This window comes from Lepeophtheirus salmonis, chromosome 1 (assembly GCF_016086655.4).
Source record: "Lepeophtheirus salmonis chromosome 1, UVic_Lsal_1.4, whole genome shotgun sequence".
NCBI lineage: Eukaryota > Metazoa > Arthropoda > Copepoda > Siphonostomatoida > Caligidae > Lepeophtheirus > Lepeophtheirus salmonis.
In genome coordinates, this window is record NC_052131.2 from 307,973 (window position 1) to 410,636 (window position 102,664).

General features: G+C 31.8%; 10 protein-coding genes, 5 long non-coding RNA genes and 1 other non-coding gene across 26 annotated transcripts; 9 read left to right on the forward strand and 7 right to left on the reverse strand.

The window, feature by feature from the left end:
• Positions 1-5,377: 5,377 nt before the first annotated feature.
• gudu (Armadillo repeat-containing protein gudu) lies at positions 5,378-10,774 on the reverse strand. Its single transcript, XM_040727414.2, has 10 exons — positions 10,169-10,774; positions 9,984-10,115; positions 9,040-9,136; positions 8,658-8,857; positions 8,232-8,601; positions 7,786-7,910; positions 7,054-7,518; positions 6,830-7,001; positions 6,464-6,690; positions 5,378-6,223 (listed from the first exon to the last, which is right to left on the reverse strand). Exons 2-10 carry the CDS (start codon positions 10,002-10,004, stop codon positions 6,152-6,154), a joined length of 1,749 nt encoding a protein of 582 aa, XP_040583348.1. The 5' UTR covers positions 10,005-10,115; positions 10,169-10,774; the 3' UTR covers positions 5,378-6,151.
• A 6,876-nt stretch (positions 10,775-17,650) lies between these two features.
• LOC121132024 (uncharacterized) lies at positions 17,651-26,557 on the reverse strand. Of its 3 annotated transcripts, none has more exons than XR_011778973.1 (3): positions 26,419-26,557; positions 19,644-26,367; positions 17,651-18,509 (listed from the first exon to the last, which is right to left on the reverse strand). It is a non-coding gene; the product is annotated as an uncharacterized protein (transcript). The 3 variants fall into 3 exon arrangements; XR_011778978.1 differs by lacking the exon at positions 26,419-26,557 and having other exon boundaries at positions 19,644-25,863; positions 25,960-26,075; XR_011778977.1 differs by lacking the exon at positions 26,419-26,557 and having other exon boundaries at positions 19,644-23,598; positions 23,682-23,818.
• LOC121131993 (SWI/SNF complex subunit SMARCC2) lies at positions 23,051-26,616 on the forward strand. Its single transcript, XM_040727428.2, has 6 exons — positions 23,051-23,447; positions 23,518-23,777; positions 24,044-24,342; positions 24,419-24,980; positions 25,041-26,171; positions 26,225-26,616. Exons 1-6 carry the CDS (start codon positions 23,072-23,074, stop codon positions 26,369-26,371), a joined length of 2,775 nt encoding a protein of 924 aa, XP_040583362.1. The 5' UTR covers positions 23,051-23,071; the 3' UTR covers positions 26,372-26,616.
• A 611-nt stretch (positions 26,617-27,227) lies between these two features.
• LOC121132003 (uncharacterized) lies at positions 27,228-31,563 on the forward strand. The gene is made up of 3 exons (XM_040727436.2): positions 27,228-27,409; positions 27,723-28,765; positions 29,023-31,563. Exons 1-3 carry the CDS (start codon positions 27,228-27,230, stop codon positions 29,238-29,240), a joined length of 1,443 nt encoding a protein of 480 aa, XP_040583370.1. The 3' UTR covers positions 29,241-31,563.
• Positions 31,564-31,577: 14 nt separating this feature from the next.
• Positions 31,578-32,778, reverse strand: TfIIEbeta (transcription factor IIEbeta). The gene has a single exon (XM_040727446.2). The coding sequence runs from the start codon at positions 32,606-32,608 to the stop codon at positions 31,679-31,681; it is 930 nt and encodes a 309-aa protein (XP_040583380.1). The 5' UTR covers positions 32,609-32,778; the 3' UTR covers positions 31,578-31,678.
• Positions 32,779-38,175: 5,397 nt separating this feature from the next.
• LOC139904781 (uncharacterized) lies at positions 38,176-40,271 on the reverse strand. Its single transcript, XR_011778980.1, has 4 exons — positions 39,713-40,271; positions 39,477-39,647; positions 38,584-39,417; positions 38,176-38,329 (listed from the first exon to the last, which is right to left on the reverse strand). It is a non-coding gene; the product is annotated as an uncharacterized lncRNA (long non-coding RNA).
• A 4,469-nt stretch (positions 40,272-44,740) lies between these two features.
• Positions 44,741-54,431, forward strand: LOC121132032 (cytoskeleton-associated protein 5). 7 transcript variants are annotated; one of them, XM_071886698.1, is made up of 8 exons: positions 44,979-45,098; positions 46,804-46,921; positions 49,081-51,393; positions 51,540-51,821; positions 51,888-52,763; positions 52,817-53,198; positions 53,254-53,668; positions 53,723-54,431. In XM_071886698.1, the coding sequence occupies exons 3-8, from the start codon at positions 49,126-49,128 to the stop codon at positions 54,051-54,053; spliced, it is 4,554 nt and encodes a 1,517-aa protein (XP_071742799.1). In that variant the 5' UTR covers positions 44,979-45,098; positions 46,804-46,921; positions 49,081-49,125; the 3' UTR covers positions 54,054-54,431. The 7 variants fall into 7 exon arrangements, with proteins under 7 accessions (XP_040583405.1, XP_071742799.1, XP_071742810.1 ...); XM_071886704.1 differs by lacking the exons at positions 44,979-45,098; positions 46,804-46,921 and adding exons at positions 48,489-48,628; positions 48,768-48,801; XM_040727471.2 differs by lacking the exon at positions 46,804-46,921 and having other exon boundaries at positions 44,741-45,098.
• On the reverse strand, positions 54,371-55,449 carry oaf (out at first). The gene is made up of 2 exons (XM_040727496.2): positions 55,185-55,449; positions 54,371-55,119 (listed from the first exon to the last, which is right to left on the reverse strand). The coding sequence occupies exons 1-2, from the start codon at positions 55,353-55,355 to the stop codon at positions 54,490-54,492; spliced, it is 801 nt and encodes a 266-aa protein (XP_040583430.1). The 5' UTR covers positions 55,356-55,449; the 3' UTR covers positions 54,371-54,489.
• A 3,691-nt stretch (positions 55,450-59,140) lies between these two features.
• Positions 59,141-60,817, forward strand: LOC121132073 (mitochondrial import inner membrane translocase subunit Tim17-A). Its single transcript, XM_040727518.2, has 2 exons — positions 59,141-60,080; positions 60,142-60,817. The coding sequence occupies exons 1-2, from the start codon at positions 59,759-59,761 to the stop codon at positions 60,312-60,314; spliced, it is 495 nt and encodes a 164-aa protein (XP_040583452.1). The 5' UTR covers positions 59,141-59,758; the 3' UTR covers positions 60,315-60,817.
• Positions 60,818-60,968: 151 nt separating this feature from the next.
• LOC121132062 (A disintegrin and metalloproteinase with thrombospondin motifs adt-2) lies at positions 60,969-65,858 on the forward strand. The gene is made up of 5 exons (XM_040727507.2): positions 60,969-63,881; positions 63,936-64,297; positions 64,364-64,857; positions 64,922-65,243; positions 65,300-65,858. Exons 1-5 carry the CDS (start codon positions 63,172-63,174, stop codon positions 65,722-65,724), a joined length of 2,313 nt encoding a protein of 770 aa, XP_040583441.1. The 5' UTR covers positions 60,969-63,171; the 3' UTR covers positions 65,725-65,858.
• A 2,665-nt stretch (positions 65,859-68,523) lies between these two features.
• Positions 68,524-73,707, forward strand: LOC121132080 (uncharacterized). 2 transcript variants are annotated; one of them, XR_011779000.1, is made up of 5 exons: positions 68,525-69,202; positions 69,256-69,341; positions 69,430-69,982; positions 70,067-73,150; positions 73,219-73,707. It is a non-coding gene; the product is annotated as an uncharacterized lncRNA (long non-coding RNA). The 2 variants fall into 2 exon arrangements; XR_005869227.2 differs by having other exon boundaries at positions 68,524-69,202; positions 69,256-69,982.
• Positions 73,708-76,458: 2,751 nt separating this feature from the next.
• Positions 76,459-78,532, forward strand: LOC139904795 (uncharacterized). The gene is made up of 2 exons (XR_011779004.1): positions 76,459-76,549; positions 76,713-78,532. It is a non-coding gene; the product is annotated as an uncharacterized lncRNA (long non-coding RNA).
• A 2,570-nt stretch (positions 78,533-81,102) lies between these two features.
• Positions 81,103-81,851, forward strand: LOC139907145 (uncharacterized). Its single transcript, XR_011783549.1, has 3 exons — positions 81,103-81,285; positions 81,337-81,475; positions 81,538-81,851. It is a non-coding gene; the product is annotated as an uncharacterized lncRNA (long non-coding RNA).
• Positions 81,852-84,409: 2,558 nt separating this feature from the next.
• On the reverse strand, positions 84,410-85,738 carry LOC121132111 (thymidine kinase, cytosolic). The gene is made up of 3 exons (XM_040727560.2): positions 85,506-85,738; positions 84,999-85,238; positions 84,410-84,941 (listed from the first exon to the last, which is right to left on the reverse strand). The coding sequence occupies exons 1-3, from the start codon at positions 85,578-85,580 to the stop codon at positions 84,669-84,671; spliced, it is 588 nt and encodes a 195-aa protein (XP_040583494.1). The 5' UTR covers positions 85,581-85,738; the 3' UTR covers positions 84,410-84,668.
• Positions 85,739-87,951: 2,213 nt separating this feature from the next.
• LOC121132096 (ras-related protein Rab-8A) lies at positions 87,952-91,006 on the reverse strand. Of its 2 annotated transcripts, none has more exons than XM_040727552.2 (4): positions 90,718-91,006; positions 90,389-90,654; positions 90,120-90,260; positions 87,952-88,973 (listed from the first exon to the last, which is right to left on the reverse strand). In XM_040727552.2, exons 1-4 carry the CDS (start codon positions 90,839-90,841, stop codon positions 88,869-88,871), a joined length of 636 nt encoding a protein of 211 aa, XP_040583486.1. In that variant the 5' UTR covers positions 90,842-91,006; the 3' UTR covers positions 87,952-88,868. The 2 variants fall into 2 exon arrangements, with proteins under 2 accessions (XP_040583486.1, XP_040583481.1); XM_040727547.2 differs by having other exon boundaries at positions 87,952-88,976.
• Positions 91,007-95,467: 4,461 nt separating this feature from the next.
• Positions 95,468-95,872, forward strand: LOC139907151 (uncharacterized). The gene is made up of 2 exons (XR_011783562.1): positions 95,468-95,634; positions 95,679-95,872. It is a non-coding gene; the product is annotated as an uncharacterized lncRNA (long non-coding RNA).
• Positions 95,873-102,664: the final 6,792 nt, after the last annotated feature.

The following is a 102,664-nucleotide window of genomic DNA, read 5'->3' on the forward strand; positions in this document are numbered from 1 at the left end:
CTGTTTTAGTTTTGTTTATTTGGACACTAGTGATAAAAGATTATATTGGCAGATATTTATGCCACTTTATCAAGGAAGTCTTCGAAAATATATTCATTACAGCTCAGAAGCAATTTTGCAACCTTATTAATACTCAAAAATTTAATGATTTAAGAAAAATAACTAAAATCCTGCAAGATCTAATTGAAATATATATGTACACCCACCCGATTGTCATTACATGAATACAAAAAATATTTGAAAATATTGACAAGTTCTTGTTAAGATGCACGCATAACTTTCTCGAAAGAGACTAACAGAGGAATGAGGAACAATGTTCGGGCTATTGAAAGTGCAAGTATGCATAAAATTGTGCAACACATGTAAAAATTCGCCAACTTTAATTATAGTTAATTATTTAAATATATTATTTCTTAATAATATTCTTTAAGTTTGCAGTGTAAAATTCGCTTATATAAATATAAAGTTCAAAAAGAACTGAATTTACTTTTTAAATATTAAATTTCTAATTGAATTCTTTAATAAAGATAATTAAACAAATATTCTTCTAAAAAAATAACCATTTTAAATCATGAGAGAATAACAACTACATATCAGTCGGTGCAATAGCTGTAGAACGTAGATGAAGAACTTATTTATTTCTCTTAAATTTTTGTCGTTGTCGTAGATTTTTGGTATCTCCGCTCATTCCCTTGAATCCTTTAACTAAAACTAAAGCATTAAACCAATTAGTGCATCGCAATCGTTAGCCTGAGGAAATAGTATGGTCATTTGTTCTTATTTTTTTGTCGTAAGATGTCGCTTTTTCTATGACGTCACTCTGTTTTATATCGTACGTTTTCAACATTTTGAACAATAAATCTGAAATGTTCTTTCCGAGAACATGACCAAATGCCAAAAAGTATTTAAAGCCCGATGCTGTTCCAACGATATCCTCCAAGTTAAACTGGAACCTGATCAAAGCTATGGCATGAAAGCAGAGGCCAAGACATGCTTGAGAGGAGCATGGGTGTGTTGTGGAATCAAAGAGAAGGATGCAGGCCATGGTTAGGAACAGACTGTAGGGATCAAGAGAGGATCCCAGGCCCTGAGAGAAAAGCTAGACAAGTGGAAGTTACTTGATGCCACACAAACATCGAAGGCCATAAATGACTTACTAAAGAATCAGCCGAACCAAAGAAAAAGATAGAAAAAATTGAAACTGAACCTTCCTAGGGACTAGGAAGCCACTTTCATGGCCCTTATAAGCCCTCAATCAGATTGTTATCTCAGAGTCGGAGTGACTTAAAATGGTAGTCAAATTTAGGAGACTCGTACTCTCCTTCCGTCAGGGAATTCAATCCATATTTAAAAATTCATACTGATGCTTCAACGTCCGGGGTGGGCATCTCTTTTTCGGACGGGAGTTTGGAGCAAGGAGATAAAATTACACATCCATTTTCCTAAAAGCATAACTTTTGCTCAAATTTCCCTATACCATCTTTGAAGAATACAATTTATACCTACGGAGATGAAATCAAGATAATAAGATTCATGGATTACAACCATGAAGAGATATATTCACGATGAGTAGGGAATTTCAATACTTCAAATATAATTAGTAATTACTTTATTTGAATCTGTACGAAGCGTGGTATTATATTGAAATTTTGTTATTTCGATATTTATGTTAGTTATTATTATTTATTACATGTATGACGTCATTATAGTTATATTGAAGTAGTACACATTATTAAGAGAATTTTGCATATTTGCTTATACATCCTTTATAAAAAAAATATGATCACTCAAAACATACAAAATCGAACCAAAATAATTGGATATGCATATTTTTAAAGAGGTATTATTGTATATTAAACATGGAATATTCTTCTATAAAATAAGTTATGATATTTTTTATCACTATGAATGATTAATAAGTTTTAACTGTATAAATCTTAGTGTAGTTTTTCATCATTGTTCAGCCTAAAAATAGAAATATCTCGAGTTCAGAACAAGATACAGAATCAATAAAAACGTTTTTGTAATCATACAAAAACCTTTTGCATTAGTTTTATTCATCGTACATCAATACAGGTATATCCAAGCATTACTTATATTTACATGGGCCCAGAACATGATGACTTATATTTAGAACAAGAAAAACCAAGCACATGACAACTCGTACTAGACCTGAACATTAAAATTAATGATTATTTACTCTTTTCTTTAATTCTCTAGTAATCAATCGTTTTCGATTCTCAGAATTAAGGAGCAAAATTTTACTTCAGAGATATGAGTGTTGGTATTTTTCAAGTAATTAGGACAGACCATTACTATTCTGTTCTGACCATGAAAGAGGCAAGTGACATGCCTCATCATCGGAAAATGTAGCTTAAGGTTTTTTTATTGCTTTTATACAATAAACTGTACCCTCGGAGCCCAAAACGTTGTTAAGACTTTTGACTTCAATACTAGTTATTGTTCTAGTGTCAGCTTACCTCATATCTTTCAAATTTATTAACCAACCCATCAACACTGCAGTCAAGGATCGTAGTTTCTCCTTAGATAAGAAGATTATATTTTACTAGAATTTTATTCTTTATCTTTGACCACACTACAATACTTTGGGACTCCATTGACTTTGTGGTGGTTTAGCAAGTAAGAATATCATTACCGGAGTAATTATGCTCCAGCTAAAAAAAAAAAATTTCTTTGATAAATACAGAAGATAACTCTCCAATAAATCCTCAGTATTATTTCTTATATCATGTCTCGAAAGAGACTAACAGAGGAATGAGGAAAATGTTCGGACTATTGAAAGTGCAAGTATGCATAAAATTGTAATGAACAAAAAATAAGAAAGAGCACACAATTAATTACCTTTTTTCCTTTTCTAATTTGTAAGGGTAGTTTTTTCATTACAAGCATGTCGACTCTACTGATGAGTAAGACTGAGCAAAAAGTATCGATAAATAACTATTTTTATATTAGAAAAGAGAAAAGGATTACTCCGTGTCTTCTATTTTCTTTTTTGTTAATTATTTGCCAAATTATTGTTGTAATAACGTCACTCGCTAATAAAGAATCTATAGTTCGCCAACCTTAGTGGAATTGTATATCAATTTTTGGTGGAGGAACAGGCAAAGTAGAGCCTCGTATCGTTTTTCGCTGAGTCGTTAAGGAAGGAGTCGAGTTCTTTAAGGCAAATGGGTATAACAAGGCTTCTTTGCAATATCACCTGATATACTAATTTTTACTCTGCCTTATTATTTGATTAGCTAACAAAATAAAAAGTGGATAGAAAATTAAATGAAGGTCTATTCGAGGTAATGATGTGCAAAAATCCTTATACTGCAAGTCCAAGTCAAGTCTTAAGTCTTTGCTCACAAATCCAAGTCAATAAATATTTCTATCGAGTCCAGTTCAAATCCTCAGAAATTAAAATATACTTTTAAAGAGTAGAGGAGAGTGAGGATACTTGCTTGGGCGGAGATATGTTACAAATGTAAAGTTATCTAACCACCTTGTTCTTTTACAATTAAATATCTTCCTTTTATTTATCAAATCAACATAAAACCCGAGATGCCTAATGCTTACAGTTATAGAGAATTTCGAAATTGAAATTTTTGACACAAAAAGTAAACATTTTAGTAAGTGTTTGTTGATATATATTTCTATTATAAAACATGAGATTTTAATTTTATTATATTAAATATCATAGTCTAGCATGTTGTTGCATTAATTAACATGCTTGTAATATGTTATTAGTTTCAATATTCAGTTCACATCATTTATTCTGATTCCAACACTGTGGAGGAGACTTGTTACACCCCAGTTTTATTATATATTTATATAAATATATTATATTTAATTATGTTTTGTTTTTTGTGCAATTTCATGATATACTTTAATTATCAATCACAGTAAATAGTAAAAAAAAATATTATTTTAAATTTTATTATAAACTATGCTCAGTTTCTGTAAATGTTTTATTTGTTTATCTTATATATGTAATTAGAAGTATTTCCTTTATGCTGACAAATTGTAATAAAAAGTAAAATAAATGCTTGAATATAACAAATGGCAGTTTTTACATGTTTCCTCCTGATGTAACATGTCTAATCCTAAACTGTATCATGTCTCCTCCTGGTGTATCAAGTATCCTACTTTTGGTTAGTTTCGAAAACACCAATGAATGGCTATTAATTATTGCACTACATCAAAAATACTTTGGAATTATTTGTCTTAGGTAACTACCTATGTCATGCTGCCCGGGCGTTGAATTATCTTTTAAATTGTGAAACTTATGACAGTTTTAAAAAAATCTGCTTTTTTGTAACAGTTATCTTCAGTCTTCCCTACCTTATGCAACATCCAGCGAAATAAATGAAATGACTTTTGAGTAAAAGTTGATTCGTCAGTCTTAACTTTTAAGTTTTTTTTTTTTCAAGATTTGAGTTTTTTATTGTGTGATCAAGTCAAGTCACAAATCTTGAAAATAGATAATCAAGTTCAAGTCTTCACCTCTGGTTTAAGGTGTACAGTATAAAAAAACTCCTGAAGACTTTTAAAAATGGATACTAGGTATCAAATTGAATTTGATGTCGGAACATGTCAACTTGAAGAGGATAGAAAGATGCCTTGGAGATTTCATACTTATTTTGCAAATACATATATAAAAATACATCTATATATAAAGAATCTTGATTAGATGAACAATAACTTATTATGTATAATATAAAAAAATTACCTGGATTTAATGGAATCGATATCTTACCAACGTTTATTGTACAAATATCTCTTTATAAAGGTCTTTGATTTGTTATGTTTAAAACTATCAATACAGATCGAAGGCAAATGGAAAAAATCTTGATTTGCCGATATTATATGGCAAAATTTATGAATAAATATAAACTATACTATTTTAAATTATCTTTATAAAACTTTATTTTTCTTTAAATACAAATTGCTCAATTTTAGTGTTTTCTCTAATCTTTTTTTTTTTTTTTTTTAATAAGCGTTTTTGTTTATTTTTCATTTTGGCCAACTAAATCGCTCAAAAGTCCCAAGTTACTTATTACTTGTAAGTTTCTTTTGTCATAAAAAAAAAACACTGGATGATGATTCTAGACTCTTCGAGATAATTTGCTTCTCTTTTATCGATATTTTTGCCTACAATGCATATTCTATTCTCCTAATTAGTATATTCATTTCAAGTATAAAAATGTCTTATTCAATTATGTATATGTCTAATTTACATTTTTTGCTAATAATTTGTTGAATATATTTGTTTTATTTCATATTAATAACGTCTGTATCGTATCATTTGTCATTTTTAGTTTGTCTAATTTTCTGCATATAACTTCTAATCTAATTTCTTAATAATAGTTTATCGTTTTTCAGTTGCATTTTTATAATATTTCATATTTATTTCTTCACAGTTATACATTATATAATACTTTTATTTATCAATTCATTAATAATTTACTGACACGGGTGAAGTGATAATTAATCATTAGTTTTTGATGTATAACATCAACATATAACAACATATCATATTTGAAACTTAAGGGAAGAAATTGAAGAGATTTTAATGTTAATAGATCTATAATATAGAAATATGAATGGAAATTACTTCATGAGTTTCACAAAGTAAATGAAATATTCCTGATATTGAAAATTTTAACTATAAAGGATTGATAATTGAGATTTGCACTATATTTCGTTCGATGTAATCAAGTTTTACTTTGTTGCTCATACTCGTATAAAGTATATTTAATTAGTGCATTTATAAGAACTCCTATGGAAATAGTCATATAATTCAATTACATGTAGATTGTAGGTTGTATATACAAACATATTGTATCAATATTATTACCAAACTACTCATGAAAAATAAATACTTTTTTCATTTATTTGTGCTTTTTGTTTGGACAAGCTCTTGACGAGGAAGACGTCAATTTATAACTGAATTAACATCTCTAAAACTACTCAATCAAAATTAAACCATTTCCTATAAGTAGTAGTATTTTCAAGTTTTAATCAAAAAGTATCCATTTCGCTTGTTGTACTTCTCATCGGTCCATTTTATCAGTGTCAAGAATATTAGAGATACTTCATATTTTTATATTATGTGTCCTTTTGAGTAGTTCAAGGACAGGTTGGATTTTTAATTATCAAATTTGTTTTTCATATGCTGGTAACGAAATTTTTCACAGGCAAGTGCAAGCTTTCGGATATTCTGAAATCAACAATGTGATATTTTTAAGGAGGGGATTTGGTTTACATGTCGTAATTTTCATGGTTCTCATATACAGAAATTGTCTTAATTTCCATTTTGAAAATAAAATAAAATTTTAAAAAAGATCCACCACAACTTTGGAAATAGATCCAGAAATAATTTTTATAAGACTGATTTTCATGATTAATTATTAATTAAAGGAAAGGAATTTTTATAAAAATAAATATATTTTGAATGCACCTGTAAACAATCAGCTGAAGCCTCTTGGACTTCTTCATCTTCAGATCCAATGAGTCGGAGTAAATGGGGCACAACACCGTTTTGATGCATTGTCACACAGTTCCAAGGGTCTTTACTAAGTTGATAAAGGGCGATTGAGGTCGAACGATGAACATTTACATCAGAAGAGGTCAAATAATTGACCAATGGTGCAACTGCTCCTGCCTGTCCAAACAACGCACGATTCCCTAAATATAAAGGAATTTAAAAATGAAATATGTCAAAAATTGGTCTAAACAGTAAAAACTTATTACTAATAAGACAATAAATTGAAGAGTGGAGATCTACACTACTTATTTATTAGTCGTTTGTCTTTGTATGACTTACCTGACCATTCGCAACAATTAGCAATAGCCTCTGCCAATTTTGCTCGAAGTAAATCATAGTCGGTATCTGCTAGTTTTGATAGCTTCTCGATCACGCCATGATCCGTAATTACAGCCAAATTTTCCTTATCCTTAGCAATATTTGCAATTGCAAAACACACCGCAGCCAGAACCTGAAAAGAGGATTGCTTTATTAAGAACTATGATCTTACAAGCACATTTCACTTGTTGATCCTTGGACTCTAAAAGGCCACACATGAGCTCCAATCCACCCACAAAACTCCTCACCATATCCCCAGAGTTTGCTGCATTCTTAATACATGGACTCAGAGCCCAAGCAGCACTTGCTTGCACTTTTTCAGATGGGTTTTTTAAGAGAGACCAAAGGAGTCGAACTCCATCTTTTTGATGAATTGTTTGGAGAGTGTCCTTGTCCTGAGCACAGCTTCCAAGAGCCGAGCTCACATTAACAAGAAGTTCCGAGTGATTTGTTCCAATGAGTTTAATGAGAGGTGAGAGACCTTCACCTTCCGAGATACTTTCACGATTAACTGCGTTGTCAGCACATTCTGAAAGAGCTCCAACGACATTGGTTAGCACGTTGATTTTCAGTGTATTAAATTGGAGATCGTCTAGAGCTTCTGAATTCTCTTTCAAAATTTTGATTAATATCGGCATAAGACCCAAATCCTATAAAAGCATTCGAAAAAAAGGTTGATGTGTTTAAAGAAATAAAATAAATTGCGGATGTATTAAGTTTTGTTCCATGTTTAGTTAATAAATAACAATTTTGAAAATGAAAAGAAAATGTTTAGTTTCCTCGTGTCTCACTTGAATACCTTTCAATTAAGGTATAAAGTTTGAATTATTCTAAACATTGTAGAAATGTAAATAGTATTATATCATTTTTAACTCTTGAATTAAAAACATTTGTTATCACACTTAATTCAAACTTACACCAAATATCTCCACATTATCGTCTGTCGTAGCACATTTCCAAATGGCTCCAGTGACTGCCGCCATTAATTCTTTATTATTATGATTTGTACTTTCGCTTATTAGTTCAACCAACAGCTTTAATCCTGATGAAGATAGAAAGAAATAGGAGTTGTGATGAATGTTTTCAAAGTTCAGTAGTTCCCAACCTAGGAGTCGCTACCCTTAAGAGAGTCGTACAGACGTTACAAAAAGGTCACGAAAGGAGTACTAAGACTCCTTTATTTTATCGTCCTCCGGTGATTTCTCTGTACTCGTACGATTTCCAAGTTGAAAAGTTATGTATACAACCAAAATATTCCAATTTAACAATCTGCGAATATTTAGTAGCAACTCTTTGTGTGGGATGGAAGTATTTATATAAAGATTGGGAACCACTGTCTTAGCCATTTTGTAAAAATAAGTACCTCCATGAAGCTTAACAATCTGTCGACTATCATTTTCTTCAGCCATTTTAAAGATAGCAGAGGCGCATAACATTTTTAGCTCTGGACTTGTAGTTTTCAAGTTTTTGACTAGATGTTCAATCATCCCTTCAGACTGAATGACCATTCTAAATGCCTTTTCCGATGCACACTCTTGAATTGTTCCTACAACAGGGATCAATAGCGAGATATGCTTGAACTTAAAGAGATTTGCAATGAGAGGAAGACCTCCAGAGCGTTTAATGACATGCTTGTTTTTCTTGGATTTGGATAAAGACCAAAGTGCAAAGGCACTTCCTTTGGCAACACGTAATTCCATGGGCAATTCTTTGTCTGAGCAGTCAGGCGAAATCTATGAAGAGTATCGTGTTATTTAATATTTTAAATATTTATATTATGTATAAATACTTTGGATATATTTATATTTGACATATCAAATTCCAAAAGGTCAATCAACTTTGGGATTCCATTGTTTTTTCTGACAATTTTTCTAGCCTTACGAAATTTAGCAAGATTTGCTAAGGTTTCTGAGGATAAAAACTGAAGTTCTTTGTTTGGATCGGATAAAGTCGTAATCATGAGCTCGATTCCACCCATCAGTGTGATACCTAAATCGTAATAATTTTATTAATGAATAAAAAAAATGTTAGGATAATATGAATTTTAAAGATCCACTTTTTAAAAGTCAATCAATAATTAATACATATAGATATATATATATATTTTTTTTTTACTATTTGAAGGATTTTTGACTGAAGAATAAATGATAAAATGTTATTTGATGACTTACTTTTTCGTATTGAAGGGTGAATGGTTATATCCTTTAAAATTTTCAAAGACCCAATTTTACATTTGATGTTATCTGTCTCGAGAAGATTGGCTAGAACCTGTAAATTTTTTGATAATTAATCATCCTTAGATTATACTATAACAAACTTCAACAAAGGCTCAATTGAAGACATATTTTACCGCAAGGAACATTATCAGGAGTTTTAAAAAAAATTGAATATAAATAATTACATATATCATAGTAGGGAAATGGACAGGTTAACGCACAGATAGTTGGCACACTTCAATGTTCTACGAGTTGTCCTTCAGCACTTTCGTGCACCTAGTAATACCTTTAATATCATTTTCTGAATTTACTCCCTCAGAGAATTTTTTTCGTATTAATTAATTTTCTTTTGAAATTCAAGTATTTAGTTTCACTCTTAATTTAACATTTTATTTTTTTGAAAATATAACTACTCGTGATTAATTTCAGATTTAAATGTAGTTCATCGGTTAGGTATTCCATGAGATATTAGTATTGGAATTCAAAGAGCAGCTGAAGGCAACACATTCTAATTGGGCAACTTGATATATATAAATATGTAGAATTTTAATATGATGAAATATATAGTTATGCAATTATTTTAAAAATTGTGGATCAATAATATAATAACTATAGTCTGGAAATACGAAAGCGATAAATAGCAGCTGATTTGATTGTTTTATTAGGCTAATTACCAAATGATTTCAAGGCTTTCTCTGATTCTTTTCGGAAGAAAGGTTACGTTCCCCCCTTGATCTTTTAATCGAAAATTATGCATTATATAAGTAATGAGTAAAATTAAAAGACAGAAAAATTCGAGTAGTATTTTATGTACTTATAATTACTTACAAAATATCGCGTTTTATGAACATAAACTGATATAAAGTAACATATTAGTTAATGAAAAGAATGAAACATACCTCTAATCCACCAGCATCCATTATAGCAATTTGACAATACTCTTTTTTCAGATCAAAATCTGCTAAATTGCAAAGTGAAATGATTGTAGCAGTTAAATTACCGATTTTGAGATAGCGTATAAGCTTTTGCACCTGTAATGGTGACTGAAAATATTAATGCTCCAGGGATTGATATCATAATTTACCTGCCAAAATTCCTGTGGTACATCCCCTTGTGCAGCAAGGGATTTAACATCAGTAGATATGACTTCGTCATCTGACGAACTTTGCTCAGAACTAGATGAACCTTCATCCGATACAGCGATTGATTGATGACGATTCAGTCGAGACGATCTAAAGCATGGAAGTGAATTTTTTCAAAAGTTAAAATATGAATCCCTTACTATTACTATATAATTGTTTTCAATTATATTTGGTTACTACCCAAAGAAAAAAGCATTTATCGCATAAAATCTATCTATATTAATAAAACAAAGTCCAACTGTGCGTTTGTCATATATAAATGATACTAAAATTCTCCGCTAGGGGTACCATACATATTTACAATATCCCCCCTTTTGGCATAACAAACGATTCCTTTAAATACAAATACAAACGATCCTTCTTTTCAAATCCCTCTTCAAAACTCCACCTTTCGTTTTTGTGCCAGAGGCACGTAGGCTTGTTTTCCTATTCTTACGCTCACCCTTCTCCCATTTCTCTTGACAATGTGTGCCCCTCCATTGAGGTCTGGTACCTTTTTCGCTGTCCTCTCTCTCCAGGTTTCCTTCCTTAACCCCTCGATGATGTTCTTTATAATAATTTTCACTAGCCTTCCGTTGCTCTTCCTCAATTTTTCTCACTTCCTCATCATTCAGGTTCCTTATAATCCTTGACACCTTTGTTATGAACTCCCTATTAAAGAGGAGCTGAGCAGGGGATTTCCCATTTTGCAATGGAGCTGACCTGTACGCCATTCTACATCTCCATTTTTTTTCAAAAATGTATTCATCTCTATCATATAAACCATTCTAATGTGGCTGCTTTGGACACGAAAAAGTTTGATTAAACACGCACTCCTTTGCAAAATCCAAAAATTGGCCCAATTTCTTCCCGCAAATAAATTCGGGAAAATAATCGCAAGTCCAAACTACCGCCGGCGCTTCCTTTTCTGTAGGAGCATCCTACCCTTTTCCTTTCTTCGGGTACAACACTGTACCTAAGCCATGTGCAGACGTATCTGTATTCAGACGATGCTTTTCTGTCATTCCTTGCCAATACTTCTATTTTCGAAAGTTCCATTTAAATTCACTTGAAACATTCCTTATGCAGCTCGTCACATACATAATGAACATTTAGATTCCAATCTAACATCTTGCTGGTCCTACCTTTTCATTGTTTTTACTTTCATTGTATTTATATATTATTCCTGAAACAGCGTAACATTAGCTCAAGTATCTAGCTTTACTTTGACGGGTATCCCATGGGCCAACATGGTAATGTACCTTGCTGTACCACACTCTTCCTCCTCAATAGTATCTAAAATACTGTGGTGAAGGGTTTATCTCTTGAATATCTGGTGTTTCCTCCACCACCTTCTCAACTCTTTTGTTTTTATCATGGTTCCTCCAGCCGTATCTCCTCTCACTACTAGAGTAGCTGGATGCGGTATTATTGGGTTCATATCCCCATTTGGAGTCAAAGTATAAGTTATTCCATTTTCCGGAATAATTTATCCCACTTCTGACACCATGTAATATGTCATGTCTGGCAATAACAACTACTCAAGTTATCTACTTATCGTTTATTATAGGACGTCTTCTGACATCCCTGTCCTCTACAAAACTTCGCAGTATCCATACATATATTTGATACATTAATAATAAAGTACTCCACTAGGGGTACAATACATGTGTACAACAGTCTCGCCTCAAAGTTCATCCAAATCTCTTCCTCCCCATCTTAAGAATCGGTGTCATTTCTTCACATTTTTAGAATACATAAATGAAACGAGACTCCAACTTCTTACGGCAAAAATAACAGTTTTTCTCTTTAGGATTTTCCTGTGACTTGTTTGTGAAAATACAATACGTTCCTAATCTCTATAACTCACCCATTTTTGACGTGTATCAGTGAATGGATTCTTCCAAATGACTATTGTATCCGCATCATCCATGCTATTACTAATGGCCTTCGCCTTATGATTGATGAAGGGTTCTTCTTTTCACGACCAATACAAACAGTCAAAACTTGCTTAATCATTTTTTTTTTTTTTTTTTTTGAATGACTTCTAAGATAATTAAAGCAGGGATCAAAGGACCAAGATAATTACTTTTGAAATCTCGTGCAGAGAACATCCACCGTGTTCTATGGGATAGAAAGAAGTTATTCAACACGGGGCTTCTTTCTGATACATATATATTGACCTACAAAAGTAATCCCTGCATTACTAAGGGTCTCACTCCTACGATTCCGTCGAGGATTATAATTCAGTGGTTAGTTTGAACCTAGTAAAGGGAGGACATTCTCAAATGATAGAGCTCCATACTGTGCAAATCTTCCTCCAAAGATGACCCGATCTTTTCACCACTCCAAACATTTCAGATGGGCCCATATAGATCCGTTCAGCAAATCGACAACCAATTTGTCGTAAAAAAAAATTTCATTTAAATTGCCCAAAAATTACCAGAGCTGCTGAGTCGTTTTAATCACGAAAGAGTTGGAGCTTTAATCCTCAACCATGAAACCTATGCTCTTGCATGCCCCCATACTAAATCTTCCCTTAATTTATACATTCATTCACATATCATCTTTGAAAAAGGAACGTATCTCAACAGATGGAACGTTTTGGGATGATATTGATATCCCAGGCCTTCAGTTTTTCAAGTCTAGTGAGTGGGGTATTAGTGAGAAATCTAATACCCTTCTGTATAGTAGATAAAAATTTTGCCTTATTTCTTCTCTCAGGATCTGCAATGTAGCAAGAAACTTCAATTCCTAAAAGTGAGAAAGACTTAACAAAATATAATTCGTTAAGACCATCACATGTCTTAAGATAGTGGCCACAGTTGGATAAGATCTGAGTCTTCTCAATGTTGATGGAGAGATCCGATTTTTTTTTTTTTTTTTTAATTCTGAAGGACTTTGATGGCGTGAGAGATGGAATAAACAAGTTTTTCTTGTGTTTTCGTTAGAAATAAGGTAAGAGCATCCACTTATAATAAGCACTTGAGTGACTTTTCATTTATTTTCAAAACTTCAAGGCTAGAGTTGGAGTCGATAATCTCGTTTAAATCAATTTATTGCGATTAAAAAGAGGGATGGCGATAGCAAATCTCCTTGCCCAGCTCCACGCTGAATGCAAAACTTAGAGTGAGCACCAGGAATATCAATGCTCGATGATGAGTTCCTAAGAATGGCTGAAACAATGATACCAGTCCCATCCGTCAGTCCGTACCTATATAGCCATTTGACAATGAACTTGTGTGGGACAGTAGCGAATGCCTTTTCGAAGTTAACAAAAGTTGCAGTGTCTTTGGTTGATGCATATAAGTCTATACCATCATGTATTGAGAGCGGTATATACTCTAGCAGGCATGACCCAACAAATCCTTTCAGATCCGTTTATATAATGCATGGAAGAATTCTGGAAAGTCTTCTATTCAATATTTCAGTGATTATTTTATGTGAGGTATTCAGGAGGGAAATGGGTCTGTAATTTTTAATGACATACTTCTACATTTTCTACTTTAGGACTAAATTTAAGGATCCAGTGCTCATGAAGTCAGGAACAAGCCCCCTCCTTGAATATTTCCTTAAAATACTTCTTCGAGGATTCATTGTTGTTAAATTTATTACTGGAGATTCATACCCATTCAAACTCAAGACTACATTAATGTGTCAGTCATAGTGATCATAGTATTGTTGTCCCACTAACCTTTTGATCACTAACTTACTAGACATCTTACTAGTTTCAGCTGCTTAAATTTAAATAAAAAGTATAATTTATAGGGTATGTGTGTTGTTTAGTAGGCTCTGATTGTGCACATCATCTTATGAACATGTTTTGTCTGTTTGCTCGTATCGTACTGTTTATTGATTTGGAGAAAGATATAATTTTTTTTAATTTTCACCCAATAGCAATGGCTGTTTTTGACCAACAGTTAAGGAGGTTATTTTGTAGAGCACAACCTAAGTCGTGTTCTTAACTTCTCCCTCTGAAGTTTTCATTCCCATCTATCTTTAGTGTAAATAGTTTTAAAAATGCATAAAAAAATTGATATATAGGAATTTTAATACAATTACAATAATGTTATTTTAAATGTAGAAGGTTCTCCTCTTTATAGGAGTAATTCATCACCCCTCCCCCAAAAAAAAAAAAAAAAAAAAAATCATCATCATCATATAACAAGTAGCTGATATTAACCAAGATACTTAGAGACAAGGTAGGTCAGAGACGCTATTTTCATGAAAATTTTATTGATAGACACGCCCAATTGTGTGACGTCATATATATAAAATATCTACTTCTAAACATAAACAATCATCTTTACTTAAGTAATTTCTCGTGGCAAATGAACTTCTTAACAGAAACAGCTGACTATATTATGTTTTATTCAGCTAGGGAGTGCTTTTATTTATCGCCTTGACATCATATCTGCCTGGCGAGGTTAAAAAAAATGATGACTGGCCTATCTTGTCTCCAAGTATCTTGATATTAATAAGGGTCTTAAAATTTAGATGTACCCTATGTCTCGCTCTCGCTTTCTTTTCGCCCTCTTTTTCATTACAAACTACTCAATCCTAAAAATCAGAGTTGCTTTTAACTTTTGATAGATATTCTCTCCTCAATAATGACAACTTGTGTTTGATAATATAATAATGCGTGGAAAAAAAAATTCTAGTTTACAATCTGTAGAGAGTTTCTTATTTTACAAAGCTGTTAACATTATTCGTTAATTCTTGAAGGTAAATTAGTTATCACTAGTGCGTGTGCATATGAATGACGGAGACGTACTGAGGAATGGTTAGGAAGTTATCTATATTAATAAAGCCAAGTTTGTTTGGATATTTGCAGGAGGCTCATTTTTGAGTGCTACTACTAGATTTGAGAAATAACAATGTAGCAACGAGCATATGTAGCTAAGTACCTCACATTAAAAAAATCAAGAAAAAAGAAAGTAGTACATATTAATCAAACAATGTTTTCTGTCTATCTGTTGTTGACACCTAATAACTTTGAACAATGCTGGGGACCAATTCAAATAATATGAAATGCTAGTATGTAAAAAAAAAAAAAAAAAAACTTTGAACAAGTGCTTGACTCTGTGGATCTCATTTCCTTTAATGGAAGGATCGTTCATTGTACAGGTGCCTTTCATATATAGGTCTGTGATAGTGACTTCTGATTTGGTTAATCATTGCCCAATAATGAAGTACTAATGTATGATCTCAATATAACGTGCTTCTATCCAATCAACCCATCAATATTCAACATATTCATTGCTACTACCTTGTAATCACATTTTTTTAAATTTTCTAGATCAATTTGTTTGTTTTATGCTCAACAACCCCCCTCCCCAATCGTTCCTTTTCGCATAAGCACCCCGACATCAAAGCACTACCACCAGGGAGCAGTATCACCCTCTTTGGGAAACACTGGTCCATACGGATAATTATTAATTATATAACCTGGACACTTCAAGCTCACTCCTGATTTATTTATTACAACTGAGTCTCTTGTCATTGGAAAACAAGTGGAAGATTATTCTAGACTCGTACAGATAAAGTGCTTCTCTTTTCTCGATATTTTGGTCTGCAAAGCATATTCTATTCTGCTATTACATATAAATAGTTATTTTGAACTGTTTTGTGATTATGTTTTTTTTTTTTTTTAATATAAGATACCTCTTCACTTCAGTAGATTCCTATTGAAATATCTGAATATCATTGCAATTCCCAAATGTATTGTGTCGTTAATCTTTTTCTAAATAACTAAATTGGGTCTCACCTTATTGGTATATTACTCTAACGAAGACCTAGGATCTCCGCAAAAATAAATTAACTATACATCAATATATATAGTTAGAAAAGTCGAAATCACAAGGCAAAAGAAGCTTATTCAAGGCATCATATTCGGTTATGTTAGCAAGAACATTGAACATTGAACTCTATATTTATTATATTCAAGATAAATGAAAAGTTAAGATTTTATTGCTAGTTTATGATTTCACGTGAACATTTCATGTTTAGTACATAATATCCTCTAACTCTTAAAATATTACTAATTTCATCGCTATACTGACGGGTTTATTATTATAGAAATATACCTAAGATTAAGATAATTTTGTATATCCTCTACCTAAAGAAAATTGAAAAAGACTCATAAATTATTTAGATGCAGTCGTTCATAGTTACAAGGTAACTAATAGTCACCATAGTAGAGTAATTGTCTACTTTATTCGTTCTCTTTTTTTATTTGCTTTTTCAAACCTACAATGATAGTATATGAAAAATAAGATGCAAGTCCCCCAAGGCAGAGCCCTATAAGAATTATTATAGGGGTCTGCCCCAAGGATAATAGAAATACATATTTTATATTTATATTAACCTTGACTCTCGAGTACCCCTTTATATAGTCACAAAGATAGAACTGAGATGACATTTCATGGAAAGAATAAGGAGAGAGACAAAGAGGATTATGCTAAACCAGTATCTCCCATTAACAAATTTTACATCAAGCCTTGGGGTAGGAGTGGAATCAGAGCTTTAACGAGTTATTTGGACAATTAGCCCTTTGAAGGATCTTGAAAGTAGATTTAAGTTCTTGATTATTGGAATAAAGTTGTGAATTCTTCTCCTATGGGATGTCAGGAAGACTGAGTAGATCCGTGAACTGAGGGATGAGCCCAGAAGAGAATAAAAATCTCATTATATAAGATACTACGGTTCCTTCGTATATCTGCCATGAAGCATAATAAAATTATTATTCACTACTTTTAGCCTTTATGAACACTTTAGAGGATTCAACTTAACGAGATTTATATTCGTTTATCTGTTACAAATCATTATAGACATTATTAGCAAAAAGTTTTCGATATATCCAAACTCAAAAAAAAAAAAAAAAAAAAAAGATTTACTTTGGGCCCATCCCTATGTTATTTCTGATGACTAATGTAATTGTTAATTTTTGCTGTACCATCCCTTATAAGTTTAACCCATGCAACATACTACGGACACCCGTTATTATTGTAATATTTCATAACTATGTCCCTTAAGGGTTTCATTAATATTATTACTTGTTAACTGTATAATTTATATGATACAGGGTTTTCAAGTATCACGCAATTAGCGTAGGACTCATTCATTTCTACCCAATGTCACGCTAAACATGTTTTTTCTCACGCGTTTGAACTGTAATGACAGTAAAAATGGCTGATTTAGATTCACAATGTTTCAAATCCAGGCTACCCAACCTCATCGTAATGGCTTCAAAATAAGCCCGAAGTGCCGTTTAATGTTTCTTTGTGTGAAATAGAAATCATTGATTTCATTTGTATCCACGTATTATCCTTCATTAATGCCAAATTAATTTCAAAACTAGATATTTATAATGTAAATGTACAAGTTGCAGCCAAAAAATGAGGAGAAGCATTTTAAATGAAAAGTAAGGAATAAGTATAATGCAATTTTTGGAATACAATTTTATGTTCGATTTATTAATAGTGTAATTCTCACCTTTTTTTTTATGTAAGTTACTTACTGATAAGTATTATTTTCCACATTATAAAGTTCAAATGCCCACAGTGATATTACTCCTGAATACATTACATAATATATGTTAAACTTATTGTGGTATAGATGAATGTCCCTCTGTTTCGACGGTTTGACTTGTGTACATGTTAATACTTTAAATTTTTAGTAATCGTAAGTGCAAAATCTAAATCTACTTTACATAGTTGTAGTACGATTAAGATAAAACATAAAACTAAATAATGACAATATACATTTATTTTTATAATTTAAGTGAACATATGAATTTTTAAAGAAATGTTTTTTTGTTTTTTTTCACCCTTGCCTCATTAGAAAAAGGTAATTGACAATAAATTTAAAGATTTGTTATACTTTGTTCAAAATAATATAAAATAGGTACTAATGAATCATCATAAACAAAAGACTTAAATCTTGTCTTATGGGAGCATTATTATTCCAAGAGGATTAAACCAACATAGCATACCTTCGTGACAATACAGAATGTGATCCCTCAAATGATCTTGATGAAACCGACATGATACACAATTTTTGATATTATTTTATTTAAAAGAAACTGCATGAATTAGGCTCTCTTCCCTTCCTTCTGAAGGAACCGCATAAATAACTAACAAAAAAAAAAGTTTAATCGATTTTTATCAAAACTTTCTTCGTATTGACTTTGGCTAGATAGATAGAGAAAATGGATACCAACCATTACAAAATCAAATAAAACAAAACTACTAAAACCAATTCCTAAAATATCCATGTATGTTTTATTTCATAGCACGAACTTTCCTGAAAATAATCCAAATGAAAGACAAATTAATTACATAATTTAGTTAGCAATATTATATAATAACTTAAGTATTTAATATATTGATATACCATCCATATCTTTTTTGAATCACTTATTTTAGGTATTGTTTTACAAAAATCACATTAAACGATTTATTTCAGTCGATCAATTTAGAACGATTGTCGAAATCCTCGTAACATACATTAAAAAAAAAAGTACATGATGGTAACATGCAAGATATTAGTGCTTATATTAATTATTTCTCCCCGTTTTGAAAATTCAAACGCATTAGCAAGTAAGGAGCACTATAGTTTAATTGTCATCCATGAATGTTGTCATCATATAGTTGTTTTTTTTATATTTGCACTCACGATAATTTAGACAATTTTCACATCCCTATATTTACATATATATATAATTATCAAATATTGTTAAAAAGGAAAAAAAAATATTATTGAGTCAACATATCTATTAATCTATAGAGGTGATATTAATGTTATCCACCCTAAAATAAGTTGTATTTTATTAAAATATAACAAATAAGGCTTTATTAAAGTCAATATTCATGAATTTATTCATAATTATTTGAGCAACTATTTATAATGAATAATTAATTTAAACTCTAATTTGATAAACAAGAGTTTCACAATGTAATTAATTATAACCACTAGAATTTGAGCTATTGTTTACTCTATAATTAATAAATAGTCAAAATTTACAAGCCATCAAATCCATTTTTTAAGAATGGATTAATACTTATTTAGGTAGAGATCGACTCTCAAATTAATTACTCAATTTGTGCAATGCACAGTGAAATTATTTCTAGCATCACTACTTGAAATGAAACATGCCACTTTCAATAAAATTATAGAAATTAGTATACTAATCTATTTTAGGGACAGTTGCAACATTTGACAAGTCACATTCAAACACAATTGGTTTTAAAAACTTTTGACTAACATAACCTTTAAATAAATTAAAAAATTATCAAACAAAGTATTTATGTATGTAAGCTTGTTGAAATTTGGTGAGGCTAAGTCAAACCAGCTTCGAGTAATTAAACCAAAATGAAAAATTACTTTCAACTATGAATATGAGACCCCGATATAAAAGAAATGATAATTATTAATTACTGCATCATTTGATGGCACATCCCAAGGACTAGGGTTCCCACAACAGCCCCTTGCATCGCCATTCTTGTGTGAATTAGGTACATGGAGAGTTTCACGTCCTTGGGTTTATTCTTAAGACCCCACAACATTTTTCCGAGCGCAGAAGCTCCAAATAGAGCCCCTACGTAAACAAAAGGACGATCACTGAAATCCCGTTTAAAGGCCTCGTACATGGTCTCCTCTACTTCTAACCCATTAAACATTTGACGTGCGGCCTCATCCTCTTCCCTGGTTGACTTCTTTAAACTCATGATTATCACTTCTTGTGTTACTTGGGTCTAGAAAGAACTAAATTCACACTCAGCGATAAGACTAAGTGTATGCAAAATGAACTGAAACAATTAATGGCTTGCATAAATAAGCATCAAAATTAAAAGACCTCTGATTGGTTCATTATATTTCATCATCTTTCCTTTACTTTTTAATATAATAGAACGTTTTACGTGACGTCAGTATCGTTAATGTCGGCCATTGTAGGGGCCTAAACAAACAAGTTTTACAATATTGAAAGCACTTTTTTCATAAATTTTAACATTTTGAAATGGTACCAACAAATAAAAGGACTTTGCTATATATCACAAATGTATCCCTCTATTGCCTCGTTTGATTATATAAAGGGTTTTCTTTATTATAAAGCTCGACAGTTTAGGCCCCCAAAATGGGTGACATACATAATGCTGACGTCACATGAAAATGTTCTATTGTTATTTAAAATTAGCATGATATTTTCTAATAAGCAAAAATGGCAGGCTTAGATCATTACAGATCTACACAAACTTTGGTTCTAATTCATACTTCCATAATATTATATTCGATAAGATATATCATGATTCATTAGTAAATACATACGAATGCATTGTATGAATTATACAAGAGTCGATCATACAACTCACTTCCATAGTGATTTAAATTACGTAATACAGCATCTTATGGAATGGTCAATATATGTAATAGCTAATAATATACATTAAGAGTTCCATTATATTTACAAAACGTTTATAATAATACGCATAAGGGGGAAAGGACTAATTTTAAGTCCTTCACGTTTTCCTTCGAATTCATTTTGTAATTCAAGGATAAAGGTCCTTCTTGTCCGTAATAATTGTTATGCAATTACGACGTAAAGTTTGTCTTGTTTGTGACTGACATGTTTAATTCACATTTTAATAAGTTTAGTCAGCAATAAAGGATTTCCTTGAAAATGTACTGGCATAACGGATGACATCATTGGGATTATAAATACAAGAATATAAGGATAGAGAGTAATTAAAAAACCTAAACATACTAGTGTTAATAAATAAGGAATCAATGGAAAAAACAAATTTAAATTGCTACATTTATTACTATTAATGTAGGACATTTACTCAAAACAATGTACCCAATGACGTTAACAGATAAAGAATGAGTCACTTAATAAATCTGCTAGGTGTTCGGCCAACCATTTTCGTGTTAGATTATCCTGGGACTATATGCACTTTATAAATAATGAAGGGGCGCCGATATCTTATTTTTATAAATTACCATTTTAGGTATGAAAAAAAAGAGAGAAGGAATGCGGTATTAGTTACCTTGTGACATTGAACGACTGTATTTAAGTCATTTATCAGTATTTTTCAATATATTTTCATTAAAAAGGGAATATACATCATTGTTTTAAGATTAAGTATATTTTATAATGAAAAACCATCAATATAGTGAATAAATATTATACACTAAACATGAAAGGTTCATGTGAAAAATATAAACTAGCAACAAGATCTTAATTTGTCATTTATCTTGAATATAATCAATATAGAGTTCAATGTAATTATATATTTTAGTAATAGTTGGGAAATCAAATTCTCTAAAACATGCCCACTTTTATATTGCTTGGAATAGTATGTATTACTCTCAGAACAATAATAGTTCTTCGACTAATAATAAGAAGGATTTTGAAATCTCTACTCGCCTGACAAGAATCTCAATAACGAAATAGCATTTCCATTTATGAATAAATTCCCTATTTACGAGTTCTCCGATATATATTTTTTTTATCTTATTGATTAATCCGTTTTATTTTAGACATGCAAATGTCATTTCGTTATTCTGGTTGTTGTAAAGCGAGTAGAAATTTCAAAATCCTTCCTATTATTGGTCTATATTACAAACAATTTCAAACCAATAGAAAGTGAGGATACCTTAAAAATTTTGATTTCTCAAGTATTTACTAGAATATATATATCTCTAGAGAGAATAGTACAATCACAAGGCAACAGAGGCTTATTCAATGCATCATATTCGATTATGTTAGCAAGATAATTATATTGAACTCTATATTCAAGATAAATGACAAATTAAGATCTTATTTATAAGTTTATATTTTTCACATGAGCATTTCATGCTTAGTACATAATATCCTCTTATTCTTAAAATATTATTAATTTCATCGCTATACTGACGGGTTTATTATTATAAAAATTTACCTAATATTAAGATAATGTTGTTTATCCTCTACCTGAAGAAAATTGAAAAAGAATCATAAATGATTTAGATGCAGTTGTTCAAAGTTACAAGGTAACTAATAATAGTCTAGCGTTTGAATACTTGACTATTTTGAAAATAAGATATTAGTCCTCCTAATCAAAGTACTTAATCTTAAAGTACTCTTAGTATCTTGGTTCTAATAACATTGTTTTTTGACATAAATCAGCTGAGAATATCCACATGATGACGTCAAATAATAATATATTTAGCCAATAGCTTTTTGAGTTTTCTTGCGGCCAATAGGCGATCTTTTCTAGATGAGAAGAAAGATGGAAATTAAATATTATGTTGGTAGTATAATAAATATTTAATATATATGTTGTGTACATGTTGTAACTTGTACAAGTTGCAACCACAAAATGAGAGGAATAATTTTAAAGGAAGAATTTAGAGTACTTGTGATGAGTATAATGGAATAATTAAATAGTCCATGGATGATAAATTTATTAATGATGTTATTTTGTTAGCATTCTATAATTAAATTACTAAAATATAAGTATTTTGTGGCGAATTATTAAGTTAAAATACCCACAGTTATATTACTCGTAAATACGTTATTTTAATAGATCAAAATGAAATGATAGTATGAATTAATAGTTGCTAATTGGAATTACCAATGTCGTAACTAAATAATGCATTTTACGATGAAGAAATTACAACTCCTCCAATTTGGTTATACAAGTTGCAACTTGTACAAAAAAGATATATATATATATACATTATATCCTGCTAGCTATTATGTATATACAAAGATGCCCAAATGGCAAGAGCTTAGCTGAGTCCTTTTGAATTGTCAGAATAAAATACTCAACTTTCTTCAAGATAAAGAGTTCCTTCATGTCTTTCTTTATCTGCTTATTCTCAAAATGACTGAGGTAATTGAGCCTAAGAAATTTGGTGGGCCCATTATCAAATTTTGGGAGTCGCTTGAAACTATTTCCCTCCTAGATAGCTCAGTCATACCTTGGCTGCTTCGTCATGCTAAAAAATCCATTACGAACGATCCACCGTGTGGAAGATCCCTTTCAGCTCTTATAATTCAAGTCCTTGAATTCGTAGATGAACATCTGGGGAGTGAAGCGAGGGATCCACCCTGTGCAAGGCCTCCACTAAGGTTTTTCTTAGATTTTAGGTCCGGAGGTTCTCTCTGTTACATGCTTGGAGCAATGTTTAAATTAAAAGCCGAGGCAGGATGGAGGAAGTTTGAATTTAGCTCTCTTGGTCGAAAGGATGCGAATCTTGGTAATTAAATAATGTTCAATTTGATTACTATATTAATTTTTTATTCAATTGAATACTCGTTTATATTCAGCTATGATTGGAAAAATGAGGGATGTCCTTGTTCAAGAAGGCTTCTTTAAAGTACCTGTACTCTATTTGCGCCAAAAATTATCTAAAGAAAATAAAGAATTAGTCGTTAGCATATGTGAAAACAGAGGTTTTACAATAACAAAAGAGGAAACAGAATCTACTCACGTATTGTATCCTCCTGTGAATGCTGATCCTGAGGATTACTGTCGACCTACTCTTAAAAGAGGGGATAAATGCATCATACACTTTCATTGCCTACCCGTATGTAAAAGTATATTTTGATATATTTTCTATTTCTAATATAAATTCTTAATTATTATAAATTTACTATATTAAGTTATCTCGAACTTTACAAAAGTTAAACTAAATTCAGAGTATATTTATAGATTTTTATGCATTTACTTAAATGTTATTCGTATTCTGCATTATAATTAGCTTATTGTTAGTGGCTTATGATTTGTCGGATGAAAATAAAACTTTCTAATCAAGATCACATTTAATTGAAACTGTTTTCAATCTCTCGTTAGGATTCCAGAGATAATTTTGGACCAATACCTCCTTCTGAAGGACAAGAGTCACTCGAAATGTCATTGGAAAGAGATTCAATTTATCATGTAACTCTCAGTTGGTTAACAGATTCGGACAAATACAATGAATATATGAGTGAAGAAGACTATAAAGTCGATGAGGAAGGGAATCTTATATCCCATCCTTTATCCTTATCTTATGAGGAGTATATTAATTCCGAGGAAAAACATAGAAAAAAGTCTAAAAGAAAACGATCTCCATCACCCATTTCCTCTTCAAAGAAAAAAAGTCAAAAAGTGTAATATAATATTCTTATTATATTTTAAGGAATTATATATATGTAATTAAGTACTTATCTACATATTTATGTCTAGGGGCTCAATTAAGTCATATAAGAGAGGGCGTTTCAGTAATGAGAACATGGAGGAAGTGAGACTTTCAAAAGAAAAGGAAGAACAAGTTCAAGAAAATGAAAATTTATTGGAAGGTAAAATGGCTTCTCAAGTTATGCCTAATGAATCGGAAAGAGCCTCCCGTGAGGTGGAGTCATATCACGATATTGATGATCTTGAAGATGATACTAATTCAAACTCCATGATATTGAATAGAGACTCTTTATTCAAATCTGAGGAATCTGAAGATAATGTCACTGAGCAAACCCATCATATTATTGTACCCTCATATAGCTCCTGGTTTGACTACAATTCGATTCATTCTATCGAAAAACGAGCACTTCCTGAGTTTTTTAACGCAAAAAATAAGAGCAAGATTCCAGAAATATTTCTATCTTATCGAAATTTTATGATAGATACTTATAGATTAAATCCTACAGAGTATCTTACCTCTACAGCTTGTCGTAGGAATTTAGCTGGGGACGTTTGTTCTATAATGCGAGTTCATGCCTTTTTAGAACAATGGGGACTCATCAACTACCAAGTAATTCCTTTAGAACTATTTTTTGTATCATATTTTTGAATTTTTTTTCCATAATGATAGGTTGATATTGATTCTAAGCCCACTCTAATGGGACCACCAACTACTTCCCACTTTCATATTTTAGCTGATACTCCCGTAGGATTGCAGCCCATTAATTCATCGATGACTGCTCAACCCTCGGCTGCCAGAACGATGATAAATTTAGAAGAGAAGAAAGAAAAAATAATTAAGAATGAGATTGGCACCGAATTTGGTCTTAAGACTGATTTATTTGATCGCAAGAATCCAAATTCCATAAATCGCTCAACTCCTTCTAGGGACTGGAATGATCAAGAGACTCTTCTATTGCTTGAAGCTTTAGAGATGTATAAGGATGATTGGAACAAGATATGTGAGCACGTTGAATCTCGCTCTCAACATGAATGTATATTGCACTTCTTGAGACTTCCCATTGAAGATTCGTATATTGAAAGCCCGAAGTTAGGTGGAGATGCAATGGGCCCGTTGTGCTATCAACCTTTTCCTTTTAGTGACACAGGAAATCCTATAATGTCCACACTTGCATTTTTGTCATCTGTAGTGGATCCTAGAGTTGCATCCGCAGGAGCAAAAGCGGCAATGGAAGAATTTGCTCGCATTAAAGATGAGGTTCCTGGAGTAATAATGCACACACATTTAAAAAATGTTCAAGAAGCTCAGAGTAAAGGATCAGATACTCCCCAAACTGAAAGTTTAGAGAGATTAGGAATTGCCGGAACAAAATTTGAGACGCACCCTCAAAGTGAGGATATTAATTCAAAGACCAATCATAGCGAGTTGGAAGAAGAGTCGGATAAAAATCCTCCAATCTTTGATAGAAGTACCAAAGAGCAAGTACAAAATTCTGAAATGAAGAGTAAGAAAACGTGTGAGATTGAAAAAAGTATATCATCATCAAATAGTAAAGTTGATGATCATTTAATTAAAGATGTCGAATTACAAAGTGCATCCTCCGCCGCATTGTCCTCTGCTGCTGTTAAGGCAAAGCATTTAGCTTCTGTTGAAGAACGTAAAATCAAATCTCTCGTTGCTCTTCTTGTCGAGACACAAATGAAAAAATTGGAAATAAAACTAAGACATTTTGAAGAATTGGAAACAATTATGGACAGTGAGCGTGAAACGCTCGAATATCAAAGACAACTATTGATACAAGTAAATTAATTCTTGGTTTTAATTATATATATGTATTTATATTTGTTTCCTAGGAGCGCCAAGAATTTCACTTGGAACAATTGCACGCTGCAGAATTACGGGCACGAAATACGAAATCAGCCAACAAGGACGGTAGTGAATCTACATTAAGAAACGAGTCCTCCGACTTCAGTCCTTCATATGATACTGATGTAATCTAAATTTTTTATGTTTCTAAGTCAAATGAAAATGTTATGAAGATTTATACCTGTCATGTACTTTTCTATGTAGATTTGGTTGTAGCTGTAGGATTTACTCAATGTTCCATAAGAAACTGTTAAGTCTTTTAAGACATACGAATACGATAAAATGTACTTTAATTCTAGTCAACAATTTCTCATCAGTATTATTTATTCTAATTATATCATTTTTCTAAATAAATTTCTTAATAAACATATCCATTTAATCAGTGAATCCCTTTAAGTCAAAGAGTACAATATGTACGGGAAGATAGTAGTTTTAATTATTATTATTATTATGGAAAGTAGGGTAGTTTATCCTTGAGATTGGGAAGGATCCCTATGTCATGTGTGTGGGACGAACGAATTGAGGGGAGATATATGAGAGGTGTGGGTGTATGGAGAGCATAGGGAAATTTTCTTAAAGTAAGGGAATATTATAAAAGAGGGGGCCAATTTGGCCATGAAACAATTGCTCGGATGAGACAATGAAAAAAAAAAGAATTTATTTCTACTTAGTGAGCGCGGAGTGCATTAATAAATTATATGATGGAATAAAAAAAGAGAAGAAGAAGAAAGAAAAGAGTGAGTGAGCTGAGATAGCTAACTAGAGCAATGCTTTAGCTAGAGCGAGAGAGAAAGAAAGAAGAAGAAAAAAAAGGGAAGACATCTCTTGGATTCTGATTCTGTGTTATTTTCCCTGCCTCTCCGTCCGTTACTCTCTTGTCGGGAAATAAACGTAATTTTTTCATTTGCCTTCCAATACATTTCACTTTTCACTCTTTTTCCTTCCAGAATTGAGCAAAGACGAATCCTTTGTGTCCATATGTTGTAGGTCATGTTCTCTTCCACGAGTTTTTTGGAGTTTCCTCCACCGAATGTTCATTCCAACAATCCCACTGCTAACAAAAACAAAATCGTGGATGACTTTGTATCTAGTCTTCTTGCTCGAGAAGAGTGGGAAAAGTCTTCTCCTGGGAAGTCCAAGGGCTCTCATCTATTGAATGACATGTTCAATCCGTAAATGTCTTCTTTTTTATCTCTTAAGTTTTGTTTTTTTTGACTCAGCAAATTGCGTTTCCAAATGCTGAAATGTTTTTTTTAAAAGTTAAAATCTGTTCGTGGGGAAATTTGATTTTAAATGAATTTATTCAAGTAAATGTACGTACGTCATATTTGAAGCCAGGTGAACTCTTTGACTTTGATCTTTTTTTTCTTTTTCATCCGGAGACAATAAACGTCACTGAATCATATATAACTAATGAGCATTTCCACTTTGATTTGATAAGTAATTGGGTGACATATACAGATATTGATGCCTAATCTATTTCAGTTCAATGGATCTGAGCAATTTATGTGGATTTGACAAGGAAAATAATGGAGGAAAAGACGATTGGGGAGGAGGTCTCCTTCTCTCACCACCAACATCCAAGCTTCAAGACAACTCTATTCTTTTAAACAGTCCCACTCCCAATTTTGACGAGCCTCTAAAGGTTTTAACAAATGAATTTGCAGAGAACTTGGGAATTAAGGATGTGGACTCTGGATTTCTCTCACCCAGTGGTATTTCCAACAATCTTCCTGGCAAGCCTAATAATATCGGGATTTTTTCATCCTCACCCTCTTTTTCTGATGATGAGAAACGCTTTGTACCTATTCTGAAGAGACAACAAACAGCTCTACGTCCCATTCACAACGACTCGAGAGCACCTCCTCAATTTCCATCTTTTCCTCCTCCTCATCCACCCACAGTGCATAATGATGTCTTTGAATCCGGATTGATTCCTCCGCCAGAGTTCTTGAGGAAAATGCCCCCTCCAAAGGCAATACCCTTACCCATGCCTCCGCTGGATCTTTCCTCGGGGAATGAGGGTTTACCTTGGATGATGGAATACCCACCACCTGTTGTTCCACCACATTTTCCGCGTCCGGATTTCTATTTTGGCAGTCGGTCATTTAATTGTCTCAATGGGCCTCTTATTGGGGCTAGATCAGGCTCTAATACTATTCTCAACGTTCGTTTCGAGGAGTGCTGTGCCCAGTTCAAGCATTTAGAAAAGGAAAGAAAGCGTACTGAAGCTGAGCTAGCTCGAGCTTTCCCTGGAAAGCGAGTAAGTTCTACTAACAATGTGTCTTTTCCTCGCTTGCCACCCAATCCCTCCAAAGTGGATCGACTCATTATTGATCAACTAAGAGAACATGCTAGAGTTTCAACTCTAATATTGAAAATGGAGAGGCTGAGGAATGGGAAGCCACTTCACAAGTCTATTAAGCTATCTCTTGACGTCTGGATGGACATGATCAAAAATGTTCAAATTAAAAGAAGGGATGAAATCGTAAATGCAGAGGTTAATTGCAATCCATATGAAGAGAAAGGTCAGGCATTTTTTCTTATATATATACATTTATTTTACATAATTTTTCACGTATAAACCATTGCATATATATGTGATTACTTGCTAGAACTTATTAAATTGTACAATAAATAGTAATATCAAATATCAAAAAAAAAAAATCCCTTTGTCCATCAAGTTATAAAGTGATTTATATACCTTCATATGTGTTTCAGACTCGTAGTTCATACATACATACATATATATATATATATTAGTGAATTAATGTTATTTTTACAGGTGTTATAGCCTTGGCTATGAGCATTCGAAATTTGACTGTTGCTTCTCGTAAAGTAAGAACGACGATGTGGAGTGGGCTTCAAGCAACAACTTTATTTTATTTGGATCCCGAAGTTGCTACAGGAGAAAAAAACCTTCGGGATTTGCAGAGGGAAATAACTGGATCTTCTTACCCAGAGAATGACCATAAAAAAGACACAAGTTTTGTATTTTCTTAACATAACTTCCCAATCTTATTATTACTATAACTACTACAATTATTGATAAAGCTTAAAATCCTTCTAATACTTCATATATTTTTTTATAGCAGCAATAATTTGTTTTATTTTTTGCTATTGCACAAGTTTATTTAAGATTTTCTCTCAAAAATTGCTTTCAATGGAAAGAAAATCAAAATGAAAGAAAAAAAGTTATTGTAGTGCTTGCTCTGACTCACAATGAATTGAAAAAATTATATCATTTTTTTTACTAGTTAGACTTGATTATTCAGTTATATAAATTTTTTTATGATAAAATTTGATGAAACAAAACCTACTACTTCTCTTTTTTTAGTAATATTTAATAAAAAATGCACTTTAGGTATTACCAAGAGCTTTTTTATAAAAAGAAAAAGAAAGAAAAATGTAAACCAATGTATGATGTGTACTTGTCATTATTTTACCAGTGTTATGGAGCACTTTGCATGCTTATAATTTATGTATGTTTTATATATATATATTTGCATCCCCCATTTTTGCATGATTTTGTTATAACCTTTAGTGTCTGTCTCAATTCTATGTTAAATCAAAAGAAGTTAAAAATAAGTGAGCTCAATTTCACTGATTTTGAAGAAAGAAAAAAAAATAACTAAAAAACTACTAAATGTGATTAGTATGCATCCAACGAGATTCTTTAGTTTTACTTTACCCTATTCTAGTTATATACAAAAGAAAAAAAGAAAGATAGTTGTTTTATTATTAGTAATTTTCTATTTTTTATACTTTTTTTGTATCAAAACACTGATGCGTTACTTCTAATTAATTAATGAAATTTAGTCCTATTTTATCTATCTAACAAGAAATTTTTGTTTGTTTATTTACCGCGCAATTTAGTGATGACTGAGTTTCCCCCCTTGTTACTTCTTTGAGAAATTTATGAGCTAGATGTTTTGTTATCTGTATTTTTATGTGGGATTCATCATCTCTACATACATTATAATCCACTCAACTACTTCAAAGTCTAAATTCTTATTCTTTCACTTATAAATTAAAAAGGTGCTTTCTTTTTTTAATATTCTTATATAGATACCACCATCACCAATAGTACGCGGATGCGAGTATGGAGTCCGTAGTTTGAATGAGTGATGTTGATGTGTATGTAAGAGATGACCCCAAATTTATTCTCTTCTTCTTCTTTAATATTTCGATTTTCATTACTAGTCAATTTTTAAATAAATAATATGTGAATAAATTCGTGTGAAAAACTTGCTTTTTTGTGATACATAAAGACAAAATACAATTCAAATTTTATATGAACCAACCTGTAATCCCTTCTCCCCACCCATCCCCCTGTTAGTGTTTAAAAGAAGAGGTTTCTTATTCTTACTGTCTATTCAATCCGTTAATTACTATATCTACTGCTACCACCATTTTAACTTTGTTGTATTGTCTGTTATATATACTTCTATATATTACTATTTACCTTTTCATCATAAGAAATTGAAAGGCTTGTACTGTATTTTTAATTTTTTAACACATTACTAGCACCACCCATGTTTTCATAAGTCACTTTGTATGTTACAAATATTTATATTGTGATATGATTTTTTTTCTTTATTTGGAGACTTAGATGTTATATGCATATACATATATATATATGTATATCATTTTCATGTGTTTGATAGTATATATTATATTTCTAAATATTTGGGAAGTTGAACTTATTTATATCAAATAATTCCTTCAGAAATAAAAATCCCAGTGCTGGCGTTCAAAAAGTTGTTCATGTTTTGTTTTCCTTCTCATCTTTCCCTCCATGTCTAATTTTTTTTCTCTGTAATTTATTTTCTTGTCAATTAATTATAATTAATTTATTAAAAACAAAATAATTTTTCAATAATAAATGTTTATTTATTCACTTCAATTTCTAACACCCACCACCAATATATATTATTTCTCTTATATTGAGTTAGAGGAGTAAAAGAACGGCTCTAACCCATTCATAAGTAGCATTTGTAATATTAGTATGCCTTAATTACCAAAAAAAGATAAAGTGAAAGCAAAGCATCTTACGTTCGTCACATTTGTGTTGTGAAACTTTATTTCTAAAATGTGATTAGTAAAAAAATACCCTAATTTTTTCATTGATCCATAAATGTGATATGGTATATATGAAATAATACTTAATTCATATCTTTTGTCTATCTCTCTCTATGAAAAAATAGTTTTTTTATGCGTGCATCATCTTAAATATCAAATAATGTTTCTATTCGTATCTTTTATTGTTTTGATAATATCATGTATTTGTTGGGACAAATAAAAGTAAATTCGGATATAAAGTAAATTTTTTCAAATGCATTTTATGTTGATTTATTAGTGAAAATTAAGGCTAATTGTATTTCGAGAATGATGTGGGATATAGCTTACAAGTAGTATAACAACATGTAAAAAATAAATAATCAAGTTTGTTTAAAGTGAGAAGAAGATGTGAGCTCGTTGTAGTCTTCCAAAATGTCTTTCATATGCTCATTATCCTTGGGAGCACGAGCCTTTCTCTTAATTGCCTTTTTACGCATTCTGGGATTCGTAAATACCTTTTTAATACCATTGTCTGCCATAGAACGAATACCTTGTTTCTCCAAATACTCAGCGATCTTAGCATCATCCGTTCCTTCTACAGCAACAGAACGCCATAGTTTTCTAAATTCCTCATCAACTTGAATATCAACAGAGGGGTCTAAAAGGAACACAACTTTTTTGCGATCTGCAGAACGGCTAATTATGACAATTTTCTCGTCATCAAGTAAATTGCGAATAATTTTATCACATTTTGGAAGGGATTCTGCTAGATCTTCGAGGAATATCCCACCAAGACCTTTTAGATCATGATGTTTGAGGAGTTTAATCAAAGTTTTTTTACTCGTGACATTATAGGGAGCTTTGAAGATGTAAGTTCCGTTCTTCACTTCTATTTTAGGATTGTTTTTGAGGGCTTCTGTAAAGAGCCAGTTTTTGGTGCGAGAGCTTACATCTAATTGATTAGTTTCATCAAGGATTTCCTCAAGAGTGAGAGGATGATCCTCACCATCCATGTGCCGAGTCTTCATATGTCGAACAATTTTGGCGAGGACACTGAACTGGGTCGAAGAAGCACCCGAGTAACCTCCAAAAGGTGATGCTCCAGAAGCGGCAGAGGCAGCACGATACTGCTGCATATCGAATTTGGATTTGGCAGATTTACTGAGACCGCCTCCGGTCTCAGCGATCTTCTTCGCTTTTCGTTCTGCTGCAGATCCGTCATTTTTCTTGAGCTTCTTATTCTCAACCACGGGGACGGCCATGGCCCTATTTTTAAAGGCCTCCCGCTCTCGAAGCAAAGCTCTATCCATGATGATTTCGCTTCTCTCAAACTGTTATATTATAGATTTAACAGAAAAGAAAATATTATTTAATATTTTGAATTCAGAATGTCAAAACCATAGATTATTAAATAATAATTAATAAAATGTATTTTATCTCTAGATAAATCAAAACATTCACTTCAGCTGATTTTCTATTTTTCATAAACGAAAATTTGGATGGAGCGACATCTTTTATTAGGATTAAATACTAGAGGAATGCCAGTTAACGAAAAGGGATCTTGACCTCGATCTGGGACGTATAAAATTCTTCTTTTTAATGTTCCAGCCTCGACGTTCTATTTTATTAGATTCATGATTTACTATTTAAATCATCATGAAATATACTGTCATAACAATCTTAAACAGATCTGTACTAGATAGAGGGGGTGGGGAATTCCGGTTAATTTAACTAATGGAAACCAATGAAAGAAATTATTGACTTATAATGCTTTCAATTTTGTGGCAGGGTATATAAACTACTGTGCCATGAGAGGTATATAATCGCATATGTAGTGAGCTATTGACATTTGATATTTTCAGACAATATAGAAAATGAAACATGAACAGTTATTTACGACTCTTTCAATGTCGATATGACCGGTATTAGGTACCGGGGGTGGAAGACAGACCATAATATAATGTAAGTACAAAACATTTGGTATCGAGTTTCAAATCTTTGCTCACAAGGTTCTTAAATATTTTTATCTAGTCCAGTTCAAGTCGTCAAATTATTTTCGAGTTCACTTCAAGTTTATAATTATTTATGAGTTGATTTGACTCTTAAGGCTTTTCCTGAGTTTAGTGTAATTTAGTTGTAACAAATCAAAAGTAATGACCACAACCAACTATTGTTAAATTATCCTCATTCATCGCTAATATTTTTTTTACTTATTCTTACTCGAATAAAGTATAAGGGTTTTTTGTGAAGAGCTTACTTTATATCAAGTGAAAAAATTTCATGATAGTGGAAATTTTTTCAAAAAATGCTCAATAGTTCAGTAAATTCTCGAGTCTTTGTCAAGTCTAAAGTCTTCAAAACCTTAGCCAGGTATCATGACTAGGAGTTACAACTAACTAGGGTGTTCGGCCCTCTTCTTTTTTCCAGACGTCATCATCTTGGATCATGTTCTTTTTAAACTTTTTTATAAATTCATGAAATGTCCAGTTTTATGAAGCCCATTTTAAAAATCGACTGAAATAGAAAATATAATTTATATTCAAGAAATCATAGATATTTGCTTTAAGAAACAAAAACATAAAATCCAAAATATCTTTTATAACAAAGCTAGGTCCATAATATTGACTCTAAAAACCAAACGTCTTCTTTTTTGAAAATCAAAATATGGTTACTTTACAAATAATGAGACAAAGAGTCAAGTTTGATTAGCTTCTTCATAAAATAAAAAGGTGTAGATAGTTGGTTGCTATGTTGTAGCAATGTAATTTGTAAATGTGTGGGAGAATGCTTTTATTAATAAATTATACTGTGAGTTGTTGTTGTGCAAATAATAGTTACTTACCTATAATGTTGTTAGTATGATCTTTTTACAGTTGGTAGTCAGTTCTGGATGTTCCCAATTTTATTTTTTGAGGATCGTTCTTCATAACAATTAATAGTGATTATGGACGGTTTACACATCATTAACCAAAGAAAAGACTTTTGATGACATATCGAAAAAGCCCACATAAAATTACTTAAGTATAGTATTCTGACAAGTGTTAGTCCTTATTTATTCGGTTCAGTCTAGTCCAGTCTTAGGACGGGTCTTTAAGACGGTCGGTCCTTAGGACTGTCAGTACTATTAGTATTATAAGTTACAACTGATCAAAAAGTAGAAATAAATATGAGTGATGTCATGAAGGACCGAAGTTTTTCAGGACTGAACTGGACGGGACTGCGTCCAGTATACTCATAGTTAAGGACAAATACTACACTTAAGTTACGTATAGCTAAATATCTATGGTACTATAATGCGACCATTACTTGATAACTTTGTACAAAATGAATCATTGGAAGCAAAATGGATCAACTATTAATTAATTAATTTGCCCATATTCGTAGATTGTTGGGGGCGTCCGAAGGATTTTTTAAGAGGGAGGATACCTATCATAAATAGATATATACACAGGATTATATTTAGGGGGAGTTTTGCTCGGTGTTTGGAATTTTTTTGAAAAAAAAATTAAAATTTTTTGGAAAAAATTTATAAAAATGAAATTTTTATAAAAGAAAATAGAAAAATTAATTTTTTTGGAAATAAATTTAAAAAATTAAATTACATTTCAAATATTAAATATTTTGAAAAAAACAATCAAATATTAAATTTGCTAGAAACAATAAAAAATTCCTAAGTTTGGGGGTTGGGGCTACAGCCCCTCCAGCCCTCCCTCTGCGGACGCCCTTGTATCTATAAATATTTCTAATTGAACGCAACAGACACATAAGTTTCGAAGGAGGGCTACAGCCCCTCCACCTGCAGACGCTCCTGATTGTTATGATGTCAATAATTTGAACCAAAAATTTAGTTGGGCATAACTAATTTTAATTTAATTCGAAATATCTAAGTAATATGACTATGAAAAAAAAAATATAGCAATGATTTGTGACATAAAATGCCACACACATTAATAAATGTATTTTTTTTTAGTTCTCATTATTCATCTAAATAACAATTATCTATTGCATGGAGGTGTTCAGGTAGACTTAAAAATAAAATTTTATACAATTCAACATCTTAAAAATTGCAAGTGTACAACTACACATAAACGCCCCACGTAATTTTTCATTTCATTTTGAACATTTGAAGAATGAGTCATTCCCATCAAGGACCTGCATATGTATATAACGATAATATTTTTTATACATTTATCCTTCAATAATAAATAGATCGTCTTTATTTGATTAATAAAACAACACAATATTCTTAGGTAAAGTGACTTATTTGTCAAATAAAAGTCTAGACCTATGTCACATTCAACTAATGCAAAAAATAGATATATATTTCCCTTGACACCAAATATGTTCTTTGTGCTATCTAATGGTGTGCAAATTTGCAATAAGTATTAATAGCATATACTAAATATTAGTTAACATATTCATGTCATTATGAAAACAAACCGTAGAATTAATATACATATAATTTAAATCCAGTATACACATGTGACAGTACTTTTTGGAACAACATGCAAACAAATTCAAGATTCTTCAGCACAGAGTAAGCAGGCTCGAGACTACGAGGGGGGAAAGTTATACCCCCTTATTTAAAATCGTGGAAAAATGGAAATATGTCGCCAAATTTGGACCTTTTTTTTTTGTCAGAATTTGAAATTAATAATGTCCATTGTTGTCAATATTTTTTTAGTAATTTATCTTTTCTAAAAAAAACATAAGATTTAAAAAAATGTTAAATGTCAAAATTGACAGAGTTTTTATCCAATTCCAATCACCCCCCCAAGCAAAATCTTAGTAACGGCTCTATGAGTTGTATTTTTTAAGTAGTATACTACTCGTATCCGATTTTAGGGTTTATTATAAAAATATTATACGCAAAAAACAACCATAAATAGGGCCCTGCTTTTTATTTCTTAAAAAAATGTATATCTATAAACCTCAATTCAAAATTAAATTCATATTTAAAAGAGGTTCCTGCAATTTAGAGTGGTTCATTGTCATTATTATTTTTTTAGAATTTTCATTTGCAAGGTGTCTTAAAGAAGCAATTTTGCCCACAGATTTCAATAATATAATTAAAATTTCCATTAATCTTGATATGGATGAACAAGGGATCTAAAGGGGGAGGACTGGAGGGGATGTAGCCTCCAAATTAAGGAATTTTTGATTATTTCTAGAAAATTTAATTTCCAAAAAATTTAATGTTTGAAATTTAATTTAAGAAATTTTTTCAAAAATATTCATATTTATGAGTAACTTTGGATTTTTTTTTTTAATTTCCAAAAAACTCATTTTTTATTAGTAACTCTAGATTGTTTAAAAAAAATTTAATTTTTCGTCAATAGGTATGGATTTTTGAAATTTTTTTCCTAACAATTAAATTTCTGAAATTTTTTCCAAAAAATTTAATTTTTCAATTTTTTTCCAAAAATTTTTTATTTTTCAATTTTTTTATCAAAAAAAGTCCAAGAACCAAGCCATCCCTCCCAAAAAATAATAATAAATATATAACCGTACGTACGCCCCGGATGAATATTTAGCTACATGCATTTATTAAGTTGAAAGTTCTTTCATAATTAACCGATAGAGGTTGTGTTATTTTTAATTAATTAATTCTTAAGAAAAGAATCAAGGCCCGGAATAGCAAATACAATAGTCATCATAACAAAAATAGATCCTCACACTAAATAAATTACATACATTTTTTCAGAATTTGGATATTTTGAAAACTTTTCGAGAAATTTGATCAATAGAAAGGTCGTTTATGATATATAAAAATATAATTGACTGGAATAAACTGGAAAATAACATTAATAGAAACGATTTTATTAATTATATATATACATATCTTTAATATTCTAAAAAATAAATAATGTACAATCTTGTAATCAATGTTTTTTCGTTTATAACTTTGCGGAACATGATTCTTCTTTTCTGTAACAAAAGTTATAATGAAAACGGAGAGGATATTCCCAGCAATAATCTTTGCTTTGTTACGGAAACTATGGCCAATTCTTTATTATTCTTTGATATTATATTTATTAAGACCTCCACCTCCATTTGCTGCCGGAGGAGCAAATAAAGATTGATTGTAATGTTGTATTAATTAATTTCATAGTCACTTTCATTTTATCCTTTTATAATTAATGAAACAATTATGTCAAATTTAAAAAAAAAAATTTATATAAATTTAATGTATTATTTCTAAAATTTATTTAGTCTATATTGAAAGATTAGTAACCATAGAAGGACTGGAATAATTACAGGAAGCTAATGATTTCCAATTTATTCAAAATAGTCTACACGTAATGTTCATCAAATTGAAAAAATAAATTGTTGTGAAATCTTTTATGTATTAGAAATAAAGATGCGCAGTTTTTTGATTAAAAAAACAGCATAGTTATTGCTTAGCAAGGAATATATATTCTAGTATTCCTTGTTATCAAAGATAAAATCACGAATCCTCTTCGACTATTTGATCAAAACTTATGCAGCTAAATATTACTTGTTACGACTTTTAGAGATATTTTTGGAATTTTTTGTCAAAACTGCTTCTTTTAAGAATCCACATCAACGAAAATTAATTATTTAAATGACACACTCCAGGCCTATATATTTATCTCTGCTCACGGCCAAACAAATCTTGAAAAAAACTAGAAGGTGTTATTTAAGAGAAGAGTCTCAGGAAATTGTCCTTGCTACGTTATTAACATTATAAATTTAAAAAATGTATATTAATATGTCTCCAGTTTATCCATTGCTATTTTTTGAAAAATAGTTATGATATGCAACTTTGAACGAACAAAGATAATAACTAATAATCATAGGGATATGCAAAATTTAGGCGTACTTAGCAATATTTGCGTCGTTATTGTTGTTATTATTTTAAACATCATCCAAAAAATGTATTTTAAAAAATCCTTAATATTCGTGCAAAGTTGAAGTTGCCCTTAGAAAAAATTATCATCTTCTAGCCTCTGCTAATAAGTAATAACAAAGATAATTTATTGCATTCATCACTTCTTATTTGGCTACTACTACATATATAATACTTACAAACGTTAATCCCATAATAATCAATTATAATTATATAATAAATAAGTCATTTCAATACCTTATTTAGATCCTGTTTCATAACCACTACTGAAACACGGTGAAGTGTACACCATTTTTGCAATACAATCGACTCATAAGTCATACATATACATAGGTATGTACATAACATAGTTATGTAAACAATCATTTCCCTGCTTCATTGCACCAAGATGAGTTTCCTTTCAATAAGTAGGACATTTTGATGTCTAAGAAGTAGAAATCACCCACTTTGGAGCCTCTACTTTATTATCTTGCTTTTGGAAATGTATGACACCTCTTGCTTATTTTGGTTTCTATTCTTGCGACAACATTCTAGGTACTATTCATGAGGTTTCTTGTTATAACCCTTATAGCCATCAGTAAACAATTTAAAGAAATTTCCGCAGTGTGTGCATTTTTCCGTACTTGTATTTTCTTCCATTTCTTGATTCATCATGGACCGTCGTTTGAAAGTAGAAACTGCTGCTGATATTGCGTGGCTGCTAGTAGCAATTTGGCTCGTTCTCTAGATTCAATAATTTGGGATAACTCTGATAGATGTTTCTTATAAATTTCTGTTTTAATCACAATCTCTCTGAATATTTCTAGATGATTCACTCCCGTTATTAATATTATTCGAACTATTTCTTCCGTAAAATTAACGTTCCTATCACATTTGCAATTTGTTCAGAAGTAACAGATAGCCGTTTGCTTCAAACTCTTGACGCGAATGCTTTGATTGGTTCTCTATGGAATTGTTTCATAGTAAATAAATCTGTTTGTTTTACACAAAGAATCGCTGATACGACTGCCTGGGACTGAATAGCTGACAGAACAACATTTTCATCTTCTTCCAAAAATTTTGGACTAGTTTTAAGCAAATAATTTCCCAGTGCAACCTCACAGTATTGAAGCAATTGGTATACATACTCTCTCTTGGCTTTCAACTTTTGCAATTCTTGTGAACCATTCCCACACAGCCAGAAAACTATTCTAGCCTTCTTCTACCACTTCAAAATAAATTTTGGGTCTCTCACAAGGCGGTTATATGCTAAAAGAGGTTTACAATTAAAGCTTACTCGCCATCAATCAAGTAATCAATACACTTACTGATATTAGTTTTTATTAATGTTAGGGGATAAAAAGGAAGAGTAACACAGAATAATTACATATGTTTTAAATAAAAAGACGGAATTTACTATTATGGCGATTATGACCTTTTCCAGTTATAGGCCTGAATGAAGGTGATCCCATTAGATCCCACTCTAATTTTTTGCACACCTATAGAATAGTCAAAGTTCTTAAGTTTAAGTTTTGTTAAAAGATGAGGAAAGTCCCCTTTTTACTATAAAATATTGAATGTAATATAGTCTAAAAGTCAATCGAGTCCATATACATATCTCATGATCGCCTTGAGACTTATACCAAAACTATCGGTAAGGATATTCTTTCTTCACTATAGATATTAAAGGTCTTACACATCATAAAAAAACATTCACGGTCCGTTTTATTAGACTTGTTAGTATATATCGAGGATGTCGCTCCCTGTACCGAAACAACTTCTCTGACCACGTTTAAGTGAATTATATTTGTGTTGATTACTTCATTATCCATATGAAGGTTCTTCCAACGCTTTATCACCAAGAAACTTAGTGTTGATTTTTTTTTTTTTGGTCATGATTATTTTGTATTTTTTCCTTTCCACTAAACCAATACCTATAAAGAAGTGAATTGGCGGATCTTGTTGTAGGAAATTTGCAGCACGAGTCAAAGAAGTGACACTTGTTCGCAGAATCCAATCAGCAATATTTCCTGTGAATCTTTTCAGCTCACCAGTTGATGTTAGGGCATGTTCTTTATAGTACTGATCGACAGTTCTAAGGCGTGGGTTAGAGTTGAATGGACCTAAGGCAATGAGAGTACCAACGATTGAACATTCCCAATAAACTGCCATTCTATACTAATAATTACTTAAAGTCTTTATTATTTTGAAAAACTTCATTCGGTCCAGAAAATATTATGTCTTGGAATCACTATCCAGTTGATCTTTTGAACGCGTATTTGATTCTTTTTAACAAAAGTATTCGCTTTTCATTAGTCTTTTTTGCAAAGTTAAGTTTTAATTTTTCCAAAATACTTCTGTGTCGACTAAACCAAGTCCCCAGCTATTAAGTAAAGTAATAAGGCGGTTGTTGGAGATAAATTGTCGTTACAAGTTGGTTTTTTAGAGAAGTGACTAATTCTGTTTTAGTTATGTTTATTTTCAAGCCTAGATGCTCCTTTAAATACGGAAAGTTCATCAATAACGTTTTTAACGATATTTGGATTTCTCTTTATGATCCTGTTGTAAAAATTCAGAGATCATCTGCATATAAAAGAGTATTAAATGATTGATCATTAATTTTTAGACTTTTCACGAAATGTTTTTTTTTTTACTTCTTACTTTTTATATACTTCTTCCTACAATTATTATGCAAAATATCTTTTTTTTCTAATTCAAAAGGATCTTTGAACTCAGACCTACATTAAAATACCATAATTTGCTTCCTTTCATTTTCTTTTATATTTTTACGAATTAACAGATTTTTTTTCATTAATTCCAAACTTTGTTACTTTATCAATTATCTTATATATTTATATTTCAACCATTTCCATTTTGATGTTAATACTATCGTTAAGCCTCAGCAAGATGTTCTCGTATTAAATAGTATTTTATATTTTTTGTTGAATAAATATTATTTTTTTGATTAGATTAAAAATCACATGTAGGGGATTGTCTAAATTGGGTAGGGTATTTGGTTCCCAATGACGTCATCAGGTGTGATAGTAAATTTTAGTGAGAATTGAAAACCGTTGCTGACTAACCTTCTTATAATAACATTTGATTAATGATAAAATAAAGTGACTTCGTCTGTTATTCCTCAAAAATGGCATCTCGTGGGGATTTTTTTCCGGTTGGAAATAAATTTGGACAAAAATTGAACACGGGGAAAAAAATAAACAAATGATTGTAAATAAATTTAACAAATGAGTACCTGAACGAAAGTTTTTCAGAATACAACAGATGAGGGGAGAAAGTGGGAAGGTGTTCATGCTTGATTATTATCAATTCATATGTAACAGAAGAAGCTTGTCTTATTATAAGTATATCTTACATAAATATCCCAAAATTCTAGCAATTACTCTTTTGAGAGCCATGGTTTAAGAACCACTAGTCTAATAAATGAATACAAATGTTCAGGGAGAGAACGAAGACATGCTTCAACCTATCAAAGATAAAAAAATGTCTTTCCATGGGTAGAAAAAGGATTCCAACAGCTCAAAAGGAATTTAATGCTATTCTTATCATATAATAAAGATATGTACAGTATATGTACATACCTTAAATCCACATTGATATAGCGAAAAAATTGAGCACATAATAAATACTTAACGATGTTAGTAGGTGGAAATGAATACTTTTAAGCATAGGAAGGAGCCTTGATAGTTGATATTTACTATGAATGATCTCCATATATGTTCATAATATACAATATACATATTATTTAATTGACACAAAAATAGTCATAGGCGGTTTGTTGTTCTTTTTGCCCACATGTTCTCTTTGTTCAATATGCACTTGATTATTCTATGTATATTTGGGCATTAACACATCTCTACGTATGTATGTTACAATATACAGTATGTACTTAGTTACTTATGGGTACTTATTAGCTGTAACAGTACATTGTCAAATCTTTGTAAGTAGCATCATTAATGCTTGATGTTACACAATGAAGTTGATCGAGAATGTTTAACTACTAACACAAAAACAATAAATATTCCTTATAAAATGTAAGCTGCTGGATTCTTAAATTGGTCAAAACTAAATATATAGGTACATATTATGTGTGCAAAATAATGTTTTATTAAACATTGACTAATCTGATTGTGTTTTTTCTTGTTTAGTCTTGCGAATATACATTTTTTATCAACCTTTTATTAGCAAACAGCTATCCGTGTTTGGTGTAAATACATCTTGCTCAAAGAGGTAGATTGAATCATATCAACATATCTTTGATATAAATATACTCAAAATAAATTTCTTTGTGTAGTATTTATTCATTCACAAAAGAGGGTTAAAAGTACTATTTGATATTATCATTATAATTCAATAGCTATAATAGTGATGAATCCGTCTTATTTTTGAGACCAATTTATAAAGGTACTCTTTCAGTCTCGAACAGGATCGGTGTAAGGTGGAACTTGTCCCAGGTCCTGCTCCTGATTGTACCCAGCACTAGATAGAATATAACCACTAAAGACCATACAAATATAAAAAAGATTTGCCTTTTTTTTAAGGTCAATAAAATGAAAATAAAACATTCTTTTCTAAAAAGACATAATAGCTATTATTAAAAATTGGATTAAAAAAAAGAAAGGGCTCCACATTTTATTTTTATTTTCTAAAAAAATCAAAATTTAAAGATGGAAGAAAAAAGGGTTCAAAATATTTCTCTTTGCTCTGCGCCCCGCTCACGCTAAAACCAGCCCTTGTCTAAGGAGACCAGAATTCTGAAATGAAAATCAGCTACATTTTCAATGTGGCAATGACAAATCATTAAATATTATTATTACGAAATAAAAAACAAGGACTTCAGTTTGAAGTTTTCAACAACATTGGCCGGGGACAGGTACACCAAAACAGGGACATTCCCCGGAAATTTAGGATGTCTGTTCACCTTACTTTAGTCTTGACCCTTCAAAGTCTTGGTCTCGGGAAGGATGGTCTTGAATACAACACTAACAATAAGATTTAACTCCGCAACAAATCCTCAGGGTTACGCTCCGTAACTTTTATGAGCACACACGAATGTTTCATCAGGGTTTGAATATAATTGAATGAATTTAGGAAAGGATATTCACTACTCAGGAATTAAATAATAATGGCAACTGCTAAGGAAAAGAAAATTCCTTCTTTATATTACCAATTACAAATTAACGAGCCAGCTAAAAACACACCACCGGATTTACATCATTACTTATAATGCATAATGTTTTGCTCAGACGAGTGCCTCAATGTTCGGTTCCACTTTTGAAATTGAGCAGCGCAAATAAAATTCAAGGTCAATCAGGTTGTTTTTGGATTTGATTTTGATTTCAACCATGCTCGAAAACGCCGCCTCGCACAAGTACGTGAAGGGAAATGCAATCTGTAGTTATTGACGTTGGCACAGCAATGCAAGGATACACACCAATCATAATGGCCGAGAATGTTTTCAGGCATTTCTCCTCAAAAACAGCCCTTGCTGCGGAGTCATGCGCCAGGTACAGAAACTGGTCTTCGACGTCTTCTGCTTCCTTGGGGAAGTTGTGAACTCGAAAGCTGAAGGGCTCCCTCGTGAACTCCAAGGTAACTTGAAATACAAAGTTACCTTGGTGAACTCCATCATTGCGTTGTGGCTTTTGAAATCTGGAAAATAGTGTTGAAACTCTTCCACAGCCTGCAAAGGCTAATGATGGTTTCTTTCTTGAGAACGTCGCAGACGCCACTAGCAGTCTCCCTGATTCGTGTCAACGTTGGAAAAGCTATTGCATAGCGACCAGTCTCGGGACTTACCTAACTTTTCCCCGCGCATTTACAAAACATAACATTAACATTAACCCTTAACATACAATTTCATCACAACACACGGAATAAATCATTTATAACGGGATGCATTTATAAGGGTATAATCGTAATGTTAATAACTTTCTGGTGTAATTTCTAAATTGAGATAAATGTAGGACAGGATAAATGTTTCATTTTTTCCTCATGGATTATATTTAGAAGATACAAAGAATGTGAGAGATATTTTAAAATAAGTTGAATATTCAAAATAAATAATAATATAAAATGAAATTCTTTAGGAAATCAATCACCCTTCTTCATTTAAATATTTTTAAATCTATCTAGGTTATTGAGTATTTGTTTAAATCATGTAAGTACATAATTATTTGATTCTCTCTACATTACATTTCTAATTCTCAATTCGAATTGAAATTAACAGTCTTTGTTAGACAATGGATTAAAATTTATGATTGGGAATGCTGGATATCAATTTATTTTAATTTTTTTGTACATAAAATACAATTTCAGGGATTACAAATTCTATAGCAAGTAAATAGTGTAATACTTCGTAATAATACAAAGGCTATAATAATAATAAGAATAATATTTAAGGAAGTCAAAGTGTTATCAAGATTATGTTAATGTATGAATATTTTTTTTCAAAAATGAAGGATCAAACATTATTTTAATTGTATTTACTTTATTCAGGTAATTTGTAAATTAATGAAGGTTATTTCCATTCAGGCAGTACGATGACGTCATTGGTTTAAATGAGAGAGAAACTACGACATCTATATTTTGATTGGCTCCTCATATTTTAAAAGAGAGAAAACCGTTAAGCTCAGCGAATGAGATTTCTTCCCTTATACTGAGAAGATTTAAGGTTCTCTATCCCTCTAATAAGTATATGTGTATAAAATAAAAAGAGGACTTGCTTTGAATTAAACATCGAGTACCTAAATAAGTGCTTTAGTCTTTCCCTCTTTCTTCTTCATTACTTTAGCCGTTGCGCGAATCAAACCTCTAAGAAGAAAAAAGAAGAAGGAGAAGAAAAAGAGAGATTTGATCGATTTTCATAGTTATTTTATATTTCCATGAGAACTCCATGCAAATTCCCTTTCGAAAAAGTCTTCTTTATTTGAGTGAGTTGAAATTTTTAAGTTTTAATTATTTGATATGTTTAACAAATTTACCGCGCGAATCGCACAAGAATTGATGAGGAATGAGATCATATCATAACTTGGTTTGATTATTTCGGAATCTCCTTGCTAATTGACCGCTTTCACATCCAATTATGTGAACGAATTTGTCGTCTATTGGTTGGGACACGATTCCCTCATTTTAATTTAACCCTGTGGGCAATGAACGATTTGGAAGTATTTTTGAAGGACTCTTGAATCTTAAATAAATCTGCATCTGTCATCTTCCCTTCCTCTCGTCGCATTTTTCGCCTTGAACAAGACAAATTCCATTTGTTAAAGATACAAACCAGTTCGAGTGACTCATTTCAACCGTCGCCACTTCCTCCTTTGTGTGTCCACTGTGACTCTAGTCTGCAATCTCCATTCCCTCCCCCTAGCTTCTGCTCCTTTTCTTGAGTATTCAAATAAATATTGTTTGATGTGTGCCCATTCCAACTCTTCTTTTATCTGTATAAACCACTAACTCTTCCTACTCCCAATTTTTTTTTTTTTAAATGAAGGGCTAAACATATGTATATACATCAAAAAGGCCCTCACATGATTTGACTATGATAACGATTTCAGATTGTCAAAAAATATCTTTTTATCTTAAGTTTTTCAATTTGAAAAACATTCTTTTTGTTTGATTTCGTGTCTATATAGATAAAAAGTTCACTCTACGAAATTCAATTTTCATCATGTATCTCTATTCCAATCTTATGTAATTTGCGCATTACATTACATTTTTTTAATTGACTTTCAAAATTTAATATTAAGAGGATGATTTGATTGTATCAATTTGAAAATGTCATTGTTTTCGTATTCATACTTATTATTACAAATTGTGATGGTTCGTTTATTTGCTGATGATATCAAAGAGAGAATAGAAATGCTTATTGTTGTTTAGTAAAGTAATAATGACTAAATAGACGTCAATTGAATTTCCACGTTATCTCATTTTTCCTTTTGCCCTTGACACATTAAATATTTTTTTTTATCGCTCATCTATATACAGCTTTTTGAAAAGGAGAAGGCGATTTTTGGTCATTTATTATTAAATCTTTGTGCAAAACTATCTTTCTTTCTTTATTAGATAGTAGTTGAAGATACCCGGCGTTGCCCTTGATTTTAGATATTAAATAAAATAAGGATGGTAAAAAATCACAGCTCAAAAATATATATTCAATGAGTAATGAAAGTTAACACAATAAGTACATTAATCTTTGAAAGTCTCTATAAGAGGTGAAAAAATTATTTGGACTTCCAATACATGAGTAACCCACATAGAGTTGACCATGTTAATGTAATGATCGAAACTCTGTGTGACATAGCACTTTCATCTTGAACGATTTCATTTTAATTCTCTTAATAGTTTGGCAATTCCAGAAGATATGCTCAAGTATCAGAAGATGCAGAGCTAAGTTGCAAAATGAATATAGAATAAATAGTTTCCCCCTTCTTGCTAATACATTTCCAGCAAATACTTAATGATGCCACTCCCATAACAATTGAGTTATCCGAGCGAGCATTAGCTAAAAGTACATTTATTCGTAAAGTGTTTTTATTATGATGAATAGTTCTTTGATCTGAATTGAGTTTGTGCTCATTTCAGATGCCTACGAATGGTAAATAGTAATAAAATTAAGAGAGAGAGAATTTGTTCCAGGTACATTCTTCAGAGCAAAAAGAAGGACTGAACTTGTCAAGAAGCATGTGCAAAAAGAAACCGAATTCTACTTTAACTAAAAAGAAAGACTGAACCTGTCAATAAGCACGCTCGATGAGTAAGTGAAGAAAATAAATAAGTCAGGAAGAGTAGAATATGTATATATAGATAGGGATGTGAAAATTGTCGAAATCCTGTGAACATACGTTTTTTTTGTTTTTTTTAAAGTGTAAGTTGGTAATTTGCAAGATATAATTGATCTTAACAAATATTTCTCCTTGTTTTGATCATTAAAACGTAATAGCAACCAAGGAGCGCTTTAGTTTTATAATGATCTGTCAGCAGATATATCTTCTTTCAAAGCATATTTTTTTCTTTTTAATTTGTGCTAACGAGAATTTAGACAATCTTCAAATCCCTAATTATTATGTCACTGGAACAGTACGCTGAACATAAGGTTCAAAACGAGCCACAGTACGTGGTTCGGAACTGTATAATAGTTAAATGGTTTTTTTAATAGAAGTTATGTAGTTTTTCATAAAGATACATTGATATTTTATTCTTTAATCATTTCTTTTCTGTACAAATATATTATTTTTAAATAGACTTAACTTCTCTAAAAAAGAAAGGTTGTTTTTTAAATACTTGCGGGCTATGTGAAAGTATTATTAATGAATTAATAAATTTTTACCGATATAATTATTTCCCTTGATACAGATGTAGCTGTAATGTATCGTGAAGCTAATTATTTAAATTATGCCTCCACCATATCTCTGGATTTTCCTCAACCGGGAGGTACTTTTATCATTTTGTAAGCTGTTATCTCTTTTTTTGTATTAACAAATACAGAAAACATCCTTACGGATTAAAAACTTACCTCATTATCTAAATCTATTTATTTAAAAAAATATATCTAAAAAATTTTATGTTATCAAAATATTTAACATGTGATAATATATATACATATCTCACTGAGGGTTAAAATGTACCGATCTGAACTCCAGTACAACCACGTACCGTACCAGCTCTACTAAATAGTCAGTTTTAGGTGCAGTAACCCCCCTTAAATTTATTTTGACAGTTTTTGGTATTGTAATTGCTAATTAAATTTCAGATTTCCTCAAATTTCTTAGCTCGTGGTAACTTCTTCGGTATTTTTATTGCTGTTGTTTGTACTTAGTCAATTCCTTCCTATTTTTACAAAATGTCTGAGCAGATTTTATATTCCTTTAGAAATTTGATAGTTTGAAGATTTTTTTTATATAACTCATTCGAGATTTATACATCGTTATATCTATGATAATTTTGTTTGTGTCTACATAGATATATACTTGGTTCCTGATTTTTATGCAAATTAAATATGACGTCTGATAGGTAGCCAGCACAAAAAAAAAATATCAAAAAATAATGTTTGGTACCTATTAGTTCAGTTATATTAATTATGTTATATTATTTTGAAAGTTCGTATATTAATGTACCATTTTTAAATAAATTTAGATTTAGGCAGTTACTAATGTAACTTATAAAACCAGTTTTTTTGTTGTTGTTTTTGTGTGTGTGTGTTTTTAATATCCCTTTTTCCTAGCCTCTCAAAAAGCATTTTTTTCAAGGTGAAGGAGAAAGAGAAGCTTTATCGATTTATATAGTCAGATATGTAATATGTATTTACCATCTTATGAGGAGGCAGTAGAACGTATGTAATAATGATGAGTCAATATCCTTCAGTGAGTTTAGACACTCGTAGGTGTATAGTATGATGCTCAGAGGATTATTAACTTCCTACATACGGTAGAGTGGATTTTTAAAATAGCACCTTCCTTAGAAGGTAAATCTTATACTAACAGTAAATTTGAGTTTAATATGACTCAAAAAATATTTACTTTTTATTTTTTGCATGTTACATGACATTTACCTACTACATTCCCCCGTGTAAATATTCATTTTTGCAATATTTAACGAACTAGAGAAGAGTGAGTGAAGGAAGGGAGAGAGAGAGAGGTAAAGCAAAGCGCACACAAATTTTTATCTTTATATTGTAATATGTACATGAAATACGCCCCTAAGTGATGTTAGAGCAGCTCTTCCAAACTTCTACCACTAATACATATTATGTAGAATTAGTTTTATGATAGACCAAGTGTTCAGTACTTCATCATCTAACCCAAATGTGAACAAGAGCGAGATCGCTTTAATACCATTAAATCGTTGCGCATAAATTGTGTTTGTTAACGACTCAGACTATTAATATTAAACAATTATTAATTTTTTTATTTACAGAAGATAACATACATTCCTGTAGTTTGTGAATGATTACGGTGTAAAATGGCTGAAGACGAATCCACATATCTCAAGCTTCCCGTTGAAGAAAGGTGTACACATAAAATATGGAAAGCCCGACTCCACGGTTACGAAGAAGTTGTAAAATTGTTCAATAATTTAGACGGAGATGATGAAAAGTGGAGAAAATTTCACGGTCTCATTAAAAAATTTGTAGTTGATATTAATGTTGTGGCACAGGAAAAAGGTCTTCTAGCAGCTCTTGCTTATTCTGAAAAGTGCGATTCTGCTGGTAAAAATACATCCGAAATCATCGAAGGACTTGTATCCAAATGTGTTGGTGCTCCAAAAGCTAAAACCAAAGACTTAGCAGGACAAATATGTCTTATGTTTTGTGAAATAGAAACGCATGACAAAGTCATTGAAGAACTACTCAAAGGTTTAAGTCAAAAGAACCCTAAGACAGTCGCAGGATGTATAACAATAATTGCTGCATGTCTAAGAGCGTTTGGAACGAAAATAATTAAAGTATCTCCTCTGCTCAAGGCCGGAATTCCCCTTTTAGACCATCGAGATAAAGGCATTAGAGAAGAATGCAAAAAGTTGATAATTGAGTCCTATCGATGGGTAGGAGAAATAATGAAAACACAACTAACTGGTTTGAAGCCTGTGCAATTGACGGAGCTTGAGACTGAATTTGAAAAACTTGAAAATGTTGGCAAAGCAAAACCTGAAAGGCTTATAAGATCACAACAAGCTGTTGGCTTAATAGCAGGTGATGGAGATGGGTGTGACGGCGTCGAAAATGGGGGTGAAGGGGGCGCCGAGTCGGATGAGGAAGCCATTGATCCTTACGATCTCATTGAACCTGTTGATATTCTTCAAAAAATACCCAAAAACTTTTTTGAACTCGTGGAAGAAAAAAAATGGCAGTCTAGAAAGGAAGCATTGGATGTCTTGTTGCCCTTGACCAAAACACCTAAGATTGTACCCGGAGATTTTAATGAAATAATTCGTGTATTAAAAAAGTTTATTACAAAGGATACTAATGTTATGTTAGTAGCTATAGCTGCACAGTGCATCGCTGGAATAGCTAAAGGACTTCGATCATCCTTTAAGCAAGGAGCTGTTATTCTTTTGCCGGCATGTTTGGAAAAGTTTAAGGAAAAAAAAGCCAATGTCGTATCAGGTCTACAGGAAGCAGTGGATGCTATGTATCCTATCCTAGGCATTGAAACGATTCAAGAGGATCTTTTAGCCTCATTAAAGCACAAAACTCCTTCAGTTAATGCTGAAAGTGCAAAATATCTGGCACGCTGTTTTGCCAAGTGTCCACCTCTATTAGTGTCAAACAAAAAACTTCTCAAAAGCTACGTTACAGCTCTTTTAGATAAATTAAGTGTTAGTGATCCTATTGTTCGAGAATCTTGCAGTGAAGCTCTTGGAGTTCTTATGAAATTTTTAGGAGAATCATCATTGATGAAGTTTATGCCGGATTTGGATAATATTAAGCTTTCAAAAATCAAAGAATTTTGTGAAAAGGCAGAGTTGAGTGGCAAATCGGCTGCTCAGCTTCAAGCAGCTCCACCTAAGGCTAAAATAGTGAAACCTTCATCAGCTCCTAAAGCCAAAATTGTATCTGCAGCGTCATCTTCTAATGATATTAATAAAGATGACTCAGAAGAAGTCGAAGAGGATTTTGCAGTGCCCAAAAAACCTCTATCAAAGAAAGCAACTCAGAAAAAAGTTGTTAAGAGTGGGAAGAAACCGCCGTCCTCAGATGGAGACTCTAAAGAAAGAAAAACTTCCTCTGCCAAGTCTCGCTTTGGAATGGTTGCTGCAGCTGCATCTAATAAGAAAAAGAATGAAGAAGATACTGGTGCTCCATATGTAAATGCTAATTTAAAAAATTCTAGGTTTAAGGAGGAAACTAAATTTAAAGTATTGAAATGGAATTTTACAACTCCAAGACCAGAGTTTGTTGAACAATTGAATGATCAAATGACGAATGCAAATTTTAACAAAACAATTTTAACTCAAATGTTCCATAACGACTTCAAACAACACATTAAAGTAATAGATTCACTCATCAAATATCTACCCAAAGACTTGGACGGACTCAAGGATAATTTGGACCTTATCCTCAAATGGTTAACTCTTAGATTCTTTGAAACGAGCCCCAGTGTATTAATGAAAGGGTTGGACTACCTAAAGTCTGTTTTCAAAATGTTAGCTGAAGATTCCTACGTTCTTCATGAGATTGAGGCCACTTCTTTTATTCCATATTTGGTTAACAAAGTTGGGGATCCAAAGGTATGAAATTATCTGTTTATATTTTGGGTGTAATATTTTACAATAGCGGATCTATTTTTTAGCACCTCATTCTGAGAATATTCGAATGCATGCTTAACTTTTATTATTGTTATTTGTTTGTTTACTTTACTCCTAATTTCTTTTAGGAAGCTATAAGAAATTCAATAAAAGAAATTTTGAAGATAATGTCTCAGGTTTATGCCGCAAATAAATTGGTTAATTTCTTTATGAATGGTCTTTTATCTAAAAATTCAAAGCAAAGGGCCGAATGTTTGGATGAACTAGCTCATTTGATAAAAGGCTATGGAATTAGTGTACTTCAACCCTCACCTAGTAACAATTTAAAGGAAGTTGCAAAACAAATATCTGATCGAGATACGAGTGTTAGAAACGCAGCGATGAACACAATTGCAGAGGCATATTTTCAAGTAAGAGTTTTTTCTTATTTCTTGGAATCATATAATTGTCTCAACATTTGTATGTTGTATTTTTAGGAAGGAGAAAAGATGTATAAAATGATTGGTAATTTACCTGAAAAGGATATGACCATGTTAGAGGAACGAATCAAGCGTGCATCAAAGACTAGACAACCCAATGTTCCTCAGGAACAAGCCACCACGTCTCCATCAAATAACAAAAACGCAAATAATAATTTACCAGCATCAAAAGCGGCTCAGAGTGGTCGGAATATTCCTAATCCTGGTCAGACTAGGTCTTCCTCTGCAAGACAGCGAATGGTCAACCAAAATATTATAAATAATAATAATGAAGCAAATAATAATCAATCCAACAGCCATAATAATCAACGTTCAAAGGTTAGTCCAGGTCGGCCAGTCAGTGGGGCCTTTACTCTTAATTATGAAGAAATAGAAGCCGTATCTGAATATCGAATGTCAGAGTCAGGACCTCGTTTGGTTCGCCATAATCTGGATGAAATTTTTGGAGATGTTTCTCTTCCAAAAACACAAACATCTAAAACATACAGTTCACCACCTCCTCCAAATCATTATAATTCTATCGGAAATACACCTTTAACTGAAAATAACGAAGTTTATGAGGCCATAGATCTTGTTTTATCTCAAGTGTTTTCATTGGATACAATGACTGCGCTCAATGCTCTTACTCAGTTAGATGACGTTATCAAAGATTCTGAAAAAGTTAAGCTCATTATAAATAGGCTGGATCAATTCATCGTTGCATGTTACAATAAGTATAAACATGTTCTGTTTACCATGATGCCCACGGATAATTGTAACCAGAAAGATGTTGTGAAGCTTTTCCAATTTACTACGATGGCATTAATGTCTCTCTACCACAGATCGGATATCACAAAAAATACCTCTCTAGCATCCTTACATGACCTTATCGAAGTAAGATGCCACCCATTATTATATATCGTAATTTTATTATCTATTTTTTGTAGGTTATGATCAACATTCTGACTGAGCCTAAGGTCCATGAACTCCCGGGTAGTAGTCCACTTATCAAGGCCATGAACGTACTAACAATTAAAATAGTAGATCGTTCTAACCACACAAACGTAACATGTGCTTTCTTGAAGCTGTTGAAAAAGTCTGTTCCCACTTCAGGCCTCAGACCCAAATTTGCTGACTTAGTCATGAAATGCTTGTGGAAGATTATCCGTAGTATTGACCAGTGGATGCCTCAACTTCATATTGACATCCTTTTGGCTGAACTTCATGAATTTCTGAAGGCTTACCCTCAAAGTTACTGGAAAATGCAAGAGGCAGATACTCACTTAAGAACTGTCAAAACGATTGTCCATACTCTTGCAAAAGCTAAAGGTATTTAATCCACTTGAAAAGGTTAATTATCTTCTCAATATTCTTTATTAAATAGGACCTGATATTATGAATCATCTTGGGAAAATAAGCGATCCTGAAAACTCTGACCTCGTTCCCTATCTTCAAAAGTTGATGAATTGTGTCGTAGGAACCAATGAGGCTGTAGAAAGTCGTAAGGCGTCATCCAGTGCTTCAAAGCTGCCTCGATTTTCGAAGACTGATCATGAAACCCTAGGTGAGATATTTAAGAAGATTGGGCAAAAGGAAATGACGAAACAAGGATTAGAAGAACTCTATAACTTTAAACAACAAAATCCACATGCTGATCTTGAACCTTTCTTTGCAAGAAGCTCTCAATATTTTAGAGACTATATTGAAAAAGGTTTAAAGAAGATCGAAATGGAGGTTAAGAGTGGAAGTAACAACGCTAATCTTACATCTGCAAGTGGAAATGTAGGACTGTCGTCAAGGTAATTTGAGACTTGGCAAATGTTATGTGTTGATAAATCCAATTAATTAACTAGGTTTGTTTTGTCGGATAATGTGTCTAATGATGGAAACGGAGGAAGTTCCTCAGGTCAGGCTCATGCGTTTTTCCTTGATCGATTAAAACGCCTTAGAACCGCTGGGGGACTGGATAACGACGACGTAGGACAAGAAAATAAGCAAGGTGCCAATTCACATCTAAGAATTTACGCTCCACGAAAAGCGAGTGGGAGCGATAGACTACTGGATACTCCTTCTGGCATCCCTACTTCTACTAGCTCAAATACAAGAAGTAGTAGTAATTCTGAGCCTACCCAAATTGAAGACATTAGGAGAAGGCTTGAAAAAATCAAGCAGTCAGCGTTTTAATTAATTGCTAAATTATTATATTTATATTGGTTTTTACTTTGTGATAAAAAACGCCACAGACGAAGAGACAGAAATCGTCAATCGGCGTCTTTCTTTCTGGACGAATTTTGTTTAGAAGTACACAAGTTTTTTAAGGCAACTGCTACCTGTAGTTTTATTTTTAAAATTTTATTTTTTCGAGGCTGGAGCAGTTTATAAGTCATATAAATAAAGATTCGTATGGAACATCACTTTAAAGAAAGATATCGTGATATTTACATTCGTTAGCGTTACTACATTTTGTGTATTGTAGAAATAAAATAATAAACAGAGAAGAATAAAGTTTATTATTGTATTTTCAAGTATTTAAAATGACATAATAAATGCACTATTATCAAAGAACACATTTACTTTGTCAGCTCCAGTAGTAGTTACCTCCTTTGTAACGAGTTGACCTTTAAATTTCATCCCAATGACAGAGATTCTTGGAGCGAACCGGATATCGATATGTCATACACTTTCGACACGTTTTGATGCCACATCGGTGCTCACCTTCTCCCTCCTTATTACTACAGTATTTTAAGGCACATGGAAACCAGTTGAAACAAATGCGAAGGGAACAGATACAGGTGAGATTGGGATCTTTGGACGAAAAGCAGCGGGGCAAGAGTTCATAGTTTTCAACGTTTTTTTGACTCACTTCACTTATTTTGGGCCCGTTTGATTTTTCTAAGATACTAAAGAGTTCATGGTGCGACGAGAGGATGTGGTTCCCTTGTGTAGGAGGGCAGAATTGAGATAGATGTGTGGAAAGAGCCGCCAGTCGAGCTGGACTCCTCTTGAGGGAGAGAGAAGAGTCTTGGACAATTTCTCCATTGTCTTGCTCTGCGATGCGTAGCGTGGCAGGATGTTTCTGGCGGAGTTTCATGACGGCCTCCGGTGGAATGAGATCCCCTCCATAGCTTGACACAAAGCAAAGTCCTTGATACATGGGTTGATCCAGCTCTTCTTCTCCTGGGATCAAAATACGCACAATCTGAGAGGACATTCGGAAGTCCGTGAGCTGGCTGATGAGGCTCCCATCCGCCTGAAACAAGCAAGAAATCAACGTGAGTCTTCTCTCAAATAGTCCAAAATGGGTCCTGTTCTTACAAGAGAGTACTGGATCAGCACCGTCTCGCTACTCGAGTTACCGAGGATATCCTGCCGATAATAGGCAGAAACGGATTCATCCACATTGGCTCTCACATTCACTATTAAACAATCATGACTAGGGAAGCAGAACGAGAGGAACATCAAGATCAGTATTCCGGCTCCCTCCATTCCAGGCACACTCTACTTTACCATTACTAATAACTTATAATAATGGATAACTTATTATTAATTACCAATCACTATGAGTTCTATGTACTAATAATATCCGGAGGGTCACAAGCCCCAATCACGCAACCTGTTGTGCTAAAAAACATTATGATTAACCAAGGAAGTCTATAGCTATTCCTTGGGTAGATAATTAAGCTTAATTATAAAGCTAATTTTATATCAACATGACGTGGTATTTTAAGCAACTCTTCCATTTTGGGATAATATTTGAAATCCCAAAAAATTATTTTCGAGCAAAAAATGATGGGTTAACTCAAGGTACATAATTCAAAATCAAAGAAGATTTAGAATTAAAGGGTTTTCTAACGTAAATGTTGAAAATATTATTAAACTCATTAAGTAAACCAGGGTTTCGGAGTCGGAGTCAGGAATCTGAAAATTTATATCGACTCCAGCTACAAAAATTATTAATATTTATTGAGTATTCGTATAATTATTCTCTAAATAGTTATAAATTATAGGCATTAAGTACAATTAATTTATTAACCTTATTAAATTAACTAATTTATAAATCTACTTCACAAATTTCTAACGTGATTTATTGTCCAAACAATTACAATTCCCAAACACTTCTAAAGTCTAAATTATTTTGTTAGGTAGAGTATAGGCACTAGCCGTCTTAGTTCATTAATTAGACTGATGATTAGTCAATGTCATCAGAGAAAAGTGTAACATTCCACTTATAAATGTATGTATTAGCAGCAAATAGACTTTAATCTATTTCATTTCATGTTCATCTAGTTATTTATCCTATATTCCAAATATTTTCTTTATAAATAGCATATAAACTGAATTTATATTTTGAGTATATAGACTCAATAGTACTTATATTGACTAAAAAACATATTATTAAAAAAATAATAATGCATGTTGGAGTCGTAGTCGGACATTTTATAGCTTTATAATTGTACAAACCTCATATTACTGTACCACCAGAAATTTATCATCAAAAATGATGTTTTTCAACACAACAAGTTGCGTGATTGGAGCTTGTGCTCCTCCAGTGCAGATAGTATTAAGACTCATTATTATTCAAAGTTATAACTAATGACTAGAAAGTATTTAGTAAATACTAAATAGTTTTGGTTAAATCTGTAATTAATTTTTATACTCTATATTTAAGAGTTATAAAGTCGTAAATGATGTCACAGTACTCATTTAGCTAGATCTGTATTCATGGTGTATTGACTATCAAGGGCGTCAGCAGGGGTGGAGGGGCTGTAAAAATGGACAGTCCCTGATTATGGCCGAGCTCTGGGATCCTTCGATCTATTATAATATGTGTAGTGTCAGTCCTTATTCAAAGCTCTAGTCCCGTCCAGTTAAGTCTCGGCCCAGTTCAGTCCTACATATCGTCATCTTTATTGTATCACGCAACCATTCCTCAAAAAGAAACAGAAAAAAGTCTTGAGATCATTTCGTAGTTAGCCATACCATACCAGCCCTATTTATATCTTATATACTCGCAGACTATCACTATTATATTATTTCTTCACCATTTTTAGAATAAATTACATATTAATAAAATCTACATTGTATTTTATTCGGTACTGTATAATAAAATTACTTAGTAATATTTGATTAAAAGAGTAGTTATGATAACTTATTATATTATTTATATAAAGAAATAGCCAAAATTTATTCATAAAAATAATAAAATGGCCAATATATATTATATAAACGACGAGGGATCAACCAGAAATAGTATTCCTGTTCTTTTGGAAACAGAGCATATGTATAGACTAATTACTTTGTGTATTTATAAAAAAGAATAAATTATGAAATAGCCATGACGTATCAAGGGAAAAGAGGGAGTCGATATCTGACAACAAAATACGGAGGGTATTTTTGTGTTGGCGAGATAACGCCGTGATCAGTCCTAAAACTTATAAATTTTGATCCTTGATGACGTCAACCAACTTTATTTCTTCTTTTTTTAAATCAGGTCTAGTTCTGAAAGTCCGAAGGACCGGTCCTAATAATGGACTGGAGTTGACCAAATAAATATGGACTGATACTAAACTAATCATAATATATAAGTATCAGTTATAAGCTATAATTAATGACATTACGTAAGATATACACTTCCAGATACATCATGGAAATCCTTACACTCATTTTTCCATTGCAAGTGGCCTTTAAAATTAATTGGTAATATGATTTTTTTTACTTCTTCTGAGCCCATTTCCCTCCATAGTTAACTTTATCGGCACTCTTTATGTATACTTATAATTATAAAATCTGCTTGAGTTACGTAAATCAAAATTTCAAAATCAGAGTCTAATATGTTAATACCTTGTGTAAGGAAGTAGAGTAACTCTACTATGCAAATTCTGATGTCTATTATTATATTAAAGCTAATAAAGCGACTATAAGGGAAAGAGGCGTCATGTACATCAATCAAGAATGTTTTATTTTATCTTATCTCTTATTTGTCTAAAATTCAGTATATGCGCTATTTTCATCTCTTGCGCAGTTCATTGTTATCATGTCCCTTTCAGCATAACAAACATCCATTAAAAATCCATTCAATTGATCTTATTATAAATAATAATGATGTATTTTGCATTTAATTACATGAATGAGTAAGATACCTTCATATAAACTTCAGGTTCTACTCATCAAAGAATGTTTTCCTTTTTGAAGAGCAAAATTTGGTGAAAGTTGTGGATCAGCGCTGCTGGACATCCCAAATATACTTCTACGGATCATTCAGGACATGACAATAAAAGGATTCCTGTTAAATGAAATATTTACTTGAATAAGAAAAATATTTGTTCCTGGCTCACTTTCAAGATAATATGTTTCGTCGTGGACCTTTAGAAGGACGATGGCTATTGACACACGATGCAATCCCAACTCTTTTCGATTATAAGAAGAAAATGAATAGTGGAAAACATTCATTAAATAGGAAAACAGTAGAAGAAAAGCTTAAAAGAATTAAATCCAACCTTACTTAATGTCATTCATACTCCAATTATTTTTTATGCTCACCCAACGATGATAGTGAAGAACCCGATTTACGGATTAACTATGTGAGCAATCTACTCATGATGAATTGACGGTTAAAAAGAAGTATTTTTCTTTGTAATACAAAAAGATTAAATAAATCCCTCGGAATCATGTACAAATTATAAATATTTATTAAGTATGAAAAAAAGTTGTCTTGGAAAAGAATGCACAACTTGAACCAAATCTAGTAAATCTTTTTTGATTAATAACACATTATGTAATACAAATATTGCTTTTATTTAAAATGTGACCAAAGTAAAGAACAGGAGTATGAATAAAAATAATATATTTATATCAATTAATGAATAAATTATTAAATATCTTATTTAAATAATAATTATAAGTTATATCGTATTTGTGGAACGATAACTCAGAGATCCCATTAAATTTACATCGGTGTAAATGACTTATTACTTATTTCTATAAAAATAAATAGATAATTAGTTGAGTACAATTAGATATTTCCATAATTAATTTATAGATCCTTGTGGAATTTATGAAACGTAGAGAGAGTTAGATAGATTTATCTTAATATACCAAATTAGTCGGATGAATTAATAAAAGTGTTGTTTGTTTTTTTCAAATTATTTGGAATAGTTCATTTAACTGTAGGTGTTTAACTTTATTTTCTAGTTACGCATATCCTTCGTTATTCGCTGTGCCATATCTTAGAAAAACATTCCGTATTCAGTATTACGAATTATTACGAATATACATTCAATTCTGATAAGGATTCAGGAGAGGATAAAATAGATTATTTTAAAAGAAAAAAAAGGAACCTACATTTTGAATAAGATTCATCTATTATAATTTAATACAAATCGACATTTCGGACAGGGTTATGTATTTTTTTTTACATATAACTAGAAACATAAACGGTTAATTAAAACCATAGTATTTGAATCATAATTACGCTCTAAAAAATCATAGAAGTTATTTTAAAACAAAAATACATAACCCTAATCATCTACGAAAGGTTCTATATTTTCTATAAATATTCTATATTTTTTGATTGAGGTTACGTGAATCCAGAACATAATTCATATACATATTTGTATTTGTTTACTTTTTATTTCAACCATCTTGTCTCCTGTTTCCTTTTTAGGCTCTTTAGCTGCTAATATAGTATGCAGCTCTTACTCTTTAAATTAGCTCTAAGCTCACGCACGGTATCAGTATCACTTAACTCTCTCTCTCTCTCTCTCTTTCTTTCTTTCCCTAAGATTGTCAGCTTAAACTGCACAGCTCTGGAACGATACATCGTGACATTAGAACTAGTTGGTAGTTACAATAAATAGACTTTGGGGAGTGTAAATAGACGACAATCATCAATGACGACGGAATATGCACGTGAGCCTTGTCCCTGGAGGGTAATCGACGACTGTGGAGGTGCTTTTACCATGGGACTTTTGGGAGGTACTTTGTTCAATGGTATCATGGGAGCGAGGCATGCTCCTACGGGTATGAGTCGAAGAGCTCTTGGAGGTCTTGTTCGTATCAAGGAGCGTGCACCCGTGTTGGGAGGACAATTTGCGGCTTGGGGTCTCTGTTTTGCATCTTTTGATTGCTCATTCGCTTATTTGAGACAAAAAGAGGACTCCTGGAATTCCATCATGAGTGGTGCAGCGGCGGGTGCTGTCATGTCGGCTAGAAGTGAGTCTCATCATTAGTCATAACATAACATCCTCATCATTTCAATCCTTTCTTTTTCTAGATGGCCCTAAACATATGTTGGGAAGTGCTATCGTTGGAGGAGTTCTCTTGGGTCTCATTGAAGGAGTTGGAATTATGATGAACAAATTTGCTGCTGAGTCATACAGGCAACCCCCTGAAATACTTGAGGCACCCCAAGATCCATCTATTTTGGGTCAGCAAAACGCATACTAATTAATAATTCGGTTGGAATTATTATTGTTTCAACATTAATTATTATTTTACCCGGCATATTCCTTCAGAAATAGGATTTATATATATATATATACATATGAACTCAAATTGATTGCATAAGTTTATATCACCTATGTATATATGTATATTTTCTTATATAAATGCAACTTTCTAGTTGTATGTATGTATGATGTACTCTTCTCTATTTTGTACCACCAACAAGTACACTTTCCAAAATTTGTTCGTCATTCACTTATAATTTGTAGATAAAATACTACATATTAATATACTACAGCAGAATGAAATGAATGGTATTCATCTTCAAATTTAGCAAGAGTTATTTTTACCAATTACGACGGATTTAAAAAAAAAAAAAAGTGACACTTGATTTTGGTCTTTTATATGTATCTAGCTATATTTTATTAACTAAAAATGTATTAATGTATATGCGGCTCATATTCACTGTTACTTGAATTGAATAAGACTACAATGCATATCCTTTATTAAGTTTATTGTATTTGAAAAAAATACCGACATTAAGTTACGAACTAAATTAAGGAATTTTGAGATTTGGTATACTTTAAGTAAGTTTAAGTTGGATATACTCTAAAGGAATACTCCAGTCATGATCTTCAGATAATAAACAAATGTGTTTATTGAAGGGAAGTCTATGATTGGAGAGCCGGGATGCAACGTATGAGAAACTCCATTTTTATCCATCTCTTAAAGATAGATAAAAATGCCTTTCCGACTTCTTCTATCATTAATACCTTTTCTTGCTTGTTATGAAGGGCCAGATACTTCAAAATATCTGTATCAATGAAAAACGGGCAAATGATTTAACATTTTATGAATTAAAATCGGATAAATTATTAATTTGCATGCCTGGTAGTTTCTTTAAGAGATTTGTTAGTAAATTTTTTTGTGAAGGCAACAACTCGGTTTTGAAACAGATTCGTTCGCATCTCTAAGACTGTTGATATGCCCTGTCATTGAGGCAATTTTCACTATTCCACCATCTTATGTCATCTTTTTAATCGCAAGGAAAACTCCATGCAAGGTTCCCATTGGATTTGTATTTATACATTTATTCCCACTCTGTAAAGCTTGCAAGCCCAGCATTGTTGACTAAGACATCCAAATCTCTTATCGGACTCTTTCCAAACATGTTGCCATTGTTTAGAATTTTGAACCTTGTGATAGAATGAAATAATCGTATACGTTTACATCGTATTTTTCTTTAAGATTTTCTTCCGTTGTTAGGAGTAATTCCTTGTATATGTCTGTGATTATAACTACTTTTGCACCTTCGAATATAAATAACTTTGCTAAATGTTTCCCCAATCCTAAAGCAGCTCCAGTAATGATCACAACTTTAGTTTTTAATTGGGATCCCATATTACATGTACTAATATTTTAATATAGACTATTCAGTAACAAATAAAAATATATAAATAGAAAGTAAATAGTTTACCTATTATTAATTAACTATGACACAGACTAAGTCTATTTGAAGGATAGGTGAATTCCTCTTGGAAAATGGATGTTTGAATACATGAGATAGATTCCCAAATAAAAAGTTTCAGTTAAACGAGAGCCTTGTTGTTGTTTTTTTACATCTTAAAATGTTCAAATACTAACATATAACTGTATTATCTACCAAACTCCACCGTAATTCCGGATCCATCCTCATAAACATTATTCTCAAAATGAGCATAAAGCAAATAATTTAAGTACGAAAAATTAGAAAATAGTTGATCATTATATTACTTGACAAACTTTTTAACCTTTGGTTGGATTCCAATTAGTACGTTTGAAAGAATATTTTATATTATACAGATAAAAAAATAGTAACATTCAAATAGATATTATGGCAGCTGACAATATTAAGCCAATCAGCAAGAAGAATGAAACAACATGCTCTGGTTCTACTGAGTGTTTTTTATATTTCTTTTTAAACAAAATCCTTAAAATATATTATTTTTTACCCTTTTAATTACATTTTCACAGGAACGGAGGATACCACATTAAATATAATCCTACATTTGAAATTAATACAAAATTTGTAAAGAATAAAGTTATTTCTTGTGAATTACAGATTTTATTTTTTACTCAAAAGTTGACTCAAACCTATAAAAAAGGTAAAAATTAATGAAAGGTTTCGGTCATATAATATTATAACTGTCTGAGACCGTTATAATTTTAAACTAATATGATTCAACATCGGTCTCGACTAGTCTCGTAGTAAAATTCGATCCTGATTTATTTTTAAAATTAATATTTGAGAAAAGAAAATTTTTGTCTAGAAAAAATCACATAAGACAGAACCAAAAAAAATCGGTCACGGACCGAGTCTCAACAAAATTACAATTCTCAAAACCAGATTTGGTACCCAAAGAATGAAATATAGATTCATAATTAAAGCGTTGCATTGCATTAAATTTAGGACTTGAAACATTTTTGAAAAAGTTAAATTTTGTTAACTAGTGTTATTTATATTTCCAATTTACGTTAAACTTGGAGCATGGAACATAAAAGACGTAGAGCATTAAATACGACATATAGATATTATTACGATCAATTAATCACACTAATTAGAGCAATCAATTTGAACCACTATTGTTAAATATAGTAGCAAAATGATTTTACCGTTTGAATATGTTTCCATTTACTTTTTGATACAACCAGCATGAGTCTCTGAGAATCTTTTCGAACCCCTATTTTATAGTGATAATTAGAGGGGATTTATTTTTAAGCAGCAGGTGTAAGTTACTATATTTTTGACTTATTTTCTCTACATTAAAAGTACTTCCAATTTAACTAACTGATTTAGTTATCTTCTGTCATTGATAAAAGCATGATGTTCCTACATCAATTGTTTATACTCTCCATTCTGCAAATAGGGACATTAATAAAATGTAACCTGAAATTACACTATGAATTGACTGATTTAGAATTATCTAGACATTTTGGAGTTAGATCGGCCAAAGATGTTAATCCTGAGAGCTATGAAGTTATTTCCTTCAAGAAAGAATATCGACATAATGGTTTTTCGAAACGCAATGGTGGAAACCCAACCATGAAAAGTGATCCGGTTTTTATATTGGAAGCCTTTGGAAAGAATATTACATTGCACACGAGAAAGAATCATAAACTTCTCCATCCAAATGCCAGTATGGTAACGGTAGATGGTCCGCAAGCAAGACTCTCATTGGCAGAAGAGGACGATTTCCCTGAAGATGATTGCCATTATTTTTTGGATGAGGAATTAGGAATGTATGAGGGGAGTATATCTAATTGCAATGGTGAAATGGAAGGATTCTTTATATCAGAGGATGAAATCATTGAGGTTTCATCACTTAGTCGAATGCATAATCCTCCTGAGGAAAAAGAAACTCAACTCATTGTTGCCCATAAACGAAGTCTCAACTCCATTGACGTATCTAATAAAATAGACCGAATTCATCTAAAAAACTCAAATACGTCATTATTTCAAAAACGTGGCGGAAGTCAAAATTCAAATAAAGTAATCGAAATAGGAGTCTTTCTAGGACCAGAAGCTTACAAGTAAGATAATTTAGATATTGAACTAAATTATACCTAATTTTTTTCTCAATTTAGATCACTGATAGGATATTTTAATACTGAAAGAAAAATTAGAGAATTTTTGTTGACTTTTGTGAATGGAATGCAATCTCTTTACCATTATCCAAGTTTACAACAAAAGGTTGAGTTTGTCATTGTTCATATGGAAATAATGAAAACATGGGCATTTGATGGTGCTCATGGAAAAAGAGAAACACTGCTCAAGAATTTTTGTAAATATCAAGCTTCAAAAAATCCAGTGAGTGATTCCAACGTTAAACATTGGGATATTGCATTGTTTCTATCTGGCCTTGACTTTTGGGCAAGAAGTGGTGGTAGAGTAAGTTATAGTACTATGGGTTTAGCCACTGTTACTGGAATATGTACACAAAAATACGGTAAGCAGCTTCTAGATTGAGAATAAATCTATAGTGTTTCAAGTCCTAAACATACATCTATATTAGGATGCGTCATTGGTGAAATCGGAGTCAATTCTAAGGAGGGTGCTCCTTATCCATCCACTGGATTTACATCTGTTTATGTCATGGCCCATGAAATAGGACATAATCTTGGAATGAATCATGATGGCACAGGAAATAATTGCCCCAAAGATGGTTTCGTTATGTCGGGAAGTCGAGGAACTAAAGGAGAAACAAGCTGGTCAACATGTTCCGCTACATTTTTGAAAAGCTTGAATATGGAATGCTTAACTGATAGACAAGAACCAATTCCATCAATTAGTGATCACAATAAGTACGGGAATAAACCAGGGTATTATTGGTCAGCTGACGATCAATGCAGATTTCTCCTTCAAAATAAAGATGCAGAAGCTGACCACACAGCAAGCAATTTGGACGACATTTGCTACAGTTTAAAATGTCGGGTCTCAGGAAAAAGAGGATATTGGAGATCAGGTCCAAGCCTTGACGGAACAAGATGTGATGTGAAAGGGAAAAAGGTATATAATAAAATCTATATAAGTTAAAATAGGTGATTTATATTTTCTATGTATTGTATTTTAGATTTGTCTGCATGGGAAGTGTGTTAAAGATGCCGGGGGTCAGATAAGTACTTCAAATCCAGAATGGTCAAGTTGGAAAAAGGGAAAGTGTACAAGTGGATGCATAATCGAATCTGAAGGGGTAAGGACAAAGATTCGGGAATGTCAAGTTCCTAAACCATTACCCATAGAAACGAGATGCCCTGGAACATCTAGAAAAGTAGAACTTTGCACAAATTACCCCAAATGTGAACGAACATATAAGGTCTCAGAATGGGCCTCCATGAGATGCCAGGATTTTATGGATAAATCATCTCGATTAAAAGCTATGCTTTTACCAAGAGGTAAGATTAGCATTGGTCTATTTATTGAATATTGATATGAATCTCAAATTCTCCAGGACGAAGAGCACAATACAATCGAAGAAAACCGGACGTAGCCTGTATGGTATTTTGTAGAAATAAAAGATTGGGAAAATATTATACGCCACTCATGGAACTCAACAATTATAAGGATATTGACGTTTATTTCCCTGATGGATCATGGTGTCACAATGATGGAACAAGTAACTATTATTGCATCAATCACAAATGTACATCTACTGCAAGAGGTGCAAGAGCAGAAAGCTCTCCAGAAATTTTAGTCAATCAGAACGCCAAGCCCGATAATCTAGTAAATACAACTACGATTTCAGACTTTTTTACTCTTGATGAAGACGGCAAATCCTCGGGTGACGTACCACCAAAAGAAAAAGAAGATGAGGATGATGCTGAATTCGTTCAAGATGATGGTTTTTCACCAGGTGAACTGGATCAAATTGAATGATTTAATTAATTTAAAATAGATTAATAAAAATTAGTTGTTTAATCTGAAGTTAAAATCCAAGATGTTGTTTTAATAAAAAAATTAAATAGTATAAAATATTCAGAATAGTCGAATAAAAAATTAATGAAAACAGATTTGATAATTAAAATCCGATTTCTGATTACAATAAATATGAGTTTCTATACAAAAATGTATTCAATACTGTAATAGTGGAATGGTATTAATTGAAAATAAAGTATACTCGTGTATAGACCGTTCAAATCAAATCACTTTGGGTCATTTACTCAGAATTAGATGAAATTTAGACATGGTTGAAGATTTGATTCCGATTTCACTGTGAAAAAAAAAAATTAGGGTATAAAGTAAACATTGAGAATTGTTTAATAAGTCATTTCTGAGGTAAAAATGTCTGTAAATTATGATTTTTTTAGTTTCAATCCTGTATTTTGTGTCGTTTAGCCAAGAAATTTGAATTTGTGACCTATTTTCCTAAAAAATGACAGATTTTGCTTGACAAAAATTTTGAAATCCCAATTTTGTAAACCTCTACAAATCTACAATGTTGATTTAAAAAAACAACAACTTTATTATAAACCGCGTTATATTACTTTAATCATATGACCATCAGCTACTTGATTTTTATTAAATAAAGGTCAAATTTGTTACAAAAAAACTTCACGATATCAAAACCACAGGTATTTGACTAATTGATTCATTTTTAAAACTTGAAAAGGATGAAGAGATATTTTTATTTACGTCGGATTAGACATATCTTTACAAAAATGAGTATATCTCTAAAGCCATAGCATATTTTGTATTTCTGACTTCAGATTTAAAGTTTACATAAGATTTTGGTTTAGAAAACATGTATTACTTATAAGAATTGGATACTTGATATTTTCCCAATTTTGGCAGTGAAACCAAGGTCGAATCTGGAACCATGTCAAACTGGGTGGACGATCAAATTTGAAGGGTCCATATTTGTTAAAATAGGGCTGTTTTAAATATAAGATTGAGGTTGTTGTACAAAATAAGAGTTGTACCTACATATGTTATCTAACTATCCATATAAACAAACCAACAAATACATGATAAATAGGAATTTGTAGGCAAACCGGCAATCAAGATACTTAGAGTACTTCTTGAAGTTGAGGGTAACAGGTCTCAACTCTCCTGGATGCATGTGACAAGTACGAAAAGGGCCAGAATAACTACCAAGAGGAAGTGAGGATCAGGGACAACTCCCTCTGTTCTTAAGGACAATGTAAGGGATGGATTTTTGAAGAGGATTACGACAGACCCAACAAAGTCAATCAGAGCTCATGCATCCGAGCTCAAAGGCATCCATTATGCCATCAGGAGAGTCGTTACATCATTGGAATTGAATTCAGAGCTTTTTTTGGAAGACACAACAGCTTCCCACAAAAGTTACAAAAGAAACAATCCTGTTTTCAAATGTGAATATCTTTTCCCAAAAAAGATATTCAGATTGGATCAGTTCCACAACTGGCAGAATGACAGGTGACTGGCACTGTAGAATAATGATGTTGAGGGGATCAGCACCTCTAAACACATACAGCAAGGACGAGAATGCAACACTGAGGTGTAATATAACCTATTTGGTTATTAGGTTCTGCCCTGTCTGAAGAAAAATTATCTGGCCAACTTTTTTTTCCTCATCAGCAAGGTTTTATTTAAAAAATATTTGCGTTCATATAAAACATAATTAAACATCATCGTTTAAAATAAATATCCCTTAAAACAACCTCATTATTCATATCAAAAATTAAGTAAAATGATTAGCGAAAAAAACAAACAATTAAAACTACAACAATACAATGAACTAAACCCAAAGAATAGCATAAAACATGATTTAATAAATAAAGTAATTCATTAAAGTGTTTTGTATACCTAGGAATGATAAATTGTAGAGCCTTTTTCATGTCGCACCGACATCTGTGAGAAATACTTTGTCAAATCCGATGTATAATTCAACGTAACCCCGTCGGATGTAGGGATCCTTAATAAAAGTTCGGCGTACCTTGCAGCAACGGCAATTTGTATGGATTTTATATCAATGAGACTATTAACCCAATATTCAGTATTGTTCTGAGCTATAAACGAGTTATAGTTACAAAAAAAAACGTATTTATTACGGTTTTAGGAAGATTCGCCTTGAACACTTTTGCCAAGTACACTTTCGCCTTGTACATTTTCGCTTTGTGATCCTATCGCTTTGAGACGTTCCCGCCTTGAGATGCTTTCGCTTGAAACTTTTTTACCTTGGATAATAATAGAGGAAATACGATTTCTTTTTAGTTATATAGGTTTGTTATTGGAATTTTTACCGTTGTATTCACAATAGTGATCCATGTGTAAGTATGCCCCTCACTTCTTTACAATTTATATAGTCACGACAATTGTTTTTAGAACGACATTAGACATAGGGTAAAAAAGAAAATAAATAATAACATCAAGTTCCTAGTCAACTTTCCAATTAATTCAGACATAATTGTAAAAGTCATTGCTCTAACTATTATCTAACTAAAAGGAGGATTTCATCCACACAGGAGATTTGATGTGATCATACCTTACTAAAAGAACTTCATAGATGTATTAAATGATTCTTAAGACAAGTCATCATAAAATACAATTTAAATGACCTTTGATGGTGATATAAGGGAAGATATCATAAAATTGACAACTGTTTTTTATACCATCTGTTTCATTTAACAGAGAATAAAGGTTAAATATATCACAATTTTTTTGTATTATGCAATGGAAAGGGGTTTCTGACTGTTATACTCATTTTATGCGATTTGGAGGTTACTACAGTATTTGTGATCATTTGAGTATCCGAAATAGTTCATTGAGCAACAATTTGTATTTCTTCAAAATGTAAATTGATGATTATGTTCTTCTGTATCTCTTGAGGAATTAAACTCTCATGAAATAGGATATCGTCACACACAAGTTTTAAATTTTTGTCCATCTATTATTATTATCCAGGACAAAAAAGTTTCAAGACGAAAACGTCGCAAGGCAAAACAGTACACGGCAAAAACGTTTCAAAGCGTCACAAGACGCAAGCATTACAATGTGAAAACGTGCAAGGCAAAAATGTTCAACACGAATTCTCCTGACACAGTTTAACACCTTCTCTTCTTGCGAGTCCTTGGTCCTTCGAGGGGAGACACCAAATAGAATATAACCTTTAATTGCCTCTTCTTGAAATTTTTCTATGTACATATGATCGAGTATAACTAATTCCTTTATTGTTGAAAGAACTCGACAGTGAACAAAAGTGTTGATAATATAATTATATATCCGTCCATAGTCTTTGCATGGACTTGAAAACTTTAACAGCTTTGTCATTCTCGAAAACTGCTCTGTAAATTTCCTGCCAACAATTATTTTCAATGAGTGTACAATTTTCCTTTTCTGAGATGTATCCAGCTGTTGATCAGATTTAAAATCAGTGAGTATTTCCTTAGCCTTTTTAAAAATGGAAATTATGTTGATCTATTTTAGGCACCAAGGAGTCAGTGGAAGATGGTAAACAGCCTTTGCAAAGTCAAGAAAAAACTTCCTGTATCAAAAATGGATTTAAAAAAAAGGTTTTTTTATTCATATTTTGGCGACTGATGTCGATCGTATTACTTGTATTAAAACAAAGTGTATTTTTCCACATAATTCTCTGAGTAGCTGTCCATTCTTTCAATAGATAGAGAATACAAGTGTTTGAAAGGTCAGTGGCAAAATTAAACAATTAAAAGCAATAGTATATATAAGCAAATATAGATTCCAGTTCTTTAGGTCAGGGATAAGTAAGTTCACAAACAATTTTAGAAGCCATTTATCTTCCTCTATTAAAAACTCCTCCCCCATCGAAGGGATAGCAGAAGCAAGATATATAATCTGAGTAATCGATTTGGTATTAAAGAGATCTATTTTCTTTTGAAGGTTAAATCTCCTCCAGTGGAGACACCACTAACGAGTCTTCGAGTTAGTTTTTATCCAATTGGAATGAGTGAGTCCATCTCCTTTTCATTCTATACCTAAGATATTGACTGCGTTAACCATGGCAAAGCGACCATTCTTCAAATCCTACAAAGGATGCCGGTAACCTATAGGGAGGATATAAGTTTTCTCGAAATTCATCCTCATTCGCGAACCCGTGGTGAACTTTTCGAGTGCAGAAAGAACAATTTCGAATCTCTTTTTTAATTTTTTTTTTGAGTTTCCTTCTATCATAAAGGTAAGGTGTAAATAATCCAAGTGGCATACTACTTCAATACAAATCTCAAAATCCTTGTATGTACCCTTAAATGTTCCATTGCAGTTACAAAAAGTTAAGGGGAGAAACCAGACACCTTTGTCTACAGCTTTTCCCCAACTTTATGGGTTCTCTCTGGGTTCCATGCAACAAGAAAGACGAATTCCCATTTTTTTCAATGTTTTGACCAAAGGACTATTGGCCTCTATCATCTCCAATCTATCCACTCCTTGCTCGAATTTGGAGTTGCTGAAGGCAACCATCGAGGTGGAATGGGCTGTGTATCCGGAGGACAAGATAGCAGATACTTGTGGCAGTTTCCGCCGCCGCTTCCAGGCTGTCGTCACGGCAAACGGATCATATTTAAAATATAAAAAATAGAGTAGTCATGCGGTTCAACAAATCTACCGAAAAAAAGAGAAAAAAACTTATGGTCCATTTTCTGTTTTGTCATTTTACCCTTCAAATTTTTATCGTCCACCCTGTACATACATTATTTTTATTTACAAACTCCAAATCTATTTTGTAGTTTTGCAATCAGACTATTGGTTTCAGAGAGATATTTCCCCCCCCCCCCATTTTTAGAAAATACTGTGATGAATTGGAGCTAACTGTTATTATTTACTCATCCCTATTATGCAGATTTTGAGAGATTAAGAGTCATTTTTTTACAATTTTCCGATGAACAATGTTGTAGAACACATACCTAATTACCTGTCAATCGCTAAGAATAACATTGTTCTAATCGCCACCATTATCACACAGTAGGAGAAGAGGACTGAGATCGCAGCTCTCCTCCGTGCAGAATTGTCCTTGAATGCCATCTTGGAGCAGACTGGGGCCTCCAAGGAGACAGTTGAAAATATCTTCATGCGGTTGAAGGTCAGGGAGGACCTCACACACTCTCCAGGAGAAGGGAGGAAACACTTCGTGTCCGTCAACCGCCTGAAGTCTGCCTTCAAGAAAAATCCGAATTCCTCAATTGTAGACATGACCAGGAAGATGAACAAGTCCCACACAGCGGTCTCCAAGGCTCAAGGTCGCAAGAACTTTCTTGGACGACATCGATTCGATTAGAAAAAAGGCAGGAGGAAAGTAACTGCAGGGTATTCCGCGTCCTGTGTTGACAGAATAGCAGAGAAAAGTCCGTGTGAAGCTTGCAAAAAAGATCCTGAATCACCTAAAGGGAACCTGTGGACTCATTGTGATCTTTTTTGATGAGAAGTCACTTACTGTTGACCCTATTTTCAAGAGGCAGAATGATCGAGTAGTGACATTTGGGGATGTGGAAGAGGAGCACCGATTTTTCTCCATTACCAAAAACCCTGCTTCAGTGATTATGTTAAGCCTAGTTGCATCCCACAGGAAGGCCATGAATCCCATGTGGTTCAATTTAGGATACAGACTGAAGGTTGATGACTACATCAAAATTCTGAACACCAAAGTTCTTCCATGGATCAAATTCATCGTTGGCAATTATCCCTGGTTGTTCCAACAAGACGGAGCACCTGCCCACAACAGAAAGAAAACCAAGAGTGGATGCAGGCCAGCATACACTTCCGGGAAAATCACTTTTGGCTGCTACAGAGCCCGGACTTCAACCCCCTAGACCAGTGGTGGAGAGACAAGGGTAAATTACTTGAAATGGGGTAATTTAGAAAATTTGGGGGGTAATGGGAGTGGATGTCAAAACGAAGGACTTTTACGAACTAATTTTACTAAGTTATTTTGGCGTAATGCTAAGAAAAGTTACCACACCCCTGCCCTAGAGTATTCCATCTAGGCGCACGTAGAGTACAAGTCCTGCAGGAAACACCACAACAGCACCCTGCTCTGAAGACATCTGCTAACAAGGTCTGGGCCTCCATGAGCGCCGAGTACACCCAAATCCGCTTGGAGCTCACCATCAATTCTGAAGGCAGATACATTGAATAAAACATGTTCTTTGGGTTATAATTAATAGTTAATAAACATATTTCCGAATTCACAAAGGATCCTACCATGATTTTCTATTATTTGTGTGTTAAAATGGGTAAATAATAAGGGTTGGCCCGGTACGACATATTTCAAATGAATCTAATTTGATCAAATAAAATTTTATCCAAAGCGATTTCATGTAAAACAAATTATGTAGTAAAACATTTAAATATTTTTACTTTCCAGAAATACTAAATGATTAAAACCGTAGGTTCAAAAGGTATGACTATTTGAAATTTTATATCCACAATAGTTTTTTCTAAAAGTGTAAAAATATCGAATTCCATATCTCGAGAGCCAATAATAACCTGATAACAAAAAAAAAATAGACGATTAGATGAAGAATGATCGATCCCTACGTATTTTTTCTATGACAAATTAATTAAAATTAAAACATAGAGCTAAAACGCACTATTTATGAATTATGATTAAATGTATAGTTACATTAATGTAGAACTTCCAAAGAGAAAATATAATATTTATATACAAGCTCATATAAAATACATGTACTTTTTACCAATTCTGATAACATGAAACAAGTCAATTTTTGTCATGCAAACTGGAAATCCTTACACTAATAATAAAACAGTAAAATAAATAATATAAGTTGCAAAATAATGAAGAGAGTTAAAACAAAAGATTGACTCATGTCATTATATAGTAGTGAACATTAAAAAAAACATAGAGGATCGAATGTAATTCTCTATCAAGAAACACTTCCTTTCATAAATTCATGACATAATGAAGATATATCATTCATATATTTTATACAATGGGATTGGAAAATAGGGATAGGGAAATCAAGGAATTAATTCATAGAAAGAAACAGAATCCAGGTATTGTGAAGGAGCTCCATATTCATCACCCCTTCCTTGTTCATGTAAATTTGAGTGAAAATGGAATTCAAAGTCTTCCTCCAAGTTTTTTCAACCTTGTATTCCTACGTCATTTGAATTTAAGTTATAATAAACTGGAGTCTCTTCCTACTGAGTTTGAAAAGTTGAAGGATCTAAACTATTTAGATTTATGTAGTAACTGTATCTCTGGTATTAAAATCTCCCAAGGTTTTTTCAATCTATCAAGTCTTCGTCATTTGCATTTGTCGGATAACAATTTGGAGAGCATTCCTCATAATATTTGTAATTTGGTTGCCTTAAGAGTCCTTGGACTAAGGTGAGTAATTTTATAAATACTCTCTCATTAATTATTATTTATTAATAACTAAATGTATTATTACTTAGAAATACTGGACTGAAAATCCTCAACTATAATATATTTAGAGTGATGCCTAGGCTGAGAGAAATTCATTTACAAGGAAATTATCTGACGCATTTATAGCTAATCCAAATGCATCGTCATCTCTATTTGAAAATGATTCAATGTCAAAGATGAAGATTATGGATAAATATTTGTACAAATATACATACATTCGACCTACACTCTGATTTAATCTAAGGGTACCAGCAAAACATTACATATGTTATATAAAATAACAATATTGTATATATCCTGTCTATTTTAGTAAATAAATATATTTGTATTCAATATTTTCCACTGATATCCCGTGTATTGAACCCAAAAGTAAAATGAATATAAAACGAAATAGTAATATATATGTAAAAAGATTGAAATATTAATGCTTGAACGATCAAATCAGGATGATTTTATATGTTGTATTTGGATTTTAACAGATGTAATTACTGTCAAATAATTATATAGTTTGAACAATATTTTTTTTGTCTTTTAATAGTTTAACATTCAGAATGGATTAGATAAGATAGGAGAATAATTAGGGGGAAATTTTGTACCAAAGAATTTAAATTTCTGAATTCTGAAATATCTTTGTTTATAGTAATTCGGGACTATTATAGTTCAGAGTCATTTGTACTATTTAAACAATCACCAAATTAAAAGTAGGAATAATAATTCTTATGTAAAATTGAAGAGCAAGGTTGTGCCCTTAGCGGTCTTGGGGCTCCGGTTCTTGAAACGCTAGAACCGGAACGGACAAAGTCGAACCGAGACCGCAATATATTGCTTATCGGTCTCGGTTCTTGTGATTTTGTTCCTATATACGATATATAAAGAAAATAAAATATATATTATAAAAAATAAATTAGCTTTTCAATGAGTCAATTTTCTGGGTTTTTTTTTTTTGCAATTGCACAAAGCTGTTTTCCAATAATTTTTTTACGTTGCAACGGCGATACAGTTGTATTTGACTTCTAAATAGCTAAGTTTGATGGTACCTTTTTTATAGTTTTTAGTCAGATATTAAGAGATATATCTAATCAATTTTTAATTTTATTCCTGGGATATTGATTATAAAATTATTCCTACTCTAATAACTATTATTTATAGCAAAAAAAAGTTGTAAGTATTTTTGTCCTTTAATTCGTAATTTAAATATCCGTGGTGTGGGTGATTTCGAACACACGTGTTTGGGTTAAAACTCGCCTATACGGTTTCACCCTCTTCAAATGAAATTGATAGTATGCAGGTACTTTTTTTTTTTTTAATTTTACATTAGGCGGCAGTCTATTAAAATACCAAGTGTTTATACAAGAAAACCCTCCAAAAAATATTCCATAGATGACCTTCAAGAGACATTTAAGGATCATGCTGGAGGAATGAGTATTCGCAAAGCTTCAAAATTGCATTATATTCCACAAACAACTTTATTGGGACCAATTAAACGATCTCTAATTATAGACAGCAAACACAGATTTGTTCTTCCTTCAACTCAACAACCCGTTTTTAACGATAAAATCGAAAGCTAATTTTGCCAATTTTTAAACATTATATCTTTAATGTTTTATAGATTGACTTCAATTCAAACACGTAGGCTGGCCTATGAATATGCTATTAAAAATGAAATTGTTCATCCGAAATCTTGGGACGACAAAAAAGTAGTTGGAATGGATTGAATTAGAGGATTCTTGGATTGAAACAAGTCTCTTAGCATCAGGAAACCCGAATCAACATCCTTGTCTCGTATTTCAGGATTTAATAGGAGCACTCACCAAATTATTTGACAAGTACATAAGTGTTCTTGAAAATGATACCTTTGAAAATCACAGAATCTATAAACTTGATGAAATTGGAATCACATCAACTCCAAAAACGCCAAACTTCATTACCACAAAAGGATGCCATCAAATTGGACAAATTGTGTCCTGAGAAAAGGGACAACTTGTTTACCTCCTATATTTGTTTTTTCCAAGAATAAGATTTGATAGATTTCCGGTGCGACTAGCGAGTCATTGGGACTCGTACACAAATCAGGTAGGATGTCATCTGAACACTTTTTATTAATTATTAAACACTTAATCAAATATTTTCATGTATCTAAAAGTAATAAGGTGATACTTATCATGGATAACCACGAACCTCATTTAAATTATAATTCAATTCAATATGCCAAAGATAATGGTGTTGCTATCCTTGCAATTCCTTCTTACACTTCCAATAAATTGCAGTCCTTGTATATTTCTGTTTTCCGGCCTTTCAAGTCTTATTTCGGTAAACAAGTGCAATGTTAGATGGTTACAAATCCAGGAAAGACGATGTCAATTTATGATCTTCTTAAGTTGGTATGTACATCTTAGACTACAGCCTGCTCTTGCTCTAATATTAAGAATCAATTTTAAACAAAAGGAATATATCCATTGAATTCGGACGTGTTTCAAGAAATTGACTTCACGAGATCAAAATATCTAATAATACCTCTTATGTGCATATAGTCCAATTATTGATATATTGATAAATTATTAAAATTGTATTACTTCAAAAATTGTAATATCTAACCCGACGAGAAGGGTGACATCGAAACCTTTGACGAATAAAAGTTAAAATATTGTAGAGAAGAAACAAAGGATCACACAAAAAACATTTTTTATGACTAAATGTAATCAAATAGTTGTTAATTAATTACAATTTTTTTTTTTGAAATTTGGTTGAGAAATGAACGTTTTATGATACTAGCCCGTATTTAGAGTCAAACGGAAAATGTTATTTTCCACTGCTAGATCTGAAGCTTGCTTCAGAAAGATGTTGAATTAATGGAATTTCCGGGCAGAAAAAATGGGAGCAGGCCATCTACCCCAAACAAACTACCCCTGGACCCTTTACCCCCCCCATCCTTTTCTATTTTTATTATTGAGAAGTGCAGTTAGTAAATGATAGAGGGCCAAAGTAATAAATTAATTATATGATTATTTGGAAGGGTTGTTGAGCTATAAAACTTTCAAGTTAGAACTCGGAAAGTTTATTATGAGTTCTATAAATCATCAAAATTTTAATTCTAAAAATTCTGAAATAAATAAAAATTTCAATTAGAATAGATACTTAGCCTGATTGTTTAACCATAGGCATGATATATAAGATACAATAAATATTTATAATAATGACTAATCTAATTTCCTTAATCCTATGACAAAAAGTTGGTAAAACATTGAGTTTTAACATTTGAGAATATAAATAACGACCTTTTCTAAATTTATTCAAAATCATAAATATTAAGTGGCAAAAAAAGAAATTGGAGGGAATTGTATTTAAGTACGAAAAAAAATGGTAGGTTTGTGTTCCTCTTTACAATTCCAATAAATGTTATTAACTACTTTTTTGACAAATTTAAAAAAAGAAAATTGCAATTTTCTTTGCAAGTTTCGATTTTGCAATTTTTGACACAAATTAAAGATGGATTTTTCATCACGACAATTTTTTTTATTTATAGATGTTGGTATGTTATTTGAAGTTTATAACTAGGGTTGTGGGAATCGTGTTTTGCACAAGCGCGCCCGCAAATACAACATCAACTATCTGGTTCCTCTGTTTTCTTTCGGACATAAACAAACCTTTATTCCTAAATCATACTTGATGGCCGATGGGTAATTTCGAACATACTTATAAGATATCTCAATTATGATTTCTTTAAAATTACAGCTTATCTGAAAATTTACTACTTATAGAATCTTTCCTTCACCAAAATATAGCTTTACTTGGTATTATTCTATCAAAATAATATTATCTAGAAAATGTCTTAATGTTAGTTATAATTTATTGTATTATACAAATAGTATTAAATATTAATTGTCATAATATAAAACTTTGGTATGCAAGTATAGAGAAGGACAATTCAGATTATTTGATGATGCAAATAAAATATGTGAAGTATATATTAATGGAGAATAGTAGAAATGGCAAAGAATAATCAAAATAGTATTTAGTATCAAAGGGTGTTAACACAAATACAAAGTCATGTGGATTCAATATATATCGAAGGAGTCAAAGTTGTAGGAGATCGTGGAACAAGAGCCAAAAAAGATTGTGTAGACAGTGTGGTTCCCAATTTCCCCATAAGAATAGGAAAGTTTGCCTTGCAAAAAGCGTCGAATACACAAGATGTGGTAAGAGAGGTCACTATGCAAGAGTATGAAGGTGTCTAAAAGAAAACTCTATTTCGATGATTAACTCTATTCAAAATTTTAACTGAATAAATTACCCATTGATGCATTAAATTTCCATGGAAATTACTTCAAAAATATAATAGCTACAAATGACAGTGGTGCAATCGTATCTGCCACTGGATCAAGAGTTCAAAGTAAATATCGATTACAACCCAATTAAAAGAGTATAACGTTAACTTAAATTATTTATTTATTTACACATGAAGGAAGAGGGATTGTTGTATATTATTAATATATAACTTCCCTATAAATAATTTTATAAGTGTATAGGGAGTCCACGTTCGGGTGAGATGTCCAGTTAGCCTCCCTCTCCAAAGTACCCCACACAGCAAAGTCCAACGGGTTCAAATCCGGCGAAGACGATGGCTACATGTCCTTGGGCCAAAAATCAGCCATATTGTCGGCGCAAAACTTATGGCATTTGGCAGATGTGTGTGAGGGTGCACCATCTTGGGTCCACACATAGTTGTCCTCTGGATAAGTGGACTTGAGCCATGACAGTATGGTGAACCTCAGTACCTTGCAGTAGGCCTCCTGGCCGATTTTCTCCCCAGTTTTAAAAAAAAGAAGGGAGGCATCTTCTTACCGTCGGACGCCACTATCCCCAGGATATTTGTTTGGGCCGGATGTTTTGTACGGAACACCCCATTGACCTCCTCTGGTGATCCCCCAAGCCAACAGTCGTTCCGACGGTTGTAGACCTGGTCCACTATGGATCCATTTGCCTTGATCCACGCACACTTTCTTGCACCTCTGCAGTCTCCTTTCCTTCAGAGTGTCCGTCAACAGTTGGTGTGGGGTCTTTGTGTAAGAGGACAACCCCAAGTCCTCCTTCACAGCCATCCTGATTGTCCCCTCGTCCACGTCAAACTCGTTTGAAAGGCGATTCATGGACTTTGTGGTGTCCGCCTTGATCTTCTTCTTCAGGTCCCCCCCAGTAACTCAGAATCCCTTTTCAAGTTTCCACTTCCTTCTTTCCTTGAGAGGTCTTTTCCACCCTTTTTCATCTAGGCTACCTTGAAAATGAGGCTCCTGGAGCACTTCACAAAGTCATAATCTCTGACACCTCAATTTTTGGCATCCAAAAGGTCTGATATCCTCTGCTTTTTTGCTTCTGGCTCACTCATGATGAAAGATTTGAGAAATGTTTATAATTGTGTACTTATACAGAAACCACAGGAGATTCAGAATATGTAGGGGAAAAGCACAAAACCTATCTATTTTATTTACATAGTTAGCATTTATTAACAGTCCACGTTTTGCTTCCGAACCCTGTATTAAAAATAACACACAAAAATATCTGAGTAAACGGAGAGACTAATTTTAAATTTTATTTATGCTTTTTATTTGCTTAGATCGATCTTCCTTCATTAAAGAGGGAAAAACTTCCATGTTCTTTAAGAATTAGGACAAAAGAAGAGATCCGAGATACTTCGCCCTCAACAACAGATGCTCGATTTCTGATATATACGGAGATAATGATGGGATTAAAATTTATCCTAAGAAGAGAACCAAACCAAGCTAAGCTTCATAAGAGAGTAGAGTGGATTGTTTCCATAGGTAGGAATCTATCACTCTATATATAACAAATATCAAGGGTTGAACTATGATAGGATCCCTTCACTTTCAGATTAAGAGAAATGCTCTAGATGTTAAATATAAAATAAGATGTGTTAACTACAAATGGGTACTACAAAAATTATTAAAAAAAAGTTATTACCATAAAACTAAAATATATACAAAAACAATACATTTAAACTATTGAATCATTCTAAAAGAGACAAATTTGATATTTAGAAATGCTTTTAATTTGACATTTGCTAATGCTTAAGATCATTCTTCAATAATTAAGATTAAAATAATTATGTTCGCTAAGAGTAAAGACCAAGGTTATCCCCATATAAGTCTAGCGGTTCCGGCTCTTGAACCGCTAGAACTGGAATCGACAGTAGAACCGAGACCGCAATATATTGCTTATCGGTTTTTGTGCTTATTTTCGTTTGTTGTATTTTTTATAATAACCTTTTAATATTCCATCTACAAAATTTTATGTAAATGAAACATGTCGAAACTTTTATTTTACAACGCAACCTTTAATCCAGAAAGAAACAGAAACAATCCAGGTCCGTTACCTAGCTTGTCGGCCCCCTATAATATGATTACGAGTGATAATTTTGGTAAGGATAGAAAAGTGTGCGAGGAGGAAGGAATAAATACGCATGACATCATTGTTTAAATAGTATACATCTTCTTGTATCAAGAACGTTAACATTCCCGCCTATATTATTCAATATTAATATAATATTAAATGATGATAGTCGATAGAGAACTGAATAAAATGCCTAAAATAACGTCGCCTTCAGTCTGGATTTCTGAAAATGGAGGCCCAGGAATTTGGAAATACTTACCGGCCGAGAAACAGATGGTTTGCCGGATTTGTCGATATAAATGTGCTTTTAGTCCCCGTCTAGAATTAAACTATTCATAATAATCTCAATCAAATTTCTGGGGCCATCACAGCTTTAGAAGGACGATTACCCTTACTTGTCAGCATTTCCATCGTTGAACTGCTACGAAATGATATTAAGCTAGAGCCATTCCGATCTAAATTGACCAATTTCCTATCAGAAAATCCAGCTTACAATGAATTATGAGACCTAGCCTGTGTTGAAGATTCAATTTATAGAAATACCCCCATTGTAAATTGTGAAGTTGAGAGAATTTTCAGTATCTTTAGAGTCATCCACAACAAATTACGATCAAAGTTATCAGTAAAAAGTATAAAATATTTACTGATTTCGAAATGGAACTCTGAATTTTGTACCATCTAAAATTATGTATTCATTTTTTTAAATCTAGTCATAAAATATGATTCTATTTTAGCTAAAAATATAAAGAATTGTGATACACAACTCATAAAGGCAAAGACAACTGCTTAAATGGTCACAACAACGGGGGTAGTAGCTTTGGATGGTTCGCAACTAGTTTGTCTGACACTAGTTTTCTTCACTTAAAGGCTTGGGTATGATCATTAGGTTTTCCTATATTACATAGTCAATAAATATTACTTTTTTGTCACTTAAAGATTAGCTATGGTTCATAAGCTCCAAGAAATTGTGTTCAGAAAACTCATAAAAAGGCAAAAACAACAGCTTAAATGGTCACAACAACGGGGGTAGTTGCATTGGGTGTATCATTATAATTAGCAATTGTGTGTATCCTTCATGATAATAGTATGTTGTTATACAAGCATAAATAACCGGGGAAATCTTTTTTTGATGATCTTAATAAGGAGTAATATCGCCGGACATTACTACATAACTAGCTTTTGCTCTAAATCTTATTTCTAAATTCCATACTCTTGTTATGAGATGAGGATAATGAGTGGCGTGTAATTCTAGACAGGGGACTACTTACCGGATGAGAAACAGATGGTTTGTCATTTGTAGATATAAATGTGCCTTAAGTCCCCTGTCTAGAATTACACGCCACTATTAATCCTCATCTCATAACTAGAGTATGGATATTCATCTATAAAATCAATTCAACGATGAATACATGACTTTAACTCTGATCTCACAAAGATGCTTATTGCATTTAATATAACCTTATCCATTGATAATCATCTACGTTCAAAAAATTTATGGAGAAATACAAGGGTAAACATATAACCCTGCCCGAGGAACCATCATTAAATTAATGGAGGATGTTGTTACTGATGTCATTTATAGAAATACATATAAAATGTTTTGAGTCATCCACACCAAATGACGATCAAGTTATCAGTAAAAAGTATTTACGAATATCGAAATGGAACTCTGAATTTTGTACTATCTCACAGTAAGTATTCAATTTTTTTAAATCTAACCATAAAATATGATTCTATTTTAGCTAAACATATCAAGAATTATGATACACAACTCAGTAAAGGGCAAAAACAACTGCTTAAATGGTCACAACAACGGGGTAGTAGCTTTGGATGGTTTGCAACAAGTTTGTCTGAGACTACTTACTTCGTTTTAAGACTTGGGTATGATAATTAGGTTTTCCAATATTACATAGTCAATAAATATTACTTTTTTATCACTTAAGGCTTAGCTATGGTTGATGGGCTCCAAGAAATGGTGTTCAGAAAACTCATAAAAGGCAAAAACAACTGTTTAAATGGTCACAACAACGAGGGTAGTTACATTGGGTGTTGCATTATAATTAACAATTGTGTATATCCATCATGATAATAGTATGTTGTTATATAAGCATACCTAAATAACGGGGGAAATCTTTTTGATGCTCTTAATAGGGAGTAATATCGCCGGACATTACTACATAATTAGCTTTTGCTCTAAATCTTTACGATGAATTTATTTCTAACATTTTTTTATTAATATATTTATTGTCTAATTTTATGATTTTGACATTTACTTTATTATGAATAATTAGTTAGATCTCATCGGTAGAGATATATCTATCCTGTGCACAATTGTATATAGCAACTTCCACATGAAGAAGAGGGGTGATTATCTTTTGATTAAACTCCACGTCTCGCTTGTGTATTGCAACCTAAAGTTATGACATATTTAACTGAATTCCGATGTTAGAACAAGAAAAAATTATCTGGATCAATCTATTATTTCAATATTCTTTATTTATAATTTATTATTATTAATAGTTATATGATTTTAATTGTTTAATTTTGTATATTTAACTTAAATGTTTAATGGTTTATTTTTAGTATGTAGATTATATTTCATTAAAGCCTTCTTTTTAAACTTTGAGCTTCAAATATATTTCAAATACTCTTACTTTGTAGTTTTATTAGCTATTATTCTGAGAATAACGTTCATAATGAATTTCAATTTCATGGAGTGTAAAGTTTTCAAATCTACTGTAACGGATAAAAACGTCTAAGTCAATTATACGTAGTATATCTTTATTAAACATTTTGCTAATAAATACTTTCGTTATACCCTCAAAAATCATAATAAAGCAGGCAGATGATAATCACATCAGTTTTTTAAACAATGATACCATATGTCTTTTTTTTTTCCCCCTCCTCCTCGCACGTTTTTCTCTACAATATTATCAACTATACTCATAAGTCATGACTCATGACTCATGAGTCATAACGCAGTGCTACAATTTGAATTTTCTAAATATTTTTCTAACATTAAGTTGTTGAGGACTTATTGCAGTTTAAAGTTTTTTTTCTTGAGCCAATACAAAAAAGGAAAATTCTACATAAAAATCTATTTTCTCTATAATTTTATTAAGCTCTTGAAATCCATAAATATAGACATCAAGGAATATTTAAAAAAACCTTCAAAAGTTTTGGGAACAATTTCGACAAAAAAATCATGTTTTTACTAGTATGTCTTGGGAATGAGAAGATTTGTAAGTCATAACAGGAGATTAATAGCAAAAATACCACCTAAGGTGGGAAATGGACTGATAATATTCCAGTTGTCACAAACATGTGGATTTGTAGAAATAAAATGAATGATTAATTTGTTTTTAAGAATGCAAACCTTATTTAAAAACATACTTAAACATGAATCACATTTAAATTAATTAATAAGTAAATTAAAATGGTTGAATTCCATTTGCGAAAACCAAAGAACCAGATTCAAAATATTTATTCTAAAATATTGTTTTCTTCATGGAGAATCATAAAACCAAAATACGTTAACTAACAACTATAAATTTTTAATTTTTTTACCACAAAAACGAATTCTCATAAAACTAATATTTATGAATAAATTCCCTGATAAATGTAACTTTTACCTATTGATATATTATATATATTTCCGTAGAAACTTCAATAAACTATATTATAATAAACATCCAAAAAAGGACTTCTAATCCAAAAGTTCAGAAAGAGAAGTAATTTATCAAATTTTGTTAGTAAAGACAAACTATTAACTGAATGGAATAAATGCACATTGTAGGTTAGAGTAAAAGTTTAACAAGTAATTTTTTATCAAATGTTTACATATTTGACCAAAACTGTCAGGTAAAATTCCATTTCTTTTCTAAAATCTACCTTACAAAAATTTCATATGAGCAGGGCTACCTTAGTCTAAAGAAGTGCCCAGGTGGTGAGAAGATTTGTAATCCCTACCAGGGGATAAATAGTTCAATAGAATTTTTCAGCTCCTCAGCGGCCTCATGGGATTATGTACTCCTGACAACTAAATACAAATGATAAACTCTGATATTTTAATTATCAAAGTACTATCTACTAATAATTGACAATATTTTCTAGATTGTTGCGATCTTTTTTTTTTTGTTTGATAAGGGACTAAAAAATTAAGATAATTCTAAGAAATATCTTATCATTTATATTAGTTAAGTTAATTTTTATACTCAATATGGAAATAAGATTGTATAACGATGTATTAATATATATTAGGGTCAGATATATTATCAAACAAAGCATTAGAAGAATATATTTTGGATTGTTTGTCTTATTATGACATAAATTACTTTCCTAAGCATTAATTAAGAAATGGTTGTTTCGGTCCCTAAATTGCTGACGTCACGTGACAATGCTTTAAAAGTAAAAAAAATTGATTTGATTTTGAATACTTTATCTTTTGCTGATATCTGTAAACAATAACATTGCATATAGTATTATAAATACTTATTCTTCAAACCTACGACATGCCTCACTTTAAAAAAATTGAATTTTAAATGAATTTTGGTAACATCTTCGTTTGAAATGATGTGTTGCTCCTAACTTGACATGTAGAGATATTTGTAACAGAAAACCAATTAATTCTATTTTTAAGAGATATATTCAACCCTCATGAGGAGAATCTACAGTACTTGATTGTTTAAAAAACCAAGAAACATCAGATTTTACAAGTAAGTAGATATGATACATGATGTGATTTATAAATGGGAATATGCCATGGAGATCTCTCGATATTATCAAATAAAATAAATTTAACTCAAGTAAAAAACATAATGTTAAATAATATTATTAATAAGAAATATGTTACAAATGATAAAAAAGCAATCAATTTAATCAAAAAATGATGTGTCCTAAAAATAAATCGTAACAATTTGTATGTATGTATTTAAGAGATAGTTAATAATAATAAGTTAACTTCAATTATTGTATAAATGTATAAAAAAGAAGGACACATTGAAATTAATTATATGTAGTTATAAACTCTAAGGAATAATTTCTATATATATATATATAGAAAGAAGGAAGAATCTTATGAGTGATAGCAAGTTCGACAAACTGACATATAAGTCTCTGTTCCACCAATCACCTCAATCTCTTTTTCATTTGTCGTTCTTTTGGTATAAGAACCTTCACCGTAGCAAATCATACAAACGGAATTGAGTTTTGTCACACTTTCAGAGAGAGGCACCAACTCCATAATATTGGGGAATCCCTTTCTCTGGAATGTGCCATCTAGGGCAGCAATAACAACAATCTTTCCACTATTTGCCATCGTCTCACAAAAGGATACTATGTCTGGGAACTAAACAAAGGAATTATACATAGGGAGGCCATACTATAGCTTGAAAAAAAAACTCACAAATTGACCCTCATCAATTCCAATCACGTCAAAATCCATGGCTCTCTCCTTAAGCGTATCCAGAGATAGAGAAGACACGGCATCTAGAACTATTCTGTCATGGGTGGATATGGCGTTGCTATCATAGCGAGTATCTTTGGCATATTTGATATTGAGACATTTGTATTTAGCAATTTGATAGCGTTTAAGACGTCGAATAAGCTCTGTGGACTTTCCAGAGAACATGGGCCCAATAATCAACTGATTTTTTTCATTAAATGATAAATATAATATTATTAATGAACATATAATGGACTAATTAAATAAATTATGAACATAATATCCATATAATACTTTGTATGAACCATTTTAAAAGTGACTCAATATGAACAAATTAAAATAAAATAATGTAGTTAAATGACAATCAATATGTCAGACAGTTTGACAAACTTCCCCTAAAATTCAAGGAAATTATCCCTCCTTGAAGCCCTTAATTAATGATAATACGTTATAAACTACATTAAATACCTGAATCTGAGCGGGGAGCATTTTTTTCGATACACAGAACTGGGAACCTTGCGAAATATTAATGATGTCTCTCATATTATTACTACTATAGTCAATAAAAATTTGAATTATATCCCCGACTCCAAAAGAAGTGTCCGCAACTGCCCTACTGAACTAAGCTTCCCTCCAATTTCTTTTTTCCTACTTCTTCTTATAAGCAGACCGCATACGTATTCGGTATTTTATTAATACACAAACTGTTGGGGGCTGTCCGCTGTTGTTACTATAAAAAAACCAGTATCCTCCCATATCCTCTCGTTTCTTTTAACCCTCTGCGTCATTTCTCTAGTAAGGATAATTCATTGTTTGCAAGAGTGTCCGCGTTTGATTTTCGTGAGATGAGAAAAAATTTCAACTAATGGCCATTTATTACAGAAACGATTCTCGAAATGATTCTACATTTTGAATAAATTAATTATATCATTTTTTCTAATTTATGTAAGAGTTTTTTTGTTATTTTTTCGAATAAAGAGCATACAGTTAGTCATTTTCAGGAAGTCAATGAATAAAAAAGTTATATTTTATCCCTGCAAAAAACTTTTTATCCGAAAATTATAATTCATAGGATAGAGAAGGCACATAGAGTGATATTTACTCAATTGGAATTTCAACCTCATAACTCAAAATATGTATAATTAGGAGTATTATAAACTTATACGAACTTAATTTGTATAAAAATACATTTCAGGGCAAAGTGAAATGTTAATAATTCGGAAAAATTATTATTTAATATATAAAAAATATGGTCAAAGATGTGAAAACCCTATAACCTCGACAATTCATATCCTGATGAAACTTTTCAGGATAGTAGTATACTCCAAGGGTACTCAACAAGTCCCAGGCCGCATTATCCAGGGAATTCCAAGAAAATGACTTTTTATAATAAAAGTAAAAAGAAATATAGTTATATTGCCTATTATTAAGGATGTATCAATAGAAAGTTTTCAGCCGATTCTGGTTCCGATAACATTTTTATGGACGATTTCGATTTCTTATTATGTATGAAGGAATTTCTTAAAATAATTACAAAATTGTTTACTTTTTTTAATGGTTAACTTTTTATTAATTACGGTTAGGGGAAAAAATACAAAACTTATCAATCATAATTAGTTGTTAATAAATTTAAAAAGTTAATTCATCTCATTGCTCAGGAGTCTATTTATTTTTATCTGGCTCATAATAGGGAGTTTCAAACCGCTCCTTTGTTATACATTTAAAAGCAGCCTCCTTGCCTCTCGGCCTCTGATCTAATTTCAACTCCTTCACTGATAAACCGTATGATATGATAGTATGTCTTGAACTGTCTCCAGTTCTTAAGTTTTATATGCTTGCCCTAGAAATTGAAGTATGTATAAACCAGTGCTCGAGTCCGGACTCGTGTCTTTCTTAATGGACCGGGACTGATAAATATATAAATTACCAATCTAAAAAGTTCTATCAAGATATAAATTGTCAAGTTCTCCTTGTAAATAAATGGTATTAATTGACTGTCACTTAATAGTGATCATATTATCAGATCCTATCATTTCGTTCATAACATAAAATCAAATTTAGCCTGGGTTTCACGTAATAAGTCTTTCCATCTCATGATTATTTGATAAGTACAATAAATTGAATGTTAGTTCGGATCATTAACAATCTAGCTCTGTAGATCTACGCAACGAATTACTCAGTTTAATTATATCGATGTATTATAAATAAATATTGACGAGTACTTGATTCATATCTACTGGATATTTGATAAATAAACTTTTAATTATTCATTAAAAAAGGAACTAAGGATATGTTTCAAAAAGATTCATGAAATAAATTATTATACTTCATTTGCAGTTGATTTCAAGCCTTGATAAACACATAGGAATATTCATGGAGCTCAAACACATAGTATTACCAATATGAACAACAATAAATTTGTAACATGATTCACATTGAACTTTGGCAAGAGGGGGATAACATTTGTTAATACTTAAGACGTTGGATATGGAAGGAATTACAGCCATCAAAAATTGGCATGGAGCAAATCCTTGAAAAGTCTGCTTACCCGCTTTATATATATGATGTGTACAAGTTGTAATTTCTTCTTTTTAAATGCATCAATTAACTACTAAATTGGTCACTCTAGTAACCAACTATTAATTGATACTATCATTTCGTTTTGAGTTATTCAAATTATATGGTTATTATGTGTTGATGACTGATATAACTCTAAGCATTTGAACTTGATAATGAAATTTACAGTAAAATAGTCAAAAATTACACCATTAATGTATAAATCATTATCCTCATTCAAGTACTGTAATTCCTTCATTTAAAATTATTATTCCCATTTTTTGCTTACAACGAATACACAACATATATGTATCTACTATTTTTTGTTATCTTAGAAATATGATAAGTTGTAAAACAATACTCTATCAATATACATTTATTTAAAATGAAAAAAATAGGTTTTTAAGCAAAAAGAACAAGTATACTACATCATATGTATATTCAAGGGCGCAATAAGAATATTATGCATAAATAAAGCAAGAAAGATTGGGGGAAAGAAGTCAAAATAAGACAGATGTATTTAAAATGAAATAGAATGATAATGAAAGAATATCTCTTCATTAATTAAATAATATATGTATGATTAATATGATCATCAAACGATTATTATTGTTATCATAATTTATTTAACAACTAATTGGAGATCAATAAATTGTGCAACCTAATTAATAATGATATCTATTTTTAGAACAATATGAACTAATTATTTTTTTAATTTCCATCGCATTGGTACTTGTAATGCCATCTCCCTTCCCTCCCCTCCCCTTTGATTATAATGATACAAATTATCATGGACGCTCATTAATGTACATACTACCTAATCTAGACTTAACTTATGCATATCAATAAGAAGATTTAATAGTTTAAGTTAATATCAAACACATATAAAAGGAATAGAGCAGTAACATATTTCAAGCTTGTTTTGTTCTTGTCAACCACAAAATCACTTTAAAAAACACACATATAATAATAAACAGACGTTTTGGAGAGAGAAAAAATACACTGTTCCAAATAGTACTTATTAACAATGTTTTCTAAAAATTCAATTCTTTATGTAACAGTTCCACCATAGGGAAAAAATATATATTTTTTAACATAAATTAAAAAAGATAATAATCGAATCTGTCTTTAGAAATGAAATGGAAAAAAAAAAAAAAAAAATTGGTGAGGCGGCGGAGAGACGTTTTAAGATATTTTTCTAAAAAAAATTTTTTTTGTTTCTTTTTTCTTGAATATGTCAAAACAAAAAAAAAATATAAGTAAATAAAATATTTATCACAGTATCGAACATCGAGAGAACCACTGCATTATATTACGACCTCTTCCATCATCTTTTCCCAGCTGATGACCTCTATCTTGTCGCGGAGGATTGGATGCTTCCTGAAAAAGTAAATAAAAATATATGAATATGGATATTTCTATAAATAAATAAATACAAAAACATCAAAGCCCTAAATTAAATCTTAATTGCATCAATCAAACAAATAATCAACAAAAGCGCAAAATAAAAAGTTAAAAATAGCATGAATCAAATTTGTCCTTCATTTCATGAAAAACATATACAACAACAGTACATATGCCCCGAATTTATGTCTCTTCTAACAATGATAATAATTATTATTTATGTTTTTGTTGTATAGGTTATACATACATAAAGACGTAATTAAGTACAAGGGAGTTTGTTGTTAATCAAAATATCCGACTCGGTTGGATAATATAATAGGGAGAAATAAACAACCAATATTGAATAATTACATAATATATTTTTTTCCCCAGTACATAATTAATTAAAAATATATCAACACTACTAAAGGAATTCAGGGATTAATTAATCTAAACACAAAATAAGAGAGATTTAAACTAAAATTGTATATTATCGTCATGCTAAATCAAATCATCAACTCTACCCAATAAGTTTTACAAATTTAATACTAATACAACTATCAACTAATGTATTTGAAGCTATGGCACAGTAAAATGACATACACTAAATCTTCAACATCTGTGTCAGACATGCTAATAACAAATACTAAAAACTACTGGTCACTGAGGAATAATATTTTAGCGGATTAAATGAAATTTACTTTATTCAAGACTCCTTTTCTTAACTTACAGTTAGTGAAGAACAAAAAAAAGTCCATCGTAATCAAAATTATTATAACGAGTCTTTAAAATAAGTTCCATATCTTAGATGGTATGAGAAGGATTATTTAAAAAGTACGTACTCAAATTTGGACTATTATAAAATTAAATGTCTCGTTTTAAATATGCATTTATAAAAGAAAGAAATAAAAAAAATCTACAAGTGATTAAAACACATACATAAAACAAAAATATAAACCAATAATCTTGATTTTTTTAATTACCTGCTACACATCATCGAAGAAAGAATAAGAAAAAAAAAAAATAGATATCGGAGTTAATTACAGTTATTTTTAAATGATATTTAAATCATTATAAATGAATTGTGTGTTTTCTTATAGTCATAAAAACATAGATGTACACGTCTGCATGAACAATACTTACTAATCGTTTTTCCATTTTCGCTTTGATGTCTCTAGCAAGAGTAAAAAAGGCTTCTTCGACGTTTATAGAAGACTTAGCAGATGTTTCCATGAATTTGATGCCGTACTCGATTGCAAGGTCTTCACCCTTTTCCTTGGTAACCTATAAACATAAAAATAAGTATGGAACAAGGCATATGATTAATTTAAACAAAAATTGACTAAAATGTAATTTTTCTTTGTAAAAGAGCAAGAAAATAGTAATGAGTTCTAAAAGAAATCCGAGTTTACTTTTCGCCGATCATTAATGTCACACTTGTTGCCGAGAATCATTTTTTCAACGTCTGCGGATGCATGCTCTTCGATGTTCCTAATCCAATTTTTGATATTGTCAAAGGATTTGTCGTTGGTGATATCGTAGACAAGCATGATACCCATAGCCCCGCGATAATAGGCTGTGGTGATGGTTCTGAATCTTTCTTGGCCCGCTGTGTCCCATATTTGTAATTTAATCTTTTTACCATCTAACTCAATTGTTCGGATCTTGAAATCGATACCTGGGAGGAGAGAGGAGAATGAGGGGTGAATGAATAGATCCTCGAGGAAAAGAGGAGTCTTACCAATTGTTGAGATGAAGGTGGAGTTGAAAGCATCTTCTGAGAAACGAAAGAGAACACAGGTCTTTCCCACTCCAGAGTCTCCAATCAGAAGAAGCTTAAACAAGTAATCGTAGGTTTTGGCCATTTCTATGTCTGTATAGCATGGAGCATAGGATGGATCAAGGAGATTTCCGCCTCCAATGAGGAAATAGCTAAGGGTAAAAAAGGAGCTGCTCCCAGGGCCGGAGGAGCCAAAACGCACGCTCTTTACTTGAAACAGGCCTTCTCTTTCTTCTTCTTTTCATTACTCATTCACTCTCACGCACACACGCAGACAAACTTCAACACTTTCTCTCACTCTCTATCTCTCTTTCCCTCCATCTCTCTCTCTCCTCTCACTCCCCCTTCTCTTATTCAGTATTCTTTTTTTCCTTTCTTACTTGCTCCTTCTTTTTTTTTAATACCAAACTAGCCCAAATTGGACCGTTTCCTCCACAGCCCTCTTCTCACCAATTAAAACTCTACACAAGTGTACTATCCCTTCAACCATATATTATTCTCTCAACCTACACGTACGGAACTACTTGTTAAAAGGATAGAGATAAAATACCCTGAGTTCTAATATTGCCTGGAGGAGCACAAGCTCCAATCACGCAACCTGTTGTGGTGAAAAACTTCATTTTTCATAATAAATTCGACTTGGTGAACTAACATGAACTTTAAAGATTTATTGTAGTTGTAACTTTATATCAACATCACGTGGTATTTTAAGTAACTCTTCCACTTTGGGATAATATTTGAAATCCTAATAATTATATTTAAATTCATATATATTTTATTATGCCTTTTTTTTTTAAATTTACACCAAAAACAGATGAAAGGCTTACTTTAGAGGTAGAAGTTAATGCAACGACGACCTATTAAATAATGAACAAGAAAGAAGAAAAAGGGGCACACAACAACCTTTTTTTCTTTTTTTAATCCCTAAACTAATTTTTTTCTTCACACAGATCCTATTTTTACTTATACCGTACATTATTACTAAAGTTGACATGTTTGTAATAAAAAAAAATCTACTTTTAGAAATTAAACTATATTTTATTATAATTTTCATGTTTTTGAATACTATTTTTTTTTTTTTTGACTGCGTCAACTACTTTTTCACATAATCACTCTATATATTTTATCAATGAGCTCTAATACTATCCGGAAGAGCAGAAGCTCAAATCCCGCAATCTGTTGTTGTGAATAAGATTATTTCTTATCATAAACTCCACTTGGTAAACTCATATGAACTTTGTACAAAAATAAAGCTATAATATTTCCTTATCGGTGTTAATTTTTATGAATATCACGTGGTATTTTAAGTAACTCTTCCTTTTGGGATTATACTTGAAATCCTACAAAAATATGTTCAGCAAAAAAAAAAAATAGTTTGACTTAATGAATACATCTCAAAATCATAGTAGATTTATATTAAAGGGTTTTCAAATGTACATTTTCAAAATATTATTAAACTGGTTATTTAAAATTATAAGTTTGTCCTTCAAAAATAAAGTGTCGGGTGTGTACAAGATTTTGTAGTAAGTTTTATTCAAACAATATGAAATATTATCTTCTCCACTGATATTTGAATAATAATGTAACTATTTCATACCGATGATTATGTATTTATATGTTACAAGAAGGTATAGAAAACTTTAAAGAGACTGTATCTATTACTCATATCCCAATTCTAGAGTTTAGAAGGGTCAAAATAATGTAATTTTAAGTAAATACATTTAATTGAGCCGGGGGTTGGTAAAGTGGTTTATATTTACATGCAGAGTTGAATGGATTATGAATTAGAAGAAGTTTTATTCAAATAATATGAAATATTCACCCATTAATAATATAATTAATTCATTGAGATGAACAAGATTCTTATATTATGTGTCAAAATAGAATCAAACTGTATCGATTTACTATATCCCCATTCATGAGCTTAAAAGGACCAAAATAATGTAATTTTTAGTAACTAGATACATCTAATTGCCATGAAGTAATAATTATGACTGATGAGTGAGTTGGGACTCAGTAGAGTCACGTGTATTTACTCACAGAATTGGTATGGAACAAGAGAATATGTACATTGATCTATGATTTGGAGTTACAAATTTTAAAATAGCTGCAGTTTCGAAGCCAGGATATATAAAAATAATAAATCTAACCTCAAGAAATTATTCAAATCATACTCTAGAAATTAAATTTAAATTTTTAGTCCTTAAAATAATAAATAAGAGTAAAAAATTTCATTAATACTACATACATCTAAAGAATAAATTATTCTTAATTAATAGTTTCAGTTTGGAATAATATTTTGTGATCTCGGCTCTAAATTCAACCATTTATATTAGGCAATTCCAAATGCTTTTGACTCATTGGGCAAATACATTCGACTCTACCGACATTAACAATTAATCACATTAGTATCCAAAGAAATCGTTTTTCGAAAAATGTTATTTAAAGGCCGTCATGCCTTGAGGTTAAAAAAAAATGTTACCAGAGCCGTCTCTTGAGCCTTAAAAACCTACATTAAAAATTTCAGCAAAATCCATTTTGTTCTGACATGATTCCGGACAAACACACACACAGACAGACATTTGTATTTAATATATAGACTAGAGTAGGTTTGCTCGGCGTTGCCCGGACGTCATATCTGAACTGATGCTATCTCAAAAGGAAACAGAGTTGAGGAATCTGTGAACAAAAAGAGAGAGACTTGCCTTAATGTGGAAGATAACCTCAGTATTCAATTATGTCAGGAAAGTTGGATTTCTCGAGTGATTGAATGAAGGCCTCTAGGAGAAATACCAGAGCATTCAACTCATATTGCGCAGGTTCACATACTGACAATCTTTTTTGCAACAATGAGTAATGATTGAGTATTTTAGCTACTTACAACAAATGACATTGTAAGCAAATAAATTGCTGAACAGAATAGGTATGTCGCCATCTCCTGACCCAAAGTAGGGAAAGGAAATGTCAATTGATGTGGTTAATAAATAGTCGAATGGTACCGCTCAGATAAATCAAGCTGAATATTAACTGGGGGAAAGACTGTGTTGTCGTACGGAAATTACCCTACAGAAACTTTTAATTTTGAACAATTTGAGAGAACTATTTACGAATTTAAAGGATATCAATACCGATTTATGCAAAAGTTTTTCGAAATTCGCTAATTCCAATCTTTAAAATGAGTATTTGCTAGTGCAAGTGGGACACATTATTGTGGCTTAGTTTGTAATCCTGCATTGCCCTGTTGTTTCATTAATATATACATGTGAAAATGTGAAATCATCTGACGTCTAGAACTTACTAGTATTGGACTTCCAATTTAAAGTTTCTTGGAAACATTTTAGGTCAAAGCAGAAAAACTGGAAAAGCATGATTTCAATACTAAGACATAAAGTAATTTTTTGAATTAAAAAAAATCTTTTTCTGTTAATTTCTTATATCTTTGTAATGAACTAAAGTAACTTTTTTCAAATAATCAAATAATAAACAAATAAACCTCAGCCAATTTTTAGGGAAAATTATATTAGATGGAGGTTTGGCTCTACCAAGTGTCCATTCAAGTTATATTTCTATTTTGGAACAAAGGTTACGCAACCTTTATCTACTTATTTATTAAACCCAATATTGTTTTAAAATAATTTATGTGTGTTTGTGTGTGATGTACGCCCCGTTCTGAAAAACATTGATAAAAACGCATTTATTTTAAAAACAGAGACAGATACAGACTTTAGACATGTAATAAAAGTTGTTCAGAATTTTGAGTCATGTACGTTAGGCTATGTTTAATTCTGATCAGACCCGATTCCTGGACTATGGAGGGAAAGTTTGATTTATCGCTAATAAGTTGATTTTTTTAATAAAACAAGATTCAAATTTTGTTTTAATGTATGGGTTGTCGATTCAAAAATGCACCAAAAAATTTAAAAAAATAAAATAAACGAATTATTGTGGTAACAGAAAAAGGAACAACTTATAATTTATACGATCCCAAAAAGGGAATTAGGAAAAAGATGAGAAAGTTAATTTAATATAAATTTTAACATAAATTAGCTAAATATAATCTTTTTAATTTTTCATTGGCTATCTTTAATATAGCGTGTTCGTGCTAGAATTTCATAAGAAAAAAATAAAAAGGTAAACTGAAATAATCAATTCTACCTTTTTTTAACAGAAAATATTTTAAAAATGTAATGGTTTATTTCATCCGCAATGTGTCGTGATAGTATTCAATATGTTAATCTCTATTAATAAAACAAAGTTGCACTCTTGTGTATTTTGAATAGCATCAACCCTTGATTTATTCATAGTAAAAGGATGCCCCATTAAGAAAATACGGGCATTTCATTATGTGACCATGAGATACAATTTGAGTATTCTGTGAGTCGATACAATTTTACTGAATTGAGTCTGTTCTTTTGTAAAAAGGTCTTGCTAATTCTCGTGAAAAAGTCTTTAAAAAGTACCATTGATTCAATGTAAGAGCCATCTAGCGAGTAAAAAATAACTTATGAATGTATGAAAACCCATTACTGGGTTCACTGCATATAGTGCACCCTGACCTATACATTATAAAGAAAAAAAAGGAGTGTAATATTTAAAATAAATGAAATCTCGCAAACGTTTAGTTCAACTCATTAAAAAAGAAAGAAAAAGCGGGAAGTACTTTATCTAAAATTAAAAAAAAATGAACATAACATTAGATGAGGCTTAAAAATGGGCTTAAGCACTCCCTGGCTCATCAAGTCATATTAATTTGTTCCCCTTTGAGTGTGTTAAAGATAAACTCCCACATCAACTGGCAACACAAATCTAGAGATTCTTATCAGTTATTTATACTACCAACTCTATCTTGGGATGGAATATATTGCATTTGGTTTAATGGTAGTATATCAATTCCTAGGATTCCTTTAATTTCTTGTTAACAGTTTATTCTTCGCTGCGGATTCTAACTCCAGCCAATGATTTCTGGAGTCTCTCCGAGTCCCCGGCACTCAAACTAATTATCTTTTCAAAGATTGCTATAATTATTTGCTGTTGTAAACTCTTATCTTTTGTACTCCAGATCACTGACTTTTAAATGTTTGATTGTCATTTCTAATAAATAATGGTTTATTAATTATTATGTCAAATGTATATTATTTTAGAAGAATTTAGGTAGTTAAAAGTCCAAGAAAAAGTGTTTATTTTTGTGCTCCTTTGGCTTACTATTTTTATTTTTTGATTGAAAACTTTATTTGGATTACAAATAGACGATGGCATACCCAGTAATTTCAATTGATCAGTTAATACGGGTTTTTTTATATATATTATTCAAATAAAAACAAATTCAATCCAAGATCTCTATTTATATGAACAGTTTTTTTCCACCTACACGATATCCCTATTAAATTTTTAATGGCTAAAACTAAAAAAAAAAGCCCCACATAAATAGTTAATTTATTTCCTATGTTGTGAGATTTAAAATGTGTACCTACAATTAATAAACTCTGAACGATAAAATACAAAATATCAAGTTACTCAATAGCATCTCTCAAACATAAGCAGATGAAACCTAAAACTGTATTCAAGCTCATACAGTTATGAATCCGGGCTGAGTAATAACAATTTTATTCCTCAGCTTTGAAATGTATTTGCTTAACTTTGAGATGCTTTTAGGCATGTTGAACTTCCACTATGAATATGACTACGAATCTAAACGTGTGAAATCCATATTGACCATTAATTATTCAAATTAAGTAAGGTAGGACAATTCATTGTAATTTTCAATTTAAAATTGACAGATCTCATGTCATTCTACGTATAAATTCTCATCGTCTTTTCTCAGACGAGTCAGAGCCCAAATTGCATCAAGTATCTGGCACATAGTCCACATACTTGTAACTTCATGACTCGAATATTACAGCACTGTCGAAAATCCAAGATAATTATAGCATGTCTTTGAAAAATTGATGAAATAGACTCCATATGAATAACAATTCTCGGCTAAAGATAGACTCTGGAGCGAGGAATAAAACGTGGATTGTTATAATGAAGGAATCCTAGGAATGGAATTACTTTGCATGCGTTTGTCGAGTGCCCTTTAGGGTTTTTTTAATTGAATCTATTTCTCTAAATAGGGGGGAGCATTGATACCTTAAAGGCAACAATTTTGTTTGGGTTGTGTGATTGTTTTTATGACTTTTTATTCTTGGATTGTTTAACTGCTTTTAGCTGTAGATCTTGGTTAGGAGTACTAATTTTATATTTTATGTTTTGTATATAAATAAACAGAGGTGGTAGTTCACGAATAAAAATCTCGAGATTTGTGTTCCCAGCTTGTGAGGGAAGTTTTGCTTTCTATTTCATTTTTCTATGATATTATCATAACGGGGGGGGGGGATTGATGAATGATCCAAAAGGTAGTTGTCAAGCTACAATTAAGTAAATAAATCCCTATTGGCTATTATCCTTCTTGGAGTTGTATTATTTTGCCGCAACACGGCGCCACTATCTGAAGCCTTGATTACAAACTAATATAAGTAAACAAAACGCTCATGCCCTATTGAAAAAAATATAAATTAATTTTAGCTTCCAAATAAGATCCTTCATTTTAATTGATTTTTTTGTACGATACGACACATTTTTTTGGAATTATAATCTTGAACTTTTCATATGCTTCAACGTTTTTACAAATTGATTTAACTTTTACTTTAATCTCTCACGTCAAAATATGCCTCTGAATCAATATTATATTCTAATTCGCGATTGTTTACAACGAGCTATAAAGGTCAAACCTATGTCAGTTGAAGGTTTTAATGGTCATTTTTCTGTTTCACGGCTTAAATAACACTAAAAAATGGAGATTTCAGCCTAGAGGAACCGATAAATACAGTTTGAAATTTAATTTTAATGGGTTTAAAGGACTCTAGTGAAAGAGCGGGGGGCGTGAGACGTCCTGTTCAAAATCCTTCACTTTGACCCCCCTCCCCCTGGCTGGAACATGTAGCAGCTTCTAATTTTAAGCCAATCAAAATTGAAAACTACTAAATCCTACCTTCATTGCTTTGAGTGTCCACTCTTTGACTAAAATCCTTATATAAAATGTATATAAAAATTATATAAAATCTGGGAAAAAGCCTAAATTATTACGGGTAATGGTGTTCTACCATAGATGTCTAAAAGCTGACAAAAACGAACTTTTTTTATACACAAATATAAAAAGTAGATTTTGAATGTATCATAGCAATTTGAGCTAAAAAAAATGTTTACCCGAATTGTAGCCGACTCGAATAATTTATTGTATCCTTAGATAAATGGATTCTTTATGTCTTGTAGCCTTTCTCAATTAGTGATTACGAAACAACATTTTCAATTGCTATAATGTATGATATGCTGAAATGTGTTGATAAAAAAAGATTTGCAGTTTACAGGATCATAGCTGTAATTAACCTGCTATATCCAAAAATTGAAGAAAATGAACTATCTTAAAAACATGAATATTTTAAAGTGAATTTTGAATGTGTTAGAGCTATTAAAACAAAAAATTACACAGAGTCATTAATGTCCCATAATTTGAACTTCTCTTAAAAGTCATCTAATGTTAACTGCTTGTCTTGTGAAACATTCAAACTTATTTTTTTTGTTTTGTTTTGTTGATTGAAAAAGCAATATTTTTTTTCTTTTTTTGCTTGTTCCTGTTCAATCTTATCCTTTTCTTTCTCTTCTTTAAATTTTTTACATGCTGTGTTGACAAATACTTTAACATATTAGATGTGGTATAACTTGATTTTGCGTAATTTGAACCTCTAGATATGCGAGCGCCACATAGTTTTGCAGATTGATTTTGCATTATTATCAGGAATCAATTTCAAATAACTTCCATACAAATATCCTACTCCGACCTTTTGATTGATTTACCATTCCTGTGATGGGTCCGAAATTGCATAAATAAAAATCAGTTACTGCAGACATCTGTATATCAATTGATGGACGATGTAACCAACACACTAAAAAGTAACTGGTATAATAGTACATTAATCATACACGTTTAAAATCGTTTGATACTGCCAGATATGAGACGGGGTTAGGAATGTCTGCCCTTGAAACTAAAAAAACTGAATGTAGAAAATGTTTCTGGTATTTGCAATAAATTTATGTTCCTTTGCTTATCAAAAGATCAAAATACGTACTGCTTTTAAATACATCTAAATCAACAATACGTAGGAAATACCAGGAAAAACACTTAACTTTTTGTTCAACAACGCTGACCTGGTTTGACTTATTTTCAAAATGCCAAAATTTAACGCACATACCAACCTGTCTGTTTGAATATATTTAAATATTATATCAATATATACTTTTGCCACGTATTAAATAAGGACCCGTCAAATGTTGCAACTATCTTCGTAGCCATAGACAGAGATTACTTCAAATGATATAAAATAAAGGCAAAACTATGGATGTTCTAGAAAGAGGGCAAGGTTAATAGAAATACAAGGTACGACCATCATGTAATTGGGCTTACTAGAATTTTCAATTTGATGTATTGCACCGACAGCTGGGCAAGATAGCAGATTTTGGCAAAACATGCAACTACTGATAGTCTATGACGTCACTATTGCTAGAATTTTCAATTTAGTGTATCGTACCGTATGCTGGGCAAGAAAAGCAGATTTTGACAAAACACCCAACCACCTAGGCAACTATGACGTCTATTTTTAAAAGCGTGGTGGAAGTCAAACATCAGTTGTGAACATGTCATAGTATAACCTTGTATTTCTATTAACTTTGGAAAGTGGATATGTTACAATTTTCCCGGTCCCCTCTAACTAATCTTAAAAATTAATGTCATTCTTCTTGTTTTATTTTTTAACAGTTTATGATTGACTGTATTTTGATAAGTACTCAATGAAAATTGCTTTTTTACTGAGTAAAAACGTCCTCAATGTTTTGTTTTTTTAATAGACCCCACGTTCCACAGGTTTTTTATAGGCTACTACCAAAGGGTTCAGATATCGATTCATGGTCAAAGTGCATTCTAAAGAACGTGCATGATTCTTAAGCATTGAACTAAAAGAAAATATTTTTGGATGCATATATCGAAGATTTGGTGACTCAAAGTGAGTTATATCAAGCGGTCGAACAGGAGATTAAAGGTTTAATATTCAAATGATCGCACCCTCTTATTATCCAAGGATAATAGAAATTCAAGGTTATACCATAACGCGTGTATGACAGATGTTTGACTTCCACCACGCTTTTTAATATTCGCGTCATAGTGTATGAGAGGCTGCATGTTTTGTCAAAATCTGTCTTTCTTGCCCTGCAGTTGGTTCGATACACCAAATTGAAAATTCTATCAATAATGATGTCTTAAATTATGATTGGTTGCGTGTAAACTGTCAAAATCTGTCTGTCTTGCCCAGCAGTCGGTACAATACACCAAATTATTTATACAGTAAAGATGAGTTTATTATTTTACTTTTTAGTTAGACTATGTCAGATGTTAAGATTAATTTATTTGAATCTTCTGATAATGTTTTAGTCTGTAAGCTCAGCAACCTGTCGTTTAAGGGAGCAGATGAGCTTTTTGATCACGTTAAGACTCATTTTGAATGTAACTAAAATTCTTCGAAAGCTTCGTCAATCTCTTCCAATCATTTCCCCTGCAAGGATTGTAAGGCTTTACTGCCGATAGTCGGAAACTTAGCAGAACATTCTCGTATTTATGTTTTGGAGGAGTTTGATTCCTATCAGGAGGTCCCAGAGGAAGATGAATACTATAAAGTTGGTGGAGGAGGTCTTTCGGTAGACTCTTTTCCTTCGAAGTCGTCCTTTGTAAAATGATGGTCAAATTTAAGAGACTCGTGCTCTCTATCCACCAAGAATTCAATAAATATTTAGAAATTCATACTGATGCTTCAAAGTACAGGTTCAGCATCTCTTTTTTCGGATGGGAGGCTCAAACAAGGATACAGTCTCCAGAAGAGATCAAATTACGCATCAATATACCAAGAGGCATAAGTTTTGTTCAAATTATTCGCAAATTTGCATGTACCGTATTTGAAGAATACAATTGTAGACCTATGGAGATGAAATCAGGAGAGCTGACGGTATCTTTTCAGCATTGCTATTGGAGGGTGAGTAGTTTCAATACAGTTCAAAATATCAATTATATTATTCAGATACAATTCCTTGGTATTTCCTTAGATAAGTGAATTTTGACCTCTGTGTTTCCTTGAAGTGATCCACTCGCTCCCATTGTCTGCCAATATATCTTCTAGACCTTCGTTTTGGGTATCAAGTTTTCCCATGGAATTTGATAAGTGGTGTCAGGGGCGTCTGAACGGGGGCTGATGGGGATGTAGCTCCCCAATGGAGAAATTTAAAAAAAAAATAACAGTATGCAAAATAAAATTAAATTAAAGGATTTATTTTCTAATAAAATAGGTTATTAGAAATACAGTAAATAGTCATGAACGAGATATCCAAGTTGATAAAAATTGAAGGAACACACCATTAATAGCAAACTCCTTAAGATAAAAATGCAAATTGTCGATATATTGTAACAATTATTGTATAATATCATTGGAGACTAATTAGTTTGCCATCTTCTACATAGTAGGCAGATTCTTCATGAGAAGATCCTCTCCGATGGCGATTGCTGTGTGAAGTGCGTATCATCCCATAAACTAATCTAAAACTAACCACCCAAATAAAAGCTTTATATGTAGCAAACAAGTTGAAAAGAATAAGCACAAATTCAAGCATAATTTATATACTTTATTTCTTTTAATTTATTATGGATTATAATTTATAGCTATATCCTTCATCTGAGGTAAACTCTAAAAATATAATAAATTCCGAATTCAATAACATCCTCTTCTGTAGCCTCCTATTGAAGGTTCCATCAATATCTTTCACCTGTAGTCTGGGGTCCATTTGCCCTCTTTTCTATCTAAAAAAAACCGAACATTCTCTCTGCAGATGAGTACTGAGCTGTCCTAACTTCCGATTTAACCTCATGAGTTTCAATCAATTTCTCCACCTCCGGAGAGACCACAACAAATTATTGCATGAGGGATTTAAAGATGAAGCCTTGAAGTTCCTTGAAAATTCGCCTCCTGGTGAATTTTGGTATGGAACTTCTCCAATACATTGAGTAAAGAATGTTCCAGTAGGTATCATCCGACGGTAGGCAGCAAAGCCATACAGTACATTTAGGGTCAGTTGACTAGCCGAGTTCCTCTCTAAAATTAGTAATTACTCTTGATATGGTCAAAAAGCTCATCTGTTCCCTTGAAGGGCAAGTTGCAGAGCTCTCAAAGCAGAACCATTCTTGGAAGAATCCAAGACATTCATCTTATCATCTCACATAATTTATCACTAAAATAAATAAACTTATATTTAATAGTTATTTATTAATACTGGAATTAGTAGAAAGTAGAATATATTCTACTTTCTACACATGTGATTCAACTCTAGCTATTTTTTTATTAATACACGAATATATTCTAGTTTATAGCCAGTAGTTAGAGTTGTTATTTACTTGAAATTAGAAATAATAACAAAATACTGCCTCTGGCGGACAAAAAATGTAAATTCTGATTAGGACCTTTTTCCCCTGTTTGTTATTATTGCCCTTGTTTCCCTACTTGGTTTAAAGGTTTAGCCTGGGATATTACATTGAACAATTTAATTCGAATGTAATCAATTGAAACGCCCGAAGTCGAGTCTTATTTTTTTCTGATATCACTAAAAATCGGCCAAAAATCAGCTAAACTATTGTAAAAATCAGAAAAGATTTTTCCAGCCATCAGGTAGATGATATTTGTCCTGCTAGACCATTCAATAATTAGCTAGTCTGGCAACACTGATCCCACAGCTAACTTTCCCAATTTCCAATTGCGAACTTTCTTAGATCCTATGAGAT

Excerpts from the sequence above, each read along its gene's own strand:
- gudu (XM_040727414.2), bottom strand. The coding sequence starts at position 10,004 with ATGGATGCTGGTGGATTAGAG. Across the intron at positions 8,602-8,657 it reads CAAATATAAATATATCCAAA|ATTTCGCCTGACTGCTCAGA; the intron begins GTATTTATACAT and ends TACTCTTCATAG. Across the intron at positions 6,691-6,829 it reads TAATTGTTGCGAATGGTCAG|GGAATCGTGCGTTGTTTGGA; the intron begins GTAAGTCATACA and ends CTTTATATTTAG.
- LOC121131993 (XM_040727428.2), top strand. The coding sequence starts at position 23,072 with ATGACTGAGGTAATTGAGCCTAAGAAATTTGGTGGGCCCATTATCAAA. Across the intron at positions 23,448-23,517 it reads TCGAAAGGATGCGAATCTTG|CTATGATTGGAAAAATGAGG; the intron begins GTAATTAAATAA and ends GTTTATATTCAG. Across the intron at positions 23,778-24,043 it reads TACACTTTCATTGCCTACCC|GATTCCAGAGATAATTTTGG; the intron begins GTATGTAAAAGT and ends ATCTCTCGTTAG.
- LOC121132003 (XM_040727436.2), top strand. The coding sequence starts at position 27,228 with ATGTTCTCTTCCACGAGTTTTTTGGAGTTTCCTCCACCGAATGTTCAT. Across the intron at positions 27,410-27,722 it reads TTGAATGACATGTTCAATCC|TTCAATGGATCTGAGCAATT; the intron begins GTAAATGTCTTC and ends AATCTATTTCAG. Across the intron at positions 28,766-29,022 it reads CAATCCATATGAAGAGAAAG|GTGTTATAGCCTTGGCTATG; the intron begins GTCAGGCATTTT and ends TTATTTTTACAG.
- TfIIEbeta (XM_040727446.2), bottom strand. The coding sequence starts at position 32,608 with ATGGATAGAGCTTTGCTTCGAGAGCGGGAGGCCTTTAAAAATAGGGCC.
- LOC121132032 (XM_040727471.2), top strand. The coding sequence starts at position 49,126 with ATGGCTGAAGACGAATCCACATATCTCAAGCTTCCCGTTGAAGAAAGG. Across the intron at positions 51,394-51,539 it reads ACAAAGTTGGGGATCCAAAG|GAAGCTATAAGAAATTCAAT; the intron begins GTATGAAATTAT and ends AATTTCTTTTAG. Across the intron at positions 53,199-53,253 it reads TACTCTTGCAAAAGCTAAAG|GACCTGATATTATGAATCAT; the intron begins GTATTTAATCCA and ends TTTATTAAATAG.
- oaf (XM_040727496.2), bottom strand. The coding sequence starts at position 55,355 with ATGGAGGGAGCCGGAATACTGATCTTGATGTTCCTCTCGTTCTGCTTC. Across the intron at positions 55,120-55,184 it reads TGCTGATCCAGTACTCTCTT|GCGGATGGGAGCCTCATCAG; the intron begins GTAAGAACAGGA and ends TGCTTGTTTCAG.
- LOC121132073 (XM_040727518.2), top strand. The coding sequence starts at position 59,759 with ATGACGACGGAATATGCACGTGAGCCTTGTCCCTGGAGGGTAATCGAC. Across the intron at positions 60,081-60,141 it reads TGCTGTCATGTCGGCTAGAA|ATGGCCCTAAACATATGTTG; the intron begins GTGAGTCTCATC and ends TTCTTTTTCTAG.
- LOC121132062 (XM_040727507.2), top strand. The coding sequence starts at position 63,172 with ATGATGTTCCTACATCAATTGTTTATACTCTCCATTCTGCAAATAGGG. Across the intron at positions 64,298-64,363 it reads AATATGTACACAAAAATACG|GATGCGTCATTGGTGAAATC; the intron begins GTAAGCAGCTTC and ends CATCTATATTAG. Across the intron at positions 64,858-64,921 it reads GTGATGTGAAAGGGAAAAAG|ATTTGTCTGCATGGGAAGTG; the intron begins GTATATAATAAA and ends ATTGTATTTTAG.
- LOC121132111 (XM_040727560.2), bottom strand. The coding sequence starts at position 85,580 with ATGAGAGACATCATTAATATTTCGCAAGGTTCCCAGTTCTGTGTATCG. Across the intron at positions 85,239-85,505 it reads TGCTCCCCGCTCAGATTCAG|TTGATTATTGGGCCCATGTT; the intron begins GTATTTAATGTA and ends GAAAAAAATCAG. Across the intron at positions 84,942-84,998 it reads GAATTGATGAGGGTCAATTT|TTCCCAGACATAGTATCCTT; the intron begins GTGAGTTTTTTT and ends TCCTTTGTTTAG.
- LOC121132096 (XM_040727547.2), bottom strand. The coding sequence starts at position 90,841 with ATGGCCAAAACCTACGATTACTTGTTTAAGCTTCTTCTGATTGGAGAC. Across the intron at positions 90,261-90,388 it reads ACATTAATGATCGGCGAAAA|GTTACCAAGGAAAAGGGTGA; the intron begins GTAAACTCGGAT and ends TTATGTTTATAG. Across the intron at positions 88,977-90,119 it reads CGAAAATGGAAAAACGATTA|CAGGAAGCATCCAATCCTCC; the intron begins GTAAGTATTGTT and ends TATTTACTTTTT.